This window comes from Sander vitreus, chromosome 1, assembly GCF_031162955.1.
Source record: "Sander vitreus isolate 19-12246 chromosome 1, sanVit1, whole genome shotgun sequence".
NCBI lineage: Eukaryota > Metazoa > Chordata > Actinopteri > Perciformes > Percidae > Sander > Sander vitreus.
Window position 1 is genome coordinate 26,161,267 of NC_135855.1, and position 136,866 is coordinate 26,298,132.

Genomic DNA, 136,866 nt, shown 5'->3' on the forward strand with positions numbered 1-136,866 from the left:
TGATGTTTCAGAGACATAATATACTACAAGCAACCTCTCTCTGCCTGGGGCAGGGGACAATACATGGAGTCACTTCATGCGCTGAATTAGTTGTGAGCAATGTCTAAGACTGATGCAGGGATGTTGTTGTTTGTTATAAATAAATTATTTCTGAAACTAATATTACAAAATTGAATACTTGTATGATATTGATATATGGGTATCACTATATGGCATGTGATACCGCATATTTATATGGCAATGATAAAATAGATGGTCAGTGCAAAGAAACTGTTACACTGTTATGCATTAAATCTGAGAAAATATTCTTTACATGTTACACAAAACTTAACATATCATCATGGTGCATGGTTCTATTGTAAGTCGATAGAAAATGAATTATGCCAGCCTAGTCACAATTTCTATACGATCCAATTAGAGCACACAAAAGAAGGGCATACTCACATTTACATGACAATATGAAAATACTTTGATAGTTGTGGTCATGAGAATTCTCACACCGAAAAAGGGGTCACAGACTAACAATGTACCATTCATTGGTAATTTTCTATATTAACATTAACTCAGATGACTACATGTAATGTGGTTCCTTGTAGTACAAGTACTCCACAAAGAATTATCAACTAACTGAAGCTCTACACAGATTTTTAGCTTCTTTAGCTTAAGGTAATTTCTTTTTCATTATACAGCCACAAATTTACTGTATAGACAAATGCTGGTTGTAGGCATTAGTACCTCACTTGTAAACCGGCATGTTACATTATAATAGGCTATAGGTAAATAATTGCATTCTTAAGCGCCTTTGCCAAGAAATCTGTCTAATATGTTGAAAATATGGCCCTCAAATACCATTCAATTAAAGATTAAACTCTACAAAACTAAATGTAGATTAACTAAATGTCATTCAGTTTTAACGGACGGCTGAATCTCCATTATTATACTATATACTTCCTCCGCAGCGCTGTGGAGGAAGGTCTGGCAAAGCAAGACTACATTCTGAGCGGCTTGCTGACAAAGGACCAATCCTGAACAGCTATAGACAGAGCGATCTTCCTACACTGGGTGCAAATTTGCATTTCCTAGGATTGCAAAGTCATGACCAGCCCTACTCTTCCTCTGATTGGCTAGTACTGGTTGCCTTGGTTGGTTGGATTGGTTAGGTTTAGGCATGAGGAGTGAGCTTGGTTAGGATTAGGGTAAGAATACCAGGGTAAACCAATCAGGGCGGGTGATGCCTTTGTCATCCTAGGAAACGCAAATTTGCAGGGAAGTGTGATTATCAGTTTGTTGTAGAATTTTTTTGCCCTCTAGTGGCAAACAAATGATAAATGCAATGCAGCTTAACTATAAGTGCGCTGCACATTGATTGTTTTCAAACTGGATTTACTCAGTAGCTATTCTTTCTTGGTTGTATGCATTGTGTGAGTGCACGCATGCACACTTTGCTAGCTGCTAAGCACAAAACATTTTGAAGTGTTTATATGTGTCAGTGATCTCACATTCCCTCCTCCAGAGGTTTGAAGGGATTAGCTGAAATGCCACAGTCAACAGAGGCATCTGTGGGAAAATGCAAAGCCTACAGCTAAACTTAGCATTTCCTTTCATAACAATAGTAGACAAGAAATAAATATGATACAATGACAGTGACACCATTAAATGCGACTGATGACCCCATCTGTGAAGAGGCAAATATCCCCCTCGCTCTCCTTTTCTTCTGTCTTGCTCATTTATGCACACCATAGATCTAAATCCTGGTCTGATTCAGCCACATTTACTTCTCGTAAAAATCTTCTTAAAACAAGTTGTTATATAATCATTCTAAAAGAAGGGATCAAGCTTAACCAAATAATAGGAAGTTGCTCTTCAGAATCGGACATTCCTAAATTCCCCAGAGAATCTGGCCTCTCATGCCGTCTTCTGCCCGTGTTACTGTGTGATGCGGTGTGATGAACAGTGGCCTTGTGAGGAGCAGTGTGGTGTATTATACAGTGTGTCCCAATAAATCATGCAGCCTGCTGTCCTTTCTCAAGCAGCAGCAGAGCCAAGCCTTTGTCTGCCATTAACCTGCAGCACACATCCAAAACATAGAGAGACAGACGAAAGAACAGAGAGGCGCAAAGGTACAGAGAGATATTGGAGGGAAATACACACACACACACACACACACACACACACACCACAGACACAATATTCCCTAACTGCACTGAACTATACAAGGGATAATGTGAGGCAGATGGTCCAAGATTCTAATTAGAAGCCTGTTTGCCTATATTATCATTACATCTATGTGTTATAGAAGTGCTTCCTGCTTTGTTTACAGTGGTGAAGGAGAAAAGACTGCAAGTGCAAACCTTTTGACTTTCTTTAAGATCTGACAGAAACGGACTCAAAACGGCCCCGTGAGTAAGTGATAGCAGAGATGGATAACAATGAATGTTCTTCTCTTCTCAGAATGATTGCCAGTACCAATATATAAAGTACTAATGTATATTTGTAATTACTTTATATCACTCTGTTTCTGCCCTTTTCATTTGTGGCACTCAAATTATTGCATAATGTTATAAAGGGAACTCCCACAGTCCCCCTTTCAAAACATTGGCACAAAATGCAAAAGAAAACAGAAGGAGGACTGTGAGTAGAATATAAACAATGATAGTTTTCTTTTCAATCACTGGTTTTGTAAATTGACTTTTCAATTTGATATCTGTCTGTTCACAAAGACAAATGAGGCATCACGACTGAGTGCAAATCAAATGAAAGACTCAGCTGAAGCTCCACCTGAAGAGACACCATCTATCTTGACTTGACCCACACACACACACACACACACACACACACACACACACACATACATCTTAAGCCCTCCTGACATGCTTTATCCACAACATAATTAACCTGTTGTACATTAAATCACTGCAATGAGGTAAAACGAGGGAAATAATCAGGGAAATTGTGTCCTCTGTGTGCTCCTAAAAAACCCAGAGCACACACAAGACAAGTCATCAGACCATGGGTGAGTCATGGTTGCTGCTTTTTAAAACCAATTCCTGGAAGTAATTTTAACATTAAACATCATGGCAGCCTTTAAAACGGCTAAGCTAGACAGAGGGAAAAGACACTGCAAAATACTGAACCACACAGAAACAGAGACAAACTACAGAGAATGTTGTGATGTGCTGCAGCTCCCTGGTCGATTTAACAGTAATTTTATGGCTAAAAGCCTCAAACTGAATGGCAAATAGGAAATGGCTTTGATTCTTACTGCCATGTCTCTATCAATGAATTCCTAAGCAGAAAGTGCTGACCGGCAACAGCTCAGGGAGAGTATCTCATACAGTAAGAGGTGTGTGAGGTTAACCCCCGTCAAAACAGCGCTGTCAGCAGTCATATAAGCAATGGGCGTGTTGTGGTAGTAGGAGTAAACAGAGCTGACGTCAGAATAAAGTTGTTTGATTGTGGAAGAACCAAAGATGCCTTTGCTTAATATCTTCTTCTGCGTGTCCTCCAGCTGCTGCTGAGCATAATTTCACCAGCTGTGTTAATAAGAAAGACATAAACCAGACAAGAAATCCTTCAAGTGCATTAAAGATTAATCTAACTGCATGAAAAAGCTTCACCACACTGCACCCTGACCCTGCACTGCCCTCTACTCTACTGGCTGTTGAAGGTAGAGGTTAGTATTGTTGCACAAAAATTGGCATTCCCATAGTAACCACATGTTGTACTGGTTTCACACATTAAGAGGAGGAAGATGAGTCAGGATATTACCAGCTCACAGCAACTGAGGATGTTTTTCATTCAGTAAACCTTACACACACACACACACACACACTTGAACACAAACACAGCAGTATAGCCCCAACCAATATTAGTAGTTCAGTCACTGTGCAGGAGCAGCCAGCTTGTGATTAAAACTCAAAGCCAGACTGTATTTTAATGGCATTGTGAAGAGATATAGATGAGGAGCAGCATAAACGTCAACTTTGTAATGTATTATTTATCATTTGATGATTTATTGTCTTTCGTGGTAATCATATTGTGTCAGACGCCACTCTGCAGTGCAATATGATGGACATCAACTAGAGAACCTGAAATGTGATTGTCCCCACCCAAAGGCATATCGTGTTGTATCATCAGTATTAGAAGAAGGCCTTCTGGTCATCATTTATTTATTTATTTATTTTTAAGGCTGATTATCAATCCAATATCACTGCTCTCTTTTTTCCCTATTAAAAAGCTCACTGCATAGGGCTCATTGGATTTGTGTTTTATATAAGGTAATATGAGGCCAGAGGTAACTGTGGCACTAAAAACTGCATCAGTGACCCTGATGGAGGAAACATATACTTTCGTAATGGCGTTGACAAAGAAGTCTTTATTGTGCATCAGTCACATCTGGCCGATACCTGATCCATTTAATGAGGTCAGTTTCTGCGCCCGTACCGATCCAGCGCATTGGAATGGGTGCATCCCTAATTTACTGAATAATGCATCCCATTAAAGATCCATAAGGAACCATGGAAGGAGGAGATTTAAAGGACAATTCCGGCAGAGTGTACCCACTCTGTCGCTCTCTGGGAAATGTTTTCATGCTAATCGAATGAGTTTTTAGCTTGAAAGACGCTAGCACGGACCGCCGATTAGCTTACAACGCTAGTATTCGGGGCACAGGGAACGTAAAAACAAATCGCTATTTATACCACTAAAAAGGCTCAAAATATCACCAAACTTCAACGGTAGCATAACGAGGGTCCCTAAATGTTAACCGAAGCATTGAGAACTTTGTAAGTGTACAGACAGTTTATTGAAAAGATAGATTATAAATACACTCACGTTCATGTTTACATGCCGCCGCCGTCTTGGAAACCAGTCATGACTTACAGCTGGCGATGCAAACATTTTGGGACCTTCATTATGCTACTGTTGAAGTTTGGTGATATTTTGAGCCTTTTTAGTGGTATAAATAGCGATTTGTTTTTACGTTCACTGTGCCCCGAATACTAGTGTTGTAAGCTAATCGGCGGTCCACGCTAGCGTCTTGCAAGCTAAAAACTCATTTGATTATTATTGTCCTTTAAGAATAAGCCAAATCTTAGAAATTACATTCAAATCATTACTGAACCGTATATAGAAATGAATTTAAAGAGAGGGCAGATGTCCCTGTGTGCACAGTTTGTAACTACCTTAGCAGATACACACAAAGATACACATTGACTGTAAGAAAACCCAGGATCATTTTTTTGGAGCTAGGAGTACATCCTCCATGTTTCAAACCAGTAACTACTAAAAATACAGCATACAGACCATTGTAAACATACAGTCAACCAGTAAAAGGCCACAGACTCCAACATTCATTCTCAGTAAACCAGTTCGTAGATCTACAGTACACGAAAGACTACTAAGTGCTAGTTTCTTGTCCATAGAATCTGATGTACTGTAGGTGAAAACAAAGAGTACTTCTGTGCCTCTTTCACTAAATATGTACTGTATAGCTCAGGTGCTGCTGATGCTGGTCTCATGTGTTTAAGAATGGATGTGCTGACTGTGAGAAGGAGGAGGGAGCAGGAGGAGGAGACTCTGCTACTGTAGCAGTGCATCAGCAGAGGTGAGACTACAGCCACTACATCACAGTTTGCAGACTGGAGGTACTGTTAGATATACACACTTAACATTTGCACAGAACATCTTGTTTTGTGCTGTTTTAAAGCCATCCACACTGAGGTGGTATAAATAGTCACATGAGAGAAAAAAGGGTGATGCAGCCAAATCAGTGCACATGCTGAGACTAATTGCCTTTTTGCAGCCTTTTCTTCAAGCGTTCATGGTCGAAGGGCAGCTATGTTGTCCAACATTACCCCAGCTGCCTCTCATGCCGTCAGAGACCCACAGACCTCCAGTGGGCTACAGTAGCCTGTGTGTCATTAGTGCTGACCCAGATGCTCTAAAACACTGACTGTCCTGTGACTGCATTGCATTCCGAGAATAAAACTCCCTTGAGTTCATTACACACAATAATAACGTTTAATAACCTCTGGCATGGGAATGCATACAACATGACATGCCTAGTGCAGAACAAAGGGGAAGTAAAGTTCAGATGCAAGACGAAGTTGAGATCAAGATAGCTCATAATGAGTCCATCTGCATAGGTTCAAGGTATGTGCAGTGCAATCTGATCAGAGACAAAAGAGTTGGCTGGCGTCAGGTGGAAATATTAGTAGGTGGCAGAGAGTTACATCACGTACAAGCAAACCTTGTCCAGTCCATCATCAACACCTTCTCTCGCGCCACATATCATGTCAGTGCGGTCAGTAGCGGGAATGAATCCTGAATAATAGCCGTTTGGACATTCTCCTGACTGCGCAAATTGCAATGCAATACCAGCCTAGGCATACTGCATGTTACAGCATACAGAATAGGTGCCTGGACCACAGAACATTTTTGCGTTCCTAAAATGAGATTGAGCCATCCATAGCCTACAGCCTGTATGTGAATCATGCACCCAGCAGCAATACATGTGCGGATTACAAAACGCTACATGTGTGAAACAAAAGACCCATTTTGCAACCAATATGTTCCAACTGCTCGCAACAGACGTCACTCCCAATGTAGGCTTAGATGTGACAGAGGCTATAATGCAACACATCAGCATGTGTGTTCTTTGAGCAGATAGCTCGGCAGTGTGCTTACCCTCTGCGGCCAAAGCGCACCGGACAAGAAGTAAAAGCATCCCCATATACAGCAGGCAGTTTGCAAGCATCCCCACTGCTCCGGCTCGCCACCTGGCCCTCAAACACCTCCCCTCTCCTCCGGCATCCGTCCTTCGCGGCGAGCGCCCACCGGGGTCCGCTCCGCCGGCTCCCACCACTTTGGGGTGACCTGTCCGCCCACTCCTCAAACCGGGAGCCATATCCAGTGGATAAGTTGCTGAAGTTTCGGTCGTAAATAATACATTGGATCAATCTTCGTGCGTGAACGGGAAACAAAGCGGTCCCGCGGTCTCGTCGTGGTGTCCAGGGTTGGGGGGACGCGGCGTTGAAGGGAAATTAAGAAATGCGCCCTATCGCTCCGCTCCGCTCGGTCCACCCAACATCACCGAGTGGCGCAGGGAGGCGCGCACACTATGCCGAAGGTTTGACATTTAGCTGTTGGCGGTAAACTGCCTTATACAGACCTGCTCCGGATGGATGACACACATTTGGGTGTGCTCGGGGGACGTTTAGCCACAAATGTAAGGATATGGAAGCTGCTGGGTCACTGCTTGTAAGTCTAACACCCCCCTGGTCAACCTGAGCAAATTAGCCTCTCTGCTGTTAATAGTCGGGAGAAAGTCAAAGAGAGCAGTCCGTAGGACGACCTCTGCTGGGTGAAATAAGCCAGACACGTAACTCCACATGAAGCTGGTTACTGTTTAGACTTGTACACGCATAGCTACGGTGGATGAATATTCAAAAAGGGCGACTTCATAGTTTTTACTTTAACTCCACTAACAAATAGCTTATGTAGCCTAGCCTACAATCGTGTCCTGGTTCTCAGCGATACAGTAGGCTAATCGCTACATCCTGAAACACAGTCTATGACTAGAACCAATGACGGCTGTTGTACTTCCTTACCACCACAAGATGGCAGCACAGACTCAGAAAAACACTATCGGCTAATCGAAAATAAAGCAAACCCCATTTGACAAGAATTCGCCACAAACTTCTTCTTTTTAAATAATATTGACTGTAGTGTAGAGCTACACTTAAAGTCAATATTATTTTATCATGTAGCCTATCACATTATTAAAAACAATAATAGCATAATTCCGTTAGTAATTATATGGGCCTATAGCCTACTTTTTTTTTTATTTTGCATGGAATCCAGGGTGAACAGTGAAGTGCTTGTATTACTGATTTGAGATCTCGCCATAAAGTCGATGTAGCAGCTGTTCTGGAGCTTTCGATCCTATCAAATTATCTTTATCTCATCAGCAGATGTAGTTTGCACAGACAGTTATAATGGAACTGTGCCATGAAATGTTAACATTTCCATTTGTTTTACAGTGGAGCAGAAAAAGTCAATTAATCCATTATTTGATTGACAGAATATGGATCCACAACTATTTTGATAATCAGTTAATACTTAACATATTTAAATATAAAATAAAAATACCAAAAATGTTTTGGTTCCAGTTTCTGAAATGTGAGGATTTGCTGATTTATTTATTTTTTATCATTCATAGCTGCCAACCGTATCATCACAAATTTAAAATTTGGAGTTTTAAACATCTGGCCAGATTTGAAGATATCACCTTGGACTCTTGATCAATAAACCCTAACAATTCTGACCAATCCGAACAATAGAAAAATAACCATCAGTTGCAGGTCCTCTCATGTTACGGAGTTTGAAAACCACTGGAGTATGATGTGCCAGTCACTGTTTGAGAACGTGGTGGACAAGCAATATGATCAGCTAGTGTTCAATACAAGAAAAGGGTGAGTCAAAAAACAAGTCAAAAAGAGCTGCATCAATAGATTTTTTTTTTTAATTCAAAGTGAATCTTAACAATAATACACCATAAAGTCTTATTTTGACACTCACCAAAAGAGTCACCTGGAAAACCCGCTTAATGTGACAAAGTAGAGAAGGCTTGGTCACACCTAAATCACTGAGAACTAGAGAGGAAACACTATCGCAAACTGTAAAGAGACATCACATCCATAGAGTTAGTTTTCCCAGTCCTCATACTGTAAATATTGCACAGTGCAATTGCTACATGGCAAACTAGTGTAGCACAAAATAGAAAAAGCAAAATTAAACAAAAAACAAAGCCACAAAAAATCTACAGGTATTAAAACAGTAACAGTTCAGATTTCATAATCAAGTCTATTTGATGAGCAATCTAAACGGATGATCCCATAACTTGCAGTGTGAATTAACTCTGAAATTGATAGATGACCAGAAAAATAAGAGCTTAAGTAAAACAAAACCCCAAATGAAATCAAAGAGCAACACAGTAGTACAGTTAGACTAATACAGACCCTGAATTAAACATCTCTAAAGGATAATACTGCAGCAGAGGATTTGTTTTCTGATATCAAAGTGACAACTTTAATAGTAGTAATTTTACAAATCATGTATCTGTTAAATGTTACATGAAACCTTTATTAGTAGTGATCCATAAAACTAAGGTGTCAATCGTGTGGGAAATTAAAAAAAGTTTAAAGATTTCTCTCGTCTTTTCCTAACAAGTGTGGGAGAGTTTATGCAGGCGCATTGCTGGTGAATACCTTTGGAGGAATCAAAACACAGATTACATTTCACATGCTTATTATTGGGGAACTATTTCGAGCACTAATCTGCCAAAGTCATGCCTTGTCGCCATACGCTTTCTTTCCCAAAATGATACTCGATATGATCAGTAAAGCGTACAGGTAAGAAGAAGGAAAAGAATAATCTACAAATCATACAACCATATCAATGTCAGTGTTTAAATGTGGAGTATTGCACGCATGACTCACTGTGCAGAAAAACCACAATAATCTCCTTGCCAGTAAACTGTGCTCTGGTTACTCCCGCTCAGTCTTAACTTGTACGATGGAAAAGCTGCTCTAAGCAGACAGCTTCTAGGCAGACAAATTGAAACAACTTAGGTGTACATGCAAGGAAATGTAAAGCATGGAGATTATCTAAGAACACTTGGTGGTGCAATGACCGCACAATGTAAAGTATTGCATCTGCTGTTTAGCCAGAGTGACTATCCAAAGATCGTTGAGTGTCATATCATTCAAAGTGTATGTGTGTTTTATCGTGTGTGTTATCACAGAGAGGCTTTGGTGGCGGCTATCTGAAACAAGAGGAGCACCACCACCATGTACATGTCCTCTGTCGTGTCTACGAGCTGATCAGAGGAGTACAAGTCCCTGGAATGACACTGGGTTGAAGTCCGATTTCACGTGTTTGTTTTTAATTCCTGGTGGTGTGGCCGTTAAAAGACTGTCTACTCTATACAGTAACAGACTCTCAGTGGATAATATGCCTTCCTCCTTAAATAAGAGGTGAGGAATCACCATCTTTTCTCACTTTCAATTCTCACTTTCTGAAGCTCAAGGCACATACACAGTGCTGCTCACACTGTCAATTTCGGGAAGGAACACATAACAATGGCCACAGTTTTGCGTTGACAAAATATCATTTTGATATGAGACACTCATAAAGGGGAGAGCGATCTGAACACAAGGCAGTTTAGAATAACAAACTGATATTCTAGCCAGGTATAACATTGAACAGTTAAACAGGTTGTGATAAACAGTTGTTCAAATCAATTCATCCAGAAAACAAGTTGTAAAACATTATTTTGGAACAGAAACATTGGGCTAAATTTATTTTTGGACACAGTCTAATCACCCCAAACCCTCACAAGCCTAACCCTGTACGAGTGCTTAGTGGCGAGTGTGTTTGTGTGTAATTGGTGGAAACATTACAGAAGCTTTTCAATGAACATAATGGATATCTTTTTCTGGCATCTCACAGTGCTCATGTAACACACAAAAGAGTACTGGTAGTACACCGTATATACGTACAATGAAAAAGTTAAATCAATCCTGCAAGCTACAGCTTTAGATGCGTACAAAACGTCAATATGAAAACATACAAAAATTAAGTTATATCGATACATCATTTATATGCAGTGATGAGCCCGAAAGGTTAATAAGGATAAAATACTGATGCAAAAAACACACACACCCCGAGAAACAACAAATGCAACTAATGTTCATCATCAGCAATACAGTAGTTACAATGACACTCCAAATATGAACGCAAAACACAAAAATCAAAACCACTTCTATTTCAGATAATTAGGGACCTATACAAAAATAGCAACGCTGGGTTTAAACTCAGAGAAATCACCTAATTTCACAGCTATCGAAGTGGCAATCATTATATAGCAGCTTATCTATGATACATTCAAGAAAGAAATGATACGACTTATTAATTGCCCAATAAGCTAGACAAAACCTCGGCCGTTTTTTTTAAATACTTTTATTTAACCCCATTCTACAACTACAGTATAACTGAGGTCTATGCAAACAGAATAGCTACCTTGCTCAGGAAATGAATTACAGTCTTTGGTGCTGCACAAGCAACTTCATTTGAAAATAAAAAACAAAAAAAGACACACATAACTAGTAAAACAAACAGATGAAATGCACACACAGCATATCTACATATACATACATATATATATATATATATATATATATATATATATATATATATATATATATATATATATATATATATATATATATCTCCTCCCTGACGGAATGTATAAAATAAGCAGTCGACACCAATAAGCCTTAAGCCTTTGACAAATGGTATAATGTAGGGAAAAAAGTTAACTTTGTCACACATGCATAAATGAGAATTGCACACAATTAACTCACACCTTATCAAGCATCTGTACTAAATAGTCTAGCTCTATAATATATGTCCATATATGTGTGTATATTGAATACTACATGGTTTGCTCAGGCTTAGAAAATTCCATACCATGAATTAATTTGCATTTCTTTCCTTACCTAATCAAAGCCATGCCCACCACACTTCTAAACGTCTAAGAAACAAAGTGAAAACACTCAAAATGAAAATACGAAGACAAGAAAAGAAAACGAATCAACGACTATTTAGATTGTATTGCAGTTTCATCAAACAGTACAAATACCGTTTGTAATAATAGTTTTACTAAATAGAAAGTGATTATCAAATATTAAGCAATACTCAGTACTTGCACTTTGTACACTAGTTCATTCGGGGAAAAGGGAGAACGGAAAAAAATAACGTTTTTAATGAAACAGTAAGCATTCGCAACAGCAAAGCATGCTGTTCTTCTTGAAAGAACAGAAAAGTAACTCACTACACACTGAAATATACACCGACTCCAAAAGTTAAGCACCGCTATCCGCGATACATCACATCCATGCAGGCTATGCAAGGACATATACACGTGTGCATATATATACTCACACATAGGATGCATCGACTGATTGGAATTTCAAGTGCTGCAGTCCAGTACATTAATATTCATGTATATAGTCATATATAAGTAGTAACATTAACAACCTCAAATATGTAAGGCACTATGGCTGGGGACAGTTTTACAATGCAGCGAGTCTTGTGACACAAACAATAAGAGCAACGTCTATGCATCTTTCCGTTTACATTTTTTGCTCATGCAAGACCACATGCAGCGTGAGGAACAACCCTATATAAATCGGTTAATTGACATGACATTGCTAACACCAAAAGACACCGAAAAGGTACAAATACTTCAAACGCAGTACAACATACACTGTGGACAACATGTGCATCTGTCGATCTAGAGCTAGAGACTGGGATGGCTTTACAAATATGGATGTGTCTTGCACACATAAGAAGGCAATATAGAAAAATAGCTGGGATCAGGGGTGCAAAGTCTAACTATTCAACACCACCCCAATTATTTTACCTGTTTTGAGGAGTATTCGTAGAAGATCCAATGCAAAGATATATATCAAATGTGCAAAACACATTAAGTGTGAGTTTAACTATTCATTCATTCTTTCATTCAATCATTCATACATTATTTCCTTTTTATTCTTTGCCCAAATCATCGCCATCATTGGAACGCTCACTTTTTTTCTCTCTCTTTTTTTTTTTTTTTAAAGCTTGAAGTTCAATTACACCCAAGTCTACATGATTCAAAAAATAGCTTGCTTTCTCTGTGGTTGTGCCATGGTTTTGGAAATGAAAACCATGTTTGTGGTTTAAGATGCCCTGCTCACTTAGCCCTCTGGTGGTATAAAGGGTACCTGGGCAGGCATGCTCAAATGTAAGGGTACTGGTTTATTTTGGTGGGGCTGAGAGGGAAACTGCCGTAGGCGGGCGAGGCAATGTAGGAGTGCGGGGGAAAGAGGGGCTTGAATTGGCCCTGGGGGTGCAAGGTGGGGGAGGGCAGCAGCCGGGGGTTGATGCCCACTGTAACCTGATGCACGATGCCTGCCGGGTGGGAGATGCTGTAGGTGGGCTGGAGGACGGGACGGGAGGCTACAGGGGAAGCCAGGAGGTGGGCCACGGGTGCAGCTGTGACCAGAGGACCAGGCGGGGGGTAGGACAGTAAGGTGGGCTGGGTGTGCGGGTGGCCCCCAAGGTGGGGGCCCGTAGTGTGGTTTGGGCTGCTGTGGGACAGGGTGAATGTGTGTCCATGTATGGTGGGGGGGATATAGGCCTGTGGTCTCCGGTGGGCAAAGTTGCCGTTCCATTCCTGATGGCAGGAACTGAAATGCTGCACCTGAGGGAGAGAATATCTGGCTAATTAGATTCACCATCTTCATCGACAGACTTTGACTTTATGAGCCACTAGATGCTGCTGTGTGCACATTTTTACATGCCAATGACTACGTTTACATGCACACAATATTCTGGTTTTTGCTCTTATTCCGAAAAGGACGTTATTCTGACTAAGCTGTTTAATGGCTAGTGAAAGCAAATATTGCACTACTATTCCTGTTTACATGCAGCCGTGTGAAATAAGTTTTCCAGGGGTGGTGGACTTGTTGGACAGTGCGAACACAGCCTCCCTCTTTTATTCCGTCAACCAGCTTCTTGAAAAGGTTGTAGTTGCGATGCGTGCGCATATCCAAAAACCTGTTGATATCCAAGTCTCTGATAATGTTTAGAAGTAGCTGTGTTTCTCCTTCTAATCGGATCTGCAGCCCTGCAAACTGTTGGCTGGTTGGTTTGTTTACAGCAACCATAGCAACGCACAGAGCTGACCATAAGCTGTAAAGAGGCAAGAGGCCGTAAACTGCGGTAAAAACACAGATTGAGACGCATATTCCGAATGCGTTGAATACATGTCCAAAGAATGCTTCTAAAACCCGGATAATACCGGAATATCTCACGTCTTAATCGGAAAATGCTATATTCTGGAAAAAAAAAAAAAGGCCTGTGTTGGGTCTCTAATCAGTCATTACCAATCTTGACATTCACCTCCTCTTAATTTGTGTGGATAACATTACAATATTGTATTCGTTCTTTGTCTTACTGGCAATCCATTAAGTAAGCAGTATTACAGTAAAATGTCTTCACCCTTAAACACAGTTGGAACTGTTCACCCACCAACTGTGAGTAATTTTAAGCGAAGCTGGGAGATTTGTTAGGGACAAAAGCTGCTGTGGCAGATGAATTAAGTTCCATTTTCAGTGTGCTCTTGGCTGCTGCTATAGAAAAAAACAAATATTTGCAATTCAAATGCTTTTTATCACCTAAACCACTTTAGAAATTGCATTTTCTGGCACAATTTGCCAACTTCTTCACTTCTTAACACTCCAAACAGGGGACAGATTCAGGATACAAAGACTTGACGTGGCAATTTTAGAAAATCAGACTTCAAATGGGACAACACTGCTAGTTGTGTTCAGTGGGACACCCTGTCTAAAGCATTACCACTGCCAGTGATTAAAACCGAGGTGGTGCGTAACTGATTTTATCCCTGCAATCATTTTTTTTTATGAAGATTAAATACAATTTTTGCCATCTCAAATAAACACAAATTCTCTTTGGCATATGCATATACTCTATATTCTCCTTGATCGATGGGGTCCCAAGTGTCCCCAAGATCTCTCTGCAGTCAACAACCCTCAACAAATTAAATATAAATATATATTTTTAGGTATGCTTGTGTTTGTGATTGTGTAATACATGTATGTGACTGCATGTGCTCACCTGCCCAAAGCCTATAGGCTGCTGTTGTTGGGGCTGGAATGCAGGGGTGATCTTCTGCGGCCTGTTGAGGAGGGGAGTGGAGTGGTGATGTTGTCGCCCAGGAATGCCTCGCCCTTTGGACTGGCATGAAGACTCTAAGACTGAGGGACGGAAGGAGAAACAGAGAGATGGAAATGGCATGTGTTAATGCAGACAATTTGGTGTCCCACTATTAAGATCACAATGTAAATAAGGGCAGGCAAAAGGCAAACAAGATGCAACCAGGGATTGGATCCACTACTTCTGCAGAAATGGCAACATTTATGACAGGAGGCTTTGTAGGATTATCAGTTATTTTAGATGTGCTTGATCAGGTCCAAACCTTTAAACATAGTGGCATCTGTCCTCTGAATATGATCTAGGTGATTATAAATAGATATGTTTGGGGGGGATCAGGGAGGAGTTGGTAACTAAGCTTGTATATCTAGCTTATAGTGGGGTCAGACCATCAGCTATAAATACACCTGGTAGCACTAGAATAGCAAGCTGTGCCCTTTTATGCGGGGCTCTCGTTGCAATAGCTGAGGGTTGGGGGGGATGTCTTTGACATGAAAGCCGATATGACTCTGTATGATTTTCTCTGAGGATTTACAGTTAAACCCTTTACTTTATAATACCTATAAAGAGGTAGCTTTTAAATGTACTCGATTGCTGAAAAAGACAGCGATGTCCCACTGACCACAGCTGTAAATAAAGCCTACATATAGCATGCGTAACTTCACTTTAGCGCCAGAAAGAAACGTTTTTCCAACATTTATTTGTTTAGGCCAACCAGAAAATGTGTTCATGTTCTCTGCTTGACATCCATGTTTTGAAAATTTTATTGAGGACATTAAACATTGTTGGGCAATTACGCATGTCTTATGTAGCTTTAAAAAGTGCACATCCACACAGATATCGGGGTGCTCAGAGTCAGTCTGGAGCCAGAGTAAGGAGTGATGACAGCAAACAAATATCCACTCCAGAGATCAGAGCAGATACTTCAGGGCAGGTCACCCATAATCACCTGTGAGAACCTCTGTGGTCTACAAAGACAGCGTAATCCCAGGCCATGTGACCTGTGGAGCAGACAGCAGCAGTGGTGACTGCTTTGAGCTAGCATGACCAACTCATGTACTTGCTAGTCTTCTGAGTGGATAACACCATCAGAGTGTACTTTAGACAAAGCGAATGAATGTGGAGAAGAAAAGGTGTCCTGTCACCTGCTTTATTCATACGCTATTTTAGGTTTAGAGATAACCTGGGTCTTCTCCAGCAGTTCTTAAGTACAAACCCCAATTCCAATGAAGTTGGGACGTGTAAAACGTAAATAAAAACAGAATACAATGATTTGCAAATATTTTCCAACATATATTCAATTGAATACACTACAAAGAAAATATATGTATTGTTTAAACTGATAAACTTTGTTTTTTTGAAAATATAAACTCATTTGGAATTTGATGCCTGCAACACAAAAGAGGAAAGTTGAAGAAGGCTTAAAAAACACCTGTTTGGAACATTCCACAGGCGAACGGGTTAACTGGTCATGATTGGGTATAAAAGGAGCATCCCCAAAAGGCTCAGTTGTTCACAAGCAAGGATGGGGAGAGGTTTACCACTTTGTGAACAACTGCATGAGCAAATAGTCCAACAGTTTAAGAACAATGTTTCTCAATGTACAATTGCAAGGCATTTGGGGATTTCATCATCTATAGTCCATAATATCATCAAAAGATCTAGAGAATCTGGAGAAATCTCTGTACGTAAGCTGCACGGCCTAAAACCAACATTGAATGCCCGTGACCTTTGATCCCTCAGGCGGCACTGCATTAAAAACCGACATCATTATGTAAAGGATATTACCACGTGGGCTCAGGAACACTTCGGAAAACCATTGTCAGTTAACACAGTTCGTCGCTACATCTACAAGTGCAAGTTAAAACTCTTACCATGCATAGCAGAAGCCATATATCAACACCACCCAGAAACGCCGCCGGCTTCTCTGGGCTGGAGCTCATCTGAGATGGACTGACGCAAAGCGGGAAAGTGTGCTGTGGTCCGACGAGTCCACATTTCAAATTGTTTTTGGAAAGCATGGACGTCATGTCCTCCGGGCCAAGGAGGAAAAGGACCATCCAGATAGTTATCAGCACAAAGTTCAAAAGCCAGCATCTGTGATGGTATGTGGGTGAGTAAGTGCCCATGGCATGGGTAACTTGCATTGCATCTGTGAAGGCACCATTAATGCTGAAAGATACGTATAGTTTGGAGAAACGTATGCTGCCAACCAAGCAAAGTCTTTTCCAGGGACATCCCTGCTTATTTCAGCAAGACAATGCTAAGCCACATTGTGCACGTGTTACAACGGCGTGGCTTCGTGCGGGTACTAGACTGGCCTGCCTGCAGTCCAGACCTGTTTACCCTTGAAAATGTGTGGCCAGTATGAAGCGCAAAATACAACAACAGAGACCCCGGAGTGTTGAGCAACTGAAGTCGTACATCAAGCAAGAATGGGAAAGAATTCCACCTACAAGCTCGAGTCCTCAGTTCCCAAACGCTTATTGAGTAACACGCTGGTAAACATGCTCCTGTCCCAGCTTTTTTGGAATGTGTTGCAGGCATCAAATTCATGAGTGAATATTTGCACACAAAAAAATAAAGTTTATCAGTTAAAAAAACATTAAATATCTTGTCTTTGTAGTGTATTAAATTGAATATAGGTTAAAAAGGATTTGCAAATCATTGTATTCGTTTTTTATTTACATTTTACACAACGTCCCAACTTCATTGGAATTGGGGTTTGTATAACAAAAGCACCAATATACACTATTAGGTCAACTCAAAGTCAGACTTAAATAAGGAACATACTGAATGAATTTGTGTTAAAGCATCATATGTCAAGTTTTACCTGTGTTGCCATATGTTTCACTGACAACAGGGTAATAGTTGTTGTTGTTGTTCTGCACTCTCATTGGAGGCACCACAACTGTACGAACTGTTGGCTTGCTGGGCTCGGTCTCCGGGGCAACGCACGCAACACGGGGCTCGCCGTTTTGGTTGCGGTCGGCGATGAAGCGTCGCTGTGTGAAGGGACTGTGGCGAGAGGCGTCTGAGGCAGGCGAGCTGTCCACTGTGTCACAACCACTCTCTTGTTCGTCGTCCGACATACTGCAAGGGGGCAACCAATGAGGAAGGAAGTTACAGATATCTCGTTTGTTGTGCTGTAGCAACTATGTAGAACCAGGGAGAACATTTGAAGGAGCTTTGTTTGAATCAGTTTAATTGAACATACCTGTTGGGGTGTTTGCAGGGTGAGGTGCTGGACTGGGCTGAGGCTGAAGAGCTGGTGCTGAGCGTGCTGTCTGGACTGCTGAGGGAACAGACTCTCTCCATACTGACGGTGCTCTGACACGCCTCACAATCTGCACTACCCTTACACCTGTGTGCACCGAGAGACAAATAAAATAAGACACATTTTTAATTTCGCCAATATAGAAATAAAGTTAAAAGGAACCTGGTGGTCAGTACTCACTCCCCCATTGAGTGTCTTTGGGCGCTCTCCTCTTCGTCACTGCTTATACTGATGACACTAACAGTCGGGCTAGCTAGGTCAGAGATCACCATGGCCAGACGCTGCTCCTGTGAAACTGAGAGCTCCTCACTGTCTGGCTCCACTTTACAGCATTTCTCATCATCCTCCTCCACTTGCTCTGTTCCTTGCTCCTCTTCAGCAGCATGCCCTTCCTCTGGGCATCTGGCTTCTACCTGCTGCACATTCTTTGCTGTATCGGCCATCTTTGGGGACTGGCATGCTATATTTTGGACGTTCGTGTTTTGGGAGAAGTTGCTGCTCCTATTAAAGAAAACAAGTAACTTTCAGAAAGGAAGAACCCATTTCAGCGCATGTATAGGTGTTTTAGTTGCAAAAGGCAAAACTCACATGCAATACCTGTTCACACAAGGCTTGGCTCTCTTGTTGGCAGCTGGCTGTGGCCACACCACATGTGCAATGCCTATGTTGATTGGCTGGTGGGTGGACATGGTCATTTGGTTGGTTAAGAATGGCTGAGGGTGTGCAATCATGGAGCTGTAATGGTTACCATGAGGACGCACTTTCCTGCATTAAGGAAACAAAACATTGCAAATTGAGCCAAAAGCCGTTAGCACCATTACAGATAAAATGGTCTCAGTCACTGGTCCGAAGGGACATGCATGACTCATCGATCATTAATATTCAGGGGGGCAAGTGAGCTGTATCAGAGTAGTACAGCCCTTCTCAAGAGTGTACATTGCAAATAAAGGTAATAATGCACTAATACGTATTGCTTTAGATAATACTACATATTAGTATATAAAATAATATGTATAAAATCAAGAAAGGATACAGATAATGTATCAAAAACATATTGTGCTGTAATCCCCAGAAACAAACAAATTGCTTACCCCCAGTCACCCAATCTTTGTGAGCCTGCCATAGTATCAGATGCCAAAGTGGTTGGTGGTGGGGGCACTGATGTCACCTGCTGCCAAGTGGGCACCAAGATCTGCTGAGCACGGCTGGACCAGGCCTGAAGTTTAAAGCAGCAGAAGCAAAGCAGTTAAACCTAGTAATTTTACTCTCATGATGCTTTCATCAGCTTGCACATAAAAAGATAAACTTTACTAATGAAGCCAAGCGGTCCCTCCATCTCAGCCTATGTTCGTTGTAGAGGTCGACCGATACTGGTCTTTCAGGGCCGATGCCGATACAGATTATTAGTAGTTAATGAAACCAATGACCAATATTCGGAACTGATATGCATTTACAGTAAAATGAAAATCTGTCAAAATTAAGATTTAAATAAAAGTAAGGCTCATTTTTTAATCAAACAAGGGCAGAGGAGGAGATAGAGCTGTAGCGGAGCCAAAGTAGCACACTTTTTAATTAATTAACTTTATCGGTCAAATAAAACGCAGACACAGATCATCTGCAAATTGCAGCCCTGATAATTGGCCACGCCGATATGCGTTCAATTCCTAGTTCTTTGACCTCCATTGCCGTCATTCATATCCCTGCTACCTTACCTGTGTGATGACTCCAGGTCGGATTTGAATGGGCTGGATGGGGGGTGCTTGAGTGACCAGAGGCACAGAAGCCTCCATTCGAACAGAGTAGCCTGCTGGTTTAGCTGTGTTGGTGGGGATTCATGCAGGGACAATGGACAGGAAATATTTGACTTTAAGATATTTAGTCCAACCACCACGAAGAATAATAAACAAGGGAAATAAAGATTTGCATGTCCTACCTTGAATGGCTGGGGGACATAGAATGAGTGCCTGCTGAAATGAATCACTGCATCCAAACTGACCACTTCCTGTCTGCAGTGGTATCCCAGGGTGCAACACTGATGGGGCTGATGGGGCTAATCCCTAAAAACGGGAAAAGGGATATAACTGGACTTTTCTGAGGTATTACAATGCTCAACAATAGCATTAAAGAACCAGTAGATCGCAACAGCTCTGTCAAGAGTAGTCTGTATTTCAACCAGACAGAGCCCAGGGACCTGTGTTGTACTGAGAGATTAGTGGGTTAGTCAGTTACCTTTAGGCAAAACCCTGGCTTTTCAGTCGAAAGACCGTAGCTCACTTGGCTCACATGTAGTAGAAGACCATCATAACCTCAACACATGGCTGATCTACTTCAGAGAAGTTCAGGGTAATGAATTAAAAAGTATCCATGGTCCACTTGCTGACTGATCAACTCTGCTGACTGATAGAACTCCCCAGTAAACTGGAATTAAAATGCTTTAAGGATTCAAGGCAAAGGTTATTACTGAATACGTCATGATCAATACCTTCATCTCATTAAAATGCTGCTCTTGATCTGTTGGTATATGATTAAACACCTGTCCATATCAACCCGCTTATAAAACAGATTAACAATTTATTCAGGCTCACAGAGGCTAGATTTAAGATTGGATAACTAAAAGGTCGACAGACAATGTTGAACTTATTCCTTGAGACAGGCCTGAAGGCTAAACAAAGAACAGTTAGGCATGTGCCTCTGCTTCACTACGCATGCAGTTCTCGTGCCTGGCTATAATCACATTTATTGAATAACGAGAACTAGGCCTATATTGTTCTGCTACTGCATGTAGCCCAACCCCCATACACATGATAGTAAACACAATGCAGCCTTTTAGAGGATAACACTAAAAAAGCCATCACATTTTCTTGTTAAATTCTCCTGAAGAAAAACAATTTACCATTAACTATGCTGCTCCATGGAAACAGAAATTATAGTTGAGCAGTTTTATTGTGCAAACAATGTTATTCTTTCATCAGGTTTTGATTTTGAATAGGAATGAGCCTTCTAATATTATCCTTATGTCTGACTATGTACTGATGAAACACATATGTAGTAACCATTATATTATATTGTCACAACTGGTCATGTTTTTTTGTTTAATCCTCAGAACAATGCCTTTTGAAGAGACTTTAAGATGTTTTGCATTATAAAGATCCAATGCCAAAAACATGGTCTGCTCCTTTTTTTTCCTCAGCAACAGCGGTGATTTGCACCGTTGCCATGACCTCAGACACATGACGTGATTTTGTTGCCATGACAGCAGTGCTAGGACGCAATAAGATGAGCAAGTCGGCATACACGAAAGAAATAAAAGGCGAGGAAATTGTCTACACAATCAGTCTTCTGATGAACAGAAAAACACATTGCATGTCAATGACCCATACCATCTGTGATTATTCCATCACTCAGATATTGTTATATTTTTTCAATTCCCAGTTCAGAAAACAAGAAGAAAAAACAAATACATACACACATATACACATATATATATACACATATATATATACACATATATATATACACACACATACATATACATATATATACACATACACATACATACATATATACACATATATATATATATATATATATATATATATATCTCTCTCTCTTATATAAATATTCTATTTTAGAAAGCTAATGCCAACTCATGAGGCTGTGGTTAATGTGTCTCATTTCAACGTTAGCTTTAGACGTTAGCCACTGCAGCGGAAAACGACTGAGACAGAAGTGAGTGTGTGTGTGTTTGATTGAGAGAGTGTGTGGGTTCAACATTTTGGTTTTGTCTATACTACTAGATACTTGTACTATATTGACTGGATTAAATAGAATGGCATTACTAAAAAGAGACTAAAATACAATTTTCATTGACTAAAACTAGACTAAATGTCATCAGTTTTCGTCGACAAAAACTAGACTAAAATAGTCATGGATAATTCTGACTAAAATGAGACTAAAATGCTCAGACATTTAGTCGACTGAAACTTGACTAGACTAAAAAGCGTATAAACGTTTGCCATAAAACTAATACAAACTAAAATGACAGCTTGACACAAAGACTAGACTAAAACTAAAATTAAAACAGGCCGCCAAAAACAACACTATGAAGGACTTACTTGAGTGTGGACACCGGTAATCTTGCTGAACGGGTGGTTGACAGAGGCAGCAGCGTTTGTTGTCACAGGTCTGATGAAAGGACCTTTATTTCTGTTGGCCGTCTCATATGCACTGGGACGAGTCCAGCAAACATCCATGATGTGGAAACATGACTTCACACTACAGGCAGAGGAGTGACACAGTCAGAGATGTATGAAGGTCAAAATGACAACATCAAAATCTGAGGCAAAGTGGGCTCACTGGTTGCTATGGGGAAAGTCGAGCAGGTGTTGCATTGTCACAAAGGGGTGGCTGAGAGCTTCGGAAGGGGCAATCCTCTCTTCTGCATCAATCAACAACATCTTCTTCAGCAGGCCCACAAACTCCAGACGGTCTGCCTTCTCCGCCAACAAGTCACTACCTTCCAGATTCATCACCAAGTTCACCTGGAAAACAAATGATTTACGGTTAAAACTACTGGTCTTAATAACTGTTCATTAATAGATTACATGTTAAAAGAAAAAGGTTACGTAAATGAGAAATGTCACATTACAGTATGCTCTGTGTATGAAGAATGAATACTTTTTTTAATATGATACCTATTTCCTAAGAATGATAAACAATTAGTCATGAACATTAATTCTTAAGAATCTCCTCTGACTTACAAGTCATTTTTGCTGTGTGTCACCCCCCATCTCTCTCCCACCTTTCCTGTCACTGTCACTCTGAAATAACAAACCTGAACATGCATTGATGGTTTCCTGGGGAATTTCCACCCATGGTGTACAGTAAGTGAAACCTGAACCTTTATTTTTAAATTTGGGTTAAGCATTTATCTGAAAGGAAGTTGAGCTTAGAGGTGCTCCTTTCTTTACAAGTAATAACATGTGCATTCTGTTCATACAGCTGTGGGTGTACTTCCTCTACATCATCTCAACATTTGATGTTGAACTTCCTCTAAAGTCCTGTTAGGTACATTGTTGTCCGAGCAGCTGAACATACGTGCGCTATGTCATCCAAACAGCTGAAGATGTACTTCCTGGCTTCCTTTGATTTCATTCCAGTCTCCGTCTCATGCTCATCTGTTGACTACAGAAAAAGGAAATGTTTAGTGGGGCTGCAAGAACGGAATTGTGTTATGGTTTTAATAGTTTACTTTTCTATAAACTGGTTCATACGTGCTATGTATGAAATTAAAAAACATGATTATACAGAACATCAGATTCCAAAGTAGAGAGGCAGGGTGGGTATTCATGACTCATGCTCCCAAAATGCATTGCCTTAGAAAAATGTCATTGTAGAACTTAAGCCGATTCACATTACGTGAAGCAATGTGAGACTTTATCGGTTATATCACAGAAACCCGAACGGTTAGTTCTTCTGTTTCGGTTTGTTTCAGAAAATCATTGTTTCTTTATTGGGAACTGCAGTCTTTGTTTGCCCAGAGGGAGGAGGAAAATATTTGTTGACTGAGTTGGAGCGGACCTATGATTTTCACCATCAGCTTTAAGTGAAGCAAAACAAGAGTAAAGATTAGTTGTTTTGAATAAGCAGCAATAAGCCCATTCAGCACATTTTGCAGGTATGTAAATACTTCTCACCTTTAGTCTCCATGCTGCATAAGGTGAGTCGGACTCTCTGCAAAAGAACCGTGCCGTCTTTGTACCCGCATTCAATAAATGTTCCCCTGGCAAACCTTGTGTCTGAGAAATGTAGCGAATCTGTTGGACATAAGAAGGAAAGCGAGTAAGAAAATAGAATAGAAAAAAAAATCTTGTAGCTAAATAAAAAGGCAATTTTAATGGGTTTAAAGCAGGAATAAAACATTTGTGTAATAACATTTTACATTAAACAAAAAAAAAATGGTCTTACTTCTAAATATGTCACTTCAACAATAAATGCTGTTCATTCAATGTTATTGTTAAGTTCTCCATCACCCACGCTCTCTCCAAAACCAACACATCACCAGAGCACTTTATAGTGACACACACTTTTATGTACTGACAATTTACAAGGTAATTCACAGTGACATCACACTATCAGGAGTTAACGTTACTGTGTGTGGACGTGTACAGTGGGGACGGCAGAGACCATGAAGATGGCACATTCCTGACCAATGGCTAAAACCAAATGAGACCCCTGTACTGAGCATAGCTTGTGTTTATGATCTCTGAAAGGTGTCAGGGTCCTTTTGATAACAAGGTTCCTATCAATGCCAAATGTTTGCTATGTAATGATGCTCGTCAGTCAGATGCTGTGGGGCAAGAGTGTCACACATAGGTTTATGAGAGGAGGCCAGTGAGAAGCTTGGCTGACGTCAATCACACCCAAGTGTAAAGGACAACAACCATTAGAGATTCAGCGCTGCTAAAAAGCAAAGAGCCACACACTGGGAGAGGGGTGAGAATCATCAAGGAATCACTTGACACATTCATATGAAGCATGTAATATATTATACGATCATATGAAGCATGTAATATATTATTATACGATCTATCGCTCCCTTTCTCTTTGAAATACACAATGTAGATGTAAAGCAAACATGTCCTCACCCCTTTACTTAACATGTATGAAGTTTCCACCCTGCTGCCTGCTAAACATAAATGAGTTATGTTTGTGAGGCACCTTACACTTTAAAAGTTAACTACAGAGACTGAAAATGTTTTTGTTGGAAGCTATTCATGTGTTCATCTTCAAGCTGTTCCCCCTGGCCAATGTGATGCTTGAGCAGCAGGTTTTTTTTGCGTCTGTTGCTGAGGTGCAAATACTGCAATGTGTCCGTGTTTGTGTGGGTGGGACCTATGTCTATGTTAGTTGGCTATAGAGGATCAAGCAATGCATTCAATGGGATTTTGACGGCATGCATGATGACTGTAATCTCATCTGCTAAGAGATTTAGATGGGAGGGTGGCGAGCCCCTCGCTTATGTCAAGGCACACTAACATCCAAGTATCATAAAACACATTGGGCCCTATTTTATCGATCTAAGCGCACGGCGTGAAGTGCATGGCGCAGGTGTGTTTAGGGTGTGTCCAAATCCACACTTGCTACTTTGACGGCGGAAAAAAGGGTCTGTGCACTGCTGCGTTATTGACTTTGGACCAGGTTTTTGTTGGTCAATGGCACGATCACTTCCCGCTGCCTCAAGATAGCAATACGACAAGAATTCCCATGAACACACCTCCCTGTAAAACCAGCACGCCCATGGGCGCAAAGATGGGCGCAGGTGCATTTGTTATTTAAACAACGTGGGCGCTGGATGGTCTTAAAATAGCAAAGACACAAGGGGCGACCTCTAGCTCACCCAGTAAGAGCGTGCGACCCATGTAGGCTGAGGCCTTTGCAGCGGCCCGGGTTCAAATCCGACCTGCGGCCCTTTGCTGTGTGTCACCCCCCCATCTCCCTCCCACCTTTCCTGTCTACCCACTGTCACTCTGAAATAAAAGGGAAAAAGCCCCCCCAAAAAATAATCTTAAAAAAAATAAAATAAACAAACAGCAAAGACACTTGCGTCGGGCTTTGTGTCCGGCTTTGCGCCGCGCCGGGTGCAAGATAGGGTGCACACTGTCCATGTCTCCGTTTTGGATTTGCTCTTTCCTTTTCACAGTACATGCTGATTTACCAACCAAAATCTCTCTCTCTCTCATTTTCTGTCTTTCACATTCACTATTCATAATAGTCAAGGATTTCTGACATTGTCCAACAAACTTTACCCTGAAGATACATTGACTAAATTCCCCTCCTTTCATGTTCATAATATAGCTGTGCTGTAGTTCTGCAACATCATATAAACAGAAACAGACACAAAAAACAACACAGCCAGTATGTGTGGGTGGGAAAATTCTTGTGACGGGAAAACCCTTATTTTTCCTGGAAGGCGTGTCTCTGCAGAGATCTCACAAACCAGCGAGGTCGCTGGTGCAAAGCTACTGCTCCACAAAACAAATATCTAGCGAGCTGGGGCCTGCTGCAGAGCAGACAGGAAGTACAGGGAGCATTTATTTTATGGCAGACCAGATAACAATAAACACCATAAAAGATCTATTTCAATGATATCCCTCACTGTAATAAATTACACATGTACATCTCAGCTTGGAATAATGTACACACTCCTACCTACCCATTGTACAATTAATCTCTTATAGTATAGTAGTTTGTGCTAGAGCTGCAAAGATTCGATTAGTGTGACTAAAAATATTTTTTAGTTTCTTCACTCTTCTGACAGTAAACTGAATATCTTTCGAGTTGTGGAAAAAAACAAGACATTTGAGAACGTCATCTTGGGCTTTGGGAAACACTGATTGAAATGATTCACCATTTTCTGACATTGCATAGACCAAACAACTATTCGATTAATCGAGAATCGTTAGCTGCAGCCCTAGTTTGCGCCAGCTTATAAACAGAAAGATTCCTCCTGACCCCCACTAAACCAAATCCTTTTTGCTTCCAGTGACCCTGCCTACATCCTCTTATTCTTAAAGATCCTCCAGGTTGCCAGCTAGGCCGAGCCCCAAAGAAAAAAAGAAAAGAGCACACATAACTTTGGTCTCTGCAATAGCGTGCACTGACCCCCATGGTTGCACTACTTATACGGTGCCTGAGGAAGCAAGAGATAGAGAGCGTAAAGAGGGGATCATGAAAAATATGGGGAATGGAGTCATACCCAAGACAGCACATGGGCTAATCATAGCCACTCATAATGAGACACTGGCTGAATCGTGAGGTTTGTCGCATCAAAGAGGTGAGCAGCCTCGTGCTGTACTAGTGAAGTAAAATATGGTGTGACTGGGGGATGAGGTAAGGAGAGGGGAGGAAGGGAGGAGGAGCAGCCAGAGTTATAAATACAATATGCTGTGTGGCATGGAACAAGACCCCTTGCAGAAAGATAAGAAGAAGAAAAGGGGGAAGAAGGTTGTTTTTTTTTTGTTTTTTTGAGAGGTGGGGGGGGGGGCAGTCAGCTCCAGCCAGACCACCCTGTGGCCCCTGGATGACACTTCACACTAGCAGTCAGCTGTCTAGGTGTTTACTGACATGCAGTCAGTTGGCTTTTTATTTTTGGCGAAACTAATTTACAAGCTTTCTATTTTGAAGTTTGAAGGACTGATTAGGGTTGTACGATGAATTGGCATATGACGATGTCCACAATGAAACATCACGATGGACGATGACATTCTTGTCTCATTATGAGATTAAAGCCTCCAGAACACCAGAATCCCAAATAAAATATATTTTCGTCTTTAGTCCTATGCTCCTGCACGGTCTGCTTTTCTCATTCATTGGTCATCTATGACCAAATTGAATACCCTGCACATGCATGGTGCATGGCAAAGAGAGACAGTATTTCCTATGTTGGGTGGGTGGTAAAGCATAGTGTAGCCACAGCACAGGGATTCAGTATATTACTCAAAGGCACACAACAAGAACAGGGATCCTCCAGGATGTGCTTCCGACTCTACTACATAACCATTCTGCTAAAATGGGGCAGGGTGGGAAGTTCAGACATCCCAGAGAACATCCAGAGCTTAACATTCACTGCAGGTATTTTAATCAGCAGACAACAATAGACAGTAACAGGAGTGGTGCAAGATCCAACAGGCTGAAACCTAATGTGACATACTTCTGTTTTCTCTCTATAGATTACTCAAGCCCTCTAACACAATCCAGTACCCGTGTTTACACTGTACATGAATTCAAAGTCAACCATTTACATACAGCAGACGTTGATCTCTATCTGATACTTACTTCATTCTACAGGTTCCTTCTCACCTGTTATCTTGCTTTTTATTGTATTGTCTCTTACACTCCTTATCTATGACAACTTTATCCCATCCACCCTTGTCAACCCCATCAGCTCCAAGCAGTCCCTTACTAAATCGAGGAGGCTCCCCCCAGATATCTCTAAAGCAGCTTTGCGACATGCTGACTGGCTCGTGCAAAAACAGATTCATCATATTTAGACTGATGGTGCAAGTCAAATCTCTTTCGGAGGTGTTGAGTTATCTCTCCTGTCTCAGTCCTAGGGAGAGTGAAAAATGATGCCAGGCCATAAAAATACTTTGGTATGAGTGGAGTGTGCAGTGGGGCTGAGTGCTGTAATGTAGGGTGCTGCATGGGACCAAACAGGATCTGACTGAGGCTCTGTTGGCAGGCTTTGAGTAGATAGGGCTCCAGGGCAGGGGAAAGCAGCTCAACATAAGCCCAGCTCAGTCTAGTCCTGTGAAGACACTGTCAGTGCTCCACTGGGAGGGGCAGACGTCCAACAGCTCTTAATAGACATACCATCAATCACAATAATATGCCTTTCTGCTCACTGTCACAGACACCAGCTGATACAATCCTCAGGGTACGTACGTCACCAAGGAAGCAGAAAATGCTGCACTAATTTGTTACTGTAAGTCACTTGAGCCATCAGTCTCTTCCTTCATTTAAACAATCCATCTCTGTCTTTCTTTCCGTGTGTAATTATGGACAAAGGTTTTTCTTTCCCTAAACCTCAAAAGTTTCCTCTCCTTTCTATCCATGTCGTCCTACAAAAGAAAATCCCTTCAGTACCCTTAAAACGCCATTAAGTCTATCTCACACAGAATATAATAACTTGTTTAAAGTTTTCCTACTGTACACACTGTGACAATGTTGCATTATTGTCCTAGCTTCAAGCCATAAGTACTTAACTCTGCTGCTAAACCTCTATGTCTGCCTTTTTATGGCTTTGTCAGCATCTTCCCCACACGTGGTCATGGATCACATATGCCAATGTGGGAGCCATGTCTGTGTCAGTAACCTGAAGGCACGCCTGTAATACAAAGCTGGATTGAATGCAAACTAAGAAACACACCGAACCCACACCTCTGGGTTGCTTTGATTGCAAAGTGTAAGGGGGGGGGGGGGCTGACCTATGGGAGAAAAGGCGGTAAAACCTATAAATGGAAGGAAGGCCCACTGCGCCAGAGCAAACCAGTAGGGGAGAGATTGAGTCATAGAAGTTGGAACCAGAAGTAGGAGATGCTGGGATACGTTGCATATAGAACAGAAAACAGAGGATAGCAGAAGGCCCACAGGAGGGATTGAAAAGCGGAAACTTCCCAAACAATGATAAACAAGAGCCAATTGCAGCTAAAAAGTGAGTGCTGGGGAGAAGATGGTTGTTTACCTGGTCGTACTCCAGGGCCCCAGGGTAAAGGGGCCAGCCCAGAAAAAGTTCAGCTATGACACAGCCTAAGGACCACATGTCTATGGCTTCACAAAACGACAATCCCAAAATAATCTCTGGAGCCCTGTGAACGGACAAAAACACACAACTGTTAGTCTAAGGTCACACAATAATAACATGTAATATGAAACTATTAAACAGTGATATACTCGTACAGAATGGTTCATATAAAGATGGTTAAATATGTTTTTGTGCTGTCTTTACCTCTTTAGAGCTCTGTAACAAACACTACACAATCATAAACCATCCACTAAACACTAACATACATAAGAATATAAACTCCTTTGATATATTTTGTTTGTAATTTATTATTTATAATAATTAAGCATTTAAGTGTTTACATAAAAGCTATAGAGTCATTTTTTTCACCTTAAAACCATTTTTCTCAATTTCACTACTGATACTGACAATACTGTATTGCTTTTGGGCTGTGTAGACTGGTGCTGATTACCTGAGCAAATATAATGTATAATAATGTTGTGGAATTCCCATTTATGGCGAGTCAGATGGGAATTTGTGGTACATGTGTATCGGTGCCAAGTGACTTGTTAGTAGGGATGCCAATTTCGATTTTTTTCTGACCGATAGCCGAACCTTGTTAACTGGCCAGTCACCATTATCTGACAAGCAGGCAACTGAGTCCCAGTTTAGCCGAGGGTCATACACATGTTCCGCAGACAGCTGCAGACTTGTACCGGAACACATGCAGCCACTTTCCTGGAACCTCTTGCGCGTCTGCGTAACCAACACTGGCAGTTTAAATTGGCCTTCCTACACACAAAGTATGCCAGGCAGACACACATCTGACAACCTCACAGCTGTCCACCAAATCCACCTGCGAGGATGTCAGTTGTCTGTTTGGCATACTTTGTGTGTAGGATATAGACTTAACCCACCGGTCCTCATCGATATAGTGGCATGTAGCTCTCTGGTGTGCGCGCCGTCCAGCCGAGAGCCACAAACTCAGCAAAAGGAAGAAGAAAAAGAGCTTCAAACGCACGACTTGCTTGTACTAACTTTGCACTAGCAAGTAAACTAGAAGTTAAGAAATAAATTGTATAGTCTATTTTCATTTAACCATGCAGCAACCTTTTTAATTCCTTTTTTTTTAAAATACGTATTGTTTTTAACTGTATTAAATCAGTCAAAATTCTTATCTCTAAGTACGTAAGTCAGTGTTGTGCGTGAGAGTTACCTAGCTAAACGTCAGCAGGCTGAGTCAGTGGGTTAGCAGGTCAGCCAGGCCGGTACAAGAGCTTTGACAGGCTGTTGTATCACAGTCGGTCACTACCTCTACACCTATTTACTGGCTCAGTGTTACTTCAAGTCAACTCCATAATAGCACTGTAATACCATGTCTCGGGGATGGCTAGTGCTGACGCAAGCCGGTCAGCAGTAATACATGTAAGACATGCTGAATATATGAAACACCATAAAGGCAGGAAGCTCTGTGAGTAAGTCACTCCAGGCAGGAATCACTCTGTCCGGCTGGTGCAAAAGACGTTGCGGTTGTGCGGATGTAAACAGATTCAAAGGAAGGAATCTAATAAAGAATTTTTTGTGAGTGTGAAGTTCATGAGATGAGCGGTTTTCCAGAAAGCTGCAAGCAGCACGCAATTGTCCCCTTCAGAACAGGCATGTTTTGAACGGGCACTGCACTAGTTAAACCTATAAAGACTAGTAGGTGTGTAACGGTACACAGAAGTCACGGTTTGGTTCATACCCCAGTTTAGGAGATATGGTTCGGTGAGAGTTTGGCACAGCTGAAAAAAATCTCAAATGCATAAGGATACATTTCTTTTCATTTACTTTGAACAGACAGTAGTGCAAGTCTAGAATGACACAGACACACCAGCACACAAGTATAAATCCTCACTACGGCGTAAGCCATCCACGTAGGCTACAGTGTAGGCTCTGTGTAGATGCAGTGAATTGGCCAAAATGATGAGGGATGTTATGTGACATTTTCCTTCCATTCCTTATTTTATGCAACAACAGGGCTGGGGGGATAATTCAACATTGTTTATAATCTTAATAATTGTATTAATACAAATATATTGAGACCCTGATATGATAACAAGTATGACAAGTTATGCCCTTATTTCCTATTTGCCTACATATATATGATAGCATTGCTCAGAATAACTCAGCTAAAAATGATGTGAGAGAAACATGAGTGATTGACCTATCATTTCACTTCCGTTCAGGATATACACAAGATAAAGCCCACCCTCAACAAACTATTTTCCATCATGAAGGAATCCAGAGGATTTAAATAATCTAAAGAACGACTAGGATGAGATTTCAAGACAATTAGCTCTAATGACTAAGATGACTATTTCCGAAAGCTGGACATACCAACTAAGGCAATCCTGAGACAACTACTCTGATGTCTTTGAAGCCATATGGGACTGAATGGTGTGGGACATATGGATAGCAACAGCAAATTTAAGACCTGCTAAAATAAGTTTTAGAGACTTATTTATCACATGGTCCAAACAAATGCACACAACAGCTGGTGCAGTAGGCAACATAGCAGCGGAAAACCAACCAGGCAGTTATGCCAACCATTTCCGCCTCACAGGCGTGTCCTATTTTTAAGGAACAGGTTTTCCCTGGAGGAGAGAGAAGCTAGATATCAACACAATTGCATTCATCAGGACTAGGGTTGCACGATATTGACAAAATGTGACACTGCGATATTGATTATGAATATTGCGATATAGATATTAATTTCAATATTTTTAAACATATACAAAATTACAAAAGTTATGGGAAAACACATCAAAATAGATTCATAACAAATAAAACAAGCTTTCTTACAACACAAGGTTTATTTCAACTGACAGTTATATTGGACTGGTACAACATGAATAAATAAATAAATAAATAAATAAATAAATAAGGACCATGTCTACAGAACAGGACATGTTTTAATGGTTGGACAGAATAACATAAATAAAGAGAACAGGACACAACTTTTCTTTCGCTTCTCTGATTCGTTCCGTTTAGTTGTCTCTATCCATTTCTTCACTAACACGGTCACTCTGTCGAAATATGCACATACGTGGTACGCTACATAGGGTTTGTCACGTAGTGGACCCGTGTGCTGATGTACAAAATAAAACCTGAAGCTGTTAACAAGGACAGGGACCAAGAGAAGGAAGGAATAGAACATTCAGGAGTCATCTTATGTTTAGCTCCTCATTTGTCTTTAATATGCTTTTGTTCCTCCTTTTACCTTCTGAATGCACAATAGCAGTGCAACATGTAAAAATCAAGTGAAATAAAGAGAGCCAAACAAAAAACAGCAGTTCTCCCTCTCTTGTTGCCATGGCTGCATGCCAAATTAACCCAACTCAAACATCTTCCTGTGAAACCAAATATATTTTCCATCCTTAGGATATGAAGTAAAAGCTGAGGGCCACTGAATGCTACAGGAGCAGAAGCCTCGTGACTGTTCACTACCACATGCAAGAGCTCTGGAGGAAACTGACAGGTGAGACAACAAAAAGATGAGCATGGTGACTGACTATGCTTTGCACGGATAGACTCCCGCTGTGACACTTAACAGGAATAAAATGGCTATAGACAATACATGAATATGTGTTCCTAAACAAGCACAAACTCAAAGACAAATGATAAAGCACCTGTACATGAGCACCTTTTAGATAACTTGTGGAATAACATAATTAAGGTCAAGTTTAACACGCAGACAAAACTGCAATTATCCTATTCAATGACCCAATGCCAAATAGCTGCACCTAAACAGGCAGTTATTCATCCAAAAACCAACTTCATTTTTCCAAACACGCAAAACATTAATGTTCTATTCTTCAATGTGCTGCAAATAAATGTATATCTTTGTATGAAAACTGAACATGCCAAAAGACAGAGGGGTGCACATCAGGTCTGGTGACGGATACTGCTGCGCTGGTTAAAGGTTGGAAATGAATGACTGTGAGTGAGACAAGAGTTGTCTACAATATCATCACTGTTCAAAGGTTGGAAATGAACGTTGGAAGGGAGACTACAGTTGCAATCAATATCACTGTGTTTAAAGGTTTCCATAGAGCCTCATGCGTTATCAGTGAAAAACACGTCCAGAGGCAGCAGAGGGCAAAAATAAGCATCTTCAAAGAGCTTTCTGTGCCTGCTAACAGCATTGTCAGATGCCCTTTTCAAAACTCCCCAGTTCACAGCTCACTTTCCAACCTTTCCATCACTGTATACCATCGAATTTTAGAGATGCTGATTAAGTTGAAAATAGTTTCAATAATCTTATGAATACTTTTTTTTAACTACCTGTGCTTTTAATGATTTTGACATGGTGTACTATGTAACATTTGGTTTTGGTGAGTTCACTACAGAACAAAACCTGACTGAGAATAGCAAACGCTGCATTGGGTGCTGGCTTGTCTTTAATGGAAACCATCACTAACATGCCGTAATGCACAATGCTGAGCACAGCAGTAACAGCAGGCCGAGCACGGGCACTCGACGGTGCCAAGTATAACCCGCCCACACTGCAGGTATGATATTCAGCAACAATCACAAACTAAAACAGGTAAGAGTAATGGTACAATTTGGTTGCCATTTCTGATCCTCCTCACAGCCTGAAGCTTCCAATATATTTTACTGCTCCTTTGTGGATAGCTCTGACCAATGAAAACAAGTCTTTCCCTGGTCAACAAGTTCAATTGTTTTCTCCATCTCAAACAGCTGCTTCCCTTCTTCCATCAATACAGCACCAATGATGTCAATAGTCCTCTTCACATAGCAAGGAAGCCAGCTTTGCACACTGTCCTGTTGAAAGTGTATTATTAACTTTTGAAAATTTTGTTTCCTTTGCTTCTAGTATTTAGTGTCAAGCTAGGCTAAATATACCCCAGACATATCTTCATACTGTACGTACTGCACAGATACAAAATTGATATTAATCTTCTTTGACTGGAGATATTAAACAAGCATATTTCCCAAAATGTCAGTACTCCTTTGATAGGCATTTCTGGTAAGTGCTTTTTTCTTCAGATGCATCTTATTTTTATCTCACCTGAAGAAACAGTAGAAACGAGTCTTATTCTTTGCAAGAAGGGCCATGGCAGAGCAGAGAAATTATCTCCATCTCCATTTCTTATTCATGGCCATTATCTCACACTCCAAAAATAGTGCTCTGATCCTCTCTGCTCTGTTCTCACAGGGAGGAATCAAGTGTAAAGTGGAATCCGGCTCACACAGAGAACAGCAAATAAAGGTGACTACACATAAGGGGGGGGGGTAATTGTCATTGCATGCTTACGCAGGCATTTGAGTAAACTTGTTCTAATAAATAAACTAGTTTGGGCTACACTGCAGTTGGCATAAGCTCAGCCACAAAGACAAACTGACTACATGGTGACTCCACGATGAAAGAATGGAGCTTTACCACACGTCTCTTCCAGGAACTGTAATTCCACACACCCATGGTATTCTGCATTATTCAGTGGAACACAGAGGTAGTGAAGCAAAGGCAGTTTTACAGATGTTAACCATTAAGGATGTAACGATGCATTGTGAATCGGTTAAAAATCAATTAAAACGTGTAAAGATTACAACCGGTTGAGATTTTTTTTTAAATCAATCGCGATGCAACAACCTAGGTCGTGACGCTAGTTAACATACAGCAGGTAACGTTAGCCTACCGTTAGCTATTAACGTTAGCTGGCTTAAACACGGTTAAAATGCTGACAGCTAAACGGTGTAAAGTGTGACTGTATTTCACTGGAAAGGATTCCAACACCGGGACGTACAACAGTCTGCAACTAAAGACAGAGAGGAGACTAGCTGCACTTTGAGACAGCATGGACATTGTCGGATAAACAACAGTGAAGGGAGTGTTGCATTTGGGTCCGGCATCGTAAACTTGTGTTGCGTTCAATGTTGTTGTAAAATCCCCTTCTGCCATCTAATGTTTCTTATTTTTGTTGTTTAACAGCAAATGACTGGTGAAAAAAGTTGTTATAAATAATTGCTATTACATTTTAAATAAATAATTTAAATGTAACCATATGGCCTTTGCAAACAAGCATTTCTTTAATCTTTTTATTTATTTGTTGTTATTTAAGATGAAATGCTATTTCAGTTGCACTTTTAAAAAGGACATCTGCTGTTTTTCACAGTTTATATAAATAAAAGGGAAATTTCATTCTGTAAATAAAAAATAAAAAATTTAAATTAAACAAATCGCAAGAAAATCGTATTGTGAACTTAAAATCGTTAATCTAAATCATGAGTTGCATTCAATGTGCTGCTGACATGAAGCCAGTGTTAATGAAGGACTTCATTTTCCAGTTCAGGTGGACTGAGCTTCTGCACTATAGCATTGCAGTTTAAAGTATTTTGAATTCAGCTGGCTCTGGACAAGATAAGAACCACCCTTGCCTGAGGGTAGGCCTAATTAAAAAAACATAAGGGGGGGGGGCACCCGGGTAGCTCACCTGGTGGATTGCACCAATATGTGGTTTATTCCTCGACGCAGAGGCCCAGGGTTTGAATCCAACCAGCGGCACTTGTCTTCCCCCTCTCTCCCCCTTTCATATCTGACCTGTCCTATCAATTAAAGGCAGAAAAGCCCCAACAAATTATCTTAAAAACCCATAAGGGTCAATTTTAGAAAACAGAAACAAATAAAAGCATTTTTTTTTCTTGCACAACTATATGGAATTCCTTGACCGATGTCATGTAAAGGCTATAGTAAACGTAGCATGTACAGCTTAAGGAGCAATTACTTTTATTTGATGTACATGCTTTTGTAATTTTATGAGGAAAAAATAAAACAAAGCTGACAGACAACCCACAGCTTATTAATCAACTGAAATCTATTTTAAGCCAAACATTTACCAGAATACATGGTAAAAGGAGCAAGCTATCAGCAATGTACAGCCCTGACAACAATTACCTTTGCTTATTGTTGCCAACTGCACAGCCTTAGTGAATGATGCAATTTTCAAGGTGAAGTCTCACAACTTACCATTTATGAAAACACCCTCAAGGACATACAGGCTTTCTGGAATTTGAAGCACTTTCTGCAGTTTTACTTTTCTGTTATTATGTTTGAATGGTTTGTTAAACTACCAAATAAAATAGGCATGCCAGAAGGGATAGTATTTTGAAGCATTAGTATCACAGCACATTATGCTGAACTGTGTCTGCCCACTGTGGTATTATCATTAATTCTGCAGAATTATTCAAACTATAAAATTATTCAATATTTGTACCATAACATGCTGGCAAAAGCCAACAATGAAGTGCTCGCTGAGTTGAGTTTGCACACATTTAATGTAGCCTAATGTAACAACAAATGTGCATCTTTGCAAAATACCATAACAAGATGCATTAGCTGCTCTGGTAACTGCACTAGTTATTGTTATTTATACCAGTAACAACATATTTTATTAAAACAATGCGAACATTGGCAGTGTAATTTGCTGGTGGAAATATGAAGCAGTGTATGTCAGCACGTAGCACAGATTGGCACAACAACGAGAAGTGATCAGCAATGAGCCTTTAGCATGTGCACACACGTTTGAGATATTCTTGTAAACCTCAAGGGAGTTGCTTCCGTCACAGATCCAATTTGAAGTAAAAAAAAAAAAGTGTTTTCATCATTGGATACTGATTTGACACATTAAAGTGGACTGAACACCAAATGACTACATTTTGTTAATTAAGTAGAAGATGTTAAAAAAAACACCATCATGAGAACTAACTGATGTATAATATAGGTTCTTGCTAAATAACAGATTGCAAGCTACTTTGGCATGCTACTTAGGCCATATAAATACCTGAAAACACTAATTACCCACTAACCCAAAGAAGTACACAGTTCATAAAAGGGGAGATGCTTGTGTGCCTACAAGTTTTCCAAAGACTGTCTGGATGATTACTTGCTCATTCTTTAAAAATGTCAGACCCACTTTTCAGGGAAAAGTTAATATCCAAATATTTAATGTGTGAAAGACAATGAACTACAGCTTGTATTGGTACTGGTTAATCTGGGACAGTCTAGAGCATAATTTCCATTATATGCTAAAATGTGATATAGGAACACAAACAAAAACGTTTGAACTGTAATAATGCTCCTGCTAGTTTAATGCAATACATTCTTAATATGCTGCAAAATTAAAATAATTAAAACAACAAAAGTAAAAGGACATCCACATCGAAATAATTTACTGGTTTTGATTTTCTCCAGGGAGGAGATTTTCGGAACGAACACCAGTTACGCTAACAGAGGTGTAACGCTAACAGAGGTGTAACGTTACAAACGGCCGCTGTTCTGACTCGGATGCCTGGGTCAATTTCCCAACGGTTCAGTAAACTGCCGTTAGTGTCCTTAGCACCGGAGTTAAGTGCTGACTGGGTTTGGATTGCTGTAATGATAGTGGCTGGCTGCTAGCTGGCTGGGGGCTGACTGTGGATGTGTCCCCGGGGCTGTTGTCAGCTCTCATCCCGACTGAAGCCTTGCAGCGCCGGGAGAGTGAGGCAGACAGACAGCGGTGTGCTAGCTGGCTAAATTACCATTAGATTAGTCGTCTATCTATACAGTTAACGTTACTGATGAATTTGTGGGTTAGCCCAGAGTTGTTAACCATGGTCAAAACAATCATACTAAAAATAACTGAGCGTGTTGAATCTGTAATGTAATCTTATGTTACCCACCAAGAATTAGCTAACGTTATAGACCAAGCATTAGCATTAGCTACTTGTCAACCAGCACCTTTATAATAAGCACCAAAGCACTTTTCCTCTTCGGTCCCCCTACAGGTTGGAAGCTGAATTGTCCATTACCGTTACCATTACCATTATTCTTATGTCTCATTCGAACTACAGATCCACTACCCAATCTGGCCAACTTGGAAACATTATTTTAAGGTGCAAAAGAATCTTTGGTGTTGGATTGATCGATATTGAAATCAATCAATATAAATAAATAAGGTCTATGTTGTATTACTGTGTTGGAAAGTGGCATGTAATCATTGACAAAACGATGCCATGTGGCAGAAAAAATGTTGTATTACGTTTACTGAGTAAATCGTGGGTTTAGTGTATCGTTACAGCCCTAGTGCTTGTAAATTGTGGATGCGGCTGGTGTAAATGTCAAACTTGCTGGTTTGACATTATTAGATTTAGATTACTGACCAACAAATATTTAATGCTGTGCACACACACAAACTTAAATGAACATATGAAAACCAAAACAGCTGACGTTAGAGCTGGTTGACCTTGAGTGACTAAGTGAGAGCTCTCTAGTATTTCAAGCTGTCCCTATTTCATTCTGGCTGCCTATGTGCTTCACCATCTATAGAAGTCAAAGCCCACTGGCCAGCATCCCAGGAACTATTTTAAGCAACCCTTCACTCCTAGCCTCAGCAACACTGTTCCCTCAAAGTATGCTTTGCATACTCCTGTCTGCAATGTGGTACAAACTACAGAGGAAACACATTTTTACAAAGCATTTTTCATCTATTAGGGTTTTGTAATCAAAACAAAATCTGTCCTGTGGCCGGGTTAGCACAGTTGGTAGAGCAGGCGCACTTGTATAGAGGTTTACTCCTCGACGCAGCGGCCGCGGGTTTGACTCCGACCTGCGGGGCCCTTTGCAGCATGTCATTCTCCCTCTCTCTCCCCATTCATGTCTTCATCTGTCCTATGGAAATAGGGGCCTAAAATGCCCGAAAAAATAATCTTTAAAAAAAAACAACTTTGTCCTGACTGGAGAATCAAATCAGAAAAAAAAATCTAAATATTCAGCTATAACATTACATACTGAAGTATCTACTAAAGTGAAGTCCATAATGAATATAAGGAAACTGTCCCTCAGCCTATAACAAGTATCATGGTACGTATAATTTGTTTTTTTTAAACTTATGGATAAAATTTGTCGCCAAGTCACTCATTTATCAAACATCTTTCATCTGTGTATCAAAATACACACCATGCAACACCTGTGAGAAACTGCTGGTCACCAAAGTTTAAAGAGAGTTAAAAGAGTTAAAACAGCTGCACTGTTCACATCCTCCTCTGCAAAAGTACAGCAAAGCACGAAAGTTCTATTTTGAGCAACTTCCCGAAACAAAGTGCATACTATTCGACAATATTCACAAAAATGATGAATTGAATAATGTGTGGGATGAAAAGAGAATGCAATAATTAGGTGTATTTTTCCACTGGGTCAAAGCAAGTATTGTCTTCTTACTTTAGTCAGTGAAGAAAAGCTACAGTAAATGCAAATAGAGACAGAGATCAAATCATCTATTTTCATCGATAGCATTTTTATTCCTGGCGGAGCATACTGCTGCACTTGCTTAGTGTGCAGGCAGTGAAAATTATTTAAATGCCATGCAAATGCCTTTCACTACAAACAGCTAGCACTGACCTGAATGTGGCTTATACATCCTGCTTACTTCTTCCCGGGCTCAGAAACCAAGACTTAAGATAAAATCAATCAAGATCAATTTGTACCACAAAATCCATTGACTTAATCTTGTCAAGCTGTAAGAAATTGTGACCACGAGGCTTAAAATGCAGACATTCCTAATAGTTTTTGCTTTGGACAGCGACAGCACATGTTGAAGGGTCACAACCTGCAGTTAACCCTTGTGTTGACCTCGGGTCACATTGACCCGTTTTAAATTTTTTGTTTTATATCAGAAAATATGGGATGTAAAAATAAGCGCTGAAAATGTGTAGAAGAATTTTTTTTAAATTTAAAATGTTGGAAAAAGCAAAAACAAAAAAAAGGCGTCAAAAATATCAGAAAGGTTGAAGGGAAAACAACACAAGAGTTAAGTTTCTACTACATCCGAAGTGTTAAGATCTATTGATCGAATAAAGTGCTAGGGCCGCAATATGGACCACTGTGTCCTCCCAGCAGTGGGTCACTAGCAGAGGGACAACACAATGCAGTTATCCTAACTGTATCGACGCTTGGCAAATATTGAATGTCACGGTTCATTCCTTGTGCCATAGGAAAGGTTAAAAGGTGCTCTAAGTGATGTCACGCGTTTTTTTCGGCCTATTATTTAACATATTTTGTCACATACAGCAAACCTCTCCTCACTATCCGCTAGCTGCCTGTCCCCTGAACACACTGTAAAAAAAAACGCGGTTTAGTGCGCGGAAGGGAGGGGCAGGGGACAGGATGAGGAGGAGGGAGGAGCGAGCTAGCCTCGGTTTTGTTTGACAATACTTCGAAGAAGTGACATCACCCAACATCGCTTAGAGCACCTTTAAAAGGAAGCTGTAATGATGTTGTAGCTAGTGGGTCAGTTGTGGTATGACTACGGTTAAATCAATACACCAGCTGCTAAGGTTTGAATTCAAATTATTTAACAACCATTGGTCAAGCCACTCCTACTTGCTAGCATTAACTATATCAAGCTCTGCACAAAACCTCATGTAAATTACTGGACATCATCTGAGGAGACCATTAGTGCAAAAAGGCTTACTTTATATCCTCATTATGCTGCGTTCCATTTACCTCTAAAGTAAAGCTTAGATTGGGCCCAAAAAATAAAGCCTGACCCTACCCGAGCACGGCCCGATACATTAACTGTAATTATGAGCCCGAGACCGATTTAAACCCGACATTTTTTTAATACGTGGGCCGTTATAACTGACGTTCTCAACTACAATTCGGAGTTGTTTGAACTACAGAAATCTGTTTAGAATTATCTTAATGAATAGCGCAACAAGGCCGACGCATGTAAACTGCGTTGTTTGTTTATTCAGAATGGAATAGATCGCAAATGGATCCGAATGAAGAAACGTTAAAAAAAAAAAAACAACAACGCATTTCTCTGTGAGGGCTTGCCTCGCCCTCAGGGGTATGCTTGGAGAAATAACAAAGGAGTACACTGAAGGCTGACTATCGTCTATTCTGCCATGACAAGCCTGCTTCATGTGTCTGTTCATCGTCAAAGTCCCCGTTTTTTTTTTTGCTGTCATAGGCGGTCAGCGTGCCGCACTTAATGCACTCGACAAAGCCAACACATATGTTGTCACTGCCCACAACTTTTAAAATGGTTCCATACCTCCGACTTTCCTCCAAACTTGCTCAAAGTTAATTCTCCCGTTTTTATTTTTTTCCTTTACATCTTCAAGCTCCATGTTGCACTTAAGCTACACCATACAGCACGCCCAATGTGACGCGTGCGAGTGGAGGAGACGCTGCGCATGACACATGTTGCATTTTGGAACTTTGTAGCCTACACTTGTGCAACTGTGTACCTTGTATCTCCATGGCAATGACTCTCTGTACTTCCTACTTTTTTGTAACTGGATATTATTTGTAGTATATTAAAAATATGTATGAGGATAGTGAGAAACCTGCTGCAGTTCGTTTCTAAAAGTGATGAAATGGAAAAACTTCTTATTTCTCCGATTCACTTTCTTCCAGTGGCGCTCCTCTCCTCATTCCCTCTCTAATTCGACCACTCGCTAGCGGGTGCCCGTTGAGCCTTTGTCCCAAACTCTGCCATTTCAAGCAGCTGACAGTTTGTTACTGACTTGACCGGCTGACTTCGCTATGAGTTGATTGGCTGTTGAAACAGGTGACGTCCCTTTCGTTCTAAAACCAGCCACTGGCGACTTGACATGCTGAGTTACAGGCAATACCACCAGCTGGCTTGAGTCGAGCTGAGACATAGCAGTTCACACCGCTGCAACATTTCCCTGAAACGTTCTAAAACGATTTTTCTAAAACTTTAGTAAACTTTAGTCTGAACTGGGTTTAACAGTATATTCATGTTTGGAATGGCATTAAGTAATTTCTCTCCCAACCTCTCTTATCTTAATCTAACTGCTCACACTGTATGCATGTATTAATGTCAGTCTTCAAATATTTGCCTATCCATTTTTTTCCCTATCATAACATAATCTCTGTAATTCCTCTCAACTCTTAAGGCCAGCTTCGCCCTAAATGCAAATAACACCAGAAATGTCCACAAAGTCAATTAAACTTAATCTTTTCTTATAGTTTTAAAGTCTTGCAGAACACAGTTTTCTTTCCCAGGCAGTAGGGACATGAACAATGAGTTTGTAGTCTGCTGGTAAACACAGCAGGGTCACATTTCAGAGTGTGTGGTATGTGGCCCCTAAACAGGCAGGATGTTGTGCAGTATGGGAGACATTTCCTTGTTTTGTTAGGGGAAGTACATTTTTTAACCCAACTATGGCAGTCTGGACAACAACAGAGACTGAAATTAGTTTGAATTGCACTGAACTCAAACTTGCTTTGTTAAAATAATTTGAAAAAAAATCTCTTTTTTGTACTCACCTATAGTACCGTGACTGGAGGTACGTGGAGCACACCGCTTTGGACACATGACTGGCTGAGCCAAAGTCTATCACCTTCACCCTGTAGGGTTGCCTCACTGGGTCCACCAGCATGATGTTCTCCGGCTTTAGATCTGCATGAATCAGACCCATGCTCTTCAGCTTTTTCAGAGCTGTAGCTACCTGCTGTAGCACAGGTCTGATCACTTTTAGGGGCAGCGGACTGAACTTATTCTGCTTCAGGAAATCGTACAGGTTCTGCTCAAGCATCTCAAACACCAGGCAGGTGTGGCTGCGGTGCTGGAAGCATTCAAAGGCTCGCACCAGGTTGTGCTCATCTGCATTCTCCCCACTCAGACGGGCAAGGATGCCAACTTCGATTTGACCCTGCCGTGCATATGAAGGGTGGTTCTTCAGGATCTTTACAGCCACAACCTCACCCGTGCCCCTCTTCCAGCACTTTACAACCTGGCCAAATGTGCCACGTCCCAAGAAATCCAGCACTTCATATGTATTCTTCATGGAACACAGGACTTCATGCTGTACTACCTGATAGTCCCCATCCCCTCCTCCAGTCCCTCCTGCTGCACCTACACCCTGTTTGGAGGGGCCCCCTCCAGCCCCCACAGCCGCAGTCATGGTTGCGCTCCCCACATTTGTCGTTTGCATCATGGCAGGCAACATTGACAATTCCTCCACAATCTGCATGGTGCTCCCTCGGTTATCCAGCTCCTCACTTTTACGTTTCAGCCCACATCGCTGAGAGCTGTCTGCTGAGTTCAAACCTCCACAGTTCTCTTCTCTGTCACCCTCCTCCTCTCCACCTCCCTCAGCTCCTCCACTGCAGCCCTCTCCCCTTCCCCCTCCTCCTGCCCCTGTTGCTCCACTGCTGCCCCCGCTTGCTGTGTCTGTCTGCTGCTGCTCCTTGCCCTGCAAGTGGACAATCCCTGCGTCCTGTCGCTGCTGGGCCGCAGCCGGGCCTTGTCCTCCTCCTCTTTTACAGGGCTGCTGTCTCTGTACACCACGCACCACCACTGTCTGCACAGGGTACTCTTGTCCTCCACGCACTTTCACGCCCACTGCCAAGTCTCGGTTCACAAACGAGTGGGCTTGTTTCGTTAGGTGCACAATGCCAAGGGTTCTGCTGTTCAGATAAGTCCACAGGTGTGCCCTCTCATGGTACACACAGCTGCTGGGCTCAACTTTGAGTTTCTTCACACTGCTAAAGGCACTTGTCTGGGTTTGATAAATGTGTGGTGGGTAGACCAAGACTTGTGAGGCCATACCTGCAGAGAAAGAGAATAAAGCAACAGGTTACTTAGGTCAGTCTGGATCCATTACAAACCATTTTAGCATGTTACATTACATGTTGCCATTTTTAATAAACCATACTGAATAACTGTTGAAAGGGTTGTGCAGCACATTCATACCCAACTCAAATATTAAACAGCATATAGTGCAATCACAAAAACCTATCTAGTTGTTACATCATTAGTTGAAAAACCAAAGAACAGTCAAAATTTCCCAGCGTTTTCTTGTCTTTATTTGATTAAGGCCGAGGGTGAGTTTAAGTTACAACAATGAGTTCAAAACAACTGACTTTTAATTACTCCTACTTGATGACATCACAACTAGGAGTGCACCCACTAACCTCAGTCACTCCAACCGTATAGCAAATGGATCAGGGCAAGATAACATGTTGTAGTGGAGTGCTTGAGAACACCATCACCATTCTGCCCTATCCTCTGCAAACCCACTAACACCTCCACACAGTGGATGACTAACTTCTCAAAGGTTTACCTGACCTTTTCCTGCCATTTCCATGCATCCTACTGCAGGTCTCTAGGCAACCAATAGAGAGGGAGAGAGGATAAGAGACAGACAAAGAGAGAAAAATAAAAACACAAAGCATCATCAGGCCAACATGCCCAATTACCTAAGACATGGTTATGCCGCGTTCCATTTACCTCGCAACTCGGTTTTAACGAGGTCAAAGTCGTAAACGCGCCCCCTGACCTCGGATTTACGAGCTCGGAACTCGTACAACCTCGCAGTAGCCAGAGTTCAAAATCCAACATGGCTGCCCCCTGTATCAACAGTTGTGAAAAGCTGCAGTAACAAAGTTATAAGCACTTCTGTCTTATTTGTGTCACTAAATCAGTCGTTCACACAGGCATGTTCAACTTCTATCTGTGGACATGTTGTTACGCTGTTTGCATGCACAAAAAAACGGCGTAATGCGTTGTCATCAACTGGTATTGCTAACAATAGCTAACCGGGCTAGAGCTAATGAAAACAATGAAAATCCGACGCATTCAACTCGGGTATGACGTCATTCCCAGCACCGGCTTCCGAGTTCCAAGGTAAATAGAACGCGGCATTACTTTTTCCCTCTACCACATTGTGTGTGTGTGTGTGTGTGTGTGTGTGTGTGTGTGTGTGTGTGTGTGTGTGTGTGTGTGTGTGTGTGTGTGTAAAGCACTACATGTTCATGGAGACCATCACATTTTGATGAAATATTCTCAAACTCACATTAAAAAACTGGCCCAGTGACCTTTTCCGACCCCGTCTGTGTGCCAGGAGCCTATGACCTACTTTCATTCCAGGGTAAATTCACTGAGCTACAAGCAGCTTCTCCACAAGGGTTTCAATACTTTAATCGACAGTACATTTACAGAACCACGTTTTCCTACATGAAAAACAAATTAGATTACATTGAATCAATGTTCCGAGTGCTGTGTACAAACAAGCTAGTTTTACTCATACCACAATCATTTTGAATGCCTTATATCCCCTTCATTATTCTAAAAAAAAATCTAACTAAAAAGGACAACATAAGCAAGTCAGGTTTGGGCTGTTAGTGCCCCTGTAGAGTCTGCTGAAATAAATACCCCTGAGAGAAAACACACTTGTGTTGTGATAACACTAACGCTGTGAGCAACCCCTTTGACTCTATTCTGAGCAGCTAGATAAGTTCAACCTATTCCCTTGACAGCTCTTTGCACAAAAACACCCTGTGTTACTGTTTGGTGACACTGTTTACCATCTTCTCTCTTCGAAACAATTTATCAAATTATCCCAAGCAGGGCTCAAAAGGGCAACCATTTTGGTTGTGAATGAAAACAAAATTGGATGTGCTCCACGGGGAAATTAAAATTGGCCACACTTACAAAACATTGTCCTAGCTTTCCAGTCTAGAAGGCCACCACGGTGACAAACGTTTTTATTCTATACCCGATACAGCTAAAAGGATTTGTAATGGTGTTTACAAGACTGTATGGTAAGACGGTTTTAATTATCATGTTGTTATTGTTATGGCAGCTGGCTGGGGCTTTTCAGTATGGCGTTTGCATGTTCTCCCTGTGCCAGCTTGGGTTTCCACAGTTCAGAAGGTTGGATGAATTGGAGACTCTAAATTACCTGTGGGTGTGTAAGTGAATAGCTTGCCCGTCTTTGTCTGCCTTTATTTGTTAGCCCTGAATTAGACAGAACCCCAACTCTCGCACAGTGTGTGCTGGGAAGAACCCAGCAAGCCTCTATTATTCATAACAGCCTCTCACGCTTCACAAATATGAGGCAACAGCACGACAGTAGCACATGGTGCATTTGGCTATGTTGGGACGAAACTATGAGAACTTGATCATGCTGGTTTGAGAAGGCCTTGATATTTTTTGCTATCTGGGTCACTCCTAAAATACATTTGAACTGTTATTGAAACATTTAGGACACACACGATGCTTACTTAACATACAACACAATTGTCTGGCCAATGCCATGTACCGGGTTTGTGTTTGATTCTTAAGACCGTTTTAGGAGGGGATGGGTTTTTCTACTTTAATTTGATAGTTCATAAAGATGGTGAGGGGGTGCCATGCTTCCCACACCGGGCTCCGTGCACTCACAAACCTCTGTAACTACGTAACTGCGCCAGGCGCGTGCAGACCCGTGTGCCTCTCTAAATTTGAAGCATCAGTCCGCAGCTGCGCCAACTGCGTGGCTCACTGATGGTGATTGGCTCGTTGATCTGTGATCATTTTCTCTTCTGCCTCCTTTCAAAACACACCAACACATTCTTAAAAACAAGAAGAAGGGAAGTATAAAAAATAACACACATGCAGTACAAAACGGCAAAACTCCCAACAGTAAAGGTTTAAAAAAAAGCCTTTACACGGGAATGTTGTAGATTTGTCTACAGCGCCCACTATAGTGTCGCAGAGTAATGGAAACTCCCACATGGAGGAGAGCGTGACTCGCATGAGTATGCAGAGCTTTACTATTGCAGATTGTGCGTGCATAGTCGCAGAGGAGATGCTGCACGGGTTTCCGCAGGAAGAATTCAGATAGCACACCCAAACCAACTGCAAGACACTGTAAGTGCAGACTCTGCAGACAGAGATCAGTCCTAACCAAGTGCACACCACTGTAAACCAGTTGTATTCATGTTTCAAACCTACCATTTCGTAACCTTTTCCTAAATCCCGCAAAAAAGTGGACTACATTATAATATTTTCAAGAGGATGGGCCGCGAGGAATTTACTAGGAATAAAAAGTTCTTCTCTTATTAATCAAAAATCTACACGGCAGGACTAACATATGGAGTAAGGCATGGATACCCGACCCGAGCCTGACGGCTCCCGACGGTACTCGACAGGCCGGGCCAGGTTCGGACAGGTTCTTAGAAATCAGTGCGATAAGGCATTTGTTGTAAAATGGTGCTGTGGCTCCTTTAAGAGAGCTCAGTGTGTGCGTGTGTGTGTGTGTGTGTGTGTGTGTGTGTGTGTGTGTGTGTGGAAAGTGCGCAGAAGAGAGATAGAGAAAGCAGACGTGTTGTATGCAACCGGAGCAGAGTTGGTGGAATAAGTTTAAAGATTAACTGAACTGAAAGAATCAACGTTGATAACGTGTTGGTTATGACAAATAAAAATTAATTACACTAAAAAAATGTAATTAAAATCAATATAGCTTTTTTTAAGCAACACAAAAATAGCATTTCTTAGTACTAGAACGCTGACAATTTCGATGACGTCACTGGCATGGTAGGACCTGCGAAGGTATATAGGCTACAGTGCAGCATATTAAATACACGTGAAAATGAGTCATTTTAATGGCATGGGTTACGCATTTGAGCCTGTGAGGGACAGGCCTGTAGTGTCTGACTACCACCACATGGAGGACGATAAGTTTCAGTCATTTATTGTATCCAAGCACATTATGTATTTTAGGAAATAGAGACTGCTTATATATCGTGTGCATTAAGAGAAAATAGAAAAGGTCCTGTGCGTTTTAGAAAATCGATGCAGATAAATGGAAAATGTGATTGGACAAATTCATCCAATGGGATCGCTTGTTAAGTTAGCTGCACGCAAAATGTTAAAACCAAAATAAATAAAGTTTGAAAAAACAAAAACAAAAAAAGTTTGCTGCACGTACGAGTCACCACAGGTTGACCATAGATGCACGGAGGATTCACGAGTTTTTCCGTTTACTTTAGGCTAGTGCAGAGTTGGCAGATTTTTTCCTTGTGGTCGATGTATATTGCACAAATGGATACTGCACAGATACCTCTTATTATGGAAGTAGCAGCTTTTTCTGCGAGTTGAACTCCCTCTGCATCAGCAATGTGCCCTGAGACATCAGCTAGCTTCAGGGTGAGTAGAAAGGGACATTGGATTCTGTTTACAGACCCGCTGTGGTTTAGTTAGCAGCTAGTAACGCATTATTATTGATCTGTGATATCATCGGAGTCATGGTTTATTTATACAGTCTATGGTCGGAGCGCTAGCTTGTGGAGTTTGACATAAGTGCTTCCAACGTGTTTAGCTGCTAGCCCTTTCCCTAGGTTGGATCGTTTGGTATCTAGCTTGGTTTTGTGACTCAATTTCAATGATGCCCAGTGTGTCAGTCTCAGTTTTGTTGAACGCTATAAAGCCTACACGTTAGGCTTTATTATTTGTACGTGTAAGTGAATATGTACGTGTTTTGTGTATGTCACAACGTTACATCCAGCCCTTTGCCTAGTTGATTGCTAGCATGCTGGATAACAGCTAAACATACCTCTCTGTCCTCTGCCTGATGTGAGCGTTTCAGCGCCCTGTCTCTGCAGCAGATAGCATCGGTGGTGTTGGTACTTGCCGTTGGTCTGGTCTATCGGTTTGCCCTGTACTGTAGCCTGAAAAATTGATAATTGACGGAATGGCCTCAGGTTTCAGTCTGTTGGACTTAACCCTCACCAGTGACCCTGTTGTATCAAAAGTACAGCTCTCTAAATAGTCTGTCGCTAAAAAATGGTCGCTACAGACTCGAAATCCAGGGGCTGTTGGAGGGCTGGCCAGTTTTAAGGCAGCTAGCCATGAGTTGAGGACTGGTTTCCTTGTCAAAGGTAGCCTGTGGAAATGTATCGTAACCCCAGCTGCCTTAGCCCTATACAATTCATTACTGCAGCCAGGGGCAATGCAGTATGAACCCCCCCTAGACCTGTTGGTTTCCGTTTCCTCAGCCATGTCCGTTAGCCTCCGACTGTCTCAGACGGTTTACATTCTATGGCTGCTTATCATGCCAGTGACGTAGCCGATTATGGAATTCCAACATGGCGGCGCCCGTGTAACAACAACAACACTTTCAATGTACCATTTTATCCCTTTTAACAAATTCAGCCATTTTAATCATTGTACCAATGAGAAGAAATAAAATGCATCTGTTATATCACCTTTACTGAAATTCCAGTTCAGTTCCTCTTTAAGTTTTGTACACAGTGTGTGCGGTATCCGAAATAAACCCAAGACTGAAAGCCAAGTTCATTCATTTGCCACCAGAAACGGGATTTTAACCCTGACGTTATATAACGTCGGCCCTGGTTTTCTGACCACGGTCGGAAAAGAATCAAGCAGGAAAGGTTAACACATTGAACATTTTAACAGCTTATTAATGTGCGCTTGTTGCCCCGTGTGCGCTGATGCACTCATCTGTTGACATTTCCGAATGCCTTCCTACAGTTGCCTACATGTAGCCTACATGTGTCATTAGTACTATGAGAAAAAAATTAGATTTTAACTGTCGGGCTCGGACACAAATTTCTTAATGCCTGTCGGGCTCGGGCCACGTTCGGTCACGGCTCTGTCGGACGCGGGCCAGGCAGAAAAATTCAGCCCGATCCGGACTCTAATATGGAGTCTAAAGAACTGTGTTTCACTATTTTCAAGTATTTGCTTGCTAATAAAGATTGTTGATAGGGAAGAAAACATGAGGCAAGTTGAATAAATGCTCAGTACTCTTTTTGTGATATAGAAAAGTCATATAGCAATCAATATTGCAGAGTGACAGTGAAGGGTTTTCTACAGTTCCTCCACATATTTTTCATGACTTACACATGTAATACTACATGTATAGCACTGTGAGTTTCTTCTCAGTGCCTGGGGAATGGACATTTTAATTGGCTGATCTGGAGATGGAGAGCATGCTGTCTGGTGCCAGAGACCCTAGATGGAGGGAGCCTGCACTTGGACCACTCACCAACTGAGCAATCATAACCAGATTTAAATACCAATTTAGTGTAATAAAACTAATTCTAATTCAATTTAAAACAAAACTTAACTTTGGCAATGGTTATTTACCTGGCCACACAAATACAATCACTTAATGGTCAGGAGAGGTCTGACACAAGGATGTAAAGTAGGCAGCCTTTGTTGTTTCCAAAGTATGGCAGCTGCTGCTATTATGACCATTTGAAGTCAGATACTCCCTTTGTCAGCCGTGAGGCTCCTCCCGTGGCATCGCATTGCCTTTAAAGCTGTAGTAGAACCTTTCCAGCAACCTTGAGTTGCTAAGTAATTGCTCACAGTTGAATGTTTGACCCTGGTCTACTCACATTAAAATGGAGAAGAAAATAAACACTTGACACCTGTCCACAAGGAACACATGGTACTGATTAACCAACAAAAGTGCCTAAAGACACAGAAATAACCGTGATAGGTGAGAGGATGAACAGGTGATTACAGTCACGCCATGTTGTTGGGGGGAAGACAAACACAAAACAAAGTCATCTTTCTCCCTCATCAGTGAAAAACAAATGCAGTAATCTAATCTACAGTCAAGGGTTATGTTTAAATTTACAGGACATGTAAATTCAAAAAGGCATTTAAAAAAGTAAACCATTTACAATATAATATGTATCGGTGTGTTTTTTATGAACTGCTGTTATGTGAATATTCCCCTGACGACCTATTCTTTACTTTTTGTGCTGTCCGGTGAAGCAAAGGTGCAGTTAAATGGTTAGCGATGGTAATACACTACTGATTTGTTTACAATAGAAGCTGTGGAATATGGCACTTCAACATCACTGCTTATCCCAAAACGTTTTCCATCTGGAATAGTCATAGGTGAGAGACAACACACACCCTTGACGCAAGTCAGTTAGGAGCTGTAGAACCTATTCATGTGATTAGTGCAACTTTGACATGTGAGATATACCTTTGCCATTCAATACAATGATGTCTTCTTAGCTACTGCTCAGTTCAGATGATACCAAATGCAGACTGCAACAGTGAAAATGAAATAAACCACATTAGTCCCTCTCCGCTTCCTGCTGTTGCTATCCCTTGATTGTTAAGCAGGGGTTGCTGCCTTAACTCACAGTACCACAACCTCATTACACACTGTGGTGCTTTGCCTGTGTCTCGTGAACATGATCTTCGATGCTTAGATGATTAGATACAAAGGCCCTCTATTTTCTAAAGCTTGTGACCACATGGTATTTCCACTGTGAACTTATGACTACCATTTAGAAGTATCCTCCTTGTTGGATTACATAGTGCCTGTTTACAGGCAATATACTTTACAGTTGACTATTATACTAAAGGGATAGTAAATGCTGTTTATAAGCAACGCAAAAGTACCAATTTCACTACTCAACATGGTGATATCACACCATCATGGTGCACTCTTTATTTGATATACGTAAAGCACTGACGCATCCCCTTTATATACACTTTGTAAATATAGAAGAAAGTTTAGATACCAAGCACAAATGGGCACAGATTAAAAAGACAAGAGGCCTCATGACCCCTGATACTGGTCATTCTTGCTTTCTGTCAGGAAAATATGAAAGATACTAGATGTAGCCTACGCCAGATGTCCAGCTGAAAAACCCAACATTTCAGATGCCTAAAATCTATGTAGGTAAAGTTTCACTAATAGGCAGATGTGTACAAAATAATACATTTTGCATTCATAGACACCAGTCTATCACCTCTATCAAACATGTTTTAACAGCTGTCACCACGTTGCACACACTGAAATACTAGACGCCCCAACAAGCACTTACATTGATCAGCAAAGCATTGATAGCGTGGCATACTGTTACACTTCTCATTAAACTAGCCATGAATACAGTAGCTGAGTGAGCCGTTTTACCCTAACCAGTTATTTCTTTCCTCACCAGTTTCCGGACAAAAGCATCTACCGTGTTATTAAAATCCAGGGCTCTGACCAGATCGCTGGATGGATATAGGTAATTACGTACTGCCTGCTTGGAATAGATGTTTATTTCTTGAGATGCTGGACATTTTCCACCCAGCACTTTTGTGATTCATGCAAGTTTACCACACAACGTATTTTTGTTATGGTGCTCTTCCCATAAACTCTCAATTATCCCGTTTTGTTTACTGCCTCATAGCTGTACACATATCTCAAGATGATATCACTCGAAAACCAGTCTAAGTTGTCCACAATGCAATACAGATAACCAGCTGCCCCAACTAAAGCACTTCTGTGCAGCATAACATCACATGACAACATGTCCTCCTCACTCCCCATCAACAACCAATATTTCCCGCTAATATAATTGCAGGGAAAACACAAGTTGACACATTTATTTATCGGCCATCTGACTGTCATCTGGCATTACAACCCACAACCTTGCTTTTGTGGCCTTGCTACTGATAAGCTGAGGAATGTGACACACCGCAGTCAGGAGTGTCTATGCAAAGGGGACTCGCACAAACATAGCAGTACAGTGTTGGACTGTACTCATGGTGTTGGTTCACAGTATTCACAGATGGAAACAGATTGAAGCTTCGCCACCATGAATGTTTCGAGACAGAGTAGGTTGCGAAACCATAATACCAGCGTATCTCTGCTCACAAGAAAAACTTGGTACTATTTTAGTGGTTTATACTATCACAGAAATTACAAATAAAAACAGCAGTTGTCTAAGGTCTAGCAACAAGAACTGAAACTACAAAAACAGCAGCTCACAACAGCAGTCACAATGCATTATACTTTTTTTGACCAAACTCAGAAGACATCTGCTGCATAAGCCAAAACGTCCATTCAGTATTTGCTGGACCATTGGCATTTTTCAGTTTAACATAAGAAAACATACAAAACAAATATCCACAATATATGTTATTCGTTAGTTTCAGAGCAGTACTCCAGGCAGGGAAGTACATTAACTTTTAGCTCTACAGGCCACAGTACAAGTCTTGCTTTTCCCTTTACAGTTTCACCTGGTCGGATCTACTTGTTGTTGAGAGGGTGTGTGCTTTAACGGCATTAGTGGTACGGTCAGGACCGATGCGCTTCCCAATAATGACGTCAACCCTGAAAGAGCCTTGCAAGATAACTAGCTAGCCAACCTAGACTAGATACGATATGCAGTTTTGACATGTCACTCACTATAAACATGTAAAAGAGCCGCTGAGGTCCCTTAAATACCGCTTTACATTTGTACTTACTGTTTAATAACTGTAAGTTAATTTAGTAACAGGTGACATTAGCTGCTACTACTACTGTGACTGTACAAAGTTAGACCAAGTAGATATGATTCTGAAAATTCAAAAGCTAGGATTATGTGGTTGAGCGTTAACATTATCTCGCAAAATTTTGTTAGGCCAGGTGTGAGCTAACGCATATGAAGTCACGGCAATACAGAACTCACAAGATAAGGCACTCCATCCATATTGTCCATGTAGGGTATGTTAATAATAAAAGGAGAACTTATGTTAGTTAAACATAGCTAGCGTTAATGATCTAGCGTTACGCATCATGTAAAAAGAAAGCAACGGATCGCCGTGACAACACCATAACAAACACAACGCAGTGTCAAATGCAATCACGTTGATATAATCATATGAGTCCTAAGCAGCGGCCCGGGTTCGAATACGACCCGCGGCCCTTTGCTGCATGTCATCCCCATAAACTACCTATATAGCAAAAATATTCCCTCTCTCTAAATTTTCTGTGAATCTGTATAAAACATAAATGATATAATAAACTTTAAACATAAATAATATGTACCACCAAAGTTATCGCTACCGCTGTTTAGCAGGACAATAAATAAAGAAATTAAAAAAAAAATCACCACTAACGTCAGCTAGTACATTTATTACCAAAGTGCTGATAGAGCTAGCTAGATACGTACGAAGCATAGACTGTATTTTAAACCTTACACAGCGAAAAGCTCGCTAGCTAAGTTTGTAGCTAAGTTATGATGACTTTGTATTACGTCACATTTAAACTATCATTTCAAAGGTTGAGCTAAACAAATATCACCATAGACACCTTTCTCTCCACCACTTACCTTCACATAGAGTCACTATAAGTATAATCCAGGGCTTCTCTGAACATGTTATGGACTCATAAATCCATACCATGCACAGTTCGCCTGCATTGCTGCCATCTTGTCCTAGACGACAGGAAGGGAGAGCTCGCTCTCGGTAACGCCACCATCTCCCACATTTTAAACATTAAATAACTCTTTCATATGAGCGTCCAGAAACACCACATCGAGCCCTGGTTGTAGCTACAAAGTTCAAACTCGTCTCCTTCCTCTTTGGGCGAAGTAGCCCATCTTTGAAAGGGTGTCCGTTACCCCGTATAGACGTGTTGTTCCACGGCCCTGCCAGCCTCTAACATGTCCCTTTTCTCTGGTTGCAAGCAAATGTTTGTGAACTGACGGCATTGGCCAGACCAGAGTAATCGATCAGCGAGCAGACACATTCACAAAGATTCTCGATTCAGATGTACAATACACCAACGCAGCGCAATTCTATGACATTTATTTATTTATTTAACGGGGACAATAAACAGTCATTGACTGTCCCATAATTAGCGCAATAGCAACATTTCATCAGCAGTCCCTGGGCAGGCAAATCCACCCACATTCAGCACAATATAATACAACAGACAAAAAGTGGGGAAATTATCTAGATATAAATCTTGTATATAGGCTACATAAAGACTTTGTGAAATGTTAAGTTAGGCTATGTGTATTTAAAAGGATGTGAGGAATAAAGATGTGGATTGCTGTGATCTGAGGGGTTACACTGACTTGTGAATAAAAACATATTAAAGTTAAGGGGTTTGTGTTCAGCATTTTCCATTTACTCCCCTAAGTTGATGTGATATCAATACAATTACATCCTCAAGATAGTCTCCTCAATAAACAAAACCTGAAAGTTCTGCATTAGAATAAAGAGATGGAAATGATATGCAATGACAATGTGTGGTATGCCTAAGGGGATCAACTGAACTTTACAGGCATACATCACTGAAAAGTGATAAGGGTTGATAACTGATTGCTCAAAGGTATACAAAAATATATTAACAAATCTTAGGTCATGTGTAATGTAGTGAATCAATTAATTTATCTGAAATGTGCTTCATATTTGATACTTGATAATGCAATGGAACCTAATGATGATAACCAATATAACCAATAATAATTCCTTTTATTTCTTCTGTAGCCAAATGTCAAGAGCAGAGTGTTCTTAAGGAAATTTGTCGGGGAGCATAAGCTGAAGTCTACTGCTCAGACAGTCAGAAGGCACCCAGCTGACAAACAAAGCTGCATAAGCCCCCGGTGTCTGAGAAGACCAGCTGCAGGCCTAATCTAATCCACCAAAATGCAATTGTTTAACCCAGTCCTTACAATCTCCCAATTACAGACAACAAACCACCAGGCCTAGTGATCTTGAAAGCAGGTGTGAACACCTCTTGTTTAACCTGGTGCATCATGAGTAAACACAGCTGGGGTGGTAACAGTCGAAGCAGACTAGCCTACTATAGAACCTCGCTTTAGTCCCTTCTCATGAAAGACACAGGCGTGCTTAGAGTGCTTCCTATGTTGTCCCTCCCAACCTCATCCAAGTCAGTGCATGGTTAACTTTCAAATGTAGACAGATACATTATTCAATGCTGTGACAAAGAAGCTCCTTATTAAAAATACCCTATAAGTAATCATACACGAGATGAGTGTTCTTAATAGGGTGAGAAAAAGACACTTGTTCACTTGTGATAAGGTAACTGCTCTGTGGTCTTTTGCTCTGGTCTGTTTCGAGTTGTTGGCCAGATACACGTACATCTATGAGATACACACCAGCGCGCGCTCTCGATGACTATCATTTGTCTTCCCCTACTGGCCAGCAAGGTGACCAGCATTTTGCAGTAGGTCTACAGAAAGCAGCTTTTGTTTTGTTATTAGCTGATAGATATTTTGCGATTTTAGTCACCATAACAAAAGTGCGTATAGTCTCACATACAAAGTGGCTTGACCATCATAACATAAACATCACGGAGTTATATGGTTGCCTATAGTATAAATATCTGTGTTTGTCTGATGGCTACTGCGAGAAGCCGCCTATCGGCCAAACTCAGGAACTTGGTTTCCAGTATCATGAGTCACCTGTCACATCTTTAGCTTTATCTTAGAGTAGATCAATAAACAAAAGACGACTAAGTGCTACACATAATAAAATACAGCGGGCGTACACTCTCTATCTATCCCATGCTCCCAAGAAAAAGTCCGATTAGCTTTGAGTCATGTTTTATTTTGAAGGATTCGCACCGGAAGTTCTATTGTTGTTGCTGCTGGCGGAGCGGAAGTTGGAACTCATTTCACGCCATTTTGAGATATCGGCCAGGCAGACATTGAGCAGCTAGCTAGTTGCTTGTGGGGAATGTGATCGACCCATTCGAAGCTATGCCGATTACTTAGTCGTTTTTAAGTTTGCCATCACGTTATTATTTGACCGTTAATCCAATTGATATAACATCTCTAACCTAGATTACTCTTCCAGCCATGGCCACCGAGGGAACAGCCGATCAGGTAACGTTAGCTGCATGCAGTTCGGCTGAGGGGCAAGCTAACCTTTGAAACGCTAGCATAATTTAGCTTGTGTTTTATTCTTGGATAACGTTAGTATGTAGCTAAACTCTGCTCCAATATATGGATTATGTTATGTTTATACGCCAGTGTTAGCTAATATTACACAAATACGGAGACTGTTTGTATTGGGGTTTGTCGTAGAGCTGTAGCTAACGTTAGCCTGTCGCACGCCATATTGGCTGGCTAATTGTAGCATTGTCCAACGTGAACGCGTTGAGCTACATTACCTACCCGTTAACTTGATACACACTTTCAGGTACTTCTAGCTAATTATTCAACATAACGGATTCACGGTGCTGGATGCTTCTCAGTGGTGGCAGATATGAAGACCTAACGTTAGCTAACTAGTGGGGGAGGTAGGGGGGGTGGACGGCTTTCTGTGTTTGTAACTTGATTTACCTGCGGACACGCAATGTTTCTGTTCCTTATATTTCTGCAACACACTGCAGGGGCGTGGCCAACAATTCAGGGCCCATTAATTAATACTTAACCCAATCTATTTACTGTTAGCGTTATGTTGACCCTCCTCATCTGTGAGCCCCTATGGTCGCCACCACACCACAAACAGCACTGCAAGCCTATTCAGCAGCATAACCCTTTTCCCCCATGCCTTTGTGTTGTCTTGCAGGCAGCGGCAGAGTATATTCCAGAGAAGGTGAAGAAGGCAGAGAAGAAGTTGGAAGAAAACCCATATGACCTTGACGCATGGAGCATTCTGATTCGAGAAGCACAGGTTTAGTGACACAGAGTTGTATTCCTGGGGTTAAGCAAACTGGGAATACGGGTGGGGGGGGGATAAGGGGGTTAGACACAATATATTGTTAAAATACAAAGTACTTAATCGTTTTCTCTCGTATGATTACTTTTCATATGTTAAATAGTTTGGTATGTAAATGCATTCTCCTTCTTTAGAACCAACCCATAGATAAAGCAAGGAAGACATATGAGCGACTTGTCACGCAGTTCCCAAGTTCTGGCAGATTCTGGAAACTGTTCATTGAAGCCGAGGTTAATACTTTTAAAATTTTCTTTAGTGTGCATGGCTGGGGATTTTTCTAACATGATCAACAATGTGATTTTCACACAAACAAAATGTCTCATTCTTCAATGAAGTTTTAAGTCACAATTCTTGTTTTGAGTCACTAGACCTGACTACTTTGTTTGGTTGCGGTTATCACCTCACGTTTATTATTGATGTTCAAGAGTAATTAATAAAAACATTTTTGACAGTTGAAAGCATCTGCCTAAAAATATCCTACACTATGAAGGACTGGTAATGGACATAGATGTAGGACGACGTAAAACACTTCATTTGTCAGGCTCTAGCTAGACTCATGAAGAATTGTGCCTTTAAACACAAAGGACAAATTAGCTCTAACCATTTCTTTTTCAGAAAATTCTTATGTTCCCAGGATTTCCAAAAAAAAAAAATATTTTCTGCGTCATATTTAAATGGGGTAAAGTGCATTTGTTGCATGTTTGCTCTGCAACAGTATTAAAACTATTTTAATGGTATTGGAGTGCATTAGCATTATTCACTTGTCGTGTCAATTTATTGCCTCCTGTGTCATTTCTTTTGGGTAATTTTTATAAACAAATATTTTAATGTGTGGCCCATTCATTCCTTGAGACATTTCTCCCCACTCCTCCTGAATATACAGCCAGCGACCCATTTCCCTTGATACCATCAACAGGCTTTGCTGTTATGCACTAAGCTACTGATATGATGATTCATTTCCCCTTGCACATTCTCGTTTTTGCTAACCCGGTGAAGTCATTTTCTGATGCCCCCAACCTCTGCAGGTGACTACTGCAATTGGTGTTAAACACATTGCACAACGTTTATCAGCATTATCAAGCATCAGGATTTAGCTTCTAGTTTAAAGTCCAGTGTGTAGTTCTGGATAATGATTTACCTCTATGCTGGGAGTTGAATGTTGCTGTATGTTGAGTTTGTAGTGGTTTGTTGTTGTGGTGCTGCTCCCCTGGGAGAAGCTACCCCTGCCCCCTCCTATTCTCCGTACCCTCGCCCCCAGTCTTCATCCACTTGGATTACCCAGTGCACACAAAGGCTTGGTGTCATATATGCAATGAAATAGATATACACATGTATATGAAATGGAGAAAGAACACAATGCTGTCTTTGCCAAATGGACTAGGCTTCTCAGAAACAATCCTCCTACACAGGAGATGAAATTTGCAGCAGCTACCAGCTTAATGCTGGTTAAATATGCAGGTGGCTGGTAGATTTGCTTCACTCACCAGCCAAAGAAACGATGGCAATCTATTGAGTGGCTGGTAAAATTTGAATATTCACTAGTCATTTGGCCAGCGGCGAACAGAAGTTAATTTTGCACCCTCCGCTGCCTACAGTTGGCAATAACTGAACTTCAGTAAAGCATCACTGTCACTCTCCTCACTATCATTACCCCGTCTAACAGAGATGTCAGGCAGCGCAACATAAAAAGACAGAGCAGTGGCGTCACTACAGCTAGTAGGGATGTTTCATTTGTTGATCTTAAAGAATATGCAAAAGAGCAGAGAGAATACATTAAAGTATATTTGAACATCCCTGTATCTTTAATTTTGTGTCAGGCTAGTACTTTTCTTATAGGTGACAGTTTTGGATTTGAAACAAGGCCGATATTACCCTGATATTTATTTGTAAAATATGTAATATCCCTCTGACAGACATATTTTGAAGTTAAATGCTAAAAATATACAGGTGCAGCTTGTCGTGTCAGTATTAACATTTGCAACAAAAATTAAAGAGAATATAATAATCTGGCTCTTAAATGTTTTATTGCCAAGTGATTATTATCAGAATAAACTTAATAGAAAGTTAAGGGGAAAGTGGGCAGAAGAAATAAGGAGCCAGTTACACTGCAAATAGGCCAGTCTCTTAAAATAAAGATTTATTTATTTACCATTAAGTTCTAACTTCGTTTCGCCTATTTATTATTTAGGCATCACCTCTCCCAACTTAACTCCAAACCACAGTTCAGCCCAAAACATAGCCCAAGATACTAGTTGGGCATATTTGCATACAGGTTTCTTTTTGCTGCAATGAGAGACTGGACATTTTAATTGGCATGAAGTTATTTATTTATTTAGGCTGTTTGATCCTAGCTAGAGATTTAAAAGCAGACAGTGTAGTTCTAAAATCTCAATTTTTAAACCAAGGCATATGTTGGCAATACATTTTAATAGCTTGCAATTCATAGTATAAAGACTCTTTTATTTGGTAAGTATGTGGATTAGCTCTTATTCCCCTCCTTCATGAGAACTATATGTAGGTTAGAACTTTGAATTTACTGACATGTTGGGAACCCTCATGACCTCACAAACCCCTCTTCTGTGAAATCCTCCATACTCTGCACTTTCTGTGCCATAGAATACAAAGCACTTTCCCTAAAGATCACAGTGTGCCCTTGTGTTTGTGTGATAGTCTGGTTCTCTTGAGATTTTATATAGACCTTATTTGTAAAAGTTGCACACTAGGCAAATCATAGTTGAGACTTTTTCATTGGTCATAGTCCAGCTCACTGAAATGGCCAGTGGAGAAAACATGCCAGCACATGTTGTCTGACATGATGCTTGAGTTTATAGTTGACTAATTTTTTCAACCCCCCCCCCCCCCCCCAATAACATGATGTTTGGAAACATGACCTGTCACATGCAGTGTGTGGGAAGTGCATATTGAGGCAACTTCCCCAGTCTGTCAGTCTTTGAGACTATTTCAGGATAGTTCTTGTTGTGCTTTTTTAAAAGATTCTTTCCATCGTTTTCTTTATATTTATAGCGTGGGTAGTATACTTTATGACAGAGATTAAATGTACTGTTTATCTTGAGGGAGAAACCAGCAGGAACAAAAAAAACATTTATTTGTCTTATTTTTTTTTTCTCATAGAAAGGAAATGTGACAATGTTATTGCTTGTATTTGCAATATTGTACTGCATAAATGATTTAAAAGCAGTAACCAAATGCAGTCGAGTTTCTGTGTGTGCACAGTTTCACCCTTGATAATTGCAATGTAGAATTAGAACAATATCAGTCACTTCTATGCATTTACTGGGTGTTGGGCCTGAGAGAATTGGATCACAGTAGTATAACTATCGAGTTTATAGTTAACTTTATTATTTGAACTTTCTTTTCTCATATTAAAGTAGGTCAATAGTGTGCGTAAAGGATCATATAGGTGTGTTGTAGATTTTCTTTCTGGCAGTGATGTTTAATAGTTTGTGCTTTATGGTGTTATTTAACCAGGTACCAAGGACTCACCCTTAAAGTGGCCACTTGAGGTGTAGTAACCTCTCCCTCCAGGAGGGGCATCTAAAAAGAGCTGTTACCGTCTCACCAGCATATTTTACCATTATTGCAGATACATTTATGTCTCTGATTTGCATCAGTTGTTGCAAAGGCTCATATTTAACTGATTCTGGAAAACATCTGATTCTATTACATAAGAATTTACACCTTCATTGTAACCAAATGTTTCACACATTGAAAAGCTTTAACACAAAATCTTGCTTTTAGTCATGGTCAAGAAGGCTTAATAGAATGTCATATTCCAGATTGTATATCTGAGGCAGTAAGTGATATTTTGCAGGTGAATTGACTAATTTCTTGGCTAAAATAAACACAATGAATGCATTCTCTAAACACCACACACACGTGTCTCTCTATTACTATCAGAGATTCACATTTGCCTTGTCTGTCTTTTTTAATGAAGGTGAAAGCTAAATGTGTCAGATGTTGCAGTACCTGGAATGAGTAATTTAGGTCAGTCTTTTTTTGGGAAGGCACCCTAAAGGCACTCTACACTGCAGTTGACATTACTGCATAGTTTTACAAAAGAATCCAGCTTTAGCAAATTTGTTTCTTAGAAAATATACTTTTGTATGGGTCCAGTTGTACCAAATTTGAGTTTTTGTACCAGAGATTAGGTTGGCCACTTGCGTGAAATGCATGCAGCACCTCAGAATATTGCATTGCTTTGTTCATAAGTATTATTATTATTAAAATGACTTTACATCTTTAATTGTTAAATGTTGCATTTTCCTTTGGACATTTCATTGTAGATACAGCTACATTTGTTTACAAGTATTATTTTTTTTTATACCTGAATTAATAGTGGACAGTTAAGAGGTGACCAGATACAAGGAGAGAGAGAGAGAGAGAGAGAGAGAGAGGGGGGGGGGGGATGGAACAATAGACGTTGCTATCACAGTATGTGGAGTGTGTCTCAACCAACGGGCCACACATCTAGATAAATGTATGTTTACATTTTGTGACAGAAGGTCACTTAACCAATCCAACATGGTGGAATTCAGTCGATAATATTATATATATTTGACAGAATTCCGTAAACCTCATTGTGTAGGCATGCTTTTAAACTTACTTGCAATGCAATGTTAATAATCTGACCGTTTTCAATGCAACAAAATGGGCATCTTACAGCAGTCCACTGTACTTTCTCAGTGTCTTGGGGATATTTACCAACCATGTAAACTATTATTTCATGTCACTTCCGGGCTGGTTTAGTTCAGCTCTTTCACTTTGTAGAGCACATTGATGTAAACACAGTGGAATTGGTCTACCCACGTGGAGTGCTAATAGCACAGAAACAACAGCCTCCCTGTCTGTACTGGAGGGTGCTGTGAGACTGTTGCATTAACAGTTGGCCATAAAACATTTATTGCTGCAACAGTGTAAGGGTACACGCTCACCTAAGGCTGTGAAAGGAAGAGATCTTTTAAAAATAACGATATACAAATAGCACTCATTTTGTCGGGATTTTTTCTGTAACACATGGGCACTGCTGTTTTTCTGGGTTATGTGGCGCAATCTACAAAGAAAATAAACCCCTTTTTTAAAAGTAATTTGTCATTCTTGTGTGAATTTCACTTTGTTGATCTTAAAGGTCCTGTGTGCGCGTGTGTGTGTGTGTGTGTGTGTATGCGAGTTGTCACATTTGCATGAATGCATGTATCCTGCAAGCCATAAAAGTAGAGGGGACTTTTGAATTAACATTGCATTTACACTCTTATTTGCAGATCAAGGCAAAAAACTATGACAAGGTAGAAAAGGTAAGTGTCCATCACAGTCCTGGAAGCTGACCTGTGTGTGATTTTGATAATCGGCAAGGGTCATCTGACTGTTTATAATTAGTCTAGCCTTTTAATACTGTAATGATTTCCACTAGAATATGCATTCACAAAAGTGTAGTGTCCATCATCCTTGTATTACAAGGCATCTAAAACATACATTTGAAAGGCGTGTCATTTTGGTCCCAACAAGCACACAAAGTGTGTCATTGGGAGAAAATGTATTTTTTGAAAATGGGTGAAGTGTCTTTGAAGTGCGAGTTGATTTCCCTACATACTGGCTTGCAACCATAGCTATTATTTTGTACCTACTAGTTAATACTACTATAGCTGTATTATTAGGTTAAAAAATATTCATTGTTTCACCTCTATGTTGATAACATATTCTTTTATTTATTTATATATATATATATAAAAAACCATGATTTTATTTTCATGGAAATATATTCAACCAATTACACTATTAACCTCGGTGTTGGCTTAGAACTGATTTGTTGGTTCTCACTGGTTTTCCACTTTTAATGAATTATGTGAGTGAATCCTGTAATTCAAGTTCAACACATCAAGACAACACATCCCTTTAAACGCGCTTCAAACTCTGGTGTATTCATTCGAGTTTGGAGGAGCCCACTGAAATGTAGGACACATCTGAGGCCTGTCTAATGAAGCAGAATAACTCAAGTGCACCATATAACTGTGCTGAGTAAAACCTGGAACCTCCCCCCAAATCTGGCATATGCCTAAGTTAAAACCGCTTTTCTGGTAATCCTCCTACATGGGATATGCCACTAATGATCTGCATGCGAGTTTTGAGCATGGGCTTGCAAAGCCAAATGAATGGAACACTGAAGATGGGTGGTTGTCAAGTATGTTAATATGAGTTTGTGTCTGTATTCTGGTTATTTTATCTTGTATGCTTGCCACTGTAGTTGTTTCAGAGATGCCTAATGAAAGTCTTGCACATCGACCTGTGGAAATGTTACCTCTCATATGTTCGAGAGACCAAAGGGAAGCTGCCCAGCTACAAGTAAGAGAACATGCCGCATAGTGGGTTTAAGTATGTTGACATACTGCTGTACTGTGAAATACACAGACATTACCTCATTTTCTTTTCTTTCTCATCTTCAGAGAGAAGATGGCCCAGGCGTATGACTTTGCCCTGGATAAAATTGGCATGGAAATTATGTCTTATCAGGTACACAGATCTGAGCTATTCATTTGTACCTGTGTATATACATTTCTGTTAACAACTGTCACCTAACAGCTATTCTTCCATCCCCTTAGATTTGGGTGGACTACATCAACTTCCTCAAAGGAGTGTACGTGTTTTTTTTTCTTCTCCCTGTAATATTGTGAGAATTCATAAACTGTGAGCCAACTCTGAAATGTTGACATTTTTGTTTTGTGTTCCATTAGTGAGGCGGTGGGCTCGTACGCAGAGAACCAAAGAATCACTGCAGTACGGCGGGTGTACCAGAGAGGCTGTGTGAACCCCATGATCAATATTGAGCAGCTCTGGAGGGATTATAGCAAATATGAGGAGGTGAGTGACGCGCCCAGGCCTCTGTCTACCTATACTGTGTATGTTAGCACATATGGAGTTTTAGCTGTTAAAATGTGAGAGTGATGGAGTGCTAGACTGACTTGTCTATTTCATGAACAGGGAATCAATGTGCACTTGGCCAAAAAGATGATTGAGGACCGAAGTAGGGACTACATGAATGCCAGGAGAGTGGCAAAGGTGAGTGTCACAAACATGCACAGGCGTCTCTTGAATCCTTGTGCTGTCTTTGTAAACTATTAGAGATTGTTGCATGCTTTGTGTAATTCAGGAGTATGAGACTGTGATGAAGGGGCTGGACAGGAATGCACCATCAGTACCGCCCCAGAACTCCCCTCAGGAAGCCCAGCAAGTGGAAATGTGGAAGAAGTACATCCAGTGGGAAAAAAGCAACCCGCTGCGCACAGAAGACCAGACCCTCATCACAAAGAGAGGTGACTTAGGATGTGCTGTGTTGGAGATTGTAAATCTTTGCAAATATGCCCCAATTGGCCTGTGATTCCAGTAATTACGCTGGTATGCAATTTTAATCGTGTTTTGAGCACCAGTCAATAGAGATACATAATGTATGAAGCTTTTTCTTCTGTAGGAATGCAGCCACTAGAGGGCATAGCTTTTCTCCCCACTCACGGTTTAAATGCATTGATTCTGTATTTTATGAATCTCAGTCAATTGCTGTTGTGTGTTGCAGTGATGTTTGCCTATGAGCAGTGCCTGCTGGTGCTGGGCCACCATCCTGACGTTTGGTACGAGGCAGCACAGTACCTGGAGCAGTCCAGCAAACTGCTGGCAGAGAAAGGGGTAAGCGATAAAAACCTTTCATTTCAAACCCCCGTTCAGAGGAGTCAAACTCAAAACGGTCTTATAATTGTTGGCATGTCTTTCCTCTCAGGATATGAATAATTCCAAGCTGTTTAGTGACGAGGCAGCTAACATCTATGAACGTGCCATCGGGACTCTTCTGAAGAAGAACATGCTGCTGTACTTTTCATTCGCAGACTACGAAGAAGTGAGCATCCAGTTGCCTACTCAGCACAAATTGTAATCAACACAGTACGAATAGCGGGGACTTATCAGCATATATCTCTGGCTTTCCTCATAGAGTCGCATGAAGTACGAGAAGGTCCACAGCATCTATAACAAACTGCTGGCCATTGAGGACATCGACCCCACGCTGGTCTACATTCAGTACATGAAGTTTGCCAGGAGGGCAGAGGGGATCAAGTCAGGTCGCACCATCTTCAAAAAAGCCAGAGAGGATCTACGCACGCGTCACCATGTGTATGTGACGGCAGCACTGATGGAGTACTACTGCAGCAAGGTAGGTACACATAATCACATGTTTAGTATATGGGCAGTGTAACTAAAATCTATCTAAAATGTTTTTGTTGTTTGGTAAACTCTTTTCATCTTTCCTTCCCCACAGGATAAATCGGTAGCCTTCAAGATTTTTGAACTTGGTTTGAAGAAATACGGGGACATTCCAGAGTACATACTGGCATACATCGATTACCTCTCACACCTTAACGGTAGGTTATGTGTAATAAAATGCAGAGCTAATACACAGCGTGTATCAAATAAAGTGTAAGAAAATACATACTTTACTACTAATCCATTAATCTAAAAGAAAATGGTAGCAGTAATATCCTGGTGTCATTTCTTGATGAAATGCAAGATTTCTCCTCCATCATTGCCATAGTAACAGAAGATGAATGCGTAACCCTGTTTTTTGTCTTCCTCTACTACTCCAGAGGATAACAACACCAGGGTTCTGTTTGAACGTGTCCTCACCTCAGGAAGCTTGTCGCCGGAAAAGTCAGGGTAATGTCAGGGATTGATTAAGTTGCGTGCACATATGCAAGTGGCGTTATAATCCATATGTCTGATGACGTTTGTTCATTTTAGTATGTCTTTAATCCTTCAGCGAGATCTGGGCTCGGTTCCTGGCTTTTGAGAGCAACATAGGAGACCTGGCCAGTATCCTGAAAGTGGAGCGCAGGCGTTTCACTGCCTTCAAGGACGAATATGAGGGCAAAGAAACAGCCTTGCTGGTAGATAGATACAAGTTCATGGACCTGTATCCCTGCTCTACTAGTGAACTTAAGGCCCTTGGATACAAGGTGTGTATAGATGACACAACATGGCATCTCTTGCTGCAAACCAAGACTTTTCTCTTTAACTGATATTTAAACTGTTTCCACTATGTGTTCGTAGGATGTGTCGCGTGCCAAACTGGCAGCAATGCTCCCAGAGACTGTGGTGACGCCCTCTGCGCCTTCACTAAAGGATGAAGCTGACCGTAAACCAGAGTACCCCAAACCTGACACCAATCAGATGATCCCCTTCCAGCCACGTCACCTTGCCCGTATGTTGTCCATAGCGGCCCAGCGTCTTCTTTCCACTCCACAGGATGTTGTAACAAATCAGTTAAATTCTGTGTTTAAGAATGACATTGTTGCTATGCGTCTGCACCACTGTCTCTCCTACATTTACTTTAAACATAAAAGGATCCATCTGTGATGTGTTTGTCCCCACAGCTCCAGGTTTACACCCTGTCCCTGGTGGAGTTTTCCCAGTCCCCCCAGCTGCTGTTCTCCTAATGAAGCTGCTCCCTCCGCCTACGTGCTTCACTGTGAGTAGCAGCAGTTTAATACTATCAAGCTCATATTTACTGGTAATGAATAAAAGACGAAAAGGAGCAGAATGCAATACGTTTGTGATCGTTTCTCGCTGCAGGGACCCTTTGTTCAAGTGGATGAGATCATGGAAACATTCAGGAGATGCACACTTCCTGAGAGTAAGTTGCTTTTGTCAGCGCTTTGGATGACTCCAGACCATTTCTATTTTTAGCCACGCTAGCAACGTGGTAGCCGGGCATCACAAGTCTGGAACCTCTCAGTTCATTTTCGATTTCTATGGGGCGTTTACAACAGGCACAGACCAGGATATCTCTGGACACAATTGAATAGACCTAAAAGCAATCGGAGCAACTAAATGACGGGGCGGTGCTTGGTCCGTTTTGAAGCAAGGAAAAAAATGGTTGCCTGGTCACACACTTTCTCAAATTACAGCTAAACGGTAAACTAAACAGCGTTTCCAAAAACATTGTAGGCAAGAAATAGGCTATGCAGTAACAGAATCTTGATTCATATTTGATCAGCACCGCCTAGTTTGACAGTTTGATCTGAGGTGCGTTGGACGCAGTATACCAGTTATATTCGGTCTATGTTCGGTAAGCGGGATGCTCCTCTGTCAGTCATGGTCTAAAACCAGTCCCATGTGAGATAAACGGTCGTGATAAGCCTGTCCAGGTTCTGGCTGGCAGGAAATCTGTTTGAGTGGGAGGGGGAACGGACGCATTGGCCAAAATAAATGAAACATAAGCTTGCAGATTCCTTTGGTTTCCAGGCTAACAACGTGGCTCTGGTGATGGAAACATCAGTCAGATGTTTGGTTCACTACTATCTTAAACATGCTTTAAGCGATGTCATGGCTACAGCATTTTTTGTCACATACAGCAAACATCTCCTCACTATCCGCGAGCTGCTTGTCCCCTGAACACAGTGTAAAAAAAAAAAAGTGCTCTCTGTAGACAGCCCAGGCTCCAGAAACGCCAACAAAAACTGTGCCAACCTGCACCACAAAACATAAGTCTTCCAACGTTCCAGCCAATAACCGACAAGAAGGATTTGGGGGTGGGGGTTGGGGGGGTTAGTGTGCGGAAGCACGGAAGGGAGGGGACGGGATGAGGAGGAGGGAGGGGCGAGCTAGCCTCGTTTTGTTTGAAAATACTTCGAACGTCATCAAGAAGTGCCGTCACCCAACATCACTTAGAGCACCTTTGCTGATAGATGAAGTGGCATAACATGTGTTGGTGTGCCCCCTATTTGACATTCCACTGATGTATTTTCTGTCTCTATAGCTGTTGATGCTGCTGTAGAGCTGATCACTGGTAGACAGCCCGATGCAGGAGGGGAGGGCAATGGATCCATGGAGAACCATGCTGTTGCCAAGTCACTCAAGAGGCCTAACGCAGACTCCGACGAGGAGGATGACAAAGGAGCTGTGGCTCCGCCCATACACGACATCTACCGTGCACGCCAACAGAAGAGGATTCGATAAACCATCTAAAATACACACACTAAACCCAACGAGAATGTAATCTTAACAGGTGGTCATGTGGGGTAAATGTACATGTCCACATTTCTGAGTGCGTCTGACAGATTATACATTCGTTTATCTCTGTACAGAAGACAAGCATACACACACACACACTCACACAGACATACATACAGTATGTACACCTGAGTGTTCTCGTGGCTTTTTTCGTTGTCAACAGTTTTTATTTTTAAAGACTGACCATTATACTGTACAAAATTTTTAATTCAACCATTGATTTTGGCACAGAGCTCAGTTTTGGCCTTGTGATGTTCCAGTGATGGCAAAGTGGAATCAAGCTTTTTTTAAATAACTGGAGGAAACACAATTCCTTTCAATAAAAATGGAAAAAAGAATTCAACTAGATTTGCTTTTTTATTTGATTTAACTGATGCTTTATGCTTCATTGCTGTCTTTCTCTGTAACTGACTGGACATTTTATCAAGACTTCTCTTTTAGCACAGCCATGCCAGGCCTTATCATTACCACTAAGGGGCAGCATATGACACTTAGCTGAAAAACAATCAATCATCCTTCCTTTGTTTAAATAATCAGTTTCGCTCTGACGGCAGGATTTCATAGGCTCAGATTTTAGCGTATCTATATAAGGGCAGGATAGCTTTGAAACGAAAAAAGGTTTGCTTCATTTTACATTTTAGCAGTGTGGACTTTACTAAACAAAAATGTTTACTTTAAGCTAAAAGGTCCCATGGCATGAACATTTCCCTTTATGAGGTTTTTTAACATTAATATGAGTTCCCCCAACCTGCCTATGGTCCCCCTATGGCTAGAAATGGCAATAGGTGTAAACCCAAGGGGGTAAGCTTCGCTTCAGAGCTCGAATCTCCTATGGCGCCATTTTGATGCTACAAAGCAATCACCCCCCGTTAGCATCACATTGACTGCCATTCATTTTGACGTCACTTTGACAGCGAATAACTTTACATCTGAAGCGTTTAAAGACTTTATTTGTCCATTGTTTATTTCTAAAGAAACACGACAATGTATAAAAGGCTCCATTACCTTCTACCTCACGTTATGGCTCCGTAGCAAAAGTTTTTGTAAAAATAGACTAACGATTGTGTCATAACCACGGCATAGTAGAGGACTTACCGTATAGTACAGGAGAAGCTTGCAGGCAGTTTCGACTTACATTAGCTGTTTAAGTTTAATTACTAATGTTAACTAGCATTTTAGTTAGCAATAATTAGCCTGTGTCCATGTTATCTCCTTATATATACCTATGCTCTCCGTCTCTGCAAGATTGGGAATGATTGACATTTCTCTTGGCACAGCTACCAGAAGACTTACAACTTTCAGACACGTTGCTCACGTCACATTTATGTTGTTTCTCTCAGTTGGAGGCTGCGCAGTAACGCTCAGCGCTCACCGGAAAAGTGCTTCTAAAGGCCTTCACTGGTCTCCGTCCAGAGCAACGGGATCTGTTGGTCCATTCTTATATACAGTCTATGTGTAAACCGAGCTCTGGGTATCCGGCTCTGCCTTTGAGAAAATGAAAGCTCAGATGGGCCAATCTGGAATCTCCTCCTTATGAGGTTATAAGGAGCAAGATTACCTCCCCTTTCTTTGCTTTGCCCGCCCAGAGAATTTGGCCCGCCCATGAGAAAGAGAGAGACACCATGGCTTGAAAACAAGCAAAGTGGCAGTTGGTCAAGGCCACGCCTCCACCCTCCACCTTGCCCCCCCTCTCTCCTCCTCAATAGCATTTAAAGCTACAGACACAGAAATGGCACATACTAAGGAAAGCTCATTGTGGGACTGGCTCTATCCATCCATCCATCTTCGTCCGCTTATCCGGTATCGGGTCGCGGGGGTAGCAGCTCCAGCAGGGGACCCCAAACTTCCCTTTCCCGAGCCACATTAACCAGCTCCGACTGGGGGATCCCGAGGTGTTCCCAGGCCAGGTTGGAGATATAATCCCTCCACCTAGTCCTTGGTCTTCCCCGAGGCCTTCTCCCAGCTGGACGTGCCTGGAACACCTCCCTAGGGAGGCGCCCAGGGGGCATCCTTACCAGATGCCCGAACCACCTCAACTGGCTCCTTTCAACGCGAAGGAGCAGCGGCTCTACTACGAGCTCCTCACGGATGACTGAGCTTCTCACCCTATCTCTAAGGGAGACGCCAGCCACTCTCCTGAGGAAACCCATTTCGGCCGCTTGTACCCTGGATCTCGTTCTTTCGGTCATGACCCAGCCTTCATGACCATAGGTGAGAGTAGGAACGAAAACTGACCGGTAGATCGAGAGCTTTGCCTTCTGGCTCAGCTCTCTTTTCGTCACAACAGTGCGATAAAATGAATGTAATACCGCACACGCTGCACCGATTCTCCGACCAATCTCCCGCTCCATTGTCCCCTCACTTGCGAACAAGACCCCAAGGTATTTGAACTCCTTCACACTCGGCTGCGAACCGATCCAGTGAGTGCTGAAGATTACAGGCCGATGCTGCCATCAGGACCACATCATCTGCAAAAAGCAGCGATGAGATCCCCAGCCCACCGAACTGCCCTGGCGGAGGCCAACCCTGAAACGAGTCCGACTTACTGCCGAGAACCTGGACACAGCTCTCACTTTGGTCGTACAGAGATTGGATGGCCCTGAGAAGAGACCCCCTCACCCCATACTCCCGTAGCACCTCCAAAGGTATCTCCCAGGGGAACCCGGTCATACGCCTTCTCTAAATCCACGAAACACACGTAGACCGGATGGGCATACTCCCAGGCTCCCTCCAGGATCCTTGCAAGAGTGAAGATCTGGTCCATTGTTCCACGACCAGGACAGAATCCACATTGTTCCTCTTCAATCTGAGGTTCGACTATCAGCCGAACCCTCCTTTCCAGCACCTTGGAGTAGACTTTACCAGGGAGGCTGAGAAGTGTGATACCCCTGTAATTGGCACACACTCTCTGGTCCCCCTTTTTGAGACTTCCATGCAATGTTGAAGAGGCGTGTCAACCAAGACAGCCCCTCCACACCCAGAGCCTTGAGCATTTTTGGACGGATCTCATCAATCCCAGGGGCTTTGCCACTGTGGAGTTGTTTGACTACATCAATGACTTCCATCTGGGAAATTGACAACAATCCCCCATCATCCTCCAGCTCTGCCTCTAACATAGAGGGCGTATTAGTCGGATTCAGGAGTTCCTCAAAGTGCTCCTTCCACCGCCCTATTACTTCCTCGGTTGAGGTCAACAGTGTCCCATCCTTACTGTACACAGCTTGGATGGTTCCCCGCTTCCCCCTCCTGAGGTGGCGAATGGTTTTCCAGAAGCACCTTGGTGCCGACCGAAAGTCCTTCTCCAAACTTCTCCCACACCCGCTGCTTTGCCTCTTTCACGTCAGAGGCCACAGCTCTTCGGGCCCTTCGGTACCCTGCAACTGCCTCCGGAGTCCTCTGGGATAACATATCCCGGAAAGACTCCTTCTTCAGTCAGCTGGCTCTAGTGGCTGTAATCAGTGGCGGTTTTTGGCACGGGCCATTGTTCACCTTAAAAAGTGTGTTTCCTGTTGTAATTGCAATAGTTAAATAATTGGATTATCTTAAGTGTGTTTTTCAAATGCTCTAATGAAGGATTTGTGCAATTGAGAAATATCATTTTCTCTTTCACTTATCTTGTTGGGGGGGGACGGGGGGGTCGCTCGAAGGGGGTCTCGCCCTGGGTGTAATTCAATGTAGAACCGCCACTGGCTGTAATTCTGCACCAAGGCTGAATTTCGGGAAAGAGACTTCAGATACAGTATTAGGGGACCACTAAGGCCTATATAAAAGCATCCAAAAAGCAGCATGTCATAGGACCTTTAAACTAATTTCAATATTAGCTGTCATATCCAGACAGTTTCTGGTTAGTGAGTAGTTAGTTGTGACAAACTACTTGACTCGGGGAAAAAATCAACTTGCACAGTGAACATTTTTCAATGCCAGCCAGCTGCTTATTTTCACATTGGCCTGATAACATCATTTGTCTACCCTGCACAGCCTTTGTTCGAAATATGTTGCAGCCTATCTTAGCTCCGAGCATATTCAAAGGTAACACTGTGACATTAGTCGAAAACATAATTAAGGGTTCAGTGATTTTACATTCAGCATCAAATTCTAATGTCAGCCACGAAAAACAAAACTAGACGAAAACTCTTGGAAAGGAAAGCACTGCTCATTTTCTTATTTGAATTGATAAGCCACTGCATTTAATCTGGACTCATGAGATGTTGACATGAAAGCTTATGTGTTTTGGATATAAACAATGACAGAGTATGATAAACAGTACTGGCCTTTTATGAAACATGAACTCAACATTACAGTAGGCCAAACTACTTCTTCTATTTTGCAGAAAAACAGTAGGAAACACAATTTTACAAGTTTGTTAGTTGACTGGGAATCTCAATAGCAAAAAAAACGTCCTTAGATTTCACAGTTGGGCTTCTTTATTAAAAAGGAGGGGACTGCAAGTCTGTGCAAGGCCTGTGTAGGGGTCAAGTAAGAATGGACATAACATACTGCAAATTGTCTGTTATATGGATAAATAACTTGACAAACCAGATTCCATTTGTGCTCTTCTTTTTTTTATCAGAATACACACATTTTGTGTCTGCAATGAAAAGGGCAATGTACATGTATGAATGTTACACAATTCCAGTTGAATTTTATTAAGATTTGCCAAAATACAAAGAAGATGTGAGTGGTTTAGTCTTAGTCTGGGAATGCTTATGTCACCTGGAAATGTGGAAGGGATTTCCTCAGCTGATTAGAATGAATACATAAACCTTATTCAAAACAGAACCCTGAAGATACCACTAAAACGCGGCTAAGGTTTTAAGTTAAAAAAAACAAACTACAAACATCTGTTCTGCTGATATGTTCCAGCAAACACAAAAACCCAGAGGGCTGATTCTCATGAATGCCTCTGACTGTTTACTATAGCACAACATCGGACTTTTAAATTTCCAGGTTCAAATTTCCGTTTGAGGGTTCCTCAAGATATAGCTCTACTGTGCATCACATTGTATACGAGAAACCACATGAACAGACACATTTTTATTGCTAACACTGTTCCTATTGCACAAGCACTAAGAATACATCCATTGAAAAGCGACATATGCAAACTTGTCCGAATGCCATCAAGACGCGTTGCAGTGTAAAAACATTATTACTCTCAAGAACAATTGGTTCATTTTGTCATTCTGGGAAAGTTACAGTCTCATATAACTGACAAGGACATTTCATGTTAGTGTCCTGCACCAAAGAAAATATCTCAGAAATGAAATGTGCCCTTAAATATCGCAGCTCATTACAAGTTCCACAGTTAAAATTCACATTCTTGTTCAGTAGTCTAAACTATTTACATACAAGTAAATAAAATCCACATTCTACTGTGCACATCTTCTCATAATTTACATCACATTAGCTTTTGTTCTTACATCTGCCTCTTTTATAATACATGATAACGATAATAAGTATCACTGTGGCAACATGTTGACACTAGACAATCTTATTTCCAAAGTACTGAACAAAAATCTCTGGATGGCCTTTATAAAACTGTCCCAGCAGCCGTCTCTTCTCTTTAGGGGAGAGTTTAGGATTCTCATGGATGGTCCGGAGCAAGGACCAAAGTTCCTCTTTAGTGTTTTTTTGTGCATTTTCTGAGTAGGCCTTAGCACTCACTCTTGTGCAGTATGTTGGTCCTGCAGTAAAGAGAGATTGTAAAAACATAAATTAAGTGTTCATCTTTATTCACACCAAGGAAAAGTGTTCTGTGGTCACAAAAATGAATATGAAAAACAGGAATATATACAAGGAAAATCTGCAAACCTGTTGTCACATCTGGATCCTTCCCTTTCACAATATTCATTATTCTGTCACTAACCATCTTGTGCAATGAAACGGGAATCTGGTGGAAAAGAGAGCAACATAAGACATGAAGTTTTCATTTATCTTGACTTAACCCTTGTGTTGTCTTCCCTTCAACTTTGAAAAAAAAACACTTTTTTTCTGACATTTGTGACGCTTTTTTTTCACAATTTGTTTTTGCTTTTTCCAACGTTTTAAATTTTAAAATTTTTCTTCTACACATTTTCAGCGCTTATTTCTACGTCCAATATTTTCTGATACAAAACAAAAATTTAAAACGGGCCAGTGTGACCCAAAGTCATATCAATACGAATACAATTATGATAAGTAGAATCCTGCTTCTGTGTAAAGACTCTGACACACCAATCTGACGGCCGACGGTCGGCAGAAAAGGCAGTCGGACTGATCAGTCGGCTCCCGTCTCTCAAAAAAGTGCCTCGGAACACACTGAAGCGATGCCGACTTGAGCGTACGTTCTGCACGTGCACGAGACGTAATACGTCTCCATAACAGCAGGCGGCGCTAATCTGTATTGTCGCCCAAAAAATGACGGAACATCTCTCTGGACCTAGTAAGCACAGAGCACGCTGTCGTCAGTCATTGTTTTCATCAGAGAGTGTTGATAGTAGTCAAGAAGGATCGTTGTTGTCATTACTCGCTGAACGGAAGAAAATACGATGGCTATTAATAAGAAGATACTGGCGTTGTCAGCTCTCGGGCTTCTTCTTGTGGAAGAAGCACTGATTCGCTAGTCAAGGGCTAGCACTCCACCAATCAGATTGGTCATTGAGTCTGACTGCCCACTGGCCGATTCAACAAGTCAAATCGGCCAAAATGGATGCTGACAGCTCCTCCGACTGGCGACGGCACGGAACACACCGAACAGACTCAAGTCACTGACCTCGCCAGACTGTCCGTCTGCCGATAATCGGGTTGGTGTGTCAGAGCCTTAAAACAGCATTTCATCAACCCAATGTCTAATTTCTCTAGCGGAGATGTTGATTGTTAATCCCTCCTACAACACAGGACACACACAAACACACAGGCAAAAAAAAAGGACGAATTAGAAACACTCACTTTGAACAGATCGCAGTGGTTATCCATCATGAACAGAACCATCAAGTCCACCTTTCCTTTGGAGAGTCTTCTGCTGTAGACGATGGCACTTGAGAAAGACCTTTTCACTGCCATTCTGTTCTCAATCTAACAGAGAATTGTTTCGCGTTAACAAAGATCAACATATGTAGAATATGCCTGTACTGACTTAAGTGCTCACCTCTTTGTGCAGTTTGACCTCCTCTGGTTTGGCCGCGACAGCCATGAATCTCAGGAGCCTGCGGAGCTCCTCCCTGCTGCGAGAGTCCTGCAGCTTTAGGCTCAGCTGCAGAGCCTCTAGAGCTTGCTCTTGCTTGCCGTTCACTGACAACAGACCACAGAAAATACCAGGATGAAAATGCTGAGCTTGAGAAAAGCTTGTGATTAAACTGGCATGATATATGAAACCTGCCTTTATGCATCACCATAAAAGGCTCATCAACCCTTCTGAAAACAACAGGACAACAAAGAGATCTGCTTTTACCAAGTAGCTCGGAGATGCCAGAGTGGATGTCGAACACGTGGTTGCTGAGCAGAGGTGGCTGTTGTGTGTGTCCGTAATGCTGAGCCAGGACCTCGTAGAGCAGACTCTTAGACCGGAGCAGGTCTTCAGCACAACCGGCCAAACCTCGACTGACCTCCACCACCAGTTCATCAGGAAGAAACTCCAGACAGTCCACTGCCCCCGACATCCACTCATCAGCCCTGAGGAGAGAGGGAAGTGGAATGACTTTAAACACAGCTGACAGATTGGTCAAAGTGAGGCAACAGAGAGACAGAGAGACAGAAAGACCTTTAGTGATTTGGGGAGAACTCGACTGCTTCTAAGCATGGATTTGGTAATTTTCTTTTTTTAAATAACCATTAGTTCATCAGGATTATTTATTTAAAGCTATAGTGCGTAGTTTCTGTCTCCCCCATGAGAAATTCTAAGTAATGACAACAAAACTGTCGGCGCATCGGCTAGTCCACATGAGACAAGCCGATCGTGATCGTGATCGCGCTCACGCCCCCGCCCCTCCTCCACCCCTCCTCCACACAGTTGCTAGTAGCCAAGGAAGACCCGGAGGATTAAAAAAACACGATGGACTCTTCAGAAGAGGTAATTATCTTTACATCGAGCTTCTGCGCAAAGTCACCAGACGACACAATCTTCTGAACATAGCCATACTGAGAAATACAGACTACAGAGTTGTGTGGAGCTGATAGTCTTAATTAGCTTTGTAGCAACTCATTTGACTATGGCCTGAATGTAACGGACATTTATTAATATCAAAAAGTTACGCACTAAAGCTTTAAGTAGAAGTAGCAACACCACTATAAAAACAATTAAAAATAAAAGTCCTGCATTCAAAATAGGTCTGCACGATATGAGGAAAATATCTATTGCGATTAATTCGACTGATATTTTGATATGATTCATGATATTGGAGGGAATGAAAATTTTTCATTATTCTCATTTCCATTGAAAATTATTAAAATTTAAAAAAATAATATCAAAATAGTGGGATTTTTGCAAGGATCTGTACCAAACAAAGATTTTTTTCTTTAGTCTATAGGATACGATTTGTATTACTTTTGATGCATTAACATGTAAGTGGTAGTTTAATGTTTAAAATAACAAGCTGATTTTAACTGCCTTTTATACTACTACTACTTGGTAGTTTAATCTATACTGTAACAAATGCATCATATGCATGTGCTTTGTATGAAAAATCTTTATATTCACTGTAAGTAGCAACTATAGCATTTAAATAAATGTGGCGGAGTAAAAAAGTACAATAAGCCCCTTTGTAATGCATTGGAGGATAATAAAGTACAACGTAGCTTTAAATAGACATTTTCAGGTAAAGTACGAGTATTTCAAAATTATACAGTAAAAGTACAGTACTTGAGTACCACCAATGCATATATAACTTTTGTTTCAACACAATTTCAATGAATTACAATCATTTAAATGGCTTTTACATAAATACATAATTTTACCTTGAACAAATCAACAAATTACTGCATAATAAGTGCATGTTTTCCTATTAGTTAAAGAGCACGGCAAAACACAAACAGAAAATCCTTATATACATATTTCATGTAGGATTTTATTAGCAGTTTGTCTGTAAAGCAGCTGGTTTAGAGTTTAAAAAAATAGCAGATTAGGACTGATAGATCACAAGAAACATAAATTTGATTATTAATATTAACTTGTATAACTGTAAAAGCTTTGGAGGACTTACTGTGCTTCACTGAAGGCCTTGAGGACCTCTCTGTCTAGGTAGCTTGATGTATACAACAGGTCCGGGTCACTGTCCATGCCATGCAGGGGAGGCCGCGATGTGTCTTTACCTTCTAACAGCTTCTCCAACAGGGGGAGCTCTATCAGCTGCAAGAGCCTGAACACCGCCTGCTGGTGCCACACCTCATCCACAACTGTGAAAACACAGAGTTAAAAGCCATATGGGTCATAGGTACACAGACACAGACACATCATTTGCTGCACGAAAACACTATGCCCGTTTTACGTCATTCCCATCAGACAAAAGACAACTTACGCTCTTGTGAGAGGCCGAGGTTGATCATCTGAGGAGTGATGGTGGAGCTTAGGTTGAGGTTTCCCAGCACGTCCTCCAGTGATTTGTCTGCTTTGACAGGGGAGTGGGTGGAGTAGCTCGGCATCCCTTGTCTGAAGAGTCACATAACAGCAATCAATGGAAATGGTTGAGAGGGACAAATGTAATGTTGTTGTAAGTGTGATTCAGTCGCAATTTAGTGCTGTTTTGATGCCGATCAAACAGGCCAAATAAATGCTCGATTTCCAGCATTAAATACATTCTGATTAACATCAAATAGGACATGTGAAGTCTTCTCTTCTCTCTCTTTTTATAGTATTCCCATGAAGACTTGACTTGGCCCATGTTGCAAATAACAAAAGTCTCATTTAAGCTGTCAGAGCACATGGCTCCTGTGAATCTTTCATCTCCCATTAGTGAGGCTTGTTCTCTCGTCCAGTCTGGATGATGGAGTCAGTTAGATGAGATGTTCGATATGAGAGTGGTATTGATCTTCTCATTTAACTCTCAGCAAGAAAGCAAATAAAATGTGTTAGAGCAACTGCCTCCGTTTCATCTTTTAAAATTACTTTTTGCACTTTAATTTTGTATTTGAATTTAATACTCATTGCCACACATTGGTAATGAGGGGGTTAGCCTACTGGAATTTAAGAGTATCAAGACATGATGGGACTTCAGGAGCCTCCGGTCACGCCGCACTAGTTTCGAAAGGCACCCAGTCTAAAGCTATACTGGATTTGGGATTAGCTCTGGAGGAAGGAGAACAAAGCAAATCAAAAATGATATCTGAAGAAGTTATGACACAAGCCTGTACCTTTCATGTGACGGACTGTAGCCGTTCTTGTTCCTGTTCATTCTCGGTGAGTCATAGCCGCTCTCGATGGTGGTAGTGGAGAGAGAGTTGGTGTTGGTCAGCGATGATGAGGAGCTGGTCGTCGGGCTCAGGAACCTGTACAAACTGCAACTACTGTCCTCAAATGTGGCTCGCTTCTTTTCCTTCCCAAAAACTTTAACGCCCACCGGCTCAAACACCCTGGAGTCCATCAGTGCCTGACAGAGACGGACGGCCTTGTAGCGGGGCACCGCCTCATCACCAAAAAAACGGTTCAGGGTGATGTGTGCCAGCACCACGTCCACAGCCTCTGAGCCCAGGAAGCAGTCATGGTAGGATTTGAGGTTGTGGCGCCGACGCTTAACCGCCACACGAGTGTGGAGATTGGAGATGATGCTGCCCCAGATAAAGGTGGCCCGGAAAGGCTTCCCAGCCATGCCTTCTGATGGAGGAGGAGGAGAGGAGAGAGTCAGTGGACGGAGGGTAGAAAAGGCAATCAGAGGCATGGGAATGAGGGTTGAAGTAGAGGTGATAAACTCTGATATCAGCAAGGAAAAGCAGGGAATGAGCTTCCTGGATGTTTCATGGTGACAGTTCACAAGATTCACATTTTAATGGCTGCACAAATTTCAGCCAACTGACAATGATCCTCAAGTAATGACAGTTTTACACACAGATGCACGTGTGGTGCCAAGAAGAAAAAAAGGCCAAACATTTACTGGTTTGGAGCTTCTGAAATGTATGGATTTGCTGATTTTCTGTGATTTACATCATTGTGAAATAAATATCTTTGGGTTTTGGGCTGTTGGTCCGACGAAACAAGCAATTTGAAGATATCCACATTGGGCTCTGGGAAATTGTGATGGCCATTTTTCACTTGATTACGCTATTAATAAATGAATTAGATACATAATCACATGTATGATTTTAATAAATGCAGACGCTGTGGAAAAAAAAAACTTTTACAAACTTTTTCTGTACAAATGGTTTGGTGGTTTGGTGATCCACTTGTTATTTCACAATATACATTCTCAGCTTTGTCTATTGTCTGAACACTTTCTCAGGATCACAATCTGAATTCAAGTTACTGTATGTGGGTGTAACAGCACAATGTCAAGGATCAATGCATCTCATGGGGGTAGTAACCAAACCCAAATCCTCTTGTGTACATTATGCCCAAACGCTTCATTCTAATTCACTTAACAGATGTTTAAAGCCTAAGAATAAAATTCTGTAGTCAGCCAGTAGGTTAAAGACACAAAGAAGAACAAAGAGCATCATCTGTGCCTGATTTTCTTACTGCACCAGACACACGATGCAATCTTTCTACACCCGCTACACTCAATCACACACGCACAAGGAAACAGAGACAATGATCATATTGTGAGCCTTTTTCTCACAAGAGATATCCTCACATGTTCCTGTCGAAATTTTCCACTGGCTGGTCTGCAGTGCTACTAACACATGCACACAAATCATTAGATGATTCATGCAATCATACACTGACACATTTAACACTCCGTGCAATTTCTCCAAATATCTCATCTGACCGTCTGTGTATGATTGGTCTTTGTTTAGGGAAAATGACTTGTGTCATCAACCGCAAGCCAGACCAATGAGAGAAAGCAGAGGTGGCCTTAGTGAGATGTTTGTGTCTTTCATCTCACAACAGGAAACATTTAAGGCCTGTTGGGCAAATGTTAGGGGGGATCTGAGAGGATCACTGAGGCCAGGGTCCATAAATCAGGCAGTGTCAGCAGTATAACAGGCTCCATGTTAAGATAACACTTAACACAACAAATACTATTACTGACCCATCTGTAAAAGTTGAAAACAAAAACACTCGGGAATGGTACAGCAGCAACCAGATGTTCACCCACGCGTTTCAAATGTACAACAGCTCATAGAGAGCGGAGGAAAGTGTGTGGCAGATACCTCGGTGATGTGCTGATAAATGAGACACATCAACGTCAAACTGTGTCTCCCCCTCTGGGGGAGAAGAAACTGTTCTGAACTGGGGATTTGCATAGCAGGGAAGAACAACATGGGGCTGTGGCAGTTGTTCAAGGAGCTCCTTTGAGTTTGTATGCATAATAGGAATCTTGAGAAATATAAGAGGCTGATGATAATGCAATGAATTCAAATATTTCTTTCATTGCTTTAGGAAACTCAAGTTTGAAAAATGCTCTTTAAAATAAATGTGACAATATGTCCCTATTGTGCAAATATCAGTCAATAGATAAACTCACTATAGACAAAATATCACAGCCTGTGAAAAAAAGGTCAGGAAAACTAGTAGAAACAGACATCAGAATGAAATCCTTGATGTAGGAGTTAGTGCAGGAGGACCATCTGGAGAATCCCAACAGGGGTCCCATGGATTACCAGTCACAAAATAAATCCGGATCTGATCAATATCCATTAATTCTTGTTAAAAAGGAAAACAGTAGGGGTCAGGTGTGGGTCAGAACAATCCTGGGAACCCGGCTGTGCTCTGTCACCTCTTGTTGCCTGAGCCAGGCTGAGATTAGAGCCCAGTTTGCACAGCTGACGCCAGACTTCTTCCCTGTGACTGTGGTCCTCTTTAGAAAGAAAAAAACCCTCCGCAGATAGACTGCAGGATGGAAACGAGGTGCTGGCCTGTGATTCAGCCAAGGACAACAGTGCACCGTGTGTTTGTACACATCAGTGGAGGTAAATAATCGCGGAGGGAGCAGCGCAGTCACCACATGGGGATCTTCCCCTTGAGAACACGGGGTTTAACGCACCAAACTCGGGACTAATGAGTCCATGCGGTGAAAATGCACGGTGGCACCGTCAGACCAAAGGTTGTTGATAGCCGGTGTCAGTCGTCAGTCAGTGGTACATTTCTAGATACCTTCATTCCTCCAACATGTTGAGACCATGAGTGAGATTAACTGGTCAAGCCTCAGGGCACAGTATGAACACGCTAAACCACAGAGGGTTATTGGCCCGTTTGAATTTCAACCCTCATATCCTGTGTGATAGCCTATATATACACTATGTATGGTGGCCTATACACACATGCGTAATTACCAGTCTATGGTATTTACCCTGTTCTGCTGTTTCAACACAAACACTGCAGGCTGTTGAGTCGGCACTGAGCACAAATGTCAAAGAACACAAACGCTGTTAATCTTAAAACTGATCCGTCATCTGTTTACACGTAAATAGATAGACCTAACTGACTTTTGTAAATCAAAGTTTTTCCGTAGATGAGATAAAAATATATAGGCCTATTATAAGGGTGTATTTTTTTTTCTCATATAGGCTAGCCTACTTTAAAAACTTTACAGTATGTTACGGTATAATTAAATTACAAAGATGTCCAAACAAAGGGGAAACTGTATATTTAGTAGCTAACAATGTCCAATCTTTAGTAAAACATTTTCGATTAACAACATGTCCCATTAATAGGCTACAGTACATTATTGAAATATGGTGAATTAGCCTACATTTCTACTTGGAAAAACAATTCCAACCAAATCAGCAGCAGTCGACACATGGGAATGTAATTTCTATCTCAACACGTAAATTAAGAACATCTATAGACGTTATTTGATCAGCTAAAAGTGATTAAATTAGTAGGCTATTACCTGGTGTTCGGTGCATGAAAACGTCTTCCAGTGACTGTAAAGACAGCCATTCAGACCATGTTCTTGGTCTGCAATTCACAACGTGACGCACGCAACTAACTCCGAAACCGCCCCCTCCCACCGCCATACATTATTCATGTCCCAGTCGCCGCCCTGCCCGGGCATGATAATAATGAAGCTCCGACTGTTTCACTGAAGTTTGACAAAAGGCGCATTAACTCTCTTATTCTTACATGTGGGCATCTTCCTGAGCTGAAACTGTAAATCAGGAAGCTGAATGGTTACTACCTCGGTGTAACCAAAGCTCCTCCATTGAAAGGTTTTTACCTTTACATCTGGCATACATGATTTGTTATTTTACCACTGGTAGGCCTGGATAGAATGCTGAATAGCCAATGTGCAGAATTGCCAACATTCTGTACTAAATTAGCCTACTTTATTAAATATTTTTATTGGTTAAATCAAATCCTTTCAATTTGAAGGAAATGCTAAAAATCCAGGAAGTTTCCACACAACCTTTACACTCACAAAGTCACACCCTTAAAGCCTACACTAAGTTCATCTGATCTGATAAAGACCTACAGTATCAAAAAGCAGCCACCATGTAAGACAGAGAAGAAGAAGAAGAAGAAGAAGAAGAAGAAGAAGAAGAAGAAGAAGAAGAAGAAGAGGAAGAAAAAGAAGAGGGAGTTTGAATGATTGGGGTTTAAAGGATAAAAACACGATAAAAATAAGGGATGTTTTGGGAAAACAGTTTCCTGTTGTTTCCTGTTGTCCAAGTGTGACTGCAGGTGCCTCGAGTGTCAAGTAGCCAAGATGCTGTTCCAACTTGTCTGGGATCATCTATACAGGCTTCTCATTCAACTTGAATGTTTCAAGACTGTCTTCATGAACAAACAAACAAACAAACAAACATGCACACCCCAGAATAAACTCAGGAGCTGTTAGTAGGGCCAGATTTCATGAAATGGGGCCCTAGCTGGTGCCTTTTCTTGAGGTGTTATCTGACATAGAAAAGTAGTAAACTGATACGGTTAACCCAATGTCACTCGCTGAAAGGGAGACAGAAAGGAAGACAGCTATTGTAATCACACGACACAGGTATGGTGCAATGGGGTGAGGCGTGCAAACCCGGTTTCATTACAGTCCTCTTCGTGTAGAAAAATGCTTGTTTACTCTAGGTCAAGTGAGAACGTGTGAGCATAAAAAAAAGAAGTTGAGATCTGTTCTTGTGCCTTTTCAAACTATTACATTAGAGAAGAGCAGGTCACTGGTTTGGATTTCCAGACAAAGCACAGGACATTTTTTTCTTGAGCTGCTCTTGAGCAAGCCAGGGTGCTCTAAGGAAACTGCAGGTGTGCATGTGAGTAACTTTACATATGATGTTTGGTTTACTCGTCGTGGGGGTTTGAAGGAAGTGGGCATTTAGGAAGCAGTAGGGGCTACTGAAAGATGCTAAAGTTGCATTATGAAAATGTAGGATACAGTGTTTTTGGAGCTTGCGCCATAACAGGAAATACATGTAAGGAATGTCTTGGCTACATCAATCTGTCTCTTGTGAAGACGTGCAGTACAAAATTGCTGGAGTATCCCTTAAAGAGTATAAAGTAGGGACGCCCCCATGGCATTCAGCAGTTAAGACGCTGAACATAAATCACAACATCTGTAGTTCAAGTCTGGCTGGCGATCTTTGTTGCATCTCTCCTTTTGCAGTTTAATAAAGTTAGACTTCCCTGATATAAAAATGGAATATCACATCTTAATTTATCTTGTTTGCATTCACAAAAGTAAACCCCACTCTTTACTTATGACTGAAAAATGTGTTCAACAGTAACACTTAACATTGTCACCACCACAATGAATTATGACTCATAATCATATCAGTTTCAGGCATCAAACAATCTCTGAGCACTGAATTCACAGAAGCTCAGGATACTTGGTTGTAGCTTTAATGTGCTGTATGTTTATGTTAAACTCACCTTTTCTGTTGCTGTGGATAGATATTTATATTTATACAGCCATTACCGTCCAAGCGAGGGGAATAAAAGGAAAAACCCACCTTAAATAAAAGGTAACCAGTGCGTTCCACTAGAATGAGAAGCCTTCGGTTGAGGGCCAAACTGGTTTTACAACTCTTCAAATGAATGCATTGCATTATGATGATTACAGTGCTGTAGGGTGAAACATGTCTTACACCAAACACAGAAAAGAGAGAGAGAGAGAGACAGGGGAGATAGAAACAGAGATACACTTCCTCTTCCACTGTGAAAAATTCTCTTCACTAAGAGATATAAAAAAAATAGCAAATTTCCCAATGTTAACATCAGAAAAGAAGCTGGTAGTTCTCCTAGGAGAAGGGACAGCAGCTCCACTGGCAGCTAAATATGTATCTGCCTGCCACAACCTGAGGGACTCACCACTATAAGATCCCAACATTACAGATTGGTTTAGGATTGTACAGTAATTATATTGTACAAAACTGTTAAGTATTATATTGTGTGTATATAATTGTTTTGTAATGTAGTGTGTTGTATAACTATCAGTGCAGTATAGAATCTATGTGACACCTACTGTACGTATTTAATATTTGATATGTACTATATATGCATTTTCTGTAAACTGCTTTGGCAACATGTTTTCTTTGTTCATGCTAATAAAGCATATTGAATTGAGAGAGAGAGAGAGAGGTCAAAGCAATATTTACTCTCATGCTTGTCTCCATGTGCCCGGAAAGCTATGCATATTTCCTTTTCTCTCCCCTTCATACTTATCAGACGTGCAATGTTAGTCAAGTCGTAATTTGTTAACAGGTATGACGATAGCAAAGGAATTTTCTCAAGAAGGTGACATTAAAAAAAGAACGATACAAATACTATGCAAGTTTCTGTTTAGGGATCCAATGTAACATTGAAATGCCAGTGGTAGAGGAAGTACTCAAACAATGTACAATTACTCTCTACATAAAAAAAAATAAAATAAAAAAATCATACTTACTTATTTATGTATTGGCAGCAATATATAACACTATAATCTTTAAAAAATAAAATATATATACTTAAAGTATCAAAAGTAAATGTACTCTTTTGCAGAAAATTGACCCATGTGAACAAACAACATTATTAGATTGTTAATGCTAATGAATCAGTATGGACTCAGACGTGGAGCTAGTTTTAACTACTTTATTTACAACTGGGTAGTTTAGTCAAATGGTACCCAAACTGGGGGTCAGGCCCCATCCTAAGGGTCATGAGAAAAATTAGGTAGGAATGAAAAAAACATACTAACAAGGTTCTCAGACACAAATCTGTATTCTTTTTTGAATATTCTGTAATCTTTTAATTTCGTGAAATATTTGGGCGTTTTACCTCTTTTGGCCTCAATTACTTTTATGAAATAATGAAAAGTTTAAAGAGGGAAAAATGGTGGAACTTGTAGACATCTGAAAGAGGTGACAAGAGGCTCCAACTAAACACTGCTTCCTTGAAAACGTAATTACTTATGGTTTAATTTGAAAGCTTATCATACAGTGTTTATGTAAACGTAATGAAATATGTCAACTTCTAGTAACTAGACCTGTTAAATAAATGTACTGCAGTACAAAGCACAAGCACAGTACTTGAGTATACGTACTTAGATATTTCCAACACTGCCAAAAGCACAGATGCAAATGTTCAGCAAGTGTGTATGTGACTGGTTAAAACTGCTTTAAAAGTACACCATCACTACACAGTACATTAGTTTTTGCCACAGGGCATTTAAAAGACCTAAAAGCAGTGAGTGTTTTGCAGTCTTATCCAACACACAGTCATCCAGTTACTGTGCCCTTCTCACACTGCCTCAAGGGTACTCTCAGTTTGTCTCCCACATCATGGAACAATGCAGTGCATAACAATTCATATGCTTTTCATCAGGAGAGCACACATTCAGTATCTGTCTCTCCCAGTTGTGCCCGTACTGGAATCTCAAACGCTTGCCTAAGTAGCCGTCCTCCGCAACTCCAAAGGACAGAGGACAGAAGCTTTCCTCACAGAGCCGTCGCTGCAGCACAGAGACACTTTTGTTGTTTGGGGGTTGCCAGTAATTTTGCGTTGTGGCTGGACAATCATATTTTATTCAACAGGCTCGAGACCCTCTCAGACGACACAAAGTCAGCCACCCATTCACAGTGAATAGTTTGGTCATGAGAGCATGGTGGGCGAGCATCGCGACAATCCTCCCCCTCTAAAGAATATGAGCCAATATTAACTGCACACTCCAACAAAGCAGGTGACGTTTAACACTAACAGACCTCTTTGAGCTGAGGAGACCCTTTTTGAGTTGGGCACTACATGGTTGAGACCAGTAGCCAAGCTGTATTCAGTATTAATCAGTATATGAGGTAAACCAGGAAAGCACAGTTCGGTTAATGTTTATTGGACTTTCCTGGGATGCTGGGATGTTTGGAGATGTTATGGTGTCACTGATAGCATAACAGAAGGATCACTCTCACCCACTCCTCCTCCCTCTAACATCAGCTGTCAAAATAGCCTGTGAAATAACATCAAGGACATCAGATTCTAAGTAATGGAGCAAATTTTATGTACCGAACAACCTTGGTATGTAGTCCTACCCTGTAACTGCTAAACTCCATAACAGTTTTCCAGGAAAATGTACTTCAGAGGAATTTATTACCTAGATTGTACTCAGAAACTCTTGTTCAAAAAATGTTTTCATTCTAATGCAGCAGTAAGAATCCATATTTCAAGTTTCGTAGCAAGTAAGTTTAAGTATAGTAGCTCCAAATGTAATGGGATCATGAAAAAAAAACCCTTTTTTGCTGCTACAGCATTTTCAAAATCTGGTGTCACACACACGAGTCCCAGCTCATTTGGGAGATGTTAACTGCCTCAGACAAAACATCCCAAAGCAAACATCTAATACATGCGGCACTTTATTTACAAACTGCATCTGTAAAGAACAAGATTATTTTTATAGCATAAAATTGATAACTGATTTATAAAAGTCCATTTTGGAAAACTGAAAAAACAATGAAAAAGTGTCTTAGAAATTGTAATGATAACATAACAATATTTGCTTCTGTGAAAAAAAATATATATATATATATCTATTTGTCATAAAATGTGGGCTATGTCTGTAAAGGAGTATAAAGACAACTTTTATTTATTTAATTTTAACCTTAAGTCAAGGTCATAATACTTGATTAACAAAATTCATTAAAAACAGTACTGGAACAGCACTGACTTGCATTTTATAATCAAATGGGTGTTTGAAGCACAAAAGTTAAACCACAGTATAGATACAGTATATAGTTACTAAACTCCTCCTTAAGAGAATCGCTGCAGTTCCCACCTCCCTGTTCTTTTATACAAAATGTACATTATATATAAGTTGGCGCTCCATTAAAAAATGGATGTTTTGCAAACAGTATATAGCTACGGTTATACATAATATAGATTTTTTTCTTTTTTGACAATAAATCAACTTCTCAATATGTGAGCCTACTTATCAAATGATTGAAGGCTTGTTATAACTGTAGGCAATCAGATTTCTGCATTTTTATTTGCTGTGCTCTACTTCCTATGCCGATTGCTTTCTATCTAGTGAATACTCACTGGTTATAGTCTGGCATTTAACTAAATAAAAACAAAAAGAGGGGGGGAAAAAAGCATTATAAATCTATGAAAATGCCCATAAAAAGTGGGCTTGTAACTACAAAAACCTACAAAGACTAGGAGAAGCATTAGATGGAATCTTCCAAAAAATGCTCCCAAAACCAAAGTCTTTGTCCTCTGTTGATCAAGTTACTGCTTTCTGCTGGGCTGCAGTGATGCAGACTATTAACTTTACTGCTGTCCCGCTTTTCACCTGCTGTCACTTTTAGGCCACAGGTCCCCGAAAGTCTTTCGGGCAAGTCAGCTGACAGGTCCCTGATTCAAATCTCTCTGTGGCTCGAAGGAGAGACTCACTCCATCCTTCTCCGCTGCCATACTGAGATAGAGGCATACTCATGCTAGTGTTGGACTTTGTTTTTTTTTTAATGTTGGTTTGTTTTTTAAACCAAGACTGTTGAGGCTGGATCATCGGCAGGCCTGCTGCACTTGATTGATTAGCTCTCCGAAGCGATCGTAGAGCCCCTCTACCCAAGCTCCGTTCTGCAGGCACTTCTGTACCGTCTCCTCCTGCCCCAGGTCTCCTGACTGCAGCTGCATAGATGCAATCTAGAGGGCAGAACCACAAACGGATTTATTTTTTGAAAAGAGCTTAATACAGCAAAACCTCAAAAGAATAATCAGCATCTGCAATTAAACCTACAAAATAAGAGTACAATCTACACTGACTTAACACCCGCACAGAAAGCAGCTCATGCTAGCATTCACGTGTAAACCAAAGTCTCACCTCGTCCTTACACATGAGGTACGTGTGGTACTTGTAATGCTGCAAAGAGTGGTACAGAGAGAACCACTGAGTTTTCTGCTGGTCCACTGTATACTCCTAGAAAGGGAAAAAGCAAAGCAAACTTATTTCAAGAACATTAGAAAATTCTATTATTCAGGTATTAGTCTAATAAGAGACATCGTGATAGAAGAACAGTGGCTTCAGTGCTCAACAGGATAAAAGAATGAGCGAGAAACACAAAATGGTGACACTATGCCCTCTGCTGGACATATATCGAGAGCACAGTGAATTTTTCCAAATAATTATCGTGTCTTACCTGTGGCACTTTGTTAGGCATCTTGTAGGGCTTCATGGTTTTCTTGTTGTAGGCCTTTCCACTGAGACGCACCTTAAAGGCCGGGGTTTCCCCGTCCTTCTTCAGTTCAGTCACCACTGAGATCTCTGGGAAGCTGTCTAGAGCCGTCTGAAGACACACAACAGGAGAGTTACCTAGGTTCATACACCGCAGTCAAAGCCCTGTACCTTTGCTTGTCTCTTTGTCATTAAAACAGATTCAGAGTTTGTTTGTAAGATTGCCTTTTAAGCCTTTTGGAGTGAAAATAATGCCCAAAAAAACTAAATGACAAAAATCACACCCACCTTGAGGACCTGCTCTATGTGCAGTTTGTGAAGCAGGCGTTTCCTGTTGTCAGTGATCATCCCATCCACTCTTTTCATTTGTGGCAGCAGCAACTCATCTGAAACAAGACAAGTTAACAAGTCAACATAGCTTAACTCTACTACCCGCCTCACTTGACCCATGTTTTCACTTTTTTTTTTTTTCCATTCAGTTTGTGGCCTACCAAGTCAGAAGCTCATGTCCAGAAAGTCAATTCGCTCACCCTTTGCTCTCTCAAGTGCTGTCATCACATCCTCGTCTAAGGCAATGCTGATGAGCAGTTCCACAAAGCTCCTGAATGTCTCCTTCATGGTTCGCGTGTTGAGTAACCGTGAAGTAAACGGCACTGGAGGGCTTAACTCTAAGAGTGGGTATGAGAGAGATCAAAGATCATGAAGAGGCAGTGAGACAGCACGAAGAGATTTATACTACAATCACATCAACTTATATCCAAACTAGATTTAATGAGAAACGGTCAAAAGGCTTCTTCACCGTCATCTTCACCACCCTCTTCTGCAGATGATCCAGAGACAGTATGTGAAAACTCCTCCTTCCATTTCCTTCTCTTCTTAGGTGGGGGCTCTGCCCTGGGCTTGAGTTGTTTGGGTCGAGGCTTTTGGCTTTGGGAGACTGAGGAAGGGGCGGCGGTCAAGCCTAGCAAAGTTTTCACCTGAACACCCCTGGTTGGCAGAACAAAAGAAAGTCACACCACTGAAGAGCCATGCTTTCAAAAAACAAAAAAAAGCAGTCATGTTAGCGTACCTCAGCGAGTTCATAGGCTTGCAGCGTGGCTTCCGACTACAAACTCGTACATACTCCCTTTTGTTTACTGTGTCCAAGAACTTCACATACACCCTCTGGTACATAGTCTTGGCATCACCAAAGTATCCAAGATACTACACACAAAGAAAAACAATATGTTACTTGTTGCAGAATAAAACGAGTAATTTGAATGATGCATGGGTATTGGCGTGTCTGCTTTGACTTACACTGTTGGTGGCGGAGAACACTCTCTTTCCATCTCTCAACTCAGGCACAAATTTCTGCAGCAGAGCCTTCTGGACTTTCCAGATGGCTGGAGGCTCACTGCCTGCTCTCATTGTCACCTGGAAACATGCACGAGACACCGTGCAGAACAAGCTTCAGTATGTACCAGCAGTTACGGTATGAGAAAATGAAACAAAGAATGTGAGTGTACACAGAATGAGTGTACACGAGATATGATATGACAACCCTAAATTCTGCTGAACACCAAAATCAACACTGACAAGCATTAATTTTCCATCCATGTTTTTCAAGGCTGTACCTTCAAGTTATCGATATCCTCATTTCTGACGACAAACTCGTCTCTCTCCCTGTACATTCCTTCCCCTCCGCTATCTGACAGCTCCTCGTCAGTCAGTCCCTCCATGGCCACACTCGTCAACTGCACAGCCAACTGGCCTGGTAGGGTCTCTTTAGACTCTTCTTTGGCCGCAAACACACCCCCTAATGAGACGGCGTTTGTTGACTGTGTAGGAGTGGTTATCTGCGGCAAACAGGTCTCGATGACAGTGTGGGGCATGGTGGGAACTTGGTCTGGCTTAATCATCGAACCGGGGATTTGGTTATCTGGAGAAGGGTTGCAAATACGTAAATGTTGAGGAAACACATTTTCAGAAAGAAACTCAACTAGACTCCTTACATGTACATTAAACATGTAATCAAGAGTTTTCAGACAGCATTTATCAAGAGAAAAACACAGACAATGCTTATCACAGCATATAAGGGTATCATGTATAATTAAGTTTAAAAGAAATATCACAGCTAAGAGAATACTGTTGATTTTGCATGACATTATACAGGGAAGTATAACAGAAAAGATGGGAGGGGCGACATATAACAAAGTTTAGTGCCAGACATTGTTTGATAACCAATCCTTTTTTAGGCCATTTATTTGGTAAAATACCTGACTTCCGCTGGCTACTGCAATGTAAACATTAGGATTTAATTGCTTTCCTTATATTTATTTTATATACACATTTGGGGTTCTGACTGTTGGACAACAGAGGCAATTTGGATTTATTATTTTCAAAATTGTATGAAATAAATTATAATGGAAAACACAATCAATAGATGAACAATATCAAAGATCCTAGGTTGATACTCTGATAACAATATTGGCAGGGTATTATTACCTGCCCTGGTTTTCCGATCTGAAGACTCATCCAGAGCTGAAAGCGCTGAGCTGATGCTGTTTCTTAGGGCCTGGTTTTTCCCAGTGTTCTCCTCTTCATCTGAACTGAACGATGGCAGAGTCTCCAAGTTCTTTTGCAAATCTTCATCCAGACGTTTCTGTTGGGAGCTTACTCCTTGGCTCTCATGGGGAATCAAGGGCCCGGGCAGAGTGTGCAGTTTGGGAGGCAAAGAAGGCAAAGTACATGGCGGTGGTTTGGACGAGGTGCAGGGCTTTCTCGGGCGACTAATAGTTCGTGTAGGACTTGCAGAGTACTGCTGTTTGGGGCCAGATTTGATGAAGTCGAGGAAGGAGCCAATGAAGCCAGTTTTGACCTCTGGCTGTTTCTCTTCCACTTCACGGATCTTCTGTCTCATTCTCTCCTGCTGCGGACAACCATCATATACACTGTGTGAGGAAGATGGCGAGCTGACGTCACTACCCCTGGAATTTTGCCGCTTTGCCTGTCCACTACGCTTGGTCGGTCTGGCCTGTCCACTATCGTCCTCAGGACCACCTGGTTTGGTCAGGGACTTAGAGCGAGCCTTCTTTTTGGGAAAGTCTTCACTGCCTGGGCATTCCATGAGGCCATCCTCTGTTTTAATACACTTTGTGTTCCCTTTGACTCTGTTCTGAAGACCTGGGGGGTCATACACCTGCCCGGCTAAGTGATAGTCATTCTCAGAGCTCCCTCCATCGCCATTCGTGTCAAGCTCAGAACTGTTGTTGTGGTGAACAGGTTGACCCTGGCAGGCTGTGGCCATCTGAGCTCCATTAAGTGTCATGGTCATGTTGTGGGAGTTAGTGTTAGTCATGATTGACTGTTGTGCTGAGGAAAAACTAGGAGACATGTGCCTTATATCCACAGTCTGGAAGTGACCTTTAGAATCAATGGGGCTTGCCATCACCGCCATTTCAGCCTCAGCAGAGGATGTAGCTTTTACAAAGTCTTGTGGTGTGACGCCACATGCTGCCACCGTGGCAGCCAGGATGTCATCAACATTTGACAAAATATTTCTGTCATCTGCAAGTAGCATGGAGTCAGGGAAGCAAATGGAGTTGAGAGCAAAGTGGTTCTTGGCATCATTTGATTGCTGATTTGCCGACTGGCTGTAGTGGTGTTTAGAGGATTCAGGGCATCCTGAACTCTGTTCGGACACTACTGTGCCCTGCTGTCTCTGGGTTTCGGTGACACTGGGACCCAGCAGTTCTCGGCCCATCTGAAGATACTGGACATGAACAGGGCCCAAATCTTGGGCTGGTTGGATACCTTGCACTGATAACACCTTTGAAGCGTTTTGACTATGGTGGACAAGCGGCTGCTGGAGAAGAATCATCTGGTTGGGCTCGAGGAGAACCTGAGTGCTGGGGACGGTGATAAATTGGGTGTGGGCTGTCGGAGTCTGGCTCTCAGTAGGATTCTGGTTTTGTTGATGTGGCTCAGGCGATTTGAGTTGGAGAGGTTGCTGCTTAAGCTGCTCTGAGCTAAGGGATACATGTGAAGATATAATACTGGAGTTTGTGGTTTTTGTGTTGGCAGTTCCCTGACCATTGACACTGCTTAGATGAATGTGCTGTTGGCTCAGACAACCCATCCTTTCATCCTTTACCTGTACTGTGTTTGTGTGACCTAGTCCCATGAACTGGTCATCAGAACGTGAATTGCTTCGGATAACGCTTTGTGTTTTGTGATGATCATCCATTTTTGAAACAACATAGATGACGTTGTTGTGAGCAGACATATTGCTAGCTGCAGCAGAGGCTTCCATTGATGCCTGCTGGAGAGCATCTATGTCCTGGATAGGAAGTGCTCCAAGTTTCTGTTTGCCATATGTTGGCTTTATGTCCTGTATTGAGGACCTGATGTTATTTTGTAAGGCTTGAGCAGTTGAAGAGTAGGTAGGCAATGGTGCAGACAAAACATATTTATGGGACTGTATCTGCTGCTGGGACAGTGTGTCATGCGTTTTACCTCCCACTGAGGCTTGCATGAGGGTATAGTCCTGTGAAGAATTTGATGTGGGCAGAGTCCGCACACATGTGGGTGGGTAAGAGGAGTTAAGGTTAATGGATTGTCCTGTGGCATAGCTCTGAGTCACCGAAGCTTGCCCCTGTGACTGAGATGTAAAAGTCACATTTGGGGCACCCTGAGAGTGGGATGTGGGGTAGCTCTCGGAGAGATTTCCCTGACACAAGCCCTGGACTTGGGCTCCATACTGGATCTGCTGTTCCTGGCTCAGCCCGGGACTGGAGGAGTAAACAAGTGTCTGACCAACCGATGCCACATTATCAGACTGGCTGGAGAGGGAAGGCAGAGTCTTGTAAAGGGGGGGGTGTTTGTCTGAGGAGGAATGGGAGGACTTTGACTGGGTGTGGGGGGTGATATAAGTTTGAGACAGACTACTGGACATTAGGCTGGATAGCTGGACTGACTGCTGATTAGAAATCACTGAGTTCTGCTTCTGTCCGGGGGAGGAGTAACGGTGAGGAGACCCACCTGTCAGGTTCTGAGAGTGCTCATGACTCTCTTCACCCCCAGCAGAGTGCGGAGTTAGTTTAGAAGAGCAGTCTTTAGCTTTCGGCACAGATGTGGACGAATACGCTTGAGTTACTGAGTCTGTTTTGGGTTGTGGAGCACGATTGACCCCTTGAGAAGAATCTGCTCCTGTGGAAGGGCTGCAGGACACAGGGGTCTGACGGGATGGGTCCTGCTGGTAGGACACATCCGTTTCACTGCCAGAGCCAAAGTATCCCTGTAAGGAGTGGCTGCTGGAAGGCCTCTGGTGGTGTTTGATCACACTACATTCACGCTGAAGAGCTCTTTCAATAGAGCCTGAGAAAACCGCGGCCCCGTAGGGTTGTGAGGCACCATGAGGGGCAGGCAGGGCAGAGGGTAGCAGGCTGAACTGGGGTTGTAAGAGGTGGGGGGCTGACTCCTGGGCTGATCGGTAAGTGGAGGACTGGACAGGCAGAGCCGAGCCCAAAGTGGGGGAAGAAAGATGATTGAAGGCCAGTGCAGTGGGAAGCATAGTCTGGCTTGATTTGAGATGGAGAAGGGGTTCATGGTGAGAAAACAGGCCATTGGTTGAAGTGCTGAAGGCAGGCTCCTGGATAGCCAAGGGTGGGTTGGTAGCATAACTCCTGGAAGGGTAGGCACCAGTGTGCTGATAGGACGACAGAGCAGCAGGAGAGGGAAAAGTGGCAGTAGAAGGCAGGGCACCAGTCAAATACAGCTCTGTGGTGGAGGAGTTGGTACCTGCGTTGCACAGAATAGACAAAATAAGGACAGAAAATGGAACATGAAGGGAAAAAACCCAAGCGTTATACATCAAACCTGTGTACACATTACACAATGGATTAACCTAAATGAAAAATGATCTGGTCTAGTACACAATAGTATTCTGGGTTTTGGTTTGTAGATTAAATTATCAGATTATTGCATAAACTCTATCTGTGAATAGGTTTCTCACAAATACACATAAACACCATACATAAACTAAGCTTTCTTGACAAAATATGTGATAATACTATATAATAATAATAATAAAAATAATAATATGTGTCACATATAAAATCAGTCCCTTTTGCAGGGTATTCAGGTCATGTTAAATAAAATAAAAAGCCTACATACATAGTAAAAACATATATACCACAATAGGTGGTGTGTAAGTAACATGTATATAACACAGAATGAGTGGATGTGTTCTTACCAGCAGGCCATGATGAGGGTCTAAAAGGAGGAAGCAGTGAGGCACTAACAGGACCAGCCTGAAGGCTCCTAGATTCCATGGCTGACAGGAAGCTCATGATTGAGTTCTCCGAAGTATTACTGCTTGAGTCCAGTGCTCCTGATGGTCAAAAAAAATAAAAGGAGGATAACCACAGTAGGCAACAAAGTAAGCTAATCCTATGTACCATGTAAATAAGAGCCATAAAAGTGTTACTACACCCAAAAAAAAATACATTATCACTTGCCCCTAGCAATATAATATAGTAGTGTATAGTAATATGTTGGTATAAAAGGATATAAATATTAGATTTGTAATGGAAGTAGTTTCTACTGAAGAAATGACCCTGAAAATAATATCTGCATGACTAGATGCCACTAGGGGTAAGCGTAAGTTATTTGTACTTTGGGTGAACTGACCCTTTAAAATAATGTGTAGGCTATAGCATTCATAACTCACCTGCTGCCGCAGGAAGGTGTGATGTAGTGTAGGTGGGAAGCTGGTGGGTGGAAGTGTAACTTTGCCGCTGGAGGAGCTCTGCATCAAGGTGTGCTGCACCATAACTGGAACTGCATCAACACAAAAATCACATACATGAAAGCTCACATCTTCTGCCCATTAATGTTAATAAAAAATGGATAAGAATCTATTAACATGTTGGCAATATTATTCTGAGTGGAAATAACTAGCAGCCTAATGTCAGCAAAGTTTTGGCTATGGCATATTAGTTTTGTATTCTAAATCCATCGCACTGGCAAATAACCAACTATAGTTAGGTTCATAGTTCTACTTGTAAAAATCTGAATGGCTATTAAAACTTTACAAAGTGGTTTGTTAACATTCACCAGTCACTGTTGTTCATGTCCAAAAACAGAAATGGATTGCTCTACTTGGTGTGAAGAACTCTGATATTTGTCTGCACCAAATAGGAGAAAGAAAGTTGAAGATCTGACACATTACTTTATATTCTCTTGGGAAAAAAATTCATAGGTAACAGCAATAAAAGCATAAGTAATCAGATGCAGCCAGCCTTATCCAAAGTGTTCACTTGTTGCCAGAAGGTAAACATCTGTGGAAGAACACAGAGCTGAAAGAGTCATCAGCCTCTGGTCTTCAACAGACACACACACACACACACACACACACACACAATAAATCTGCTGTTATGCAACTCTTCTTCTATTTGCCTGTAAAGTAACATATAGCCATGCCTAATTAATGCAATCCAATACAACAGATCTGCCACATATTCTACATTGAGTTGATCAGTTTGTTTACAGATTGCCTTAATGAAACACATTGCTTCCCCTTATAACTTATCTGTACTGGTGAGTGGAGCATAATGATATATTTAATCATTCATCATCTATAAATCGATTGGGTATTAATTTCTGTAACGCCAGTGGATCACTTTAATCTGCTCTGGCCTCTCGTTTGCTGCTTGTGAGCACAATCTGACTTATTTGAAGCAGATACTACAATTGTGTCATTAAGCATGATCCATTTTTATTATTACAATATGGAGTAGAACATAATACAGTCTAGAGTTTGACTAAGTTAGAGCTTTAACGTTACAACTTTGGCAGGTTTGCGGTTACATTTACTCTGTCTATTTTTATAAAACACAAACCAGGTTAAAATAATGTTAAATATAGCAATAGACATCTAACTCGTCACTAAAATAATGGCACAAATATGTAACGTTAGCTACAGACTTCGACACGTCGCCTCTTAGCTCATAGGTAACAACACCAATAGCTATCTTATGTGTCCACTAATTTGAGGTGCCATAACTGAAATGACTAGCATTGGTAGCTCGTTACGTTACCTATTATTTTTTGGCGTTTGGCTTTGGCGAGTACGTTACCGGTGAGTCAAGAAAACAGGCCAATAAAATGCTAGTTTAAGCCGTCTAGCTGGTCAACGCATTAGCTAGTAAATAAAACATTTCCGATCTCTAGCTAGTTAGTACTAACTCTGTAAATAGTCATGCTGAGGAGGAGGTGTGCTAGCGAAAACTAGCAAGGTGGTAGACAGTAACGTTAACAAACGGCTAATGAACCACTGACAAGTCAAAGCCTCTACAACTCCGATCAAATTCCGATATTTCTCCAATTCCTCCAGTGTTCCCGATAATAACAAGAACCGCTGCACTTTTCTCCAACAGCAAAGCTAGGCCCTCCATCAAGATTCTTCTCACCCTCTTAATCTTTTACCTTGGTTTGACACTAGCTGTGCTGCGGTCATAGGCCCAAGAAGCTACGGTCTGTGCTGGTGGAGCCAGCGCGTCCGCAAAGCTGGAGGTCGGGTAATTCCTGTCCATCATCCGGTGAAAGATTCACTTCCCCGACGGAGCTTCGTGGAGCAGCGGACACACATCGTAGCAGCCCAGGTCCAACCCACCGACCGACCGACCAAGGCAGGCAGTCCCGTCAGAGCACGCCACAGTCCGCCGTGAAGTCGTGCTATATCCTGGTTAAAAGTGTACCTTTAGCCTTCTGAGTGATTTCGTTATTTTTTTGTTCATATCCCGTCATGGAGAGCCGTACAAGCCCTGCATGGTTTCACGTACCCATGTTGGTTGATTTCCCAGGATGCACCGCAGACTTTGGCTGGAAGTTTTGTAGTTTTCCTTCCTTCCACCCAAAAGTTCAGCTAAATCTTCCACCTGCATGGTTTTTGACATCATTTGAACACTTTCTTTCTACAATGTCATAGAACCCCCAAATCCCCATATGAAGCGATTTGTTATACCCTGACTCTGCTTGGATAATGTGTTGAAATGATTATAGTATAATGCAAAGATCACTCAGTGAGTTAATAATAAATTAATGCATGCAAATAATTTAAGTATCAGTCATTGGTTCCTGTTTGAAAGCCTTAAAATATTTGTTTAGTTTTGTTGCATATCCCCTTGGTGAGACTTTTTTGGAATTGTGTTTGTGCTATTATCAGCAGCCTTATAACCATTTTGTGTATTGTACCAGCTGGCATCCTTGAAGATAACAGGTTACTTGAATTGTCAGCCTACTGTTCCTAATCATTTCATTTTATTGGCTAAATTTCAGATTCATTTAAAAGGTAAAAAGCCAAACTTCTTAGTATTCACAAATCATGTCAAACAATGCATTGACTTGATTGGTTTTCTTTAAATAAAAAAAATGAGAATGAGTAGAGCCATCTTGCACACAACCACACACACAGTTAAAAGATAAGACAACAAATAATTAAAATATCCATTTTATTTAAAACATCTATACAAGATTTTCATTTCAAGTAGTTATGGTTCAGATCAGCTTCAACAAAGTGACTCTTTAATAAATTGTCATAATGTCATGATGAAACTTTGGTATTGGTAATTTACAGGGACATAATGCCTTCTTAACCCTTATGTTTCTGCATCATCTAATGAGAATGAGACACCAGCATCCAACCGGCTTGCAAAATGCTCATTTAAATCACTTGCCTAGAAACCAGACGAATCTGAGAGCTCATGTTTAATTTGCGCTGGCAGATACGCATTTGCGAATTAGTCTGGCGATGCCAGGCTATCAAATTGCAGTTAAGTGAATGACTTTTCAAAGTTAAATAAGTGACTATTGAAATGTTGGACACGTTCAGTTTTTTACAACTGTTATGATATGTTGATATGTTTTAGCTGTAATATTTATCACATCTTCCTGTGTTTAAATGTAAAATATTGTAAAACTGCTTTTAAAGAGCTCCCACCTCCGTCTATTTATAGTAATGTACATTTTATAATTAATCGCATGTATATATTAAAAAGTTAAAATTACTTCACATTTTAGAAGAGCATTCCCACACTAGGAGCTAATAAACCAGCACATTTAATAACAATTAAAAAAAGGTAAAGATAATATACAGCTGAAAGTACAAAGTAGACCAGTACATCAAAAATACTTGTATTATCCTTAAAAGCATTTTCTTTATGGCAATATAATACCATCACGCCATTGAAATCAGTTTGGCTGGAACTACTTTTCCTTCTGAAGGAGACAGGAAACTGTATAGCTACACAAATCAGTGTCTCTTTTTAATTGCAATAAATATTCATTTTGTAATAAAATATAATCATAATGCTCCTTGCTATAAGCCCCTCTATGCATGCTGTGTCTAAAGAAACAGCTCCTTAGGGGCCTTAGTACTCCAGCAACTTAAATATCTCATGTCCAACATATTATTGATTCTTCATTTCCATTTAGACAAAAAGCAGCAAACTGGGTAACATGTAGCTTATTCTTCACAGGTTTACAGTTATATTACAAAGCACAATCAGACCTGTGGAAATAGTTAGTAGAGGCTACCACAAAACTGTGTTTTGGCAAAAGCACATTAAGATGGGGGATTATACTGCTAAGAAAAAAGACCAGAAAAAAATGTAATGTATGAGTGGATAAATATAATCAGAGCAATAAACAGAAGGCATAAGGAAGTGTTTTAAATTTTGCGATGATGAAAAAGCAGAGCAGCACAGTGCAAATGTTAGTTGTAAATTGTCTGCTTAATGCTGACAGACATGTGTTTTCCTGAAGATACTACCGCCGAATACTTCCAGGTTGAGAGCTGAAACCAAAATAAGAGAAGATGTTGACCTTTCTGTGACTGCATTATGGATTGTGTATAAGAAAAACTTGAAAAGTTATGACATAACTGCAAATACAAATGCATCAAATACCCAGGATAGGGAGGAGGTGGGGCGTCGTGCGGTCCACTTTTTGCGATTGCCTGCTCATACGAAGGCAGCCCTGGGGGGTCTATTTCCTCCATAGGGGACGGGGGTACAGGTTGTAAGGACACCTCCTCCAGCCGTCTCATTATTAAAGAAGCATTACTCCTATTCGGTCGTGCCCGCATGGAGCTGTGAGAGGAGCTGAAGGTGACAGATGACATACATATGTCATTGATATGTGACCTACTTAATGCCTTCAAGTATTAAGGTTAAGGTGGAACTTTATTCTTGTTATACAACTGTGTACAACAAATTGCATTTGTAGGTTCCCCCATGCACGTACAGTACATAGTGTGACAAGAAGCAGTAACATATTGTTAGAACAGGTATAGAGCTTAGACAATAATCAACTAATGATTAATTAAATAGTCCATTCATAGAAAATTATTTAAATATACTATTTCTATCTATTTTGATAATTTACTAATTACTTCTGTCAATTTCAAAGCAACATTACCAAACAGTCACTGGTTCAAGCTTCTCAAATACTCAAACTTCAAAAACAGGTAAGAACAATAAGATACTGGACAAGAGCAGTATCAAATTATACTGTAAAAGTTTAAGTTGCAGTTGTCTGCATATGATAATGTCCAGACTCTAAAATATTATGTGTTTTATTGGGGCAAAACAAAAATTCAGGTTGTCAGTTTGTTCAAGTACCTGCATGCAACAGAGTTGTACTAGCGTATATAGCCTTGGAGGTACTGTAGCTTTAAGGTGCTAGTAGTCCTATACTATCGTGCAATAATAATAATAATAATAATAATAATTTAGGCTATAAACACTGTGGTGTTTGGCATAGGTCTATGCTACATACTTGTCCCTATACAAAGAATATAAATAAATAATAGCTGCCATTAATAGTAAAAAAGACCCTCTCACTTACTTTGCATGGCTGTTTTTGCATTTGCCGTGACATAAATACCAGACCAGGAGGCCAGCGAAAACAATGGCCACTCCACCAGCAATCAGTCCCACCAAAAGAGATGTCACATCAACACGTGAGGGGCGATTGTCCTTATCTGTGGATCATCACAGACCACAGTGAGTAATTGGACAGCATGAGTTGTAGGTTAAGGCTAAGTATATAATAAAGGTAGCAACATATCACAGGGTGGTTCCTCATTTTCATTTAATTGATTCTTTGGTTTGAGAACAACAGTGTAGAATAGTTTGATTTTCTAGAGCAGCATAAAATTATTAGATTTTTTCAGAATGAAGTCATTACTAGTGAAAGTTGCAGAGGTAATTTACAACCCAGTATTATAATTCAACACATTGGGTTGCAGGACCAGCAATAATGTTCAAAGCTACTGTGCGCTGTTGAAATTAAGTGGTGAAACAGGTTTTAGAAGCACTAGTAACTAGTAATTATTGTACTTGCTACAGGCAAGGCAAGGCAATTGTTCCTTAACAACCCATACTTATGTCATTATATTTAGTAGTGATAACATGCATTTAAAATGATCCAAGTAACAAATTGAGGTATCTCTCTCACCTTCAGTATATTTCTTCCAAAAAGCCTCCTGCAAAACAAAGCATCTTTAGTAGGGTGAACTCTTTATGCTCAGTAAATGACCTCAGTGGGAAGCCCACTGAACAGCATCACTTAACTGTAGCCGGGATGTTTTCAAAGACCTCCCTTGCTTCTTCGTAATTACAGACTTCTTCATAACACTCCCTTTCCAGATTTCCAGGAACGAAAATCTCAAAGTCAAACCGGTTGAACAGCAGATGGCGACCCAAGAACGAATTTGCGCCCCCATCATCTAAAAACACTAGGATGCGTGTACAGACCGGTGAAATGCATTAATAGGAGAACTGAGCTGAGTGTTTAAAGTGAATTCATTTGTAATTCTTCAGTACAGAATCTCACCTTGTTGGTCTTCATGTTCCGACAGTATCCTCCTCATACAGGCCAGATCTCCACATGCCAGGAGTTGAAGGAGTATGAACAGATGAAACAACATGGTCATGCGTGCGCCTGAGCGAGGAGAGCGGGTGGGGCACTAATTAGCAGTACAGAGGGCAGAGTACCATTAACAACACACCCAGCTTCTTCAAACTACTATAGCCTACTTATACACTTTTCTTTCCCCAACTGGCACCAGGTAGACTACTTCTACTTTACCTATGATGAAAAGTGTCTTGAACAGAAACAAAATGAAACCAAAAAGAGCAGGTAGGTAGGTTACTTGCCTCGACGCTGATAAGATGAACCAGGAAACGTTTAGCGACAGTCACAAACAACAGCTGAGTTCAGCAACTTCCTTTGAAAAAGTGTAACGCGGCTCATCCTTTATAGGTAAAATACAATGAATTATAGCAGCGGTAGTAGCTGACCAACTCAAGACAGTTCCGGTAGGTTAAAAAGGTTTTGTTTACTCCCCAACAGAGGTAGCCTCTGCTCCTCCTAAACTACCTGCGCAGACTCAACCAATCGATCACGTTTACCTGGATAACATGATACGTTATGTAAATAAAAGTGGACGCTAGATGGCAGCTAGAACCACAAGTACTTTCAGCAAGACTTTTTACTCCGAAGTAGGCTATAAATAGGATTACACATGCATCATCTGACTCTGAGTCAGATGCCACAACAGTAGGCCTTTGCTACTCCTTATTACGACAGATATTTTATAGTCCTTTACTCTTGATCATATAGCCGATAGGGCTATAGGAGCTTATTGCTGTAGTGTTCAATAAACACATTTTAACACTCTTTGAATGGGGCTACTATATGCAATACCATGTATTTTTTTCGTTCTATTTTAGACACTACCATGATGGTTTCATGACTTATGTTCCATCATGTAACCTCTGGTTGATCTTCCCAACTAAGATTTATTAGGATTTAAAGGCCCATCTTACTTTAATGACACGTGAAGCTTAAAGTTCAGTCTCCATGTCAGTGTTGTATCTTAACTTCTAATGGTGTGGGCAGAAAATTACTGTTGAAACATGATGCTATCTTTTGGGATCTTTGCATCAGGACTTTTAAAAGCACTAAACCTTCTCTCTCAGTAGCTGGTGACTGCACCATTGTGCACAGGCCTTGTATGGGAAAAGGTTGTGTAATGGGCTATGGAGTCATTTTGAGAAGAGGCATCTGTGTTAAGATGCACTTAGTCTGGCATTTTCCACCACAAAGAATGGTGACTATAGCAACTTTAGAGGCACCACAAACAGCAAAACATGAAGCAACACGGTAAAGATAAAATTTTCCATTATGCCTGGCAAACCATCCTCCAAAACAGTGTTTATGTTTCACACTCTCCATGTAAATACACATATCTGTCTCTGAGCCTCTTGGCCAGTGTTTATGTAAAGCAGAGATAGGATGCAATTGAACCTTATCTGGCTGACTACTGGATGGTGCTAATTGAAGGGCAGTGAGAGCCCCTCTCTTGTACTTGGCTACATCTCTGGATACCGTCAGTCTTAGATTTACCCAAAAGGAATGTTGATACGAAGGAAATGATACTTTCCAGACTTTATCTAATGTGTGATGTCAGATGATATTGCCACCTTACACCAAATACTGCCATATCAATGTTATAATGATGAATAGTGTCTTACTGCGGGGGAATCCATGTGCATCAGCTCACACAGTGAGGTTTGTGCTTAAACACAGTAAATTGTGACCAGTGGTGGAGGAAGTATTTAGATCCATCACTTGAAAGTTACCACAATGTAAAAATACTGCAAATACTGGTAAAAATACAAGTAAACCTACTTAAGTAAAAGTACAAAATGCACTTAAAGTTAAAAAGTACAAGTACTCGTTATGGAGAAGAAAAAAAAGGGCCCTTCACACTTTTGTGTGAAATATTGAATCATTTTTCACCTAGTTGGTGTTAGTTATTTAACTGAAACCATCAGATACATTTAGAGAGGAAATCCATGGTGGCACTGCAAACAACTTATGGACAATGGGCCCCAATTAGACACCCCAATTTTTTAAGGGTTCACAAACCAAAAAGTTTGGAAACTACTAGTTAAATCTTGAATCTTGTGTTTATCATGTAAAATCTTCATTGGAAATTGAACTATTATCTATAGCTGTAAAATTAAAGTAGTGGAGTTAAAAGTGCAATATTTCCCTCTGAAATGTAGTAATGTATAAATTAGAAGAAAAAGAAAATAGAAGAAACTCAAAATTGCATGAACAGTACTAGAGTAAATGTAATTAGTTACTTTCCGCATCTTCTGAAAACCTGAAGATTGCATGTGCAAAAGAGGCCAGTTAAGCAGCTTCCAGATGGAATATTAACTAATTTGCTTTTCATCACTGAACAATGCAGAACTACTCTGACATATGATAAGAAGGGTTCATGAGGCCCACAGCACACAGTATTAACTATAGTATCTGGGATCTAACATGACGGACATGTAACTTACAGCCAGTGAGACAAATTAGAGACAAGAACAGAGAGGTCGCTTTTACAGAATGAGAAAAGTATTTTGTAAGTAATTTCTGGCAGAGATAAGGAGCATATGCTGAGCAATGGAAACCTACATATAAGGATTTGCAAACATTGTGTTAAGCCTTGGTCACATTAGTTTCTATCTGCTCTATGCTCCACCTTGCAGGTGGCTGTGATGAGGTTATACTCCTGAGAATGTGTTCTGTGATTTACTCCCGCTGATAAGAGTCGGAGATGCTTGCTCCCTGTGGACAACTGGACAGAAGTGAGTGGTGAGCCTCTGCAGACCTCGGCTATGATAGGAAAAAGAACACACTGCAGCAATAAATGTGTACCTCTAATGCCATTTTATCTCAGGGAAAATGTTTTAGTGGCAGGGCTGAAATGATCAGATTATGACTTTAAATCTGTACAAAATGAGGAGTGGCACACCACTAAACAACAAGTAAACAGGTTGAGCTGTGGCTTTTTTTAGTCAAAGAAGAATCAGTGTATTTGGGGTGGGGATTTAAAGAGTGCAATGTCAGTAGTCTGCACTTTGTCAGTTTGTGCTGATTTCATCAGAGCCCCAGAGGGAGAGAGAACTTCAACAGACCCCTTTTACACCTAATGCCTGGACCATATATCATGAGAGTTTACATCCTAATGCTCAGGACTGGTGCCTGAGAACAGATCTTTGTGCGGGTTAAATGGCACTTAGTTTAAAGTCAATAGGCAAAGGTAAACTAAAAACTGGAATATAGAAGTCCTTGTCTTTCCACTTTTCAGAAGACAGTGAGTCATGCTGACTATAGCCCAACAGTATCTTTTAACCTGGTGGACAGTTTCAAATTTGTAGTAGCAGTGAGAGCCATGAGTGTTGGTGCTACAGTAATACAGCTCTGACCTCAGCAGACAGGGTCATCTTAAGTTCACATTACTTTTGTCACCTCTCATGTGTTCCCAGACAAGTAACCCTCTTGTTGCAGGCTATTTCTCATCCCAAGTCACAGCTCATCTAATACTGGCATGCTGTCCTTTAACTAAAACCAGATGTCAAGAGCCTTTCTTTAACAAGAAAAGAGCAATCACATGTGAGTTCTACTGTTCTTTAATTGGATGTATATAAAAACTGATCAATTCAGTCAGAGGATTTGGAAAGCAGAAAAGAAATAAAGGGCCAGGCAGTCTAGACAGTCGGATTGAGGTGGAATTAAGCAGAAGGTGACAGGGCTTGCAGACTGGTCTTGACGGTTGCTAGGTTGGCCTTCCAGGAGCTAAGGCTGTCGTGCAGCTGCTGCCACTGCTGCTTGCCAAAGGTGCGGTGTGTGCTGTGGCTGATTGAGTGGAAAACAGAAAGGCAAGAATGTTAACTTGACAAAAAAAGAATGCAGGCCAATGTCACGTCTCGCAACTTTGAGGAAATAAAATGCAGAGCTATTGTAAATCAGTCCGTCCAGAAAAACGTGATTATGCGATCGCATCATTCAATGCATAATCAGCCAAAGTCCGCATATTTATGTGGGGTCCGGATTTTTTCAAATACGCCGATTTCTGCGCAAAATATGCGGGGCTTGCATGATTTCATAATCCCCGCATTTTCGTTACAAAAAAAGTCACATATCTTAGCAGAAAGTAGCCATTTTCCCCTGTTGCCATGGGAACGTTACGAAGTGACATAATTACGCGACGTGAACATCATCGAAAAGCTGCAAACCCCGCGATGAAGCCATGATGAAACCGCAGTTTCTGCAAGTTCCCACAATTTCATCGCATAAATATCCCGTATATTCCATTGCATTTTTTAAGAAAACGTGCCGCATAATCAAGGATTTTTGCCCGCAACAATCACAAAAGAACTCTGCATTTTTCTGGAATGACTGTGTAAATGTAACTATGACCAAAGACATGGCATTGCCTGTATTCTGTACTAAGAACTCAAATGTAAGCTATACCAACATGACATCATGACTTCGCGTAAACATACACGCCAAGTGGTGTGTTATCTGTATGCATTTTGAGCACCGTATACAGCAGACGGGTTGGGTTTAGTAAAAGAAGAAAGCGATGGTTGAGTTTAGGCAAACGGTTTATAAAACGGCGTTGATAAACACGCTAAAAAGCGAGTATGCGTCTTGATAACACGCCAAAAATGGCATACGAATTGGCGTGTCATACATACGCCACTTCATGAGATCAGTCTGGCTATACGGTGGCAGAATCATGTGAAAGTTTTATTACTTTTAGTTTTGTTATATTTGTGATGATCCAGGTAAATCAGGTCTAGATTAGTACTAAGGCCTAAGTGCCCCTCTAATACAGATCTGTACTTAGTCAAAATTGAACACAGTTAAGCCAAGCATGACGTTGTTTGATGAAAGTACTTACCTCACAACAACTTTTCGCTGTGTCTGGTCAATTTTGCAGTACACCATCTTGGTCCGAACAGCTGAAAAAACAGACAGATTGGGCATAAAGAGGCAGTAAAAGCTCTGACAGAAAGCCATGAAAACACCACTGACAAAAAAAAAAAAGCTTTAAGAGAGAATGCACTTGGAAAATGAAATTGAAAAGGAAGCTAATCCGAGTCACCAAACACTAAAAGTGCTAGTCTTGGTTCCATGCCATTATTTCATTGTGAAAACCCTACCCATGTCCCATGATCACCACTGCATTCGGTTTTTAAGGAGGGACACATCATTTTTTGGTACAAGAAGGCAAGTCAGGGGGATGTGTGTTTGTTTGTGACACTGTTCAATCACTACCCACATTTTCCTGCCTTGGCTGGACAATAAAGTTATTCTATCCCCTCCTTCCCCCATTAGTCACCTGTGAGAAACTAACAGCAGACTTAACAAGAGTAGACAGCAAGGATTCATTTGAGCTCAAGTGCTTGTGCTTGTACCGTCAATGACAAAAGCCTCAACGTCATCAGCTCCAATCTGCAGCTCCTGTTGCATGGTGTCGAAGGAGATCTCCTTGAATTCCACAGACATGCCCATGAATGTCAGCAGACGCATCTTGGACATGTTTTGCTCGTGAGACAGGCCTGGAGAGCAACAAGCAGGGATCATTAAGCACAAAACTGTCACAGTTGATTACTCTTAACTCAGGGAGTTTCCCTGTGATAATTGTTTCTACGTTTAGGAGCATGCAGTCAGGGAATCTACTCATTAACACAAACACCACTCCACATTGTCTGTTTGGAGAGTCCATCCTACACATGCTTGTAATTACACCAAAGCCTTTAGTAGTGAGAAAGAGACACACTGCTGACACACACACACACACACACACACACATTCCTGTACTGTGTCAACAGAGTACATTGGCTCAATATTTACAAGTTCTTATTTTAGGAAAAGGTGATTCAGCTGGTCTTTAAATGAACTTTTGTACAGCACAAATAGTATTTCTTAGGCCTCAAATTTGTCATTATATTCAAATCCCAAGCTTTTTTTCTCTCGTCGAGAATTTGACATTTTTCACCATAAATAAATCATAATAAGCCCTTAAAGTGGGAAATGTTTGAAACTTTTGAAGTTCCTAAAGACAAATAAATACTCTAAACTTCTTTAAAGACGGTACTCCCTTAATAAGACTCTTAAAGTGCCAGCATTATTTCACATAACACATTTCTTATCAAGCATATTCATTTAAAAACACTTCAAATATGTCAAAACTTTAATTTAAACTTTTGATTTAAAAAAAATATGGTAAGGAGCAGAGATAAACCGTAGTTTAACATGTAGTTGGCGTCACTCGCCAACTACATACACTGAGGTTTTACAGTAATCAGGCTATTACAGCACATGTAAATATTTCCTTATTTATCAACGGGTGTACTGTATTTTTTAAAGATGTTCAGTATGTTTGTTTAGAACTGATGCAACTAATATCCCAACGTATGGCTACTTACCAAGAGAGTCAATGAAGTCTTTGTTACTCTGGTAAAACTTTACGTATGCTGCTAGTTTTCCACTCACAAAGATGGTTAATAGCTGAAAAAAAGTCAGAAGAGGAAGAAATGCCATTATAGGACTCTAGAAACACAGTCACATCATCTTTGTATTAATACGGGCTGAAATTGTAATAATAATTATGTCCAGATTAAGGTTATGAGACAGATCATTAGCTCCAATGCAGGAATGTTGTCCTTGATGAAACAAAACTAGTAATACCTGTTGACCCATGAAAACATGTATAGAAACTGTGCACACGCCATATTAAGAAATATTGTTTCATTGTCTCCGTTAAGCTGCTTATGTACAAACATTCCTGCTGCTCACCCTTCACCATTTGTAACAGGTCAGCATTTAAATACTGGGTTGTGATGCCTCAGCAGTCACTGTGACTACATATCAAAAACACACCCAGTACCCATGTAAAACATAGTCAAGATGCTTTCACACCATGCCTTTACATGGACATGAGTATCCCGTTTATATGTTTGAGCATTTAGAGTTCATGTCCCAAGACATGAATATGCTAGCTGGAGTATTCCACTGCTCCCTTGTCCTATGACAGTGACACAGGACAGTGTTATAAGAGTAGCTTAGCGTGTTGTGAATGTGTGTGTGTGGTGAGAGAGAGAGAGAGAGAGAGAGAGAGAGAGAGAGAGAGAGAGAGAGAGAGAGAGCGCTCAGAGCAGACAGGTGTTGGCGATCGGAGCAGAAAAGAAATTAGCAGTAAATGTAGTGTTTCTTTGTTTTTGTAAACATCACAGGCGCTTGCGCCAATAGACTGCAGTAATCGGTAGGGGTGTCACAATTCTCCAAATCACGGATCGATTCTCGATTTTTACATTTTTAAAGCACAGGTTGCCATTTATTATTCGAATAATATTCAAAAATACTTCCACCCCGGAGACTTCAGTGAAAGAGGAGGGGGTTCAAGTTCTGTCGATGGGTCTCCTGCACCTGCAGTTGCTAAACTGCTAATATTAATGGACAACGCATCCGGTTCGGCGAAGTGCCTTAAACCTGCATTCTATCTGTATTCCAGCAGGGGGCGACACGTGCAGTTGCAAAAGGAGGTCGGTTTCTGTAGAAGTCTATGAGAAAGTGACCCACTTCTCACTTGATTTATTACCTCAGTAAACATTTTCATAATGAGCTTATGGTCTCCATCGCTAGTTTTAAGTCTTCTGCAACACAGAATGATTTTCATTTGTTGCTGTTTTGCTGCCATTTAAGGGCTACATCCCCTATTTCAGGCGTATGAAGATATAGGGTGCCGTAATAATAATAATATTATTATTATAATAATAATAAATAAATATATATATAAAAAAGATTTTATATATATATATATATATATATATATATATATATATATATATATATATATATATATATATATATATAAAAAATATATATAATATTAAAATGCCACTGATGCACCTTACTATTGATAGCCCACTGGTGCTAATGACACTGCACTTTACTATCTTATGATGTGGAGATATTTGGGACTGTGTATTGTTGTTGTGCAGGGGGGGGAGGGGGGGTTTAGTGGTCTTGTTGTTGTCTGTTGTCTATGGTCTGTTGTCTTATTGTCTGTCTATTTGAAGAGCTGTCTGTCTGTCTGATGAGCTGTATGGTGCAAGATGAATTTCCAAAAGGATAAAAAATTGTTGATTTTAAAATCTGTGATAAAGCAGGGGGTGTTTTAGGCCGTGGCTATGATGTGATTATCATTAGTGAAAGTAACGTAGAGTGTAAGCAGCTCCTCCCTCTCGTCTTAAATCATCACATCCGCAACCAGGATGGCTGCGCCCGTAATGGCAAACTCGACGACTCATAGCAGATCTCAACAAACCAATGGGTGATGTCACATGTGCTCTGACCACTAATTTACAGTCTATGGACCGGACGTGACATGAGGGCATGGCAGCATCGACGATTCCATTTTTTAATTCGAAGTTCGAGAGTGTGATTGAAATCGTGACACCCTTAGTAATCGGTAACCTGGATACTATTATTTATCATGTATACCGTGATATGAGTAACTCGATTTCTCTGTGTTGCATGTCAACATCATCACAGGCGTCGATTTCGGTGGGGACGGCATACCTACCAGATTTCGTCATGAGTAATTTGTACCCATCACTTTTTTTGAAAACCTCGAGCTCAATTTAGTTACATATAATTCTTGAGCGACAGATGCCAAAAAATCCAAAACAATCTCTATCCCCACCGGACGGACACACACACACAGACGGACACACAGACACACGCCTGTCGGGACATTCTGCTTAACGTGAAAAAAAGCTTAACGTGGTTTAATAAACCTAAACAACGATCAATGATCACCACATTTATCATGGCCATATCTTGTAATGAACACTTAAGTCTGTCAAAAGAACTAAACCGAAATCCAACGATTATTTAAGTTATCTCACATTAGCGTTGTCTTCTTCATTCTATGGCGAGGAAAAAGCTTGTACCTACAAACAATGATCACCAGATTTCTCTCTCATATTGCTCCTCATAACCACTGAAAACTGTCAAAAAATCAAACAGAAATGTGGTGATGATTGATCGATGTTAAGGTACATTAAACCACGTTAAGCCTTTTCACGTTATGACTTATAAAGCCCATGAGAACCGTGGGGAGTCAACCCACAGCCGCTCCGCTGCCCTGCTGAAAATATGAGTCAGAAACGCTTAATGTCAAATAACGTCCATAATAATTGGACTTTGGGTTCGATTTTTTTGACAGTTTTCAGTGGTTATGAGGAGCAATATGAGAGAGAAATTTGGTGATGATTGATCGTTGTTTAGGTACATTAAACCACGTTAAGCTTTTTCCTTACATAGGCTCTAATGAAGCAGAAACGCTTAATGTCAGATAACTTCCATAATAATTGGACTTTGGGTTAGATTGTTTTGACAGTTTTCAGTGGTTATGAGGAGCAATATGAGAGAGAAATTTGGTAATCATTGATCGTTTATGTACATTAAACCAGGTTTTTATTCATTAGTAAGCTACAGGACAGCGTCTTTCAAAACATGACCTGCGCGACAGAGAAAAAAAAAAAAATGAATGCGTCATTGTACCCAGTACTTCTGGAAATGTACTTCCGAATGCTTCTCTGTCCCCAGCACATTTCAAACCAAACTGACGCCCATGAACATCATATCCCAAATATGATCAAAACCGGGATAAGCTTAATAATAATAATAATAATAATAATAATAATAATAATAATAATACACACTCAGGGTGCATTAGAATTCTAATCACATGGCCTAGGTGGGCATTTACACATGCAAGATGAACAGGGTTGTCACAATGAAAAAAACGTTTTCAATGTGCTTTGTGGGCTATGGTTGATAAAAATCGATTGGACTCAAGTTATTAGGTTAGATGTTTCTAGCATTAATCTGACAATGCCAGAGGTGTCTTTTATATATTCAACACCACAAAACATTGCACATCCTTCAGTACTCACGTCATGGATGAGTTCTCCCTCCAGGAAGCGAACAGGTTTCAGGGTGAGCAGGTGGTCAATGAGGAAGGTGTTGGGATCTTTGAGAGCACGGACGATACATCTAAAGATAAGGGACACCAATGGATGCATGTATGTAGGAGGGATGTACGTTATATCAAGGCTTAATGACAAATGTTAAACAAGGTCTTCAAGTGTACCTGTGGGCATCAACACGTGCTTGTGAAGCATTGTCTTCTGTGTAACTTCCCAGCAGCTCAACCATCACTTTTGCTGCAGCCTCGCTGTGAAATGGGTCAATACATTGTTAAAAACTCTCTTGTACCAAGATAATTTACTTAAAGGACAGCTCACAATCTTACAAAGAATCTTAGACCTAGAGGTACATACGTATATGCATAAAACAAACATGTACTATTTTTTCATGCAGGAGTTTATAAATCTTAAGTTCTGTGTATTCATAATTCTGCATCTGTGCATACCAAAACATCCATTTTATATACATCTGACTTTTTATGTAGTTACCTTTTTTTGCAGTCAACCAATGCTTCATACACTAGCCTCAAGAGTGTGTGCTTCTTCTCTGTGGTCAGGTTCCAGTCGATAATCCACTTGCGCACCTGATCAGCAGCAAAAACAGGTATTGTAAATCAACTGCAGAGGAAAAAATGCAGGCTGTGGCGATTTAAAAAATTTGACAGTCAACTTTCTTTCTTCTTTGCTGTTTACAGCCCAAGGCAAAGAAATACACAATATGTGACTGGCAGTGTTTATGGTCAGTTATCACAGCTAATCATGGTGAACAGCTATACCTGATCAAGGTCAGTTGGGATGTAGGCAATGGCGTTACAAGTTGCAGCCACCTTGATGAGGCCACAGAAGACAGTGTACCTCACAGAAGTGGTTTCATCCATGCCATGGAACAGATTACTCAGTCTGTAACATCAAAACATGAAACCCATAGTCAAGTGTTAAATCAGAGAACTCATTCTTTTTTTAACTGTTCCATGTTTTGACACACACTGCTTGTTTTGAAAAGAAGATAGCCACTTTCCTGCCTATTGATATTGTTAACTGTATCCTTATGTTAAGCTTACAAGACCAGCAGTCTCATATTAACCAACATCAAAACAATGGCCCACTTAGTGTACATGCATGTGGAATGTATACTTTGTCAGATTTTTGGGAACAACAACCATAAGAGGCAATACTGTGAATAGATTAAAAAGAGCAAAAAGTAAAAGAACTCACAGCTGCATCCTGAGGGAGGGTCTCTCTCCTTCACGGAATGTCACCAGTTTCTCACATAGACTTTCAATGAGAGCCTCCTGCTTCTCCGTCTCCAGGATCAACAGCAGAGACACAATGCTGTTCATCACACTCTCTACATCTGCAGAGAGACAAAGAGAGAGACATAAGTAATGAGAAAGTGTTACCCATCCATTCATGCCACCAATAGGCAATGCAGTTATATTAGATCAACACTGCCTAGTTTTACAGCCTCTGAGTTTTTTTTCAGCCTCTGTTTTAGCAACATAGGGAACAGTATGGCATTCACAGCCAAACAATGCACAACAATATGTTCCTGAAAACAATTTAGGCGAGAAATAGGCAATACAGTAACCAAATCTTGGTTTCAATTTGATCAGCACTGCATAGTTTTACAGTTTAATCTGAGTTTGGTCTGAGGTTGAGAAAGAGAGAGAGACAGGGGGGGGCCCTGTCTCTCTCAATCCACTTCTATACTCTTTGTGTCCGTATGCAGAAGTACAGTCTGTAGTTACAGCAACAGGCCCTAGGGCCAGTGGAATATCTCCAAGTGACAAGGTTACACATAGTACCAACATTATTATGATACAAAGTTGGTTGAATATAGTCAAAGTATGCCTTTAATACACATTAGCCATATTAAATGTTAACAATTACACCTGTGCTTTTCCTTGTAACACAAGTCGAAATATCTACTTCTTCTTCATCATCACCTACCTTTATCATCGTCCTTGAGGCATACATCACACGCCTCGATGATCTGAGCCAGATCTACATGAAGTCCACCTTCAGAGTTCTCCTCTGATATATCAGCTCCTTTGGCCTTCATGTAGGCTCTCAGCTCTAAAGCCTGTAACGTTAGACAGTAAAATAAAAGTGTCAGTGGTTACATAAAACTTAAAAGCACAAAAACCACCAAGCTAGCTACATATACAAATGTAGATATAATCGTTTAGCATAATGTGTTTTTACTTAACCGCTATAGCTCATTTACAAACATGTCATGTTTTTTTGTTTTGAATCACAAGAATATTTGCTGCTGTCAGCTATAGGGGAAGGTACCAATTGTTTTTCTTTACTTAGGTTAAGTTATCAGCTGTGGTCGCCTAACAAGGAGGACGCTTTGGGTGGCTTGTTATTCGTTTACGTCTTTGTTTATTAAATGGCTAACGTTAAGCAGCTAGCATTCTTAGCTTTCCTAACGTAACAACTTTGAGGACATTTGTGACAGCGTTAGCCGTAAATACATGAGTTGAAAACGAAAATAAATCAATTCTCAACCCATTTACACACAAACCATCTAAACGGTAAGCTTCATGATATCGTTACAAACATCGAGCTTCCACATATGTCACATAATCAGCATGTAGCTAGCTAACAGCCAGCATGTACCTGTCAGCAACGGTTAGCATTTTAGCTGGCTAGCATGCTAAGTTATCTGGTTGGATAGTTCCCATTTATTGACTCCGCAGGCGAGACGATGCAAAATTAGTTTTTAACGACACGGGCCGTACCTGGTCTTCTTCTGTAATATCGATAAATGCTGGGACGCTCATGTTTGGTGATTTTGTGAGCCTTGATGATGAAATCCACGCTCCCACCAGTGCTGAGACCTAAGCGGAAAAGAAAAGGCAACAGTGCCGGTGAAGCTTTGCTCTTCCGGTTCATGCAATTAAAGCCACAGTAACCCAAAAAAAAACTGCAGTTGAAGGATGTGTCATGGCTGATTGTGGTAGCATTTCCCCCTCTCCATGTATTGTTACTTTTGAAAACTAGGTGTAGTTCTTAAAATATTTACCATTAATATGCAAATAAATTGTGCATCTTTCCAGATGGGTTGAAAAATTCCCAGCGCTGCATAGCTTCAGCATACAAGTGCAACCTCTTCCTTCAGAGGAAGGTCTGGCAATGCGAGACTAAAGGTCAGACAACCTCCTAAATTTTGTTAGTCCCACAGACTTCCACCGCCATCTCTGATTCAGATATCAATCTCCACTCTGGGAGATTAACCCTGGATGTCTTGGATGAGAGTTACAGAGGTGAACCTGATCCCCAGGAGAGGTTATCTGATTGAGCTGCAGTCCATCTGTGTGGACCACCATGGCAGGCCAGGCACAGAGATTTCCAACCCGGAAACACTGTCAGTGTCAAAGGGCAACACTCTTCCACCATACACCCGCTGACCTATGGGTGATGGGCCTCTGTACCAAGTGGGATCCTTTGTGTTGTTACCATGGCAGGTAATTTGGTGATTGAGGTGAGTGAGGTGAAGAGGGTAAGTGGAGCAGGAGTTCACCCCAAAACTATGTAGTCAGGTTACTAACATCTGAGGTGTTGAGGAGGCTGTGTCCCAGGGTGAAGACACTGCGAAGTATTTTCCATTTTGAGGCCCCACTGAAGCTCACACTTCATCTGTCACAAAAGTATGTGTATTTTAGAGGATTCAGACTAATAGACTCATGTCATGTAATAATTCCTTTAACGTCTGGTCGTTACATATTACTCTTAGTAGTTAAAGTAAGGGACCTGAACTCTGTTGCGTTCTGCAGGACATACCTTAAATAGTGTGCTGAAGGGAAATGGCTGATGAAGTGTTTCACCATAGTGCTGGTATGATGCGTTATTCTGTTGGGAAGGCAAGTGCCTGGTACCAAATCCCACCCTTACTCTCTCCCTGCCCTTGTATGCTGTCATGGCAAATAATTTATAGCCGCTTCTCCACAAGTGTACTTGTGTAACTGTGAGGCTTTCATTATCTGATTAACAGCTGTTGTCAAGTGCCTGGTGTATTTCAAGTCCAGAATAAGAGTATTGGAGGCTTTGAAGCTCCAGGTGCATGTGAGACATTGTTTTTGTCTTCTGTAAAAGGTCTTTAAAATGTCACAGTGTGTTACAGTGCTTGATAGCCTTTATAATATTCATGGCAGACTGTCCTGAAAATAGCATGGATATTGGACTACAGTAAACCTTTTAATTCCAAGAAGACTGTAACTGGTACATGTATTAAACTAGGATTTAGTCTGTTTTATATCCTTCTAAATCTAACCTACCAATGAAGTCTAAACAAGATGTGTCATCTAGCAGCAGACATTGCCCATGTTTTCAGTAGTTTGCACTGATTTCTGATTGTGTGAATAAGTGTTTTATGTTGGCGTATATGTGCACAGAATGGAATATTGGTCATGCTGCAGTGCGCTTCTTAAAGTCACAAAAAGCCTGGCTGTTGTGAAATCATTACAGATATTGCCAAAGATAATTCATATCATCTTACCTTTGCAGGAAAACCTAATGTTCTATTTTAAATCCCAATTGTCTTTCAAGTCTCTTCTTTTCTTAGGTCTGTTGGGACACAGTCTTATCCGACTCCTCTGTATACGGAACATTTGTTTTTATGTGTAAATGCTGTAACTCGAAATTGAGGAAAGGACAAGCTAAACATAAACAAACATCTTTGGTTTCTTATAATACAATGTTAATGCACTAGGTTTTAACTTTATGTTTATAGGCACACGTAGTGTGTATAGTGTGTTGGTGAATGACCCTACCTTTATATTTGCTAGAACATATAATAAGATTGAGTATAATGAGCAAAATGCTACTCCAGATAATCCAAAATGAATATCTATTCATGTTTATGTGTAGGTCTGAAATATTTATGTTGCCAATATGTCTATATTGACCTCATCCATATCTGTTTGACTGTAAGAAGCACATCTCTTCCTAAACTGCTGGCAAATTGCCTGCTCAGCCTCCTCAAAGATAAATGATTGTGTGTTAAGAGTTAGTTGAGCCCAGGTGTCTGAGTTCTCCCAGTCAGCCAGCCAAGTGGTGAGTATCCATGTAAGCCTGTCTCATGGTCATCATCCAACATGGCAGCCTACCTTCCACCCACTAATTGTCTAGTTCCCACAGTTCTGCCTGCCTTCACAATCTCTGAAAAATCCCCTTGCTCAGGCTCATCTATCAGCCAGTGACCTTGTCAGTGTGCATCGCTTGAGTAACTTCCCTGCTTCCCTAGGTGGAGCGAATTGCATGTTAATTACTTATAAGCTGATCCACCCTCCCCACACACATACACACAAATACCAAAAACAAATAAGCCAAGGTATTAAACAGAGGTGAGTCCAGAGTCCCCAATGGTCCAAAGCATGCAAAATCCCACGGGGCCTTCTGATGGACTTCTACTGTCTCTCTCTACAACTGCAGAGAGATATTAAAGATCCCATTGTCATTTTTCTCTATTTTTCCTCTTTATATTTTTCACTGCTAAAAGAATTACCCTGCAGCGGAAACGATTGATCAATTAATCGAATAAGAGAAATTATTGGCAGCTATTTTGATCAATCAATTTATCGTTGAAAAATTGAGCAAAATAAAAAGAAATTTCAATTGTGAGGATTTACTGCTGTTCTTTTTCATATATAAGAATTCATTAAATATCTTCAGCTGGTTGGACAAAATGGGCATTTTTCACTACTTTCTGACATCATATAGACCAACTGATTTAATTAATGAATCAAGAACATAAATGGCAGATGAATCAATAATGGAAAGATTTCCATAGTTGCATCCCAAAATAAATCTTCAACATTTTGCATGTTAGAATCAGGCTGCATACTCTCCGGTGAGCTTTTCTTCATTTAATTAGAATTGTATTGTTCTATCTACCTTCTAGATGTTACTGACTTGGCTGTACTGTATGAGGCATATGCAGCGAAAACTCACGCATCACCAGAGAAAGGAGGTTGGTAAGTGAACTGCCGCTGTTATCTTGCCATATCACTTAATGACCAACTTCATATCACACCAAAGACCGCAGCAATCAATCAAAGTGAGTTTGCATTTGTGGTGTTGAGCTATCTAAGGTCGTTAATCCCCCCTATGTGGAATGTGTGTGCTCTGTTTCAACCTAATGGTAGCAGCAGCAGCAAAAAAATAAAAATAAATAAAAAAGCTACAGTCTTCCAGGAATTCTGACGTTCCTGGCTGGAGAGATCGAGTCACTGCAGTGGAACTGGGACTGTTAATGATAGAGTGGTCGCTTGTCATCAGAGCGTGTTTATATTACACACACACTCATAGGCTAGGAGGAGCAATACGACTTTAAAAGGCACAGTCAAACAAAGAATCAAATTAGTTTCACTTGGTGATACATTGCACAATATTTGGTTTAAAGCCATTTTTGCCAGATCTCAAATATTAATTAGAAGCATGTTAAACTGTGTGACCCTTTGCTTTTTAGATACCATTCAGACTGTTTCATTAGTGCTGATAAATACAATGAAAAAGACAGAGAACAGGCAACCATTAAAATGTTCTCAGTAATGAATGTAATTGCTTAGACACCAAAAAAAATCATGGTCATTTTTCTCACACAAAAGATGTATGTTAAAGGGATTATTTTATTATTTTTATTTGAATCTACAAATTGATTACTATGCTGCTAGCCTTTACAAATCAAGCACATGCAAAGCATTTCAATACCAAAAGTAAATATATTTTCTTCCTGGGATTGAGAAAGTTGCAGTAGAGCGTAATTTCCTTATAGTCACATTCTGTACTGATTGTGGTAATTTTTATTTTTCCCATCATTGTGAACATACCCCAGAGTCATCACATACACTTTTGCTAGTCTAGTCACAGAATGAGGCTCATTGGTATGACAACAGACAGTAACCGCTAGAGATATCTGAAATGTTTTCTGATGACTGCTTACACCCCAGCCACAGCTGCTAGGGTGTGACAGCATGGAAGAGGCTGTGGTTTACTGTAAAGAACTGATAACGGCTGGCCTTGATCCTGACACACAGGCACCTGCTGGGATGAGACATAGGTTCAGCAAAATTCAAAAAGACACTTTTAACATCACTGACATGTATTTCATTAATAAATTGTATACAATTATATATAAGCGGTCCACTATTGAATTCACAGCTAAGTCCGAGATAGTAGAATAACTCATAGCCTTGATTTAAATTTTGTAATTTAATCAGCTTTGTGCAGGTTTTCAAACGACAAGCTATTGTTATGTTTATCTTTTGATTTGGAAATGGTCAACATCTCCTTTATTTTTTATTTTTTAAAGTAAACACTAATCCTCTCTCAAAATAATTGCAGACTTAATGTTCAATATTTTTCTTATTGTCAACAAACCTTTAAAAAAAAAATCCTAAAAAAGATGCTACCAAGAAGTATCGTGTGTGTAGCCAAAACCGGATACAGCTCATTCATCTGTGCCACAAAGCTCCATCGTCCAAAAACTATTGAAAAAAAACATCAATAAGTGACATGTTCCTTCATTATAATAAACATGGACACTGTAGTTTATTTTGAGTCACTCCCATGTTATTATAAATTCACGGCTTTTCTTGCGTAGCAGCAGATGTTTAGGTTAGGCATTGACCTCGAATGGTTAGGGTCAGGATAACCTACTGGTGAGGGGATAGGACCTGAACACATTGGGTTTCCATTACCTCGTACGAGCATGGGCACTTGGCCAATCCCAGCACTTGAAGCCTACGCAGCGCGTCTTGCCAGCAAAAGCAGTGGGATTCTTAATAACGTCTCACTGCCCTATACACCATCCTGCTGCCGTAAATACTCACTAGCGCACCAGATGTGTCTTAATCTGTAGCTGAAAATAGTCCCTGACAAATACACTGTTTACTTCTATTTGAGTAACATTTGCTAAAAACTACAGTGCACAGCAGTTTCCCCAAATTATTTAGCTTTAAAATAATTAAAGTATATAAAAGTTAAAAGATAAAATTATTATACAGTATAAATGTTTACCTATTCAGAAGGAACCAACTGGCTTGGGGCTGAGTGCCACTGAAAAGCTGGGAAAGTCAAAAGATACTGAGAGACATTGTTGTCATTTGTTGACAATATCAAAGATTTAGAATATCGCCCGCCTTTTCCTTCAATGACTGTCAGTATGCAGTAGTTTAGTGTAAAGAAGTTTAGAAGTGTTTAGATTCCTTGGTTTAAAATGTTTCTTCTTGCATTTGATCCAGGAGCATGCAGCTTTTAATGGCTATGAATACGGGAGAGAGAGGAATCTTGAGTTTGGTGATAGAGGGGAAAGGTGATCATCAACAACAAGAAGAGAACGGGTGTGTGAAAGATCATTGGACCAGTGTTGTGTCTGACACATGAACCATGAAAATGCCCACTCTCCCACAGATCTTTCTTCTCTGTTTCTTATCTCCAGTCTGATATGCAGCACTTTAAAGAGCGATGACATGGGAGAGAATTAAAAACTGACGATAGTTGTTTTTCATGTGGGTCATAGGGAAGAGAAACAATGTATATGCTGTTTTAAAGCAGTTTGACACTGTCTTCAAGAGAAAATTCATTTATGTATAACATGAATGTTTACAAATGTACTGTATCCTTAATTGTGTAAAGCAATGAGTAATGATGGCCATGTGCATTCCGATTTTGTTATCTCAAAGAGCAGAAGCCAGCTGTCACAAACGTCCAAATAGTGCTCTGAGAAAGTAGGGAAGACAGAGGAATTATTGTTCTGCCTGACTTTTGTTTTAAATAGTAACCATATCCTAGAGGCCACAAGCAGATAGGAGGGAAATGATGAAACATTACAACACAATGCTGTTAGGTTTGTTATCAGTTTGTTTCCATGCCCACACAGAGAAGTGAAGGACTGGGCCTTTCTTTTATGCCACTATCAGCACATCAAAGTAACACCTGTTGATCTTTGGTAGTCTTCTCCCGCATTATATGTTAGCCAGTTTAATACAAATTATTAATATTTTAAAACTATATCTGTATATCTGTATATGTCATTTTAAACCACCAGTGCTCTTGATTAGAAAAGAAGCACCTTAATAAATTGTTTATCTTCAGATGCAGTAGCATGAATACAGAGGTTTTTTTTTTTAAATGGAAAAAAGTAATTTCTTTTTCACATGCTTTGCCAGATCACATATCTGCGTAGTTTATCATACTCTCTGCTCGTCTCTCTGGCTGAAACAAACCCTTCTCGAATTCCGTCTTACTCATCGTGCTGTAGAAAGTTTTAGTCTTGTTTTATTTCTTGTTAAGGGTCAGAGGCAGTATTGACCATTTCCCTTCCTGCGCACAGTGATGTTGTTTTAAACCCTGAGTAAACCAGAGATTGATCTCAAGAATGGGTGTTTTTAGGGACTGCCATCCGTCATAGGGACTGAAAGGGTTGTTTTCTCCCGGCCCCGTCACCTTTGATGAATCCCCTCTAAATACTCCACTGGGGAAGGCACGGCCAGCATTTGCCTTGGCTCAGAGGCACGGCCTTTTCTTTCACTATCTACATATACTTTTAATTGTGCCACAACCTTTTGTTCATGTAGCACATTACTTTAGTTTGTGTTTGTTTGTAGTGGGTGGACCACAGAAGGTTTTTCCAAATTGCTTTGGGAGATATTAATTTTCTTTGCTACTATTTTGAAGTCAGCTACGTGGACATCCCCTGAATGTGTTCCTTAGGGGTATGGGTCTGCCTTTGCACTCGTTTATTTCCCAGAATAGAGTAAGTCAGAGAGCATTTTATCTTCTCCTTGACCACAAACCACCCAGATGAATCTGTGTTTAGCTTTAAGGAGCATTTGTAAGGTTATGACTGTTGTAATCAGATATGCTCGGACTATAAGATTGTCATATATTTCTTTGTTTTTGAAAAAACTGGGAAATATAAGTGTTTTATTGTAGTCCTAGAAGGGTTAAGCTGTCAGTATGCCTCTTCTTTTGGGTCCATGTGTCACGCCACAGAAATAGGGGTTTGTCTTTGACCTATTATCAAGCTGCTGTTGCTGCTGCTGCTAGTCAAGACTAGTGGTTTTGCACCAGCATCCTGAATGTCCCCATCCAACAAATGTAGGATGTTGCAGGGTTGCAGAAAGTACGTCTTCAACTTAACTTAAAACACAACAGGCAGAAAAAGTGGAATTAAGAGTGCTTGAATGATACAGTCAGTGACATTGTGCAATTATTAATGCCACCTCAGCAGATTGTTAGCTGATTTCATCACTCTTACAGTAAAGTTAGACTTCTCTCTCTCTTCTTCTTCTTCTTCTATCCTTTTTTCCTTTCCCTTTCCCATTTCTTGTGTCTTCCCCCCCACCCACCACTTCTTTTAAGTTGAATTAGGGGACACTGACGTTCACCGCAATCCTAGACTAATATTCCAGATGGTGATGACAGGAACTGGCTAACACTCTTCATGTCACATCATCGTCCCAGGTCTTCTATCTAAAATTGACAGTAGAGTTTGAAATGAATTGGCTAGTTGCAAATGTATCCTTATCTGCCATGCTGTGGTCTAAATGGCAGAGTTGTCCGATGGGCCATTAGTTCAGGAGTAAAGAAAGTAATTTGAATTGGCAGACAGCCTGAGGCCTGCTTTTGCTGTCATAAAAGGTTTCTTGCTAATTTTCATTGATGTCCAGCAAATTCACCATGATGAACATAGCCAACTGTTAAGTGTTCCAAGATCTCCAATATGATGTTTTTGTCTATCATTTCATAATCTGTAGTAATCCGATATGTAATCACTTTTTAAATTCATATTATATTTACTTTCACAGTAATACTAACCGTGAAATGACTTTCAAGAGACCTGTGATCAACTATACAGTAACTGACAGGAGGATTCCGGCTCCTGTTATTGCACAGCTGCTATAAGAGGGGTTGTGCTGTGGTAAACTGACTCACCTAGTTGCTGGCATCGGTCTTTCCAGCCATCAGGCTTCGTGTCCACCGCTCCGCGTCCACCGCTCTGTGTCTGCCGCTCGCTGCTCCTTGTTTCCCTTCTTGTGGGAAAACAAGAATAGTCTTTCAGAGTCTTTGTCTTCAATAGTGTTCTGCGTGTGGAAGCGTTTGCAGCCATTAGCCTGCTGCGTGCTGCCCCTGAATTAATCTCCTGAATGAATCTTATCTCCACAAGTCTGCATTACTTTGTTAAATCAGTGTTCACAAGCACATCTTCCTCATGTGGAACACCTATAAAACCACACTGCAACCACTGATCACACTACAAAAAAGAGCCATAAGAACAGTTCATAAAGCAGGATATTATGATCACACTAACTTACTGTTTTTACATTCCAGAGCTTTAAAGTTCATTGATCTAGTTGAATTTCAAGTTGCACAAATCATGTATAAAGCAAAAAAACAGACTAACAGGTAATATTCAGAAGTTCTTTTTTGATAGGGAGGGGGGTTATATTTTAAGGGATAAGTTTAAATTCAAGGTTCGAACTGTTTGCACGACTATAAAAAGTCAGTGCATTACATCAGTGGTGTGAAATTGTGGAATGGTCTGTGCACAGAACTAAAGCAATGTCCAAACATAATCCAGTTCAAAAAAAGTTGCAAAGCAATGATTTTCAAAAAATATAGGAAAGAAGGAGGGCTTCATTGACGTATGTGTTTGATTGTGTGTGTGTGTGTGTATATATATTATAAGATAAACGTGATAAATATAAATAAGATATAACTATGTGGTAAATGAAATAATAATAATAATAATAATAATAATTTACTGAGTTATGGAAAAGGGGGTAGGATTAAATAAGTGTATACTTATTCCTACTCCTTTTCAGACATGTCTTTGTTGGCTAATGTTACTTATTGTTTATTGAATGTTTTGCTTATTTAACTTATTAGTACATTTCTTTGATGTTTTGTTTGGTTTATTTTTGATATGTCTGAAATAAATTTCTTCATTCATTTCTTCATTCATATGTCACATGTCAGTATTGACCCTATTGGCGCTAACTACATTCGCTGAAAGACCTGTCGTAACACTGTGCTGCTTTGGGCCTGCTCCTTCGATGGTTGGAGCCTTTTTGTAGTTTATTTTTATCCCGTTTGTTTTTGTTGTATGTCTCTGTCTTACCTTATGCAACCTCTTTTGTCTTCACTGCTTCTGTGATCACTTTCTTTCACAATAAAAAACTATAACTGACTGTTATGCTACACTGAATGTAGCACATATTGTTTAAAAGCAACTTTGTCAGTGTTTCAAGCTTTCAAGGAAAGGAGGAACCCAACTGCTGATCTGACAAATACAGTATGTAACAATAATGTTAAAAGATCCACAGCAGCTGTCTTGGATTTATAGGCATATTCAAACTTACTGCATTCCTGTGTAGTTCCACATTGAGTTAAGCTTGAGTTAAGGTCAGAACCTCTATCTCTTAAGCACACACACACACACACACACACACACGCATGCGTGCACACACACACACACACACACACACACACACACACACACACACACACACACACACACACACACACACACACACACACACACAAACTCCCCCTCTCCTTGACTAATAAATAATTATACTTTTGTGTGATGTGGCTTTGCTCCAAGGCCATGCAATTTATGTGAGTTGCTTTTAGCAAAACAGTACTATTTCCAAAATGGGACAATTCAGAGCACGTTTACTGCATGTTGTACCATTTTGACATTTTGAGTAAAAATTAATTAACCTTTGTATTTATAAATTGTACTTAAATCCAGTCTTTTTTAAACATGTCATTGCATCCGATATATTTAATTAAAAAAAACTCCTAACTTTGGATATGTAAATATGTACACCATAATTAATGCATTAGTAAAAATGTAAGATGCAACTTCTGACCCTGCCTCGTCTATTTCGTTTATATAGTTGCCTCATCCATTTGGTTACTTAGGAAAGTGGACTATATTTCATTAACCAGATGAGTCAGAAGAGTCAGAAATGATGATGAATATCTGAGAAAACAGCTCGGGTCAATAGTTTACAGATAACACATGCTGTTTATAATTCTTTCTTTTTTATCTTTTGTTAAACAGATTTGCAGGATTTTTTAGGAGCACACACACTGAAAATGCAATATTAAAATTTTATGAATCTCTGAGCCATAAAAACAATTAATTACAATTTGAATATGTGCAACCATGGACATTGGCATGATGTGGACTTTTGACCAACTACTTTTACTAACTGATTAATACTCATGTAGTTGATGCATGCTTTAAGTCAGAACAATTCTTCAGAGAAATTAAACAAAAACACCTCTCTCCTTGCACACACTTATTCGTACACTAACACAAACATTCAAAATGAGCAACACTTGAACTTGAACAAAGAATAAAGAGCAACACCCGCTTATGCAAATGTAACATTAGTCGGAATCTACTCAGAAGTGCAGTTTGTGCTAGCCAGGGGCAAGGCAAGGGAGTCATCTTCTCAGCCTCCCTCGCTCCTCCCCCTGTCCAATGAGTTATGTAGTATTTGAGCCTTCAGGAGAGTAAGGAAAGTCAGACATTATAGAGACAGAGGGACAAGGCACTGTTACCCTCAGAGACTCCCACTCCAAACCCATCGCAGATACCTAGGGAGCTTGAGATTTGGCGTCCACATTTTGGTCATCATCACTAGTTCATTTATTTTCATTCTTCAGTTTATGACTTGTGGCGGAAAAGATGGCTCCTATAGTGTGTTGTGACCACTGATGTTTGTTTCTGCAGAAGAGTTTGCTACGTGCTTATTGCTTCTTCAGGTCATTGTGTTCAGTTGATTAACTTTCAGGAGACTTTACAGTTTATTACTGTGTGACTTTTTAATCTCCCATCTGTGTCTTCTACTGGAATACCATCGCTCCTTCTTTGGGCTGTCTGGACCTGCTTTCAACAATGCTGACCGAGCCGTGTGGAGCCATGTCGATGGGGTCAGATGTTCGAGATCTGACCCTCTTACCTCCAGCGCCTCCTGTGTCATCATTACCAGGTGCTGGTGGTGGCTGTGGGATGTCTGTTGGTGGTGGCCAGTGGACCCAACTGCTGGACCTCCACCCTGGCTCTCCCTACAGCTCCCTGCCTCCTCACCACTCCCTCATCAAGCAGGAACCAGGTTGGGGGACCACTGATCCAATAGAGGACCCTCACTGTGGACTCGGGGCCTTCACAGTGCACTTCTCTGGCCAGTTTACAGGCTCTGGTCGAGTTGGGGCCTTCGGAGAGCCAACTGCAGGACAAGCAAGGATGTTTCCCAATGGAACCTACCTGCCCAGCTGTATGGACAGTCCTCCTGCACCCAGGAACCAGGGTAAGCATGCTCATTACCAGTCCCACCTCTGTCTTCTCTCATCAGCTTAATCTTATGTAGAGACAGTGAAAGATGAGGAGCACCATTCAATAAAATCCAAGTCAGTGTTTTTCTACATTTCCTGCTGCATGTGTTCATGAGGTATCTCCATGTTAAGGGGTTGTCAACATGTTGTGTCTGAGCAGGATGTTATGTGCTAAGCCTAGGTCATTCTGTCCCATGTCAGGAATAAGCTTGACAGCTTTCTGGTAATGCTCTGGCAGACATCTAAAACCGTTCCTTTGCATTGGGCTTTTTAGCAGAAATGAATGTTTGTTGATTTTCCCAACAACTGTTAAGGCATCAGTATAAATGTGTTATTGTGTAGGCAGATTTAGGTAGATATTTCATAAGGTTTCACCAGGTTTTATTACTGCATTCCTTATTTTTTCCATTTGTCAAATGCAATGCCCCTAGTCATAAACTTTCAAATGGTAACTCAAATGCATCCATCCTAAAGTTCAGGTAACCTATGATGCGAATGCCATACATTAAGCCTGCTTTGCAGTTTTGAATGTCATGCACATCAGTTTGTCCAACTAATAGGTTTTATGGTAACACTTGAGCTTGTCTAACAGCAGCAATAATACATACAAGCCATAGGGAAGAAGCTTCCAGGGAATTCAAATTAGCCAAATACAGGAGGCAAAGATACTGAATGCGCTCATCAGCTGATTATGAATAAATTACCTTGAAGTTTTGCATTTTAGAGTTTTTAATTTTTTTGGATTAAACAACATGACATCATGAGTTTGCGTAAATTACATGGCCTTTTTAAAAAACTTTACCCTTACTGACTGTGTGTTTTCTTGGAAAAAAAGACCACAATTGCTGTGAAAAACAAAGAACTTCCTCTGCAGTAAAAATAAAACATAAAGACAAAAAACGTATGGTGTTAAGATCTTTAATTACAGTGATTCTCTAGAAGAATTCCTAAAACAAAAACTAATGATTAAGTGGAAAAAATTCTGAAGTCTGAATCATGAATTTGATTCACTACTCCAAACGATACTTGACCTGCACAAAGCAGATCAGAGGTTAAAAATGTAATTGTTTTTTTTTGTATCTGGAATCTTAATCTGGAATAAAACTTCATTTTCTGTTTCCTGTTATCCAGTGTGTTGACATGGATATGATGTCTCTACCTTTACTGTAAACAGTGCTTGTGAATGTTGTCTATTGGGGCTCAGTACTCAAAGGTCAGGTTTAACGATGGATGTGTCTTCTGATGTGACTTTCACAGTCAGTATGCAGTGAGTCTTGTTTTCTCAGTGGAATGTCATTTTTGATGAAGTGGTATAATACTCTGCGTAGTGCTCTGCAGGCTGCAGGGATATAAGTAAGAGTTTGTGAGTCATTTTTCTCAGAAACTTTTCAACATCTCCCTCGGGCGTGTAAAGCAGCCTGTCTACGCTGTATGTGTATAAAACAAACGTTGCACACACATTTGTGTCATCATTTTCACATAGCTATCTCAATTGCAACATTCTCCTTTCGTGTATTACACTCAAACAATTGCAATAATAGACGCAACAATACTTACTGTTACCATTTTTTATAACTGTAATTAAGTTAGCATACATGCAATTCATTACTTCTCAACCTTGTTTTTCTACTGATATTCTACAGTAGCTCATCTCAGTCTGCCTGTGGTGTGTTTGCCAAATTTCTTTTTCCACCTGCCATAAATAATGCAACCACAAGGCCAAAGATAGATGGGGGGAAAAAGAATATCTTACAAGGAAAGCTGATTTAGTAGTTTGATGAATGTCTCTCTGTGGTAACCCTGCCAGGGACCCTGCGCTTCTACCACTGGGGATTCAGATAACTGACCAGATACTGGGGACTTTGTAAGCTTAATTTGCAAGATGGTAATTTAATGACTGGACGAGGCGAATAAGATCATTTTAACTTTCCATTGCTTCTCTTTTTGTTTTCTTTTTTTAGGTTATGGAGCAGTGGGTTTAGACAGCAACCCCAGTTATGGTCACACTCCGTCTCATCACACCCCTCAGCTCTCCAGCCTGTCCTTCAAACACGAGGACACGCTGGCACCGCCAAACAACATAGGTAACTGCCTGCATCCTGACGACTGATTACTAAATTGATTCGCACACTGGAAGACTGTCATGTCACAGCAAGGTTATATAAGTAAACCATCATTTTTCATATCACAACAGAATCGCTATTATCCATTTCCCCTTCGTCTCTCTTCATCTCTGTCTGCACACACATGAATATACGCAGGCATATGTAAACACAGCCTCCCTCTCGCTCTATAAGCATACGTATGGTTAATGACTCTGGAAATGATAACTTGAGGAAACAACTTTATGTGACTCTGCTGGAATGTCAAAAAATGTCTGGGGACCAATATACTATATGAGCCTGAAAAGGACCACTGTTTCTGATTGACCTGTTCTCTCTGTTTGAAAAGAAGAGCTGTGCGTCTGTGCAGACATGCATGTACAAAAGTGTGCATATGTCTTTATATTCATTTTAAAAGTACATTTTCATATGTTTTTTTGGTCTACTCAGGTGAATAGAACATGAAATATACAATCAAACACAAACATTTCAGTACAGGTTCATTCTTTAGAAAGTTTTCAGCTTAATACTACTAGATACGTATAGTTACCTTTTGTATGGCAATGGAAACCTGAACTTTGACAACTAGAAACTTTTAAAAGTAAAGCTCAGACCAATTGTTGATGAGTTGATTGCTAGAACATTTATTATCAACAATTTTAACAATTTATTATTCATTGAAGTTATTTTTTTAAACCAAAAATGTGTGTATATTTGCCCGTTTCCTTAGTCTTCTATGATGATTAAATGAGTGTCTTTGTGTTTTGGAGTTTAGGTTGGTAATATGTCAGCTCCTGAAAAAAATACATTCTATAGACAAAACAATGAATCAATTATGAAGAAAATAAGCAACTTTTGTATTTTTATTTTCAGTTGACCAGCAGTACCCGGCTCCCCCCCCCATGTTTGGTTGCCACAATCCTTCAGAATCCTGTCCGAGCAGCCAAGCTCTGCTGCTGAGAAATTACAACAGGTACAAGTATTTGTGGCTTTATGCACCTATTGTTGCTTTATTTGACTCCTGCTACCTTGAATCCCCTCTCGGTAGAATTCCACTCTTCCCAAACGTTTTCAGACTCCTTGCTCATCAATTAATGTCAGATTCTTTCCACCAACACCTCATGCAACTCGCTCACTTGCTGGTAATTTTTAGAAGTGTGAACTCTCATTGATCCTACGTTAAGCCCTGTGTCTGCCTCTACACTGTCTGGATCCGGAATCCTAATTTGTTCTGAGGTTAAGTGCTGCCCACTGGTGCTCAGCAGGCCAAAACAAACACTGAGTGATCTACTGCTGATGTGTCTGAGTCCACCCTGAAGAAAAATGAGGGGAAAAGTAAAAGAGACAAGTTCAGTGAAAGTTAAGTAGGGGAAGTGAGGTAGTTAAGGCTGGAAATCTGCTCAATTTAACCTCTGAATGTGTTTCCAACTTGTTTTCATTTTGATGCAAAACATCTCAAAGGGTAAACTAGGATGAAATTCTTAGAATGCCGTCCTCTGATGTTGTTGGAGAAAAGGAACATGTTCAACCCAAATACTGAAACAGATGTTGATAAGAGGAAGGAAGACTTCACTGTTGTTAGAGCTTATGGCATGAACTGGAAACACTCAAACAAACCCAGAGACATGCACACACACACACACACACACACACACACACACACACACACACACACACACACACACACACACAAACACAATCTCACATACACACTGTGAATATATGTCTGATATCAGTGAGTCTTTCCACAGTTTGACATAGCTCAGAGCTGATTAGCGAGCCATCGCGATCCTTCCCTCAAGGACTTCTCAAGGAATGCCGTCCAGAATTCCCCTGAAACTGGTTCCCGCCTTTAATGATACTGAGGACAGAGTGATGTCATGCACTGGTCCATGGTGTACTAGGCACGGAGGCACTCACCCCCGCAGAGTGCACAACCACATCTCCAAGTGTGTGTGTTTCTGTCAAATGCGTGTGTGTGTGTATGTGTGTGTGTGTGTGTGTGTGTGTGTTTGTGTTTGTGCAGTAGTGTGGTCTGCCAAGGTAAAGAATGGCTCAGAGCCCATGTTTTTTAATGAAGCCAGTGAGGAGTGTGGTGGGTGGACAGGATGTGTTAATAAGTGAGACATTTGGAGTTCCCCCTGAATGAAACATCTTCATTATCCATACAAGGGAAGAAAAAAGCAGGAAGAACTCAATTTTTTATTATTTCAGGATGCCCTAGAAATAACTAATTAATAAAGAAAGAAAAATAAAACAAAACATATACAGTATTTCCCCTTCTTCTGTCATAACCTCAGAGCTAACCTTGTTTCATAACCTTTTGATTTATTAATGTATAGCATGTGGTACATTGTATATATTGTTGCCTTGAAATTTCACAAACCAAATAAAGAGTGAAAATCTAGTTGTTGTTTTTTAAAAAGAATGTAAAATGCTAATGACAGTGCTGTATGTTTCCCTCAGTGATAACCTGTACCAAATGGCATCTCAGCTGGATTGTGTAACATGGAACCAAATGAACAACCTGGCATCTTCCATGAAGAGGTGAGCCTTTCTTTTATTATAATTTTATATAACATTTTTTTTAAATAACACGCTGTATGCATCGGTGTTGACCGGTGTTTGTGGTAGTGAGGAAGAGGAAGGGGGGATTTGACCAGAATGGCTGTTGGCCTTCCTAATTAGGAAGTGGAGAAGACTGTATTCATATGTGCATGTTTGTGTGTACTCTTGTGCTTCTATTGTATGTTTTATAGACTAATTTATGCTTTTTATAGTTGCGATTAAAAAGTGTGTGTGTCGTGGTAAAGAGAAAGACTTTTTGGGGATTTAAAAAAAAAAAATCTCATATAGATGTTTGTTTGGTTTTACCCTAGACTATATTACAGGATGAACCCAATCTGGCATGTACCTATTCTATCAACCGCCCAACCGCCTGTCTGACAAATCTATTAAATTATTTGTTTTGCCGAAACTGTCAGTTTTGCACTGAAATTTCTCAGTGTTTTAATTAATGTTTTTAATTTCGTTCCTGCCCAACAGTGGCCATGTACCCAGCTATGACAGTGAACCCACAGCCCCGCCTCCCCCCATGCTCCTCAGTGCCCAGTACCACATACACACACATGGTGTCTTCAGAGGACTTCAGGTCAGTCAGGTTAACACACATGCAAGCACAAAATGTACAGACACAGATACACACACATAGACATACAGTACATAATACTACAAAGCTCTCTGACTTCTCTTTCTTAAAGGATGTTCGTCGCGTAGGTGGTATTGCTCCACCAGTTGTGAGATCTTTAGAGGCCAACGAAAAGCGTCCATTTGTTTGTGCTTATCCTGGCTGCAGCAAGAGATACTTCAAACTGTCACATCTGCAGATGCACGGCCGCAAACACACAGGCAAGAGGATTTGATGTATACCCCTTTTACTGCAGAGACCTCAAACTGCTGTTTTCTTATAAATTACAATGAGAAATTCACACAGACTGTTAAAGTTAAGTTTGAAAAAAGATAAAATATGGGTGGTGTATTCTAAGGGAGAAACTCGTAAATGAGTGAAGTGTGTGAAGGGTTTAATGCCCAGGTTTGAATGTGTGTAACTGTGTGAAAAGTAGATTGATAAAGCTGCTGATATGGGTGGTTTATTTTGCAGGAGAGAAGCCTTACCAGTGTGATTTCCCAGACTGCGGCCGCAGATTCTCTCGCTCAGACCAGTTGAAGAGACACCAGCGCAGACACACAGGTACACCAGTGTCAAGCTTTACATTCCACAATATAAAAAAAAACTTCAAAACACAATGTGGGTGTTTTATAGGCAAAGTGTTTTCAGACTCAGTATACTTAAATTTGTAGGATTTGTAGGATTTAGTATTTTCCCGCCAGAGTTGTATTCTCAGCAGTGTGAATAAGGATATGAAACAGGCTTTGGGATATCAAATTACCAGAAAATGTAACTGAACAGCTAACTAAATGAATGAAATATAACAAATCCAAATAGTCAAAACAATTCAATGATTTTATTTTTGAATGACTTCACAACATGACTTCATTTTTACAAAACAGCAGTAATACCTGTACAAATTACTGCTTCAGAAATGACCTCTCTGACACAGGCATAACAACAAATTAATGTTAACTGCATGATGCTGTTACCATATAAATCTGGGCTTCAGAACAAGGAGTCTGCTGCCGTAGTACTACATAAAGAGGTCCAATTTATAATTTGTGAATTCTAAATCTTTTGAAGTTAAAAGTGATTTTTTTTTTTTTAGAAACCTAACACAAAAAACCTGAACAGTTTTTAATTTGTAATGCTTTCAACCTCCACATTGATTGCTCCATCTAATTGTATATTTAAATGTTTGACCCTAACCCCACCCTCTTCTTATTTCTGTCTCTGCCACCACAACAACAACAACCGTTTGCACCTGTGTAGGAGTGAAGCCCTTTCAGTGCGAGACGTGTCAGAGAAAGTTTTCACGGTCAGATCATCTTAAGACGCACACTCGGACTCATACAGGTAAAACAAGTGCGTATACCATTATTTTCTACCTCTCCATTCCTTTTCTAGTGGGATTATTTTTTGTTGGTCCCCCTGACTTTAATTTGTGTACAACAAAACACAAGACTGCATCCCAAGAGTTGAATTCACTCTAAAGCAATGATTTCTCTTGTTTTTTCATGTTTGTCCCCTCCTTGTCAGGTGAGAAGCCCTTTACCTGCCGCTGGTCCAACTGTCAGAAGAAGTTTGCCCGCTCTGACGAGCTGGTGCGCCACCACAGCATGCACCAGAGGAACCTGACCAAGCTGCAGCCTGCCATCTGAGCAGCGAGAGGAGAAGGAGGACGCAGAGGAAGGTGACAATATGTTGTGCCAGCTAGTGGAGAAAGACACTGGAGCCTGGTCAGCGGTTATGGTGCCTTGCCAGACTCTGTGAAGTGGTGAGCACAGCTGATGCCTCCCTCTGCCAGCCAACGTCAAGAGACTCTGGTGATCTTCCAGATCTTCAAGAGGCACCTCAACTAGCACCTGTTTTGTTTTTTTTTTACATAAAAACTCAGACTGAGAGGGTACAATACCACAGTAATCCTGAGCCAAGAACAATATTTTTTACGTGAGATGAGGAAAATGTTGATACACTATTTTGGATTATTTTAGTACACTTGCACTGGCTTCTTTTTTTAATTGTGTCACTTGGAAAGTGTGCAGGACAACGTAAACTGGATTTAGGAAATGGACAATGTTTCTTTTTTTGTCCATTAAATTGAGATTATTTTTTTTTGCTTTGGGGAATGTAAACATCTTTATATTCTTACAGTATATATACTCACTAAATTGCTTTGTATATATGTGGTGTATTTGCTAACCTTTATAGACATTCCTTTTGTATTTTCTCTGTTTTACTAAGTTTATAAAATGTTGATTCACATTGTTGTCCAGGGTAATAGTGTGTGCTTGTGTGTGTGAGAAAGAAGAGGTGTTGGTGTTGTCAGGTTAAGAGGCCACCTATGACTGGTGGTGGTGAGGGATGAGGGGGGTGACAGACAGTAAAACAGCACCCCACTGCGACTCTGACAGGGTGCAGATCTCACCCTCCTAAATCTCCGACACACATCTTCATAACTAGGAACATCTGGAGCCCAGTAAATCTCATTAGAAAAGACACATACCTCCATGTCAGCTGGCTGTACTTCACTGAATGCCCCCTTCTGCATAGGCTGGGCCTCAATATGCACACACACACACACACACACACACACACACACACACACACACACACACACACACACACACACACACACACACACACACACATACACACACACAGGCATAAAAAGCACACTTACTCAAGTCTATTGTAAATAACAGCCTCCAGTTTACAATGGAGTTTTACATCCTTCAGCCACATGATGGCAGTATCAGCCTTTTCAGTCCAGCTGATGGGACTTGAGCTGTGAGTGCTGAAGTGTGACTGAACCCATCATACTTGACACTTCAGTCTTCATATAGTGCATGTCCAGTTCAGTCTTGCCCTGAGTGGTTACAATAAAAATGTTAAAATAAAGGTTAAGTGAGAAAAGGGAAGGCACGTTCAGAGCATGACCTGGCCCATCAAATATACATGATGTGGATGGAGTTCTGTGTCAAGTTTATAAGATAAGAGATGCTACAGCAGGTTTGTTAATAAAATATGACTAAATGTGGGAAAAATAGAGCAGTGAGCTACTGATGGCACATACCTGGAAAAAAGCGATGTTAACACGCACATGGTAAATTTAGCTGTTGGCTACATGTTCACACATGGAAACCACAGCTCACATTCACTGAAGGCATTCACTCGTACTCAGAAACACACATACACACACACACACACACACACACACACACACACACACACACACAAACTCCCTCTCTCTTCGTCTAATAAATAATTATACTTTTGTGTGATGTGGCTTTGCTGCTTTCATTTTCACAGCCCATCCTGACACTTGCCAAACTAACAGAAAGATTAAAATGCCGTTCGACTATTTCAGGGTCACAGACCGCTCATTTGAAGTGGTGATTCAGGTTGTTTTCCAATCCACTTAATAGCTGCAAGGTAGTATCTCTGTGATGTTCTGTTTTTTTCCTGCTTCTTAATCCAATGCACTTTGATTAAGAAGTGCTTCTCTTTGTTCTTTCTCTGCAGGGGCCCCGGGAAGTGGAGGAAGATCAGAGGGACAGCCGAGTTGAACATTTTACTCACTCCAGTTCGCTCTTAACTGGAGATTGCCAAGGCTTTGTGGAGCGAGAGGAACCCATGCTTTAAACATCCTCAATTATTACTGCCATCATTATCACACACATTTAAAGAGACACTGACCTCAACCCTACATTGATCCACCTGATCTATGTTTCCTTCAATACATTGTTTCTGATTGGAGATAGTGGAAGGAAGTATCTGATAACACCACAATGTCTTCACTCGGTCCCGTTCTGCCAAACGTTACCACCAATCTGAATGCATGATCACACACACATATACACGCACACACACTCGCATACACACACGCCACCAGATGCCCCTTCAGCTGTAGTGCTGGCTCTTTGCCTTTAAGGGGTGTCAGCGTGGGTAATCTCAGGTGACGTACACCTGGTAACGCACAGCCCAAGACATCTGTAGGACAGCAGGCCTGCTAGCATCACAGCCTCCATATCAACATGCAACTCCCCAAAAAGGTTTCTTTTTTAATGCAAGTGTGATTAACCTCACTGCCACAACGAAAGCCAAGAAACAAGCACAGTTAATTTCATATATGCAAGTTCCAAGCTCTACTTTATTCATACTAATGAGTCTTTTCATTTACTTGGTCTGATAAGGAGGCATTTTATTTCTCAATATGTCATTCAGTGAAGTCCCAGGTGCATCCAAATCACTATAAAGCTCCGGCTGTGTTTCTTTGGGCCAAAAAGACATTATTTAACCTCCGGGAACAGGAAAGGTCAATGCACATGTAGCACACAGAGGCCTCTATGTGCCCTGAGGGGTTGTTAACAGGGTCAAGGCCCCAGAGAGGAAACTAAACGGGGTTACAAGGAGGCTTGCATGCAAAGACAATGCTAAACCAACAGGAGGCGCTGTCAGGGACTGTTCAAATGTTAAGTGAAGCATGTTCTTAGTTGTATTCCCAGACAGCATCCCCCCTCCCCTCGGGCTGACTCTCTTGTGCAGAGCTGCTGCTCCACAGTCTGAGGGGCCGAGGGGTTCTTGGGGGTTATTCCCTGTGGTAAAGCAGGGAGCCTGAGGGGCTCCGGTGTGTAGGAGCTTTGGGAATGCAGAGGCCTTGGGGGCCTGGAGCTCAGATGGGGCCTAGAGGGTAAACTTTCTCACTCAGGGAGCAGAGATGGAGCAGATACAGAAAGACAGCAAGGGGAAAACACCTTGAGAGGAGTCTGTCAGATATGCACGCAGCAGCCGGGAGGATCCCATGAGGCTACACAGGCACAGAAACACATAAACACACATGTATGTATAACCGAAAACCAATATGTGGGCCAGCAAATAGACACAC

The 136,866-nt window shown here is 40.8% G+C and overlaps 7 protein-coding genes and 1 long non-coding RNA gene across 24 annotated transcripts; 3 read left to right on the top strand and 5 right to left on the bottom strand.

The window, feature by feature from the left end:
* Nucleotides 1-11,020: 11,020 nt before the first annotated feature.
* On the bottom strand, nt 11,021-54,666 carry hipk3b (homeodomain interacting protein kinase 3b). Of its 4 annotated transcripts, none has more exons than XM_078250336.1 (17): nt 54,316-54,666; nt 42,742-44,026; nt 29,364-29,487; nt 23,815-23,934; nt 23,216-23,302; nt 22,475-22,659; nt 22,234-22,393; nt 20,052-20,175; nt 19,831-19,934; nt 19,210-19,334; nt 18,716-18,883; nt 18,299-18,619; nt 18,059-18,205; nt 17,675-17,934; nt 15,791-15,842; nt 14,746-14,885; nt 11,021-13,309 (listed from the first exon to the last, which is right to left on the bottom strand). In XM_078250336.1, exons 1-17 carry the CDS (start codon nt 54,386-54,388, stop codon nt 12,804-12,806), a joined length of 3,981 nt encoding a protein of 1,326 aa, XP_078106462.1. In that variant the 5' UTR covers nt 54,389-54,666; the 3' UTR covers nt 11,021-12,803. The 4 variants fall into 4 exon arrangements, with proteins under 4 accessions (XP_078106462.1, XP_078106455.1, XP_078106481.1 ...); XM_078250329.1 differs by having other exon boundaries at nt 18,707-18,883; XM_078250355.1 differs by lacking the exon at nt 15,791-15,842.
* A 1,954-nt stretch (nt 54,667-56,620) lies between these two features.
* cstf3 (cleavage stimulation factor, 3' pre-RNA, subunit 3) lies at nt 56,621-69,084 on the top strand. Its single transcript, XM_078250368.1, has 20 exons — nt 56,621-56,841; nt 57,530-57,634; nt 57,814-57,909; nt 62,959-62,991; nt 63,939-64,036; nt 64,138-64,204; nt 64,294-64,328; nt 64,426-64,552; nt 64,673-64,750; nt 64,842-65,004; nt 65,262-65,371; nt 65,463-65,579; nt 65,673-65,891; nt 65,997-66,099; nt 66,322-66,391; nt 66,495-66,690; nt 66,785-66,935; nt 67,108-67,202; nt 67,307-67,367; nt 68,493-69,084. The coding sequence occupies exons 1-20, from the start codon at nt 56,815-56,817 to the stop codon at nt 68,690-68,692; spliced, it is 2,151 nt and encodes a 716-aa protein (XP_078106494.1). The 5' UTR covers nt 56,621-56,814; the 3' UTR covers nt 68,693-69,084.
* A 4,278-nt stretch (nt 69,085-73,362) lies between these two features.
* On the bottom strand, nt 73,363-84,865 carry depdc7a (DEP domain containing 7, paralog a). Of its 5 annotated transcripts, none has more exons than XM_078250417.1 (9): nt 84,761-84,865; nt 79,067-79,526; nt 78,235-78,365; nt 77,920-78,112; nt 76,173-76,393; nt 75,870-76,012; nt 75,671-75,796; nt 74,555-74,633; nt 73,363-74,427 (listed from the first exon to the last, which is right to left on the bottom strand). In XM_078250417.1, the coding sequence occupies exons 2-9, from the start codon at nt 79,519-79,521 to the stop codon at nt 74,225-74,227; spliced, it is 1,551 nt and encodes a 516-aa protein (XP_078106543.1). In that variant the 5' UTR covers nt 79,522-79,526; nt 84,761-84,865; the 3' UTR covers nt 73,363-74,224. The 5 variants fall into 5 exon arrangements, with proteins under 5 accessions (XP_078106543.1, XP_078106553.1, XP_078106534.1 ...); XM_078250427.1 differs by having other exon boundaries at nt 79,067-79,523; nt 84,761-84,837; XM_078250408.1 differs by having other exon boundaries at nt 84,681-84,836.
* Nucleotides 83,809-98,543, top strand: LOC144518078 (uncharacterized). Of its 2 annotated transcripts, none has more exons than XR_013501995.1 (3): nt 83,809-84,064; nt 89,928-90,919; nt 97,931-98,543. It is a non-coding gene; the product is annotated as an uncharacterized LOC144518078 (long non-coding RNA). The 2 variants fall into 2 exon arrangements; XR_013501992.1 differs by having other exon boundaries at nt 89,928-90,288.
* On the bottom strand, nt 87,614-98,024 carry qser1 (glutamine and serine rich 1). The gene is made up of 13 exons (XM_078250380.1): nt 97,915-98,024; nt 96,158-96,267; nt 95,681-95,818; nt 91,933-95,226; nt 91,062-91,366; nt 90,745-90,861; nt 90,518-90,651; nt 90,248-90,435; nt 89,979-90,116; nt 89,737-89,834; nt 89,414-89,560; nt 89,098-89,193; nt 87,614-88,919 (listed from the first exon to the last, which is right to left on the bottom strand). The coding sequence occupies exons 1-13, from the start codon at nt 98,022-98,024 to the stop codon at nt 88,779-88,781; spliced, it is 5,016 nt and encodes a 1,671-aa protein (XP_078106506.1). The 3' UTR covers nt 87,614-88,778.
* Nucleotides 98,544-98,939: 396 nt separating the features above from the next.
* prrg4 (proline rich Gla (G-carboxyglutamic acid) 4 (transmembrane)) lies at nt 98,940-102,897 on the bottom strand. 3 transcript variants are annotated; one of them, XM_078250449.1, is made up of 7 exons: nt 102,648-102,897; nt 102,325-102,432; nt 102,063-102,226; nt 101,947-101,974; nt 101,335-101,470; nt 100,395-100,589; nt 98,940-100,282 (listed from the first exon to the last, which is right to left on the bottom strand). In XM_078250449.1, the coding sequence occupies exons 2-7, from the start codon at nt 102,422-102,424 to the stop codon at nt 100,255-100,257; spliced, it is 651 nt and encodes a 216-aa protein (XP_078106575.1). In that variant the 5' UTR covers nt 102,425-102,432; nt 102,648-102,897; the 3' UTR covers nt 98,940-100,254. The 3 variants fall into 3 exon arrangements, with proteins under 3 accessions (XP_078106575.1, XP_078106566.1, XP_078106583.1); XM_078250440.1 differs by having other exon boundaries at nt 102,325-102,457; XM_078250457.1 differs by lacking the exon at nt 102,648-102,897 and having other exon boundaries at nt 102,325-102,641.
* Nucleotides 102,898-105,949: 3,052 nt separating this feature from the next.
* eif3m (eukaryotic translation initiation factor 3, subunit M) lies at nt 105,950-115,217 on the bottom strand. Its single transcript, XM_078250480.1, has 11 exons — nt 115,091-115,217; nt 114,294-114,426; nt 113,559-113,697; nt 113,120-113,243; nt 112,833-112,927; nt 112,508-112,591; nt 112,311-112,410; nt 108,774-108,855; nt 107,760-107,903; nt 107,243-107,303; nt 105,950-106,191 (listed from the first exon to the last, which is right to left on the bottom strand). The coding sequence occupies exons 1-11, from the start codon at nt 115,130-115,132 to the stop codon at nt 106,068-106,070; spliced, it is 1,128 nt and encodes a 375-aa protein (XP_078106606.1). The 5' UTR covers nt 115,133-115,217; the 3' UTR covers nt 105,950-106,067.
* An 11,050-nt stretch (nt 115,218-126,267) lies between these two features.
* On the top strand, nt 126,268-133,639 carry wt1b (WT1 transcription factor b). 7 transcript variants are annotated; one of them, XM_078257761.1, is made up of 9 exons: nt 126,268-126,679; nt 128,666-128,788; nt 129,680-129,779; nt 131,273-131,353; nt 131,852-131,957; nt 132,067-132,214; nt 132,468-132,557; nt 133,251-133,343; nt 133,518-133,639. In XM_078257761.1, the coding sequence occupies exons 1-9, from the start codon at nt 126,268-126,270 to the stop codon at nt 133,637-133,639; spliced, it is 1,275 nt and encodes a 424-aa protein (XP_078113887.1). The 7 variants fall into 7 exon arrangements, with proteins under 7 accessions (XP_078113887.1, XP_078113896.1, XP_078113912.1 ...); XM_078257770.1 differs by having other exon boundaries at nt 133,251-133,334; XM_078257786.1 differs by lacking the exon at nt 133,251-133,343.
* The last annotated feature ends 3,227 nt before the right edge of the window (nt 133,640-136,866 follow it).

Bases quoted from the DNA above. Each gene is read 5' to 3' on its own strand.
- cstf3 (XM_078250368.1), top strand. From the start codon at position 56,815: ATGGCCACCGAGGGAACAGCCGATCAG. The intron at 56,842-57,529 runs GTAACGTTAGCT...GTTGTCTTGCAG, and splicing joins CCGAGGGAACAGCCGATCAG to GCAGCGGCAGAGTATATTCC. The intron at 64,205-64,293 runs GTACACAGATCT...CCATCCCCTTAG, and splicing joins TGGAAATTATGTCTTATCAG to ATTTGGGTGGACTACATCAA.
- hipk3b (XM_078250329.1), bottom strand. From the start codon at position 54,388: ATGGTATGGATTTATGAGTCCATAACATGTTCAGAGAAGCCCTGGATT. The intron at 23,935-29,363 runs GTAAACAACCAT...TATGTCCAACAG, and splicing joins GGGCCCTGGAGTACGACCAG to ATTCGCTACATTTCTCAGAC. The intron at 22,394-22,474 runs GTGAGCCCACTT...CTCTGCCTGTAG, and splicing joins GACTTTCCCCATAGCAACCA to TGTGAAGTCATGTTTCCACA.
- wt1b (XM_078257761.1), top strand. From the start codon at position 126,268: ATGCTGACCGAGCCGTGTGGAGCCATGTCGATGGGGTCAGATGTTCGA. The intron at 128,789-129,679 runs GTAACTGCCTGC...TTTTATTTTCAG, and splicing joins GGCACCGCCAAACAACATAG to TTGACCAGCAGTACCCGGCT. The intron at 132,558-133,250 runs GTACACCAGTGT...GCACCTGTGTAG, and splicing joins ACACCAGCGCAGACACACAG to GAGTGAAGCCCTTTCAGTGC.
- eif3m (XM_078250480.1), bottom strand. From the start codon at position 115,132: ATGAGCGTCCCAGCATTTATCGATATTACAGAAGAAGACCAG. The intron at 114,427-115,090 runs GTACGGCCCGTG...CTAACGTTACAG, and splicing joins ATATTACAGAAGAAGACCAG to GCTTTAGAGCTGAGAGCCTA. The intron at 108,856-112,310 runs GTGAGTACTGAA...ACTTTTTTTCAG, and splicing joins AGGGAGAACTCATCCATGAC to CTATTAACCATCTTTGTGAG.
- qser1 (XM_078250380.1), bottom strand. From the start codon at position 98,024: ATGATGGACAGGAATTACCCGACCTCCAGCTTTGCGGACGCGCTGGCT. The intron at 90,862-91,061 runs GTACAGCCTTGA...GCATGTTTCCAG, and splicing joins AGGATATCGATAACTTGAAG to GTGACAATGAGAGCAGGCAG. The intron at 90,117-90,247 runs GTGAAGAAGCCT...ACCCACTCTTAG, and splicing joins AGAGGGTGGTGAAGATGACG to AGTTAAGCCCTCCAGTGCCG.
- prrg4 (XM_078250449.1), bottom strand. From the start codon at position 102,424: ATGACCATGTTGTTTCATCTGTTCATACTCCTTCAACTCCTGGCATGT. The intron at 101,975-102,062 runs GTTAAGTGATGC...TTTGTTTTGCAG, and splicing joins TTGAAAACATCCCGGCTACA to GAGGCTTTTTGGAAGAAATA. The intron at 101,471-101,946 runs GTGAGAGAGATA...GATGATCCACAG, and splicing joins TTGGAAGAAATATACTGAAG to ATAAGGACAATCGCCCCTCA.
- depdc7a (XM_078250391.1), bottom strand. The intron at 78,113-78,234 runs GTAAGTTGTCTT...GTGTTTTCACAG, and splicing joins CCTCGGCCTCTCACAAGAGC to TTGTGGATGAGGTGTGGCAC. The intron at 74,428-74,554 runs GTTTGCAGATTT...TCTTTACTGCAG, and splicing joins GGATCCAGATGTGACAACAG to GACCAACATACTGCACAAGA.